The following is a 122,555-nucleotide window of genomic DNA, read 5'->3' as shown; positions in this document are numbered from 1 at the left end:
TTGTTGTCCGTAAGTGCAGCAGCCCAATCGGCATGCCACAGTGATAAAATGCGCCAACAAATGACCCTGCTACAAGCTGATGGTGGGACACAACAGGAAGCCGTCCGAGGCTGGAGGACCGCAGCCTTGGCCGCAGCATCTGCAGCTTCGTTCGCACGGATACCGACATGGCCAGGAACCCACATAAAGCTAACTGGAGACCCGTCGTCCACCAGCTGCTGAAGAGAGCGTTGGATCCGGTGCACGAAAGGGTGAACCGGATACGGATCACTGAGGCTCTGGATGGCACTCAGATAATCGGAGCAGATGACATAAGCAGAATGTCGGTGGCGGCAGACTTAAAGAACAGCCTGGTAGAGGGCAAACAGCTCAGCTGTGAAGGCCGAACAATGGCCATGTAGCCGGTATTTGAAACTTTGTGCCCCAACAATAAAAGAACACCCGACCCTGTCATTGGTCTTAGAGCCATCTGTATAAATGAAGGTCATATTAATGAACTTAGAACGAAGTTTGACAAAACGGGAGTGGTATACGGAACCGGGGGTAACCTACTTTGGGAGCGAGCTTCTAAATATCTCATGAATGTCCCTGCCAGTTCAGAAGAAAAGATTGACAGTCAAGTGATTTACCAACACTAAGTACAGTGCACACATTTTAACTTTGTGTTCGCGCGCGCGTGTGTGTGTGTGTGTGTGTGTGTGTGTGTGTGTGTGTGTGTGTGTGTGTGTGTGTGTGTGTGTGTGTGTGTCTACATCTATTGTTGATGAAAACCTATATGGCCAAAAGCTTTATTTGTGACAGTCTTTTTGTTATGCCAAACTGGTGACTCAGCATCTCCGCTATATGTTGAGTAGCAACTTTCCTTTTCATAATATTGTTATTTTTTAAATTTGTTAATTTTAAAAGGAGGTGCAGGAAGCAGCTGAGGCAAGTGCCACTAGGGAGAGGAATAGTGCAGGGGAAACATGTTACGCAATAAGTGTCTACCCTCACTAGTTGATACACAGTAGTCAAGATCTAGAGACATGAAAGTATATTTTTTACTACAACAGCAAGAAACTGAATGGATTAGAACCAAAATTTATGATATAACTGATTGGGAACAACACAAATAAAGTTCTAGACATAAGTTGTACAAATTGACTCATTGGTTTGTGGTTTCATCAAACACCAGCGAAAACTAAAGATCTTTCATGATTATGAAAATAAAAGCATTCAAAAATTGTTCGAAGATAATTATTTTTATCCTAAAATTTAGTTAGGCACTGCACTATGGTGAGTGACAGTGGAGGGAACAGAAGTGAGTAAGGGGGTGGGGGTGGAGGGGAGGGGGTGCATGGGCTAAGAAAGGTTGGGAACCACACTGATCTAAAGGTATAAGTGACTGAAACAAGAAACATAAGGAAAGCGGACTACATTTACAAAATGTTAGTAAATACAAAATGTTTTGCTACTCATCTTGAGTCAGCATGAATTAATTACCAAGCCTAGGCACATATTAAATGAAGTATTAAAATGCTTAATGTTTTGTGGAGCTCATGGATTGGCACTAAGGGCTCCCAGTTAAAAAAGGGGTAATTTCTTAGATTTGGAGGGTAGCTTGAAAAAGGGTTTGTCTCGAAGCTAGTGAAGTTTTCCATCTGATTTGTGTGCCTGTCATTGACTCATTGCCTCTACTATTTGGTGAATCATTCTCTTGACTCCTAAATTATTTTCTTTCTGCCAAAAATTTCCAAATATAATATTAAACAATGGAAACTCTAGGTTAGAATACCAACAACATAAGGAAAAGGACAGATTGCTATTCACCGTAAAGACAACATGCCGAGTTGCAGACACGCACAACATAATGTCTGTTACACATTTAGCCTGGTTGGTTGGTTAATGGGGGGAAGGGATGAGCAGGGACAGAGCACACAGTGACAGCAAAGGAAGCAAGCAGCTGGGAGTACCAAACCGAAAGGGGATCCCAGCATCAACCAGAAGACTTTCGACAAGGATAGTGTGAAGTCATCGGTGTCTGAATGGACACCACAATGGTGAAGTGGGTCCAGAAGGAGCAGTGTGGAAGAGGCAGCTAATCCATAAACTTGACAACCATAGTCCACACAAGACAGAAATAATGCCTAATAAAGGAGGAGAAAGGTTTGAACAATCCATACCACAAGAGATGTGGGCAAGGACATGGAGTTTACAAAAACTGCCAACCTTCAGATGTGGGGGGACCACAATCAGGTTGTGTGTGTCAAGGTACAGCTCTGTTTCAGGATGGATCATAGTACAGCATCAGAAATGCACCACCCTTAACTTAATGGGATAGAATTGAAAACTGTGTGAGAGCGTCAAAGCAGAAACGTGCCGGATGGCACCCTGCAGCTGTCATTCCACAGAGGCCACTGAATGGGAGCTAGCTCAGTTAGAGAAATTGTCCACATACAGAACAGGGGTGATCAATGGTTAAGCGGATGCCACAAGTCCATTAACAGGAATGGGGGAAAAGGACACTTAATATGGATCCCTGTGGAATGCCATTAATCCTGGGTCTACAGGGAGCTGAGTATGGTGCCAACCCGAGCTCTGGCGAACAAAAATTGAAAGGGGGAGGGCAAGTAGGATGTGATGGCACCAAGCTGTGTTGTACGATGATTAAAGAAACCTGCAAAAAGACAATAGTGCTCAGAAAAGACCTGCCGAATTCCATTTCCAATTGAAGCAGATGATTGATTGGTGACCATCCCTCCTGAAAGCTGCACTAGTAACAAGATAAAATCTCCCAAGATTCAACGTCCCAAATGAGCTGATGAGCCACCAACTGTTAAGTAACTTTCAGGAGACATTGATCAGACTGATGGGCTGGGAACTATCAAGGGATGACATACTGTATCCTTGCAGGCTTAAGGATAGTAACCATGATACTCTCTCTCCACTGAGAGGAGAAAATGCCTACGATCCAAATACTGCTAAACACCCACAGGAGATACTGTCATAATGGAGAATTGAAATGTTGAAGCAATTGGTTATGGATGGAATCAGGGCCAGAGGCTGAATCTTCGGAAGAAGAGAGGGCCAGAAGTATTTCTCACTCAGGTTCATTGTAGGATGACAAGGGATAAAACATACATGGGAAGTTTCAGCCTGTTGTTTCTGGAAGAGGAAGGCACAGGACAGGAGGCTGATGCCATTCTAGTGCGTGTTGTGAGGTGTTCTGCGAGATCTGATCGATCGGTACAAAGGCCCCTGAAAGTGCAAGGCCCAGAATAGAAGACTACTGCTGACAACTCTGGAGGGTGCAGAGCATAGTCTGTGATGAAGCAACAGAAAAACTTAGTGAGGAGACAAAGCGTTCCTAACACACACTCTTGCTCATTTTCATTAAGTGATGGGCTTTGGCATGAAGACATTTAAAGGCAATAAAACTAGTGGGGGACAGGTGTTACTTAAGATGTTGCAAGGTATGACAACAATCACAGATGGATGTGGTCATGGTTGTGCACCACCATGGAACTGGCATGTGGCGAATGGGGCCCGTTAAGTGGGGACCGGCAATGCTGGTGGTGCAACTTATTGTGTGGGACAGATCATAAAAGACTTCATCAATACAACCTGGCAAAGAAGGTGTAAACATGACATGGCAGTAATCAGCCTGATGGAAAGACCAGTAGGGAAACCTGGCCATATGGAGGCAGGAAGGGAACAAGAGAATCAATGTGAAGTGGTCACTATTGCAGAGGTCACCATGTGGCAAACAGTGTAAGGATGAAAGAAGGGCAGGGAAAATGAGCAATAGTCCAATGGCAGAGAAAGTGCCATATGCAGCATTAAAATTAGTAGGAGAACCATCATTAAGAAGGCACAGGTTATGGTCCACAAGAAACTGATCAATGAGGAGTCCCTGACTAGATGAAGAAGCACTGCTCCAAAAAACAGGGTGATGGGCATCGAAATCTCCAAGGAGGAGGAAGAGAGAGAGAGAGAGAGAGAGAGAGAGAGAGAGAGAGAGAGAGAGAGAGAGAGAGAGAGAGAGAGAGGGAGGGAGGGAGGGGGGGGGCAGTTGCTGAAGGATGGCTGTTAGGGCAGCAGATATAGGTGACCTGTCAGGAGGGAGACAGAGATTGCAGACTATGACTGCAGAGTTCGAGGGATCCTAACGGCGACTGCTTCCAACGTAGTATGAAGGGGGATCCATGTACTAACAACATCCATATGGACTAACATGCAAACACCACTGAAAGCCCTAAAAGGGCTGACCCAGTTACAACATAAATCTCTAAACCCAAGATGGGTCAGTGAGTGAGCAGTAATGAAATTGAATTCCTGGACAATGACACAAGCTGCTGAGTCAAAGGAAATAAGGGATTGCAACTCTCAGAGGAGACAGTAGTATTAATTACAGTTCCTTTGCATAAACACAAAACAGAGATCCAAATGGGAGGTGAATGGGCTGGGGCCAATCACACTGCATGGTGACCAGCTGTCACCAATGAGGACAGGGTGACATCCATAAATAAGATTCTTTTTCTTCTTCTTCTCCTCTTTCATAGGTTGAGGAGGGCAGGGCACAGACGGAGAGCAGGTTTCTGCAAGATCCAGAGTTGAAAGTGAGTGGGCGCACAGACTATGGGTCCTGTGGCTGATTCGTGGCAGCAGGCCCCAGTCTGGGAGATGCTGGGGGAGGGGTCCTGGGAGGGAGCACCATCACTGGCTGCATCAAAGATAGGGGAGGGGGAGCAGCACCCATAGGGTGCAATGTGGGAACCGCAGTGGGAGGGGAAGAGGAAAGAGGGGACAGGACTGTGGTAAGGAGGAGGGAGAAGGGGGAAAGGATGCAACAGAGATGAAATTAGACATCATTGACATGGGGTGAAATCAGACATATTTCTCATAAGCCTCAGTGTAAGACATACAGTCAAGAGACTCGTCCTCATTTATCTTCTTTCCCCTTCTTATATACCGGGCAATGTGGCAAAATTAACACACATGGGCAGTGGAACATAGTGAGCTACCTCACGGGTTTGATGTCCCCATTCACCACATAGAGGGTCTACCATACAGCAGGAAGACATGTGCCCAAAATGCAAGCACTGAAAACACCGTACAGGTGGTGGGTTGTATGCCTTCATGTTGCACCAATTACACATAACCTTGACCTTCTCCAGAAGGGTATCCCTCTCAAATGCCAGAATAAAGGTGTTAGTGTGATTTTCCTTATAATCTTTCTGAACACACCTAACAAAGTTAATGACCCATCATCCCAGAGTTCCTCATCAGTCTGAAAGATGAGGTCCCTATGAAAAATGGCTCAATGAACTCTATTTAATGACTGGTGAGGAGTAATGTACACCACTTGATGTTGCCAAGATGCTCACAAACACAAAGGGTTGTAGAATAGGCAGCAGAAGTAGTTTTGATCACCAGCAGAGCCGGCTGCATCTTACTGAGAGAGACTATTCCACCACACTTGACCTCAATTTTTTCCACAAAAAATAAAGGCTTGGTGGCAGTAAGCGCGTCCTCGTCAGTTGTGTTACACATCAAGTAGTGGGGAAAGTGTTTCGCCCCAAGCCGGTAAGCCTGGCACTCCTCCCAGGGTGTAGCCAGAGAAGGAAAGGCCACAGGGTCATAAGCAGCAGCATTAAATGACCCATTACCAACTGAAGAGACAGCTGTGGACAACAGCCTGTCTTTTGGAGCTTAATACATTTCATATGTAAAGCATCCGTTCTGATACCTCCCACTGTGATCAATTACAGACCCATATCACTGACTTCAAATTGCAGTAGGATTTTGGAGCATATACTGTATTCGAACATTATGAATCACGTTGAAGAAAATTACTTATTGATACGTAACCAACATGGATTCAGAAAATATCATTCTTGTGCAACACAGATAGCTCTTTATTAGCATGAACTAATGAGGGAGCATGAACTAATGAGGGATCTCAGATCGATTCCATATTCCTAGATTTCCAGAATTCTTTTGATACCATTCCTCACAAGCGACTATTAATCAAATTGCATGCAGATGGAGTATCGTCTCAGTTGTGTGGCTGGATTTGTGATTTCCTCTCAGAGAAGTCACAGTTCGTATTGATAGATGATAAATCATCGAGTAGAACAGAAGTAATGTCCAGCGTTCCACAAGGTAGTGTAATAGGCCGTCTGCTGTTCCTTATTTACATAAATGATCTAGGTGATAATCTGGGCAGTTCCCTTAGATTGTTTGCAGATGACACTATAATTTACCATCTAGTAAAATCATCAGATGATCAATTCCAAGTACAAAATGATCTAGAGAGAATTTCTGTATAGTGCGAAAAGTGGCAATTGGCAATAAACAAAGAAAAGTGCGAAGTCATCCACATGGGTACAAAAAGAAATCTGATAAATGTACGGTATACAATAAATCACACAAATCTAAGGGCTGTCAATTCGACAAAATACCGAGGAATTATAGTTATGAGCAACTTAAATTGGAAAGACCACATAGATAATATTGTGGGGAAAGCGAAACAAAGACTGCGCTTTGTTGACAGAACACTCATAAGATGCGACAAACCCACTAAAGAGACAGCCTACATTACACTTGTCCCCTAACTTCTGAATGAAATATGTAATGGAAGGGTAGAAAGGCCATGATTGGTTGTGGTGTATTTATGGTATACCAGTTACAGAAAAAGCTTCAAAAATATTGTTTGTAAATTCTTTTTCCATGCAACAGTAATAGGAGGGATTTAAATCTGCAGTCTGTAGACTGCAAACTATATTTGTTAAGAATTTGAAGCAGGGAAAAATTCTGTAGTGACAATATATTAAACTTAAATGCCAAAAACTGTCTAGAGCAATTGATGTGACAAGCCATTTGCAAAGGAAAATTTTTTGAATCTGGTGTCAACAAACAGGCCTGGGCATTCTGATTTGGTGAACACCAGATGTAACTCAGCAACCATTAGGCTTTGGTCATTAGTGTTGAATGAAAAATTGAAAAAGGAAGAACAATATTTCTGATTAATAAGTTCAACAAGGAAATGATTGGTGTGTGACTGAACAGTCAACATTTCAAGGAGGAGACCGAGTAAGGTCTCTGGCACAAATTGAGGCATACTATACACCATGTGCTAGATAAGACAGTGAGAAATGGGGGAAAACATCACTTGATAATGATATCAGTATGTCTGCCTGTCACCAGATTTCACCTCTGGCCTCAATTTATGCAAACCAAAACTCTTCTTTTCATGATGGAAAAAAAAGAAATTTTCAGAGTAGTAAGTCAGCTAAGCCCATTAGAACACTTAACTTTATGGAGGATTTACTTTAAAACTTTTAAAAGAAAGAGCCAACAAACAGAAATAACACTGTTTAATGCAATGTTTTGAAGATATAATTCCTTGGTCTCTAAATAACACTCATACATGAGGAAGAAGTGCTTTGACAAAATAAGTTCACTTTCATTTGCAGTCAAAACAGATTAAGTTGTTTGTATCAATGTATTAGTATTGTCCAAATTTATTGTTCCTGAAGTAAAATGGCAGTACAGATAAAAATCATGCAAGATACTTTAACTGATAAGTTGGAAAACAACAAAAATTTAGCTCTTTCATAATGTATAAAAACATATATAGCATTAAACCACGATCAGGGGGAATGGGACACCACAAAGTAGTGGCACCAGCATGGCAGTTTTAAAGGAAGACAAATCAGAATGATGACAAAACAAAAGCTGGAACAATGAAGCATGAAGCATCTCACACGACTAAGCAGATGTAGGTCTTCCCATTTTATAGGAATCACACAATACACACAAAGAACTATAAATGTATTAACAGTCTAGTGTAGATTTATGGATTACATTTTGTGCTCATGTTTGATGGCTTTTCTGGAGATAGCGCAACAACTCCGTTACAGTTAACTCTGTCTCCACAGTCACTGCTTGTATAAACCTAGCATGCTCTTTTTGTCATGAGGTAAAGAAGGTAGTAACAACAGAGCTCTGATTGATGATGTGTGGCTTGACTTTCATATATAATTTGATACAGTTCTGCGGTGATGCGCTATAAACGAAACAGGTTCTTATAATACCTTGTATCTATCTATATCTGGATCCTGCTCCAGCTACTGCCGGGTCTGGATGCTGACAAGTCCTTTGCATTTGACTCAGTCCTCCCACCTCTTTTCTTCCTCCACTTGCTGCCAGGTCACACCTCTCCTTTCCAGATATTCTCACTCCCGTTTTCCACCGTGTTCTTAGGGTCAAATCCTCAGTGATTCGTTACAAGGCTCACCTGTGTTTTGAAAGCAATACATAGAGGCTTTCCTACTGGCTTGCTACGCCTAACCCAAGAAAGGATTTTCTGTTGAGGTTGTCTCCCTTAGCCTTTGGAGTTTCTCCTTCCACAAGGCAGTGGTTCACTTCTCATTTAATTCCCAGAAAGCAGGGTTGCCTCATCTGCCAGGTTCGCCATTCCAAAGTTTTTCTTCTCTGCCGTCACTGCCATTAAGGTCTTCAACCGTAATGCTGGGCATGGGTTCCATGTTATACCCCACAGGATTGGGTACCCTGCCTGAACTCAGCCATCCTATCACTCCAGCCTACTGAAGTAATCACCAGATGCAAAAGAAGCAACTGAAATACCTTAAGGTATAGAATAGGATTGTTACTGTTCAAAACATATTTACAAACAGCCTTGCTGTAGCTTTATGAAACTTTTCTCAGATGTTGCAGTTTATGTACAGGGAACTGAAACTTTTAGGGGATTGTTATTAAATATATGGAGACAATCAGCGACACACATGCAAAGATCGGCAGCAGATCTTCAACATAAAGGAATGTAATGCAGTACGTGTATCACACCAAGTGTATAGTATGCACCCAGCATAATTTTTGATTAAAAACTACAAAAATCTAGTTGTGAAGAAGGCAGACGTAAGATTCACATTTATTGCGAGTTTGCCAAGATGTTGGTTACACAACGCTTGTTTCTTTTAGTATCATTTAGCAGCTTGTGGCTCTTACCATAATATGTAAAATCATGGTATTAACCTTCCTTGTAGGATTGTACCAAAATACACTGTCAGTCACAGTTGCTGTGTGATATTTCTACCTCTTAATCATGGTTTCCTTCATCTTCCTCTTTCTCTAAGGTGTACTTGCTACTCTCAGTTCTAGACTGACCTGAAAAGATAGATTTTCAGAGACAAAAAAAGAGGTCCAGTATGAATGACATTTAAAATTAACCTGCTCAGTTCTCTTTGCAGGCTATGTGCAGGTACTACCCGAAAGCTCACTTGAATGACTGGTAGTATTTTTATTGGAGATGGTGGTCTTGACGTTAGTTCTACAGTAGGTTGTAGTAGTGGTAATTGTATCCTACGGAGACAACACTTTTGTATGAACTCAAACTGAAGCACAACTAGTTGGTTGGCTGATTGTTGGAGTTAAAGTGACCAAACTCAGAGAGCATCAGTCCTGTCATCCTGCATGTATCAAATCAGGAATAACACTCAGGAGGAGGATACAGAAAGCAAATCCTGGGAAGCTCAATTATAATCAGGACACAATACGACAGAGATAAAATCAAAGAGAAGTAGGAGGCAAGTGAAAGGGGTAAGGTAGGTGAGCTGCTCTGCCCAAATACAGTTGGAGGTCCCCAGAGGGAGGAGATGCACCCTCTGCATCCCACCAGCAACATCTCATTGTCCATTACCCCAAGGATATGAGCAACTCAGACAAGATAATAAAAGATTAGGAAAGATAAAACATTAAAAATGTCCAATATAAAAGACCAAGGAGAATAAAAAGGCTGCCGAGTAAAGACCCCTGGGCCAGAGTAGGTGAGAAGTGCCCATCCAGCCTCTTAGGCGGTCATTGGGGCCAAAGTGCCCCACCTTACAGAGACGAGTAGAACCCATCTTCGCAGGTGAAACGTAAAACCAGATCAGCCACTTTGGCATTGTCCACTAGCAACTGAGGTGGTGTGTCAAAAAGTTTAAGACATCACTGCTAAACAACCAAATCCGGGCAGTCTAGTAGGACGTGAGCTACCATCAGACAGGCACCACATTGGCAGTAAGGTGGGCCTTCACATCAGAGAATGTGGCAGTGGGTCAGCAAAGTATGGCCAATGTGCAGCCGACACAAGACAGTGGGCTCCTTGCAATAAGCATAAAGGAAAGACTGGCACGTGGTTGTTGTCTCTTTTATTGCACTCAGTTTGTTTGGGAGCACAGGGAAAACCATTCCGAGTTCCAGAGATCCAACAACTGATGTAGTAGAATTGACCGAAGGTCCAGCATTGGGACACCCATTTCCAAAATCGGCATTTTGGTAGCCAATTTTGCCAAGTGGTCAGCAGGTACATTCTCTGAGATCCCAACATGTCCAGTGGGCCAAACAAAGACAACTGGCCGTCCAGCTCGATGGATGTCAGACAGAAGATCCTGGATAGTTGTGGCTAATGGCTTATGAGAGTAGTACTGGTCTACAGCCCGAAGGCTGCTCAGGTAGTCATAGCAGATTAGAAGCAAATTGCCGATGCAAGAAAGAGCAAGGCTAAGGGCTTATTTGATAGCCACCAATTCAGCAGTGAAGACACTGCATCCATCAGGCAAGGAACATAGTTCACTTCATCTAGCACATGTCTAAGCAAAATTGGTTCATCCATCAACCACTGAGCCATCAGTGTGTACCACTTTTGAACATGGAAATGCAACACAGACAGCCAGTAATAGGGGCCAAAACAGTTATGGGGTGAACTGAATCTTTTGGTCTGAAGGATAAATCAAGACAGAACAGAGGTCAGGGTACGTGCCACAGGAGCATACACAATAGCTCCCTGACAAGAGACAACAGTGAGACAAGTTGGAGTTCACAACAGAGACACTGTAGTCGAATTGCACTTGTGATCCCTGTTCTGGATCTCTGCTTTGGGAGGTGGACCTCCCTACTAGGAAAAAGGACACGAGGATTTGGATGTTTAGGGAAGCTGTAAACATGTATAGCATAAATGAGTAGCTGTTTTTTGATCCACAGTGGAAGAGTCCAGCCACTGCGAGTAAGCTGTACACAGGGCTAGTTCGAAAGGCACCTGTCGCATGTCGGACCCCATAGTGATATATCAGTCCAGTTCCTGCAATGCTGAGGGCAATCCTGAACCATATGAAAAACTTCCATAATCAAGATGGCACAAGATCAGGGCTTTGTAAAGCTGCAGAAGGGTAGTAGTGCAGTCTGCACTCTAGCTGGTGCTATTTAGGCAGCATCTTTGGTTAAGTTGGCGAACATGGGAGAGCCATTTCACTAGGTATCTAAGACCACTTCCAAAAAGTGATGTCTCCACCACATTGAGTAACTGGTCAAGATAAAGTTATTGTTGTAGATGAACTGTATGATGGTGGCAGCAGAGTATGATGTGAGTCTTGGCGGCGGAAAACTGAAAGCTGTGGGTGAGGACCCGTGACCACACCTTTTGAATGGCAACCTGCAGCTGGTGTTCTGCAACACCAACACTAGAGGAGCAATAATGTAAGCAAAAATCATCAGCATATGGTCATGCTGAAGATCGCACGGCGTCTGCTAGACTGTTGATGACCACCAAAAAGAGAGGAACACTTCCTATAGAGCTCCAAGGTACCCCATTCTCTTGGATACTGGGTGTAATGGGGAAGCACCAATTCAAATGCGGAAAGTATGTTGTGATGAGAAGTTCAGAATAAAACTTGGAAGTGGACCCCAGAGGACCCCCCCCCCCCCCCCCCATGTAAGGTAGCTAGGATGTGGTGTCACTATATGCTATCATGAGCCTTTTGTAGATTAAAGAAGACAGCAATAAGGTGTTGACGTCAATCAAAAGCTGTCCAGATGGCAGACTCCAGGCAAACCAAATTGTCAGCAGTGGAAAGACTTTGGCGAAAACTGCCCTGGGGCACAGCTAGAAGGCTCCAAGTCTCAAGGAACCAACACGGCTGCCAGCTCACCATGTTTTCCAGCAACTCACAGAGAACAGTTGTGAGACTAATTGGGTGGTAGCTGTCCACTTCTAAGGGATGCTCACCTGGTTTCAGTACTGGTACAATGCTCTCTGTCATTGAGATGTGAGCTCACCCTTGCTCCAGATATGCTTAAAGATGGTAAGAAGATGACTCTGACAATCCACTGATAGGTGTTTCAATATTTGGTCCTGGACTGTATCAGGGCAAAGGGCTAGGGCAATGAAGAATTCCCACTCAATGAATGGAGCATTGTAGGTTTCAAGGTGGCATTTAATGGGAGGTTAGTACAATTAATCAAGCCACTGTCTAAGGACAAGAAAGGCAGGCTGACAGTTGTCAGGCACAGAGGCTGAAGCATAATGCATAGCAAAATATTCGGCTATAGTGTCTCGGTCAGTTCAATGAAACACCAAGTACACCTGCAGAGGACTGGTATCCATAGAGGTGTCCGAGTTTTACCCAAACCTGTGAAGGAGGCATACATGGGCCAATGGTTGAAACATACCATTCCCAGAATTCTTACTTCCACAGTTCCATTAAGTGGCGGATCGGGGCTTGGAGCCGTTTGATGGTAGTGAGGTCCTGGAAGCTTCCGACAGGGGGATCCCGAAGAATAGATCGCAAAGTCGGCTGCCGTTGCATTCTGGACAGCTTCATCAGTGCCTCCATGTAGCGGGGAACTCAGAATGACAGTGGAGATAAAAGCATCCCAGTTGGGACTACGGAGAGCCCATCTAGGAAGGTGCCCAGGGGAGTTACACTGAGGGAGGGATAGGAAGACTGGGAACCGGTTGCTACCACACAGGTCATTGTGGGCCCTCCAGTGGGTGCATGAGAGAAGACCAGTGATGCAAATAGAAAGATCAATGGTGGAGTAAGTTCTGTGTGCCACAATGAAGTGTGTCGAGGCACCAATATTCAAGAGACAGAGGTCAAGATGTGCCAGTAGTTTTCAACATCTTTACAGTGGCCAGTGGTCATGGTTCTGTCACACAGAGGGTTATTGGCATTGAAATGCCCAAGATTAGAAAAGTTGGAGGTAGCCAAGAAACCAATGTAGACAATGCATTCTGAGACATTCTGCCATTGGGAGGGAGATGAACATTACAGATGGTAAAATCCTGAAATGCCCTTACCCGAACAGGGTCTTCAATGATATATCACGAGGCACAAGTTTGCTGTATACCGAGTTCAGAACATACTCCCTTTGTCAGAAAAGTTCCAAAACAATTAAAAAAACATAAAAAATTGCTCTTATCAAGTAATTATCCTAGCTCCTATTGAAGCAGCATGTTGGCTACCTATACACAGTTCCCAACGTTTCTGGAGGTCTTGGAAACAAGCAGGAATTGTTAGTCACAGCCTGTTGGATGTCTGTGGTACCTTGATGAATCTTTTCTTTCAGTCACCTTTTTACTTGCAGAAACAAGAAAAAATCCCACAGCGGGAGGTCGGGCAAATATGTGACATGTGGGATGACAATAATAGAATGTCTGGCCAAATACTCGATAACAGATAAAGCAGTATGGGATCTTGCAGTGTCATGCAGTAACAACCAGTCCTGAGAATGTCACAAATCAGGGCGGTGATGTCGAATTGCTTTCTGCAAACATTTCAAGACTCCGATGTAAAGAGTTTGGTTCACTGTTTGACCTGGAGAAACATACTATCAACAAATTCGAGCAAGACTGTCTTTGTTCTCAAAGATTGTTGTTTAACATTTTTTAACATTTCTGCCATACAGTAATCAGAGAAGCACAATCTTTCAGTATGTCAGTAAACCTAGTATAACTTCTGGTTTTGCCATAAACTTCGAAGATCTACCAAAACATCTTAAATTTTTCATCCATGCTAAGGGTATCACTCCTCACCGTCCGGTCATTTCTCTGTTCATCATTTCCGCCTTGCTCTCAAAATAGCAGAACTTCCAGACAGAATCAGTTACATTAAATCTAGAATTTTTAAAATTGAAGGAGAAACTTTGGCGAACGTTCTTGTTCACCCAACCCATATCCAACTAGAGGTGACAAAGTATACTAGAAATTGCCCGAGTTTTGAAATACATCTTTACTTTCGTTCAAATGCACGGAACTCCGGAAACGAAAGAAATTTTCTTCGTTAGGTTATGGCTATGAAATTATCATAAAGATACATGAAGTGATTATCTTGCACACTTTTGTGAATAACATTTGCTCTGTGTGAGTGTGAGTGTGTGTGTGTGTGTGTGTGTGTGTGTGTGTGAGAGAGAGAGAGAGAGAGAGAGAGAGAGAGAGAGAGAGAGAGAGAGAGAGAGAGAGACTACTCAGTTATCACTGGAAATGCCAGAGCTCCGTTAGCAGAGATCAGGTGATCAGAATTCAACCAAAAATGATACTCTGGCCACCTGCTCTCCCCCAACTCTCACCACGAGGAGGTGGAGATGGTCTTTGAGAGTCACACAATTTTTTTATATTATGCATCAATAGCACCATTAAAACTTAAAAGAACATTAGCTAATTTTGCAAAAGGCTTCTTAATTGTGTAACACAGCCAAATTCACTTTAAAGGAAAAATAAAGCAAAAAGCATAAAAATTACCTAATTACTGTATATTAAAAAATACTATAAATTTTGACAATTTCAATTCTGGACATAAACCAATGTTTATATTTGTGACTTGAGTAAATGTTCATTGTATCTGCAGAAATCTGAAACCATGTATCATCTTTTCAGGCTATTGGGTCTTACATCTGCTGCTATGGAAGTACAGATCCTTGTTCTGCATCATCAGTGTCAAAAATGGCCCTACTTTGGAAATAAATGAGTAGTACATTGAAATGTGTGTAGTTCATTATCTGACGATTTATTCTGGAATAATATAACAATTTCATAGTCTGTACCTTAACGATTCCAACCAAAGCAAACACTTAACCATTTTTAAATTATTTTGTACGAGTATAACACATTAACTGCTACCTGGAATCTGTGTACACAACAGGTGCCTCTGCTGCACCATCACCAGCCTTGTGACAGTAAGCATGTTAAACTCTACAAGTGCTTCATATAGATATTTTAACCTGTGCTTTTAAATTTTACACATGCAGATATTAAACACTTCCTCATTACCGTACACAGGTACAATATTTGGACTACTTTCTTTTCAAGAGAAAAGAAATATTAACACAAACAATAAGGATGCAATGAAATTATTTTATTTCAGTTTTCTGGTGGTACGAATGAGTACCATTTCAATGACTTTTTGGGAGGAGAAAGAATTTTGAGGCCATTCTTTAATGTTTAAATTGAAATAGGGAAAATACCATTCTAATGTTATACGAGTTCATCTCAAATAGTCAAAAAGTGCAGCAAACAACTCACTTTAACTTAGACCAACTGAGTTATTTCCAATATTCTCCCACCCCTTTCTTTGTTCAATTTCTAATGCTTCACAAAGAACAAGTTGGTGCTGCCACATCAGAAACTGTTGCATTATAAAAATTATCTTTTTTGTGTGTGTTCATTTTGTTATGTTTAACAAATACAACATATTGTGGCTGAAAGTCATCAGGAAAAAACTATATCTTATACTTCACAAACCATAATACAGTGTGTAGCAGAGCATTTAAGGTTATTTTTAAAACACAAAACCAGCAGGCCTTTTAAGACACACAAAATGATGCTGAATTATCAGGTTTACTTTGCATTAATGGAGGCAGTACAAGCTATGTTTTTCCTGCTTGGTTACTGATTTATTGAAATGGCAAGTTGGGCACCACCACCAAGAACTTTCTTTCCTGGTAGACTACTTGCCATGGAAAAAAGAGAGTACCATCTAATCCATACACAGAATATGAAGCTATACTGTGTGGAAACTAAATTTATGTGCTTTATATAAAGCCACAAGTTAAAAATTGAAAATTAAGAATTATCCAATCAGCTGACAGGTCCCCTCAAACCTGCAACTTGCTCTTATAAACATCACAGTGACATCTCTTCAATCCCGTACTAAAGCCTGGATGTAAGAAAATTGTGCATCCATAATTAGATTAAGAACTGTAAACTTACAGTCACAACAAAGATGAATCACAAACCAATTAATGCTCTCCAAATGAAATGTGAACACTGACGTTACAGAACAGCCATCACAAAGTATAAGCCTTTTTATTTTGACAATAACTAAATAATGAAGACACCAATATTTTTGAAGAAATTTGGTTGATTTCCAGTTACTGAACATACAGACGTACGTGTGTGTGTGTGAGAGAGAGAGAGAGAGAGAGAGAGAGAGAGAGAGCGCGCAAATATGGCTGAAACTGGAATCGTTACTGGGACGTTCTTGTTTACTTTCCAGTTTTTAGGGGTTCTCACAGAAACAATTTAGGTTTCGTAAAAAGAATTATTCTGGGACCTTAATGAACCCAAATGTAATGTGCTACCATGTTGTAGAATATAAATAAATAAATATCTGGATATACACAAATTAATTATAAAGTATGAAGTGCCAGCATATTTTTATGCCACATAATGACTATCTTACAGAACATTAAAACTAAAGTTATGTTTATTACCTTATTGCTGAATATATCTGAACAATACTTTTTATATTTTCTGTAACAATGTACCAAAACATTAAACAAATATGGTACAAAAACATAACTTTCCTCTGACATATTTAACAATATCCGCTTTTTATCACAGTACAACTACAAATAACAATTAAAACACAAATATAACAGTTTATTTCTTAACATAAGCAAGGTTTTTCACACACTTTCTAATTACAAAACATTTTGGCGTGGATTACAAACACATTTCATTAACACATACACAAATTAAACCATTATAGCAAATGACAATGGAAACATATAAAAATACAGTCTTATCAGAGGAAGTATTATCTTTAAAGCTTGCTTTCATAGGTAACAGTACAAAATTCTTTGGTGCATAACATGCACAGGAAAATAATCATCATTCTAATACATCAAATAACTGAATTAGTGCTCTATTTTAGTTTTATGTTGTCCTTAGAGGCACATCTAGCAGTCAAAGTTACAAACCAATAACCACTGTACAAAATTTTGGTAATTATGAAGTATGCAGACAAGAAAACCATCAAAAGCTGTAAAATGATGGATAAACAATCTGCAACTTTTAAAAGGTTCAGTCTTTTGTAAATTCTACAATTACTGCACTCACAAAAATACTTTCTTCATAGCAATGACTTACAGGTTTTGTACTAATAATACAGATGGACTGGAAGGAATATCACAGTGGCAACAGAAAAAAAAGAAAGAAAAAAACAAAAAACAATTCATGTAGCCAGAAATAATATGTCAAAAGGATGCATTACTACAGCTTTTAACAAAATGAAATCAATTTTTCAAATGATTTGAAAACAACTTTCACAACTCACCTTTCTACACCACAGATGATATATATGTATCCGTTTCACCCACATCATTAAAAAACAGAATTTGCATTTAACATGTAAGCAAAAGACATGACCTTAAACCCTTCAAAAGTGTTAACATAATTTCTTCAGGTACATGAGTATATCATTTTTTCGAAGATTTGCTATGAGATTTTTTACGGTGGACTGAAGAACTTTTATGTTTCTTCATCTGCCTATCATTTTTGGAAAAGCAGTATGAGCAAAACCAATCAACATTTTCATCTGGTGCAGAGTCAATTCCTACACATGCCCAGTGGTACCATGCATAGCAGTCATCGCAGCGTATCATTGGGCTACCATCATCTTGTCCACCACATGAAGGGCACACCCAAACACGGTTGCCAGATTCATCAAAATAGAATCCAACAGGACCATCATCTGAAATAGTTACAGGAAGGCCATTCACTGGTACTTGAACTTTGGGAAGTGAGGGTTGTTGCGAGACAGAAGGAATAACAACAGGTGAAGGTGGTGCCACAGGTAATGATGCTGACAACCCATGGCGCTTTTTGGAGTGTTCTGTTGGTGCTGAATGTTTGTGTTTTCTCTTCACACCGGAAACAGTTTCTTTGTGTGACAGATCACCAGACCGTTTATCACCTGAGAATGATGTCAACTGCATCAGACCTTCTGCAGCCACTAGATCATTTTTTGAGTGAACCTTATCTCCATCAAGCTGTACCTTTTCTTTCTTTGGGCTATGTTTCTTTTCATGCTTCTTTTTCTTTTTCTTATGTTTGTGCTTCTCTCTGCTTATTTCAACAACAGGAGGTGTCGCTTTACCCGGTGTTGGTGGTCTTGCAGGTGGGGGAGTGCCTAAATCTAAGCCAAGCTGTACCTCTTGGGCATCACTTACAACTTTTTTACATCTAGAATGTACAGAGATTCCTGTAGGAACATCTGGAGTACGTGGTGTTTTCGGTGTTTCTGTGATTCTTACAGCTGATGGTGTTCCAAATAAAGATTTAGCTGGTTTCACCACATCAATTTCTGAGTCACTGCTACTGCTATAAATGAGAGCTGCCCTTACACGCCAAGTGGGCATATTAGTTGAACTAGATACTTCTTCTTTCACCCTTTTATGCGAGTGCTTTGACAATGACTCTTCTGTTGTAACAGAAGATGTTCTCTTATTGGAAACACACTCTTTTTCCTTTCCTTTAATGTCCGTATTAGCAGGTGTCATTACCTTACTTGTTTTGTTGGGTTTTGTTGTATCATTTCCCACAACTTTATTCACAACTGGGGGCTGGGAGATTCCTTTATCACTGTGCAGCTTCTGTACTTCATTTGTAACTGGAGGTACCTTCTGTGCACGTATGAGATCTGTTCCCTTGGCAGTGTTCGATTTATGATCTTTGTCCTTGACAATGTCACATTTTTTCTTCTTTTGGACAATGTCTGGAGCAAATAGATTATCTAAAGTAGTATCCCATTGGCTACCCGTTTTCTGGGGGAGTTTAGTAAATGATCCAGCATGTTTCACTTTTTTACTAGAAAGGTTCCCTTTATTGTTAGTGCATGCTTCTTTTGTGGATGGTTTTGCAGAGGAATTAATTAGCTTTTTTGAAGGTGTTGCAGTTTCAGTCTTTTTATCTTGCTTTTCTCTTAATTTATCAGCTGGCACAGGAAGATGGGAAGTTCTTTCCTTCAATACAGGTTTATTTCTCTCGTTGATATTCATATCCACAACTGTAGCTAAACTACTGCTTTTATATGTCGAAGATGGTGTAACAGCAGTATCTGTGACCTTAGTAATTTTTGGTTGCTTATTCTCAATAGGATCAACACTTGACTGAGTTTCAGCAGAATTACCACCTACACACTTTGGACTGTTCCTTTGGTGATTGATAGGCTCAGACTTATCTACAGTCTTTACTGACTGGGGATCTGTCAATAACAAAGGTTTAACACTTTCTTTTGGAGTGCATGTGAGACTTCCATCGTCTAACGAGCTCTTTCCTTCCTTATTATTAATTGTAATTTCAGTCTTAATTTGTGACTTTTGAGGCATTAAATTATTTGAATTAAGAGTAGATGAAGTTCGATCACTTGTTACAGGATTTACATCCATGGGTTCTTTTTTAATAGGAACATCGCTCCACTGCGAACTCTCAACTGGTTCAGACTTTGGTTTATCCCCTAATTTTTTACACTGAGGTAGCAGATTATTAACAGTTGTGTCTGGTCCAAAATCAGAACTATCTTTATAAGATGTAGCACCAGGCACAGTTTGCGTATTGTGCTTGAATGCCAATTTATTGTCCGTTGAAATATGCTTTGCACCAGGTAATTGTAATGGCTTAGGATTTCTCTCTTTTGCTGATGCAAGGGTTAAGGATTTTTTATCCGCATGATGAGACTGTTGGAGAATATCCTTTGAAGTCATAGAATTCAATGAATTCCCCTTAGAATTAATGTATTTTTGTGAATTGAATGGTTGTGTTTTGTCACAAAATCTTGAAGTAAAAGCTGAGTCAATGCTTTGTCCAGAGGAACATTCAGGTGGAGGTCTTACCTTACCCATCCCTAAAACAGTTTTGATTTTTGTTTTACTAACTCCTGTGTTCTCCTTCCCTTTAATTTTTTTCTTTTCCTTCTTTGTATGGAAGCCACTCAAAGCACGCTGTCTGTCAGGAGAGGGCGAATATCGAGGTGGTGTAGTTGGCCTGCGAGCAGATGGCTGTCTACCATCACGTGATGCTGAGAGGATACCACATTCTGTCATCGCCACAACTGAGGCTTGTGGTGCCTGAGGTATACTGTCTGTTGATCTGGATATATCCTCAGCCTTACAAGATCCTCCTGTGACATCAACTGAAACTTCAGATGGATATATACCAACATTTGAATCTGTATGCTGTGTGGGTGGTACCAGGTGGCTACAGCATTCATCTTCTGATTCAGCCCAACTGTCGAAGAACTGTAGATGCTGTTCCACTCCATTACGGCGGGAAGGCACTTGCACTGGAAAGACTGGGACTGCACCAGAAGAGGTAGTGCCACTGTTCTCAGGCCAAGGGACTTGGCCAACTTCATGAATATACTCCTCTAGAGGAGGGATAGTAACTCCTGCATCACTAAGAGCAAGAGCAAGATCTTCAAGAACTGGAACTGTTGAACCACGTTGTTCAGCATACTCATGAGCTCCCTTACCAAGGCTTTTGATATAATGTTCTAGAAGATCAATCAGTACTTCCATAGATGTTGGTTTTATTTTCCTCCAACCAATCGTCTGGCAGAGTGCAGCAACAACAATTCGTAGACATTTTCTTGCAAACACATTTGCCATTGCAGTCACTCCTCCAAATTCACTTGGAGTCACAGCAAACTGGCACTAACGAATGTGTGTGTCATGTTTCTTCATAAAATTTCGCAGTGCCTCTTTCTGAAAAATCATAGGAATTACATACATACACACACACATCATCAAGACAGAGTTTACAACAATATTTATTTTTGAGAAGTAAAGGAATGACAGGGAAATTTCTTTAACGTAGAAAGAGCTCAAAGTTGTTCTCACTGTGAACTAAAATAATGGGCTCAGCTAGGATTCCAAATGCATAATCAAATATTCAACGCACTAACAGTTATCAATTCCTATTTGAACATTTGTATGAGAGTTTAAAACTATAGTTACAGTTCTGAAAACTTACAACTGCAATTACTATACAGTGTTGCATTGAATTGGGGTGGGGGTGGGACATGAATGATCAAAATCAAGTTTAATTAAACAGACATGAATGATCAAAATCAAGTTTAATTAAACAATGACAAAATAAATTTACAATGTATGAGCTAAATCACTGTTTAATTAAAAATAATAAAATAAACTTTCATTATACTACTCTGATGCCATTGCATACAAATCTTTCCCACACTAATGACACACTATGCACTGAAGAGCGCAGTTGTATAAGACCACAGCCAATCACTTATTAGAATGCTAATTATCTTGTATAGACCTGCCTCATTGTTGGATTGTGGTGCTAGCTCAGAATCTAGGTAATTTTCTTGCACACATCATACATCTTTTCCCACCCAGCACTCAGTGTATTACTGCTGTTGGGGCGGCACAGCTAATCACTGGGTTAGCTGAAGCAACAACGAAGGAATAGGTATGGGCTCACATTTGTAAAGCGAAAATGGTACAGTAGAAGACAATATTATTTGAGGTTGGCGTACTTTATATGAAAGTGCATCTGCTGGAGGGTTAATATAATAGGGGGAATGATAAAGTAATGGCAAGAATCACGTAATGCAGTAACAACTATTATTACAAACAGCAGCCTGGTATAATGACAAAAATTAGTATTCATGTGCAGCATTCACACAAATTCAAAACCATCAAATTTCGAATGGATGTTTTTCCTGAAGCTGTGAATGTCAAAATTTTGATAACTCCATCAACAGAATGCTTAGGAAAGAAAAATTTAGGAGACTAAAGAACATATTTCGTTTTTCATCTCAGGATCTTCTCCTGACATTTATTTAATGATTTTTCTGATTTTTGTCAGCACAAACTGCACTCTCAAAGGTTCACCCTACATTGTTGGTTGTGGACAACTAAAGCCTCAACAGTTTTTCTGTTTGAAGTTTGGTTGGCACTCTAGTTCAATTAACCACAGATCAAATGGCAAATAGGCTGCAGCTCAGTGGGAGAATTATCTTGCCATTCACCTGAACAACAGGTGAACCACACTATGGGAACCTAAATACATTGACGAGGTAGTAATTTTAAGCCTGCTCCTCCTGCACACAAATCCAATGCCTTAATCCTTTGACTGTCAAGGTAACAATTTATCTTTATTCTTTACAGATGCCAGTACTGTCAGAGACGCAATTTGTCACTACTCTGTTTACTTTCACATAGCTCATAATTGTAGCTAGCAGGCTTGTATTGATGCTCAACATTTCAATTTACATGTACATTAATAGTTAACAACTTTTGAGCACCACTGCAGTCAAATATTGAAGATTGACAACACTGCTACTGCATTATTAGTTTGCTGACATCATGCTTTGTAACTTTTTTACATTTTGTTATTTCACCAGCCAGCATCGTTTTGGTGAAGTATTTTTATTTACTGTTTTTTTTTCTATGCTATTTCTCTTTAAGCTAATGTTTTCAGTTTGTTTCATTTGCTTTTGCAATTTATTTTTTTTAATTTGTCCAACAATGAAATTTGAAAGTTACTGGAAAATAATGGTGATATTGAGTATTTTCATGAAAGTAGCAGTGGTTCAGAAAGTAAGTCATGTTCCTGCTGATATACTGATTGAAACAGAAGACAGAATGAAAAATACACGATACACTGAAGTGATTGCACTTTAACCCATTATATCCCATTGTATGATTTATCATACACTTGCTCTTCTCAGGCATATTTGCTTTCAGAAACACTCAGTCAACAACTGAAATATTTCTTTTATGTTTTACTGTTAATCTGAAACTCTATCGTTGAAACTAACAGTAGCAGTGGAGATCAGGATTGTTTATTTCCTGGTGGAAAGCATTTGTTCTAGTGGTATTGACTCTGCTGCTTCTCATCATGGACAGTTAGTAAGTAATAAAAGTATGATGTGCAGGTTCATAATTTTACTCATATTATTACGGATTAGTAATTTGAATATTTAAATGCAATATATAAGAGCACACTGGAAGAGAGTACTTTATATGTTTTACCGTGGTACTTACTTATGTCTTTACGTATGAAATATCATACAGTGGGCAATAAGGGGTCATTTTCTTGCAGTTGGTCCGATTTATTTCAGATATCATTTAGAAAAGGAGTGGGACTCAGAAGTTCTAAATATCCTGTTCTCCACAGAAGATGATGAAACTTTGACAGACATATTTGATATATGTCAGGAGCTAGAATTTGTACTTGTTATGCCAAATGTTGGTGTGGACACTGATGATCAGGTAGTGATGCAATAGTTGCTGGTTTAGGGAAGAAGGTTCTGGGACAAACTGCAGGGATAAGATTAATAAATACTGAGAGCCTTGCTGAAAATGTTACACCTTCATCCACTTAAAGAGAAAAATCCCTGCTGTTTCAAATCACAAAAGTGGCCTCGAGTATATATATATATATATATATATATATATATATATATATATATATATATATATATATATATATATATATATATATATATATATATATATATGTGTGCTGTTCAAAATGGACACAACATACAAATAAGTCATAATGACATCCACAAATACATCACTAGTTTGCTGTTATTCGAATATTGTAAGGTCATACATAGACGTATGTACTGGGAGACCAGACTTGACACAAACAATGACCTTGTTTCGAATTCTATCTCCAGAAATACTTTTGACAAAATTCAAAGACTCTTATGTGTTAATGATAATGACAGCATTGAAAAAGAAAATGAAGTCTATAAGGTTCAGCCATTATTTCACATCTAAATAAAAAATTTCAAGATATCATATTGCCTCTAGAGTCAAACATCTCCTTGGATGAGGTCATGGAGCCTTATTATTGCCACCACTTCATGAAACCGTTTATAAGAGGCAAGCCAATTCATTATAGTTTCAAATGATGGTGTTTAGCTACATCTAATGGATATCTCAGCCAATGACCTTGCCGCAATGGTAACACCATTTCCTGTGAGATTACTGAAGCTAAGCACTGTTGGGCTGGCTAGCACTTGGATGAGTGACCATCTGGTCTGCTGAGCGCTGTTGGCAAGCGGGGTGCACTCAGCACTTGTGAGGCAAACTGAGCAGCTACTTGATTGAGAAGTAGTGGCTCTGGTCTTGTAAACTGACATATGGCCGGGAGAGCGGTGTGCTGACCACATGCCCTTCCATATCTGCACCCAGTGAAGCCTGTGGGCTGAGGATGGCATGGCATCCGGTCGGTACCATTGGGCCTTCCAAGGCCTGCTCGGAGTTTATTTTAGTTTGGTTTAATGGATCTCTCATCAAATTTAAGCCATATGTTGGAGTAAGTCGAAGAGATCCCCATAAACAACTGGGGCATACTGTATTTGAAAATCTCTCTGTGGGTTACATCCCTCGCAACAGCACAGTGTAGATTTATAATTACTTTAACTCTTTGCCCCTACTTGAATCTCTTACTTCAAATTGAATCAAATGCATAGAAACCCTGAGAAATGACTGCTTGGATAAGGCACCCATACCAGATATAAAGAAGGCACTATGAGGTACTACTATTGTGTTACATGATACAGAGAATTCTATCACACTTTTAAGATGAAACGACAATTGTCAAGTGACCCTGGGGACAAATGTACTGAATGAAAGCGTATTAGGTGAAAGTACAAGATGGCGGTAGAATGGACAATCAAGAAAGAAGGTTTCCATACCACAGCCTTCCCTTAGTTGCCACTTGGGAGGGGTAGTTCTTTTTGACGACCTACGAAGTCTATATCGCATTCCAATAAGATCAAAGAAATGTTGCTGGCCAATGATCAGGTTCTGCCTAAATGGTGCTGTTGTGAATATGTGGATTCTATACCAGAGGCTAAATAACAATGTAAGCTTAATGGAATTTACCAGACATACTGTACTATCCATTCTGACTTCACCAAACACTGAAAAGCTAAGAGTTGTGAGGCCAAGATTTCAGCCACAGGTGAAAGACATAATAAATAAGATTTGATAACGCTGGACACATGATTCATAAGCAGAGCCACAAAGAAGATGTGGGCAGTGTGGTAAATGCACAAAATTCTACTGTGTAAAATGCAATGTGAGACTCCATCCGAAGTGATGTTTCATTTTGTATCAACAGTGGTAAGAAGACTAAGTTGTCTATTGGACTATTATTTTTATCATTTGTCCTTTATTATTGCAACGTCTTACTTTATTCATGTAATGCAGTAGTTATTTTGTTGGTTCTACTATATAGATTTGCCATGTCTACTTAATGTATAAATAAATACTTTAACCTTAAAATATAAATAAAATTAACATTACAATACCTACGTATTATTATTGTACTCTCTCTTCATTTATTTGTGTAATGAATGATAATCATGAAAAATTCAACATATTACTTGTGATAAAATTGTGTAAGGAATTCTACCCCTTACTGCCCACCGTATGTTATATCATATGTAAAAATGATTTATGAATTGACAACTATCATCATAAACTAACATCAATATTGTGATTATTAATCCACGGGGATAGTGGATCTGAAATTTTATCAAAACATTAAAAAAGTAATTCTGGGATATAATGGGTTAAACACAACAGCCACTACCACATCCATTTCACAATGTGCCTGGACCAAAGCGCATGCCAACAGTGTGGTATATTCTGCACCTGAATATTTGAATTTATTTTTCAGTGGAATGTTACTTCAACTAGTTGTCACCACAAGAAATCATTCAGCTAAGTAATTTATATATATTTACTCTGTCCAGTAGATATAGTGGAAGAATGTCACATTGGCTGCAGTACGAGATTTTATAACATGCTTACAGAACATGGGATTCAGCAAACGAATTACACTGTTTTCATACAGGAGCACAAAACCATCTAAGGCATTTCCATGGTTTGGTAAAATGTATTCTGCTCCTAAACACAACTGCACACATTGAACATATTAGTTAACTGTCCAATTATTATCTTTGTAAACAATATTAAAAATTTCCTTTTTCTTGTGTCACTTTACTCAGAAATTTATATAGATATTAAAAACATTAGTAAGCTTCCTTTAAAGCAAGTACAGTGTTAATTATATTGAAATAAAATCAAATTAAATTAATATTTACTACTTTTTAGAAATGCTTTTTACTTCATCACTTATAAACCATTTAAAGTGAGACAATCTGGATACACCATAACAGACTACACGTTTTTGTGTGTAAGTGGCATTTTTTCATGTTTTTAAATTGAATGCAGCATGATATATGGGAATTTAAACAAAATACTACATGACCATGTATAAACTGTAAGACATTTTTAGCAGTCACCATTGTAAAAGGCTGATTGCAAAAAGGTTAACTAATGCATCATAAGCTTAGTTCCAATTAGTGAAAATGAAGTAGTAAAGATAATTAACCACTTCAATGCTATAGAGTTCCTCTTTGCATTCCATGCTGTGCTCCTTGCCAAATGCTGGCGCCTGTGCTGAGAGACAGCATTCCAGCTGATGTGAAATACGTATCAGCCAATTTTTCAAAAAGTATTAAGTGGAAAAAAAGAGAGTTTTGCACATCTTCGACTGATAAAGGACTTTTTTTTTCTTCGCTAAATGTCAGTTATTATAATGCCCCACATTAGGTAAAGCATTGCTTCGACTGATAAGGGATTGAATTTTTCTTCTACTTTTTTCGTTATATGCTGTACTAATTATTATACTGCTTCAAATTAAGTACAACATAAAACAATACTGTAAAGATTTTACAGAGACAAAAACGCATTTCCTAAATGTTGCATATGGTTGATTCAGCTCATACATTGCAGTGAATTATATGTAGATAAGACATTTTCACCGCCTTGCACATCATGAAGCACGTGATCGTAACAATCGCATTATCTCAAACAGTTCAAGATATCAAAACAAGGTTTTTTGCAAATTGCATGCACTGAGGCACATATGTTGCATGATAAATACTCTAAAGTTTTTTATTCAATGAGATACTGAAGTAACTCATCCACAGCAGTGAGGTCAGCAGCTCAGTACACAATCAGGTGTCCATACCACTGTACAAATCCAAGCAGTACGCATATAGAAGTCCACATCACCTGGCGAACGGCTTAGCAGCAAAAGTGTTGAAAACCTTAAACGCAACAGCCAGTAGATGCAGATGAAATACCAGTGTCACTTATTATGCAAAGTGCTTCAGGAACTGCAAAATCCTTGGTACACAAATGAGGGAGTAGGTCCTGAGACATTAAAAATTTCTCAGGTGATAACTTTATTTAAAAGCTGTAAATGGAATAAAGTTGAAAACTATCAACTTATTATTCCTCTCAGCATCTTCAGCAACCTCCTTGAGAGATCATATGAAACAACAAATCTATTACTTAAATGACCACAAGCTAATGAAAAGTAATAAACATGACTTTCAAACTGGCAGATGTAAAGAAACAGAAATAATGGATTAGACACACAAAAATTTAGTAAACAACAAGATAGTTGTAGGAACTAATTTTGAACTTTCCAAAGCTTTTATACTGTTGGTCATCAAAGAGAGAAGCAACTGGAATCAAAATAGTAAAAAGTAAGTGGTTCAAATCCTACATATCCAAAATACAACACAAGTAGTGGAACTTGCACCAGCTCATTCTAATCATGAAGTTTGATTAGTATCTGTCACCAAGAAAGTTAAACAGGCAAAGAGCAAGATGGTGTTCCTTATTAACATAAACGATATACAGACCTCAGACACTGGCACATCTAAATTACATTTGCAGATGATACTAATGTAATGAATGAATTTAATTCTTTGGGGAGGCTGAAAGGGACTAAACATGGTATTGCTGGCATGTAATCAGCAGAGGTGATACCCTTCACAAAGAGCAAAGAAAGATGATCATACATTCATGGAACCTTTTTACGGTACACAGCTTGTTAGTAGTGACGCCATTCTAGGTTTCAAGCCTCCAAAAGAAGAATACACAGTGTCAACTGCAAATTGGATCACAGTATCAACATCTCCAGGTTTTCTATCTCAGTGCTTCCTTTCCTAACTGGTCTATAAGATAATTTCCAGGAATCCCAACGTGACTTGGGGCCCAGAAGAATATAATTGAGCAACAAGTATTGTGGATACAAGAAAGATGATCATGTCAAGACCAATGGGTTTCAAGGATAGCATTTGGCTTATGGCTATTAAGCTGCTTGGAGTGTTATTACAGATTAGCAAATTTTCATGAGTGCAAATGTAGAGGAAAGTTTGGACAATGTAAACACATTACACCCAACCGCCGATACACCATACATTCCAGCAGCTTACAAAGAACGTTGGTGAGGCTGACGATCTGATAGCTATCCACAGCAAGTGGGTTTTTACCATATTAGAGCACCAGAATGATGGTGCTCTCTCGCCATTGCAATGGAAAGACACCATTGCACCAGATCTGGTTGAAGATGATGAGGATATGTTGCTTGTAGTCAGATGAGAGATGTTTAATCATCTGACAGTGGATCCGATCAGGCCCAGGAGCTTTGTCGGGGCAATGTGCAAGGGCACTGAGGATCTCCCACTCTGTAAATGAGGCGTTATAGGATTCACTGTGGCACGTAGTGATTGTGAGGACTTTCCCTTCCAGCTGCCATTTGAGTGTGCGAAAAGCTTGGGTAAGTATCTGGTGCAGAGGCTCGAGCCAAGTGCTCAGCAACCGCGTTTGCAACGGTAGATAACACGCCATTTATGTTTACCCTGGGAGCGCCTGTTGGGGTCTGGTACTGGAAAACATGTATGATATTTGCCCAGACTTGGGAAGGTGACGTATGGCACCCAATGGTCATGATGTGTCTCTCCCAACACTCCTGTTTCCACTGTTGATACATTGGTGAATGCGGGCACGTAGCCGTTTAAAGGCTATGAAGTGAAGGGAAGGGTAGGGTGCCGCTTATGCCACTATAGAGCTCGCTGACGCTCCTTAATTGCTTCAGTGACTTCCGGTGACAACCCAGGGAGTACCTTATGCCGGGGGCACCCTAAGGAGTGAGAGATCACATTTTCTGCCACAGACACAATTGTTGTTGTCACCTGCTCAAAAATCACATCGATGTAACCGTGATAGGGCGATTCAATGGTGACAGCAGAGGTGAAAGTTTCCCAGTCCGCCTCCTTTAAAGCCCATCTTACCAGGCATCCGTGGGCCTGACGCCGAGGCAGTGACAGGAAGACAGGGAAGCAGTCACTACCACACAGGTCGTCATGGGCTCTCCAGTTTATAGATGGGAGAAGTCCTGGGCTGCAAATTGATTAATCAATGGCCGAGTAACTACCATGAGGCACACTGAAATGTGCGGCGGCCCCAGTATTTAAGAGGCAGAGGTCAAGACAGTGAAGTTTCGACATCTCTGCCTCAGCCAGTAGGCATGGTGCCACCCCACAAATGGGGATGGGCATTAAAATCTCCCAAAACTAGGAAATGTTTAGGGAGTTGATCAGTGAGTGCAGCTAATACATCCTGGGGTACCGCACCATCTGGAGGAAGATATACATTGCAGACAGTTATTTCCTGTGTCGTCCTTATTCCGACAGCCACAGCTTCAAGAGGGGTTTGAAGGGGCATAGTGTCACTACAGGCTTAGTTCAGGACATAATCGCAATCTCCACCTGACACTCGATTATAGTTGCTACGGTTCCTGTAATATCCCTTTAGCCATGGAGGGCATGGGTCTGCATTGCATGAACGTGATTTCCTGGAGGAGTACGCAGACAGCAGGAGTAAAGCGTAACAGTTGCCGTAACTCCAGCCAGGCAGTGGAAAAAACGGCCCCAATTCCACTGGAGGATGAAGTCTTTGTGAGACTGGGAAGGCATGGAACATTCAATGAGGTAGTTTATGCTTCAGAGTCACCTGCTGCCACCAACTTATTGCCTGAGCAGTCTATACTCATTGTGTCTGAGGGCCTGGCGGGATTTTGATTTCTCTCACAGTTCCTTGGCTTTCCCTACCGGGAGGACTTCACTGACTTCACTGACTCAGTCTCAAGGACTGAGGATGAGCATGAAGCCTTACAACCAGCTGCTTTTGAGCTTTCAGCCATTGGTGGGTGCCATCTCTCCCACTAGCAGAAACCTGGGTTGGGAGTGACCCAATGGACCCCTTCCTAGCAAGAGAAGTCTAAGAAGGCTTATACTTCTCCGGCTTACAAGTGGGGACAGACGTCCCCAATGGCTGGGGCGGGAGGGTTGCTCCTAAAGTATATGGTGCGGGAGCAACAGGGAGGGAAATGCCTCCCACCATCAAGGGGGCAGGTGTAGTCTTCCAGCTGTGAGAGGTGACGAGTTGGTGGAGCTGATTGTGCCAGAACTGTTGTAGCGACAGCATAAGATAATGTCATATGTACAGGATACAGGCGTTCAAATTTTCTCTTAGCCGCAGTGTGGGTCAGTCGGTCCGAGGTCTTGTACTCCATGACTTTCCTTTCTTTTTGGAGAATCCTGCAGTCTGGCAAGCAAGGTGAATGGAGCTCTCCACACAGTTTACACGAATGGGAGGTGGAGCACAAAGATTATTGGGATGTGATGGGCGTCCGCAATCTCGACATGTGACGCTGGAAGTACAGCGGGAAGACATGGCCGAACTTCTAGCACTTAAAGCACCATATTGAGGGAGGGATATAGGGCTTTACACCACAGCGGTAGACCATCACATTGACCTTCTCAGGCAATGTATCTCCCTCTAAGGCCAAGATGAAGACACTGGTGAGACACGGCTGACGACATGTACATCTTGCCGATCTAAATTGGCATACAGCTCATCGTCAGACTGCGAAAGAAGGTCCCTGTGTAATATGATACCCTGGACAATATTTAAGGTCTTATGGGGCATGATGGTTACTGAAACATCCTCCAGCTTCTCGCAAGCGAGTTATGTCCGTGACGGGGTTGTTTTGATCAAGACTGACCCAGATCTTATTTTGGACAATCCCTCCACCTCCCCAAACTTGTCCTCTAAATGCTTGACAAAAAACTGAGGCTTCATTGTCATGAAAGATTCCCCATCAGCTCTTGAACACACAAGGTACTGGGGCGAATAAGATCCACAGCCATCCTTAGCACGACGTTCCGGCCATGGTGTGGCCAGGGAAAGGTAGGATTTGGGGAAGTACTTCTGTACATTGAATTGAGCTTGTGAACGCTTGGAGACTGCTGGTGTTTCACCAGCTGCAAGGGACGATGGACTAAGCTTCATCACGTGTCCTCCGACCTGATGTCACCCACTCCGACCAGGGGCCCTCCCCAAATGCGCCACCCAGCTGCAGCAAAGGCCACCTGGCAGGATGGCCATTGCCGGGAGTCCCAATGCCCCAGGGGGATGGGCATCTACCCCTTTACATATGTGGGTAGTTAACTGTGCAGGCTTCAGCAGAGCAATCCCTATGTAGTCAAGGGGCTACAACCAACAGGCTACATGGTGGGCCCACCACAATGAACTGGCTACAGTGCTGGATATCTGGTGCAAAGAAGTCCATGGTCATCGTCAACGCAGAAAGCAACGCTGCGTAGTGCATGGTGGAAAACGCATCCAGGAAGGTGTCCTTGCCCAAAAGATGGAGAATGGGCGTGACTGAAATGACGAGAATGTGGGATGAAGATCTCAAGGCACCCTTCTCCAATTGGCTAACTCTTCGGGAAATCTTGAAAAATGGAGGACAAACCCTACAGGGGACCATCGCAAAGGCCGAAACATGTGAGACTCCTTTTAGTCACCTCTTATGACAGGCAGGAATACCTCGTGCCTATTCTAACCCCCGGATCTACAGGGGAGAGAGGAAAACATGAGCAATGTTGAGGGGGGTCTGTATACTTATGAATCCCTGAAGTCCATGCATTTTTGGTTCAGTGCCAATAGGCTGATCTTCTATGAAGGAAAGCTGGTTGGTTGATTGGGGTTGAAGGGACTAAACAGCAAGGTCATCAGTCCCCTGTTTCATAGAGGGTCCATTTGGACGGATTTACATCTTGGGGGAGGGGGGACGTAAAAGTGATGTGTTGTGAAAAAAGGAGGGAAGTCAGCACGTGGGCAACCCCAAGACTATGCTAGAGGCAGGAAATATCCCACCTCTGATGCAGTACAGACAAGTCCACCTGCTATTAAAAAGCGTTCAACTGCTAGAATGTATAAGTGTGTATTGTAAAAGGAGACTAACCAAATCTAAAAAGCGATAGATACAGAGTTAAAGGGAGAGAAAAGAGGATCTTGGCCAAGGAGGGGTGTCAGGAATCTCAAACGCAGCTAACAGTGGGAGACAGCCCAACCCTCACTGCCCTGCCCCTACTCCAGAGGGAGATTAAAAACCTTAGAACTGTAAATAAAAACCACTTTCACAGAGGAAACTGAGAACCAGTTCAACCATCTGGGAATCATCTGCCAATATTAAAGGTAAAGTGTGGAGTAGTCTGTACTTAGTACGCAGAGCCAAAAGAAGGGGACATTCCACCAAAATGTGGGCCCCACCACAACAAAGTGGAGGAGGCTCATTACGCAAAAGGAAACACAGCTCAACCTAGTATGGCCGATGCAGAGACGACACAGGGTGGTCAAGCCCTTTCGGGAGAGGCAGAAGGAAGAACGCCACGGGACAGGTGTCACCTTAATCATACGAAGTTTATTAGGCAGGGCGGTAGCCTCCCAACAGTAAATCCACCACAGGAGGGGTTACAAAGGGAGGGGGGGGGGGGGGGAGAGTAGCTGACTGCTACCCCAGCCAAACGATCAAAACCACATGGCCAGGGACCCAAAGGAAGTCAACGGAACAAGCAGCATGGTATAGATCAGCAAGATCTAAGACGGCAGAGACCAAGAGATGGCAGGAAAAACACCTATCAATAGCCTGAAGGCCACTCATTGAGTCCGTACACAACAAAATGCAGTTGAGTTGAGACTGTTTAATAAAGGTAAGGGCTTGGGAAATTGATGTTAATTCTGCACTAAACACCCCATATGCAGTTGGCAGGAGATGATTTTCCCTGCCAACAGAGGACGTGAAGGCATATCCCACACGATCAGCAGATTTAGAGCCATCGGTGAAACAACAGCATCCCGAAACTCCCATAAAAGTCAGCGGAAAAAACAACGGAACACCATTGTGGGAACGGAATCTTTCAGACCTAGGCAGAGCTCCATCTGAATCCAGGGCTGAGGAACTAATTATTATTTTATCTGTTACTACATTATTTTTTGTGCGATACTGAACTGTATCAGAAGCAAATTCATCAACTATCATTCGGGTGAAATGTTTGATGTCACTCTCTTGGCCAGATCGTAGTTACACGAGGTCAGTCAAGAGAAATGGTTTGCGTGTTACATGCCTACACTGTCAACAATTGTGTCTGATAATGCTCCCAACCACTCTCTTCATGATACGAGAGCTACAGCTACCACAGTGGTGGTGGATCTTAGAATCCAATCTCTCTCCATAATACACAGTTCTCAAGTAAGAAACTGACAATTGCAAATACATAATGGCATACAGTCTTTAGGCAATTTCAATCCAATAGAATTGATATTTATTTTATTTATTTAACATGATCTGGACCAAATTTAAAGGTTACATTGACTACCTCCTCCTCCCAACCCAAAAAAGGTCATGTCTCCAGACTGGAAAAATGTCGTCTGTCATTTGCATAACACCACGGAAAAATACTTCTAGCAACTGTGTAATTCAAATGGCTAGGACATCACACACATTCACGCCCGAGGCAGGATTCGAACCTGCGACCGAAGCGGTCATGTAGTTCCGGACTGAAGTGCCTAGAGCCGCTCGGCCACAACTGTGTATTGACTAGAATAATGTCAGTAAAGTTAATAATAATAATAATAATAATAATAATAATAATAATAATAATAATAATAATAATAAGAAGAAGAAGAAGAAGAAGAAGAAGAAGAAGAAAGGAGGAGGAGGTGGTTGCAAACAGGGAATTTCAGCTAAATATTTGATGTGCCAAATTTAAGTACCTGCACATCGAAATTATATTTTTCTAAGACCCTGACCAACAAAAATGATCATGTTCGATAATGTTCCTGCCTGCATTACATGTTCACACCTCTCACCATAAGAGTGTTCGTGCCACCACCTTTCACCATATGAGGATACATGATGCACCCAGGAACATTGTCTAACACAATCATTTGTTGTATATTAAAAACAAAGATTCCAAGACCCACCAAGCGGGAAAGCGCCGACAGACAGGCACATGAACAAAACACCCAAACACACACACAGAATTACCAGCCCCCACAACCGACGGTTGCTTCTTCAGGAAGGAGAGGGAAAGACGAAAGGATGTGGGTTCTAAGGGAGAGGGCAAGGAGTCATTCCAATCCCGAGAGCGGAAAGACTCCCCTTAGGGGAAAAAAAGGACACACACACACACACACACACACACACACACACACACACACACACACACACACACTAAGGGGAGTCTTTCCGCTCCCGGGATTGGAATGACTCCTTGCCCTCTCCCTTAGAACCCACATCCTTTCGTCTTTCCCTCTCCTTCCTGAAGAAGCAACAGTCGGTTGCGAGGGCTGGTAATTCTGTGTGTGTGTTTGGGTGTTTTGTTCATGTGCCTGTCTGCCGGCGCTTTCCTGCTTGGTGGGTCTTGGAATCTTTGTTTTTAATATATTTTTCCCATGTGGAAGTTTCTTTCTATTTTATTTACAATCATTTGTTGGGGAGACTTCAAGGTAATTACTGTCTTTGAATAAAAATGTCATTTCCTTTTGTCTCATTTTGTTTTTCTTTCAGTTACCTTATACACTATAGTGAAGCAGTTCTTAATATGTTACTTGCACTGACATGTGAGTTATTTTCATCCTTAAGTTTTGCACACCAGTGTATTAGGTACAGAAAGCAGGCTAAAACATAAAATTCACAGCAATGAGATGTTTTATTTAAATTTAAGTGTAAATCGAAAGAATAGGCTAGTGGTAAACTGAGGCGGTGTATTTATTATAGTATGTTCTAACAATAGTTTGCCAAGTACAATTTTGTGGGGTCTCATGCATAACCTTTGGAATGGCAACTGAATGTACCAACAGAGTAATTTTTCTTATTTTGCTCTGTTCTCTACCCACTGTAGATGTTCTCTACAGCTGTGAGAATCCTGTATAAAAGTTAAACTGAATGGCAGTTAAATGGGGCCACTTTCCCATACACTTTTGGAGACTGGAAGCAGTGAAGAGGTTTTTAATTACAGTTGGTTTGCTTATCCTTTTTTTTTAATATGGTTATTTCTATATCATATTTAAATATTTAAGGAAATGTGCCACAAGTCACTGATTGAGACTAGCCCCATCACTTCAAAACAATATTTAAACCCGACAATGATGTGACAGTGTCAATTTGACCCTGCTCATTTTGTTTTGTTGGCAGTTCTTTGTTGCGCAGTTGCACATTGTCGAAGTTCACAGTAGCTGTAATTACTGAACTACCCTCGCTAATATGCGCACACACTCAATCGGCTGCCATCTGTGAAAGGAGATAAAAGAGTTCAAAAGGTAGGAGGGTAATTTTCATCCTTCCACAACCGCAAGTACTATTTCTGTGCCATTTTTCCATGTAACTTTTTTCATGAATGTTTCATGTTTTTTGGTGTTTTTAGCCAAAATTGACAACAAAGAAAGAGGCTGAGTGTATATGTCATTGGCTGGTGGAATTATCAGACAGTGAAAATCGCTTTACAACAGATGGCAGTGAAAATACCAGTCTCCACCACAAATACCGAAATTGATGAATCGACAGGAGATAAAAAGAAACCAAAAATAAACATGTTTTATAATTCTGCGAAAGGTGGAGTTGACGTTGCAGATGACTTATGATGTAAGCCGCAACTCAAAAAAATGGCCTCAGACTGAGTTCTGCACAATACTGAATATGGCCAGCATAAATGCTGTTATTGTTCAGTGATCAAATAAAAATAAAAACCAATAGTGTCGAATTTCATAAGAACACTAGGCTGTATGCTCATCCGTGAACACTTGAGTGCCCGACAAGAAATACCTAACTACCAAGCACTTTGCTTAAGACAATCAGAGAATTTAGTGGAGAATCAGTCCAAGAATCGACCGCCAGAGTCCGAGGCATACAAAAAAGATGTCTAGCGTGTCCCCTATGCTAAACATCGTAAGACACCTCAAGTTTGTGAAGGTAGTCCTAAGTACATTTGTCAAGTACACATTGTTCCATTCTGCCAACAGTGTGCTATGGCAATCGATGATTAACAGCTTAAGTCAAAAGTTTATTGTTCATTTTGCGTTCAAAAAGGATTAATCTCTTAAATGTTTAGCAAAAAACCTGAATTACTGATGAGAATGTATGGTTTTGTAGGATTTTAAAAAATATGAAATGTTAAGAGCTGTTAAAAAATGGTTACTTTTTAGACTTAATTTTTACATAAAGTAATAAAGCATTTGTACGCTTAATGGTGTTTATATGAAAATTCTTTAATAAATAAATAATTCATAAATTTAATCCCCATCTCTTCTTAAAAAGTGCCAATAAATAATTAAAAACTATAAATGAAAAACAGCACCAATATGACCCTTCAGGTCCTTGGTGTACCCTTTTTTGCACCACATCCTCGCTGGGTTAATATTCTATTAGAAATATCATCAGCATAATTAACACTTTTTAGTGATCTGTTGAAAGTTAGTAATCTCTATTTTGCAAGTTGAAATTCTAAAACTAATGTCTGTTAGCAGTTTATGCAATGCATGCACAAGTAAATGTAACACTTCTCCCTACCACACTAAGTTGTAGCCCCCCCCCCTCTAAGTTCCCTGAGCGCACACAGTTTGTGGATTGTTGAAAACTCATGAACCACTGAATTTAACTTCGCAATTTCAACTATCAGAATACAAGTATGCAAATAATCACATGTGCTGCAAACATTGCTGACAGTTTCTTTCTTTTAAATCACTAGAAAGCCTCAATGACAAAATAGTCAGATGTTAACTTTTGCCCAGTATCAATAGACTCTAGTGAAAGTTAATCTTATCCTCGAAACGAAGTCTAGGGATACTGCTGGGGTTAAGACTTTCACTGTACAGCCTATTATATTTTACTTAAACAATAACACGTTAAAGATTTGTTGGATGATTCGTGACAAGATGTGTCTGTATTGCCTAAAAGGTACAGAAAACTGACAGACTTCATCAAAGAAATGCGTTAGGAACATTTCCAAGGTTGTTTCTACAAACTGTCCTCACCCAAAACTACTATGGGTGTCCCACCACAAATTGGTTTTCAGAGCTTGGATACATTTTTATGACAAAATTGCTATTTGTATGCACAAGTGATGTCACAGTTGCCATACAGGATTTGTTATTGTTACAAGAACTGATAACCATTGTTTGTGTAGCCATCATAAAGCAAAATAATATAATGAGTACTTTGGATTACACTGAATCACAACAAAATCCATCATGATATTTGGACAAAGAAGAGTGGAAGCAATTTTTAGCTGACATACTGTGGACCAGAATTTAACTCCTAATTACACTTGGTACGCTGCAACATTTTTTATCTGTGCCTGTAAATATAAAAAAGGAACTTAATTTTTGATTATTTTTCATAATTTTCATGTTGTGGACTGTGCATGATGATGTATACACCGATCAATCACTGCATTATGACCACCTACCTAACAACCAGTATGTCCACCTTTGGCACACACAACAGCAGATACACATCGTGGCCTTGTTAAGTTACTGAAGGGAGCTGGCACCACATCTGCTGTCACCTAATTCCCGTAAATTCTAGGAAAGGTGTGATGAGCTCAGACGCCATGTTCACTCACACCCAGAGGTGTTCAATCAGGTTCAGATCCGGCGAGTTGGGAGGGTCAGTACATCAACTGGTACTCACCAGTGTTCCTCGAACCACCCTATCACACTCCTGGCGTTGCGACATGGTGCATTAGAGTTGAAAAATGCCACTGCTGTCGGGAAACATTGTCATGAACGCATGTATGTGGTCTGCAAATGGTGTACAGCTCCTCAGCCATCATGGCACCTTGCATGTGTTCCACTGGACACATGAATGGCCATGTGAATGTTCCATAGAGCATAAAGCAGCCCCTGCCAGCTTGTCTCCATCCTGCTGTACAGATGTCAAAGAGCTCTTTCCCTGGAAGATGATGGATTTGCATCCTTCCATCAGCATAATAAAGAAGGTATTGGGATTCATTAGACCATGCAACACACTGCCACACCACCAACGTTCAGCGCCATAGGTCATGTGCTCATTTCAGTCGTAGGTGCCTCTGTCTTGGTGTTAACATTGGGACACGCATAGGTCATTGGTGGTGGAGGCTCATCGTTAGGAGTGTTCTGTGCACCTTGTGTTTAGGCACACTTCTACTCTGCCTAGAATTAAAGTCTGATGTTAGTTCTGACACAGTTTGCTGCCTGTCCTGTTTTATCAGTGTGCCCAGCCTACATCGTCTGACAAACGTAATGAGGGGTGTCTGCCCAACCCCGTGATGTCTGGATGTGGTTTCACCTTGGTTTTGCCACACATTAAAGACACTCATCACACCACTCCTCAAACATCTGACAAGTCATGCAGTTTCCGAAATGCTCTTGCCAAGCCTCTGAGCCATCACAATCTTCCCTCAGTCAAACTCTGATAGAATGTGTGTCTTCCTAATTCTACACACAGACAGCACACTCTCTGATGCCACATGCAGAGCGCGCGCGTGTGTGTGTGTGTGTGTGTGTGTGTGTGTGTGTGTGTGTGTGTGTGTGTATTTCTATTGATAGTAGGTGGTAGTTATAATCTTCTGGCTTATCAGAGTATATGCTTCTTGCCTAATAATAGCTACTAAATGTATTTTTGGTAGTCTTGTCAATGATGTTGCAATAGACATTGCTCAGTTATGGTGATACCTCTTAAATGTTGCTCATATGATTACAGTGCACATAAAATTACCTTGCCTGCACATAAAATTACCTTGCCTCGTACTTACAGAAATTGGTTGGTTGGTTTAAAAGGGGGTGGCAGGAGGGAGCATGTACGGGACCAGGGCATGTACGGGACCAGGGCATGTACGGGACCCAACTATGAGGCGATTGGTCCTTTGTTCCCGGTAAAATAATTACACAGGGGAAAGAAGAAAAGAGACTTACAGCACAATACAAGGAGAAAGGGAGAACCAGAAGAATGACAGGACAACAAACAATACTACTATGGATAAAACAAGAAATGAAAACCACAAAGAGAAGCAAGAAACAGGTACAAGGGGTAAAAACAAGAGAGCAGATGACCACAGCTGGTCGACCATGAGAATAAAAAGGAAAAGCCAGCCACTCTGTGACACATTAAAACATCAAGCCTAAAAGCATTAGAGTGGAGAATAGAGAGAGACAAAGGACATGCGCTGAAACTTTTACAGAATGTTAAAACCCACCGTCATGTATAAAACATAAAACTAAATTAGCCAATGAGGCGCTGTAAGTTAAATTAATGGCAACAAGTCCAGTAACTGAAGAGTCCATTGCAGGGCAACCAAAGACGGATAGCTCAACAAGATATGAGCCACTGTCAGCCGGGCGCCGGGCCGACACTAATGTGGGTCATCACGGCGCAGGAGGTAGCCATGTGTAACACAAGCGTGGCCACTGCAGAGCTGGAAGAGTACCACAGAGTCCCTGCGAGAGGCTCGCATGGAGGACTGCCACACATTTGTAATCTCCTCAATAGCACACAGTTTGATGTGCGTGCTGAGGTTATGCTGTACTGTCTCCCAAAGCCGCAAAACCTTGCAGCATACTACTGAACGCACGTCAGTTGCTAAGAAGCTCATCTCCATTAACCAGTTTCCATATAGCCTGTTTGGCCAGGCTGTCGGCAAGTTTGTTGCCTGGGATTCCGATGTGACCTGGGGTCCAGACAAACACCACTGAACGCCTGAACCGTTCCAGGGCATATAGATGGACTCCTGAATGGTCACTACCAAAGGATGACGAGGGTAGCAGTGGTCAATAGCTTGTAGGCTGTTCAAGGAGTCAGTACACAGAATAAACAACTCCCCAGGGCATCAATGGATGTGCTCAAGAGCATGAGATATATCCACCAGCTTGGCAGTGAAAACACTGCAGCCATCGGGCAAGCAATGCTGTTCAATATGTCCTCCATGGAGATACACAAAGCTGACGTGAGCATTAGCCATCAAGGCGTCGGTGTAAATCACTTCGTGGCCTCGGTACATGTCAAGAATCGAGCGGAAGTGGAATGGGAGAGCCACGGAGCTAATTGAGTCCTTAAGGCCATGTGAAAGGTTCAGGCAAAGCTGCAGCCTAGGTGTACACCATGAAGGTGTACGTGAATGGACCTCAAGTGTAGGTGCTGAAGGCAAGGACTCTAGTTCAGAAAGGAGGGATCGGACAAGAACCGCAATTGGAAGCCCTGACCTGGGCCACCAATGCAGGAGATGAACCGCCATGGGTGGGAAAAGGAGATGGTAATTCAGATGTGCAGGAGAACTATAAACTTGTGCAATGTAACTGGCCAGCAGCTGTGCATGCCTAACCTGCAATGGAGGTACTCCAGCCTCCTCAAGGATGCTGGTCACCAGACTTGTCCTAAAGGTTGCTGTTGCTAGGCGAAAGCCACAGTGGTGCACTTGGTTGAGTAAACGCAACACTGAGGGTGCCGCTTAACAACAAATCAGACTCCCATAGCTAAGGTGTGACTGCACAAGGGCTCTGTAGAGCTGCAGCAGCTTAGAGCGATCTGCACCCCAGTTGGTGTTGCTCAGGCAGTGGAGGGCACTGAGGTACTGCCAGCATATCTGCTTACAAAGGTGAGGTATCCAAGTCAATTGGGCAACTAAAACCAGTCTCAAGAATTGATGTCACCAGCACAGTGAGTGGATCATCATTAAGGTAAAGTTCTGATTCCGGATGAACAACATGACACCGACAGAAGTGCATGATGCATGATTCGGCGACTGAAAACTGGGAGCCGTGGACTAAAGACCATGACTGTGCCTTGTGAATTGATGGTTCCCTGTAGGCCCCACTCAGCAACACCAGTACTGGAGGAGCAGTATGAAATGCATAGGTCATCTGCATACAGAGAAGGTGAGATCAACAGCCCAACAGCTGCTCCTAGACCGTTAATGTTGTTGTTGTTGTTGTTGTCTTCAGTCCTGAAACTGGTTTGATGCAGCTCTCCACGCTACTCTATCCTGTGCAAGCTTCTTCATCTCCCAGTACCTACCACAACATACATCCTTCTGAATCTGCTTGGTGTATTCATCTCTTGGTCTCCCTCTACGATTTTTACCCTCCACGCTGCCCTCCAATACTAAATTCGTGATCCCTTGATGCCTCAGAATATGTCCTACCAACCGATCCCTTCTTCTAGTCAAGTTGTGCCACAAACTTCTCTTCTCCCCAATCCTATTCAATACCTCCTCATTAGTTATGTGATCTACCCATCTAATCTTCAGCATTCTTCTGTAGCACCACATTTCGAAAGCTTCTATTCTCTTCTTGTCCAAACTATTTACCGTCCATGTTTCACTTCCATACATGGCTACACTCAATACAAATACTTTTAGAAAAGACTTCCTGACACTTAAATCTATTCTCGATGTTAACAAATTTCTCTTCTTCAGAAACGCTTTCCTTGCCATTGCCAGTCTACATTTTATATCCTCTCTACTTCGACCATCATCAGTTATTTTGCTCCCCAAATAGCAATACTCATTTACTACTTTAAGTGTCTCATTTCCTAATCTAATTCCCTCAGCATCACCCGACTTAATTCGACTACATTCCATTATCCTCGTTTTGCTTTTGTTGATGTTCATCTTATATACTCCTCACAAGACACTGTCGATTCCATTCAACTGCTCTTCCAAGTGCCTTGCTGTCTCTGACAGAATGACTATGTCATCGGCAAACCTCAAAGTTTTTATTTCTTCTCCGTGGGTTTTAATACCTATTCCGAATTTTTCTTTTGTTCCCTTTACTGCTTGCTCAATATACAGATTGAATAACATCGGGGAGAGACTACAACCCTGTCTTACTCCCTTCCCAACCACTGCTTCCCTTTCATGTCCCTCAACTCATAACTGCCATCTGCTTTCTGTACAAATTGTAAATAGCCTTTTGCTCCCTGTATTTTACCCCTGCCACCTTTAGAATTTGAAAGAGAGTATTCCAGTCAACATTGTCAAAAGCTTTCTCTAAGTCTACAAATGCTAGAAACGTAGGTTTGCCTTTCCCTAATCTTTCTTCTAAGATAAGGTCAGTATTGCCTCACGTGTTCCAGTATTTCTACGGAATCCAAACTGATTTCCCCGAGGTCGGCTTCTACTAATTTTTCCATTCGTCTGTAAAGAATTCGTGTTAGTATTTTGCAGCTATGGCTTATTAAACTGATTGTTCTGTAATTTTCACACCTGTCAACACCTGCTTTCTTTGGGATTGGAATTATTATATTCTTCTTGAAGTCTGAGGGTATTTCGCCTGTCTCATACATCTTGCTCACCCGAGGCTGTTAGTAGTTCCAATGGAATGTTGTCTACTCCGGGGGCCTTGCTTCGACTCAGGTCTTTCAGTGCACTGTCAAACTCTTCACGCAGTATCGTATCTCCCACGTCATCTTCATCTACATCCTCTTCCATTTCCATAATATTGTCCTCAAGTACAGCGCCCTTGTATAGACCCTCTATATACTCCTTCCACCTTAATGTCCACTAAAAAACAAGAAACACAGTATACAGAGCCCTGTGGGACCCCATTCTCCTGAATATGGGGGAACTACGGGAGGCACCAACTTGGACATGGAAAGTACGAAGCAACACGAAACTTTGGATAAAAATCTGAAGCAGGCCCTGGAGCCCCCACTCATACAATGTGGCAAGGATACGATGCCACCAGGTCTTGTCATATGCTTTGCACAAGTCAAAAAAGATGGCAACCAGGTGGCATCTGGAAAGGGCTGTTCAGAGGGGAGACTCGAGGGACACAAGATTATCAGTAGTAGAGCGACCCTGGCAGAAGCCGCCCTGACATGGAGCCAGTAGGCCACGAGATTCCCGGACTCAACCCAACCTGCCGACACACCATACGTTCCAGGAGCTTACAAAGAACATTGGTGAGGCTGATAGGTCAATAGATATCCACATCAAGTGGGTTTTTAAAGGGTTTTAGCACCAGAATCATGGCGCTCTGCCGCCATTGTGACGGAAAGATGCCATCGCACCAGATCCAGTTGAAGATAATAAGATGTCGCTTCTAGTAACGTGAGAGATGTTTAATCACGTGACTGTGGATCCAATCTGGCCCAGAAGCTGTGTTGGGGGAATACGCAAGGCCACTCTGTAAATGGAGTGTTATAGGATTCACTGTGGCGTGTAGTGAACGAGAGGACTTTCCCTTCCAGCCACCGTTTGAGAGTGCGAAAGGCTGGGGAAAGGGGGGGGGGGGGGGGGGGGGACAATTCTCTGATGCAGGGGCTTGAGCATAGTCCTCAGGAAAGTGCTCGGCAATCACATTTGTGTCGGTAGATAACACTGGCAACACCTGTTGGAGTCTGGTACCAGAAAACAAGTTTGATCATTGCCTAGACTTGGGAAGGTGACATATGGCACCCAATGGTTGAGATGTATCTCTCCCAACACTCCTGCTTCCCTCATTTGATAAGTTGGTGAACGCGGGCACGGAGACATTTAAAGACTATGAGGGGGCTCCAGAGAAGGGTGCCACTGTAGAACCCGCCAACATTTATTGCTACAGCAACTTCCAGTGACCATCAAGGGACTGGTTTTCATCGAGGGCACACTGAAGAGCAAAGGATCGTGTTTTCTACTACAGGAACGATTGTTGTTGGCACCTGCTCAACCATCACACTGATGTTACTGTGAGGGGGAGATTCAATGGTGACAGGAGAGGTGAAAGTTTCGCAGTTCGCCTTCTTTAAAGCCCATCTGGGCAGTAGTCCGTGGGCCTGCTGCCGAGGTAATGACAGGAAGATGGGAAGTGGTCACCACCACACAGGTCATAATGTGCTCTCCAGTGGACAGATGTGAGAAGTCCTGGGGTGCAAATTGATAAATCAAAGGCCAAGTAACTACCAAGAGACACAATGAAATGTGTGCCGACCCTAGAATTTAAGAGGCAGATGTCGAACTGAGACAGTAAAGTTTTGACATCTCTGCTTCGGCCAGTAAGCATGGTGCCACCCTACAAGGGGGTTATGGACGTTAAAATCTCCCAAAAGTAGGAAAGGTTTAGGGAGTCGGTCAATCAATGCAGTTAATACATTCAGGAATACTAAATCATCTGGAGGAAGATCTACACTGCAGACAGTTACTTCCTGCATCGTCCTTGTTCCGGCAGCCACAGCTTCAAGAGGGGTTTGAAGGGGCACAGGTTCACTACAGACTAACTTCAGAACATAATCGCAATCTCCACCTGACACTCAATTGTAGTCGCTACGGCTCCTGTAGTATCCCTTACAGCTGCAGAGGGAAGGAGTCCACATTGCCGGGAACGAGGTATCCTGGAGGGCAATGCAGAAAGCAGGTGTAAAGCTTAACAGTTGCCGTAGCTCAGCCTCCATTGTCTGAGTGTCTAGCGAGATCTAGGTCCTCAGCAGACGCCAGAATCTCCACCTCATCTGCAGACACAGAGTTTGTAGGTAGCAGTGGTGTGGGTGCCACCGGGATTCCCTTGGTCTTGGGGGACCTTCTTTTTGGATTTCTCTTACTGTTGCTTGGGTTTCCCTGGCTGGGGATGAGCGTGTAGCCCTACGACCAGCTGCTTTTGGGGTTTCAGCCATTGGTGGTGTCATCTTTCCCATTAGCAGAAACCTGGAAAGGGAGTGACCCAAGCGACCCCTTCCTCGTGAGAGGGGCCGAAGAATACTTATGCTTCTCTGGCTCAGAAGTGGGGACTGGTACCCCTATATTGGGGGGGGGGGGGGGTGTTTCCGAAGTAGGTGGTGCGGGAGCAACAGTGAGAGAAGTGCCACCCACCATCAAGGGACTGAGCGAGGTGGTGCAGTGGTTAGCACACTGGACTCGCATTCTGGAGGACGACGGTTCAATCCCGTCTCCGGCCATCCTGATTTAGGTTTTCCGTGATTTCCCTAAATCGCTTCAGGCAAATGCCGGGATAGTTCCTTTGAAAGGGCACGGCCGATTTCCTTCCCAATCCTTCCCTTACCCGAGCTTGCGCTCCGTCTCTAATGACCTCGTTGTCGACGGGACGTTAAACACTAACCACCACCACCACCACCACCACCACCAAGGGGGCAGGTGTAGTCTTCTGGTTCTGAGTGGAGACAGGAATGGGAGGAACTGATGGGGCGTCAACTCTAGTAGCAGTGGCGTAAGAGGTGGTCATAGCCACAGGATGTAGGCCCTCAAATTTCCTCTTAGCCTCAGTGTAGGTCAGACAGTCCAGGGTCTTATATTCCACGATTTTCCTCTCTTTCTGTAAAATCCTGCAGCGTGGCGAGCAAGGTGAATGATGCTCTCCGCAGTTGACACAGATGGGAGGCAGGGCACATGGAGTATTTGGATGTGATGGACGTCCACAATCTCGACATGTGATGTTCGAAGTACAGCGGGAAGACATATGGCTGAACTTTCAACACTTTAAGCACTGCATTGGTGGAGCGATATATGGCTTTACGTCACAGCGGTAGACCATCAGCTTGACCTTCTCGGGCACGATGAAGACACCAGTAGCAACCTGATTATCCCTTGAACACTGATGGATGTGCCAGATGAAATGAACACCTCACCGCTCTAAATTGGTGCGGAGCTCGTGGGCAGACTGCAAAAGAAGATCCCTGTGGAATATGATACCCTGAACCATATTTAAGCTCTTATGGAGTGTGATGGTAACAGAAACGTCCCCAACTTGTCACAAGGAGTAATGCCCGTGACTAGACAGAGGATGCTGTTTCTATCATGATTGACCCAGAGCACCTTTTTGGACAAGCCCTCCACCTCCCCAAACTTGTCCTCCAAATGATCCAAAAAAACCTGAGGCTTTATGGACATGAAAAATCAACTCTCGTACATACGAGGTACCGGAGCAAATAAGCTTCATTGCCATCCTTAACGTGGCGTTCCTCCCATGGTGTGGCCAGGAAGGGGAATGATTTGGGGTCATATTTCTTAGCACTGAAGCTAGACTTTGCCCGCTTAGAGACTGCTCGCAGTGGACCACCAGCAAGAGATGACGTACTACACTTCAAGGCGTGTCATCAGCCCTGACGCCACACACTCCGACACTGTCTCCTTTTGCCTTTCTCACCGCCACTGCTATATTTAAATATTTCACTTAATTAGTAATCTGCAGTGTTACACCACTTTTTACACTCAAAGTGTATTTTTAGGATTTTGTAGGGTCATAGGAGGGAAATGGTGGGTCTGATTGAGGAATATATTTCTGATTCAATTTTGACTATAATGGGTTTGGAGAAGAGAGGTAAGCATTTAGTAGTCAACCACAGAACTGAGTTTAAGGATTATGACACTAGAGCTTGTACTACCAGTATAGACACATTTTGGGTGGCAATTAAATCAGTGATGGGGTCTTCCAACATGTAATCTAATTTAGATGAGTATTGCTGGCAGAGAGCATCCCTGATAATTACTGTATTTTTCACACATTTTTTTGAGGGCTGTGGGGAAATGTACATATAGGCTGAGTGTGGTTAGTTGAGGGGGTTGTGTGTGTGTGTGTGTGTGTGTGTGTGTGTGTGTGTGTGTGTGTGTGTGTGTGGTGGATGGGGTGTTTGTGTGGTGTTTGTGGGGTTAATGGGGCGTGGGGCGGGTTATGGGGTGCGGTGGCGTTCAAAGATCATACGGAAGAGGACCAGAGCCTGGCTGCTATTAGTTTTTTTTTTTTTTTTTTTTTTTTTTTTTTGCAAGATGTGACTGATTTTGGTTTACTTTCGTGTTTCTTTGCTGGCGGTGTTTTTTCCAGGTGCAATATCAGTGGGTTGGGTTGGTTTATGGGTGGCAGATTATGGATGTTTTAGGGGATTATTTTTTGTTTCTGGTGTGTGTATGAATGCATGCACACTGTGGCCAACATATGTGGTGATGCCGGAGGTGTCTGTTGATAAGTAATTTTTGTTTTTATTTCATTCTTTAGTAATTGTGGTGTTCTGTCTGTTGTATATTTATGGACAGTCAGTTATATTTTAATTGAAGTAGTAAATATGGGATATTTGGGTTTTTGAGCTGAGGTTTTGGTTCCACTTTTCTGAGTTGTAGATGTTGGTTTTTTGGTACAGATATCTGTGATTGAGCTATATAGGTCAAGAGAAATAGATTCCTGTGGTTTTGTTGGTGTACTGGAATGCCGTAATTTAATTTTTTGTTTTTGGATGTCATTTGTTTTGGGATGGTCGGTGATTTTCTATTATTGTATGTTACACTTGTCCCTGCCCAAAACCCACAATTTTTCACAATTGTCCCATTAATTTCATTTTATTTTTTAGGTGACATGTTACTGTGTCATTTTTATTTTTGTTTGCATTTGCTGGCGCAGGTATGTAGTGACGTCACTGTCACCATTTTGTATACAAGGAAACTAGCTGCTTCTGCCATACTAATGATGTCATGGGTAAATGCAGACAGGTGGAATCTGACACGTCTGTAATGCCCTTGGTAAGTATCAATTATAAAAAAGCATACATGAGAGTACGGCTTGTTTAAAAAATCAGAAATAAATATATTCTGCTGGAAACAGAAACAAAGTAGCGTGGTATGTCATAAAACATGACACTGGGAATGACAGACAAATATAACAACATACAAATCACAGATAAGGGCAATATAAAAGCAAATCTTCAGGAATTAGCAGATTTTCTAAATGAATAATTCTCTAGTTCTCCACAGAACTTGCAGCCAAATCTTCCCAATACACGTGTAGCACTCACAATGACACATATACCTAGCTCGGCAATTATGTTTTACACAGAGTGTAAAGTCAGGAAGACAATTTAGAAATTAAGTTAGCAGGCATGGACGAGGTTCCAGTCTTTGTGCTGAAGATGTGCATCAACAGCTTGCGAGCCTCATTAACAAACATGCACTTTCACTGTGGTCTTCATTCTGAAAAGTGGGTTGCATGAATAAATATAACCTTTTTAACAAATAAAAGTTTGGTTTCTGAAGTGGGAGAACAATATCGACAGTTACAGAATTAACAAAAGTGGTCAAAATCCTTGACAAGGATTACTGTGTTAAAGATATGTACTTAGACTTGTCTTATATCTTAGACTCGTCTTAGGTTTATGACACTGTTGACCACAAAATACTGCTAAAAATCAAGAAGCAATAGGGGTAAAAGGTATGGGGAACTGTTGTTCCAGTCTTACCTGAAAAACTCTGTGGAAATTAGCAGAGAGGGTGCACATCGTAGCTGCTGATAATATTTTAGTTAAACAATTATCAGACCAGAAAGACACAAACATAGGTGTACCTCATGATAGTTTACTTAGACCTCACAGTAGTTTACTGAGTCTAATTCTGTTCCTAATATATAACAATAACAATTTTTATGGTGAAACAATTACTAACAAAGAGATAGAGGGGCTGGCCAGTACTTACCTCAGCTCAGTACAGCCGATAGAAACACAAAAAACAACCGAAAATTTAAGTTCCTAGCTTTCGGAATAAATGTTCCTTCATCAGGGAGGAGAGAGGGGAGAGAAAGGGAAGAAGGGAAAGTGGATTTAGTTACTCACAACCCAGGTTATGAAGCAATAGGGATCAGACATGGAGATAGAGTTATTTTTCTGATGATCTCAATTTCATAGTGACTGATAAAATAGCAGACACATTATAAGAGAAAACAAATGAACCTCTGAAGGAGTTTACAATTGAGCAGTATGTAATAAATTAACATTTAACACAAAGAATACAAATAGTAGGCACTTCTGCACAATGAAGAAAAATAACTCTTGTTTTGCATTAGGCATATATGAGAAACCTACAGATTGTGTACCGCAATGAACAGAGTTTTTAGGAACAAATATCAATAACAACATGGAATGAACATAAAAAAATTGTAAAAGAGAATTTCATCAGCATGTTATGTTGTTACAGTTCTATCATTAGTTTTTAAAACCCAATGTTGCGGTTGCACAATATTCTAACGTACATTCATATCTTAGCTATGGAAATTTAAGGCACAAAATACAGACAATTTTTAAACTGCTTGAAAGGATCATAAGAATATAACTGGATGCAGTAGTCTGGCTTACTGCACAGATTTTTTTCTTTTTTTTTGGGGGGGGGGGGTGGGGAGGGGGGAGAGAAGGTATCCTTACTGCACCAAGTGAGATCTACCAATCTGTTGAGTATATAAAGGAAGACACAACTCAACATTCCATTAATAATACTCCCGGTGAACAAGAAAGAAAATTCGGTTTGGACTTACATTTATACAGGAAAAACAAACTCAAAACAGCATTTTCTATCAGGGAATAAAATTGTACAACAAAATACCATATGAGATAAAGAAGAAGAAAAAAGTGCTAAACACATAATTTAAAAAGTAACCTTGAACATTCACAACTAATGAATGCTATACAATTAAATACTACCCACATTAGATGTTAACACTGAAAGGGGATAACAACATCCTGTCACACTACAATACATGATCACAATGTAATGCTATTACAAGGGAATCTTTTGCAAAAACATATAGTGTACACAACTAATGTATCATTATGAGTTTAACATCTTAGTCAGCATAACGTGATGCCGACTAAGGTATTCAGATGGATTCAGAACAGGACATGAAGACGTCCATGTGGCATAATTGCACGTTCATAGGCCCCATATCAGTTATCCAAACAGACTGTAATTAGCTCAAAGAGCATAGCAACAAAGGGGCAAAGAGAAATTTTTCTGGTTTCGGTTTTAGGGCACAAAACTGCTATGGTCGTAAGCGCCCATTCTGTGACTCAGCAAAGTGTAAAAAAACCGAAGTAAAAGGTGTCTCATTGTCCACAGTTGAGAGCAGTGAGTACAAAGCGGGGAAGGATCGCCACTTAAAAGATGTCAATGGCTAAAGAGACAGTGCCCTATCTGGAGTCCAGTTAAAATTACCTCCTCTCAATGACAAGTCCGGGAGGAAGAGGTCCAATCACAGGGAAGAGGTTTTACATCCTGTAATTTATTATCGGGAAGTGTAGACCGATGTGTGTACCATAAAAGAGCAACACCACGACATAAGACGCTCTGCAGATCGGCAAAGGGAACCATGCAAACAGTGGGTCGAGGGAGAGAGACTGCAGCCGCTATATGGGCTGCCTCGTTTCTGCAGATGTCAACGAGCCCTGGGATCCAGAGGAATGCCACAGAGATGACCCCCCCCCCCCCTCCCCTAGTGGAGGCAGTCTTGAATCCGGTGAACCAGAGGGTGGACAGAATAGAACTTGGAGGTTAAGAAGAGAGCTAAGCAAATCCATGAGTATAATATACTGTAGCCACTTATGGCAAACAGATGAAATGGACAGCTTGCGGAACAGTATAAAGCTCCACAGTAAAAACTGAATACTGGTCGGGAATCCGAAATCTAATAGGTGTGCCGCCAAAACATATATAGGAACTCCCAACACCAAATGTGGTCTTTGAGCCGTCAGTGTAAATAAATGTGGCATCCTCCATTTGTGTGCACAGAGCAGCAAATGCCCGATGATAAACTAGGGGGGGGGGGGGGGGGAGGTAGGTACTATCCTTGGGATGCTGAGAAAGGTCACAGAGAAGGCAGGTCCGGGGACAAAGCCAAGGCGGCATCATGCCCACATTTGTCAAGAACGTTTTAGGAAAGTGGAAGGAAAGAGAACGTAACAGACTCCCAGTGATAGAAGGGAGGACGAGCAGCCCCTGCATACCCAAAATCCAAGGAGGCGTCGAAAAAAAGTGCATGGGTCAGATGAGCAGGCATGGAAGACAGATGTCTAGCATAATGACACAGTAGTACAGCTCGCCAGTTGGACAGTGGAGGTTCAGCAGTTTCAGTGTAAATGCTCTCCACGGGGTTGGTGTAAAAAGCTCCAAACACTAAAAGCAATCCACGGTGGATGGCACAGTCGAAATGCCGAAGAATTGACGGCCATGCAGAGGAGTAAACTATGCTTCCATAGTCCAATTTTGAGAGCACTAAGGTGCGATAGAGGTGGAGGACGACCATTCAGTCCACTCCCCAGGAGGTACCACTCAGAAAACAGAGGGTGTTGAGGGATCACAGACAGCGAGCTGAAAGATATGAATCGTGGGAAGACCAGCACAGTTTTCTGTCCAATGTAAATCCTAAGAATTTGGCGACGTGTGCGAACTGAAGGTCAACAAGGACTAGATGTAGGGAAGGCAGAGGAAACTCCGTATGACACCAAAAATTTACACAGACGGTCTTACTGGGAAAAAAATCTTAAGCCGGATTCGATGCTCCACGAGTGGATGTGAAGATGTCATTCAAGAAGGCTGGTCTATTGAGAGCTGTAGTAGATTGTAAAATTGCTGACAAAGGGGGATCCTGTGACATTGGGAAGGAGACAATCCACAATTGGATTTATGGTGATAGCAAACAGTACAACACTTACCATGGAACCCTGGGACACCCCGTTTGCTTCAGAGAAAGAACGGGAGTAGTAGTATTCACCAGTACCTTAAACCCGTGTTCTGTCATAAATTCACGAATGAAAAGGGGTAGCTGGCCTCAAAAGCCCCAGAAACAGCATTGAACAGGTGTTAAAAGGTTTCGGGACTCCAGCCACCAGCCTAAACAGCAATTCACCATATGCTCTAAAACCTTGCATACACTATTCGTGAGAGATATGGGGCGGCAAGTAGAGGGGAGATGTTTGTCCTTTCCAGGTTTTGGAACAGGAATTTTGTTTCACCTTGTGACATAACTGTTGTCTTGTGTAAAGTCACAGGGGCACAGCACATTCAAAATGGACTCTGTTTGCAGGTGTATTGGACTACGTGGCAGCATTCTCTAGTGTGGGTTACATATGTTTCTAAATTGTTTGCGAGCGCTGTTAGCGATTTATTCACCTTCTTGATTGCTATTTGTGAGAATAATATTTGAATAATTTGTGGCAGTCTGTTAGTGATATATTTTGATGTTGGCAGTTGCGGGCATTAAGAGTTGTTTTCAGATATGGAATTATTAGTGCAGTGTGAGTATGGATGCAGATCTAATTTTATGTCGTATATTTCGGTAGGCCTAGTTATGGATTGGGTCCAGCACATGTGGTGTTGTCACAGGACCATTCAAGAATTTGTGCTGTTAACATTTTTTCTGATTATAGATTTGTGTGTTGACTGTTTTCGTGGTTATATATTTTTTTTAGAATGTATGGTATGTTTATGTGCATAATTATGTGCTTCCTCTTTACAAAAACGGGTATTAATGCACTTTTTTTATGTATTTTTGGATCTTGCTAGTTTCTGGTGATTATGTTCAATTGAGACTGGAAAGTATTGTGAGTTTGTTTTACGTAGATTTGTGAGTTTTGGTTTTTAATATTAGTTACATGGGCGAGTTTGGTTTTGTGGTACCACAGACAGTAGTCAATTGAAATTTCTGGCACTGGGTTTTAGATCTGTGCATGTGTTCATGGTATTGTAGACTTTGTTTAAAGTATGTACGTAAAGTGAGATTTCTGATACTTTTTCTAAAATTGTGGTTTTGTTGACTATTGAGGATTCCGAATGCTCCATTATTGCTTAGCATTTATTTAGTATCTCATCAGTATCAGGACAATATATATTTAGTTTGTCAACTCCTAACATCTTTAAATTCTTGCAGTTGTCCGACTAGTTACAGATTAAATATTTTTCATAATATTTTTGTGTCTGTGTTGGTAATGAGTGATGCCATGATCACCATAGCTTAAAACAGGTATGTCCACCATCTCAATGACATCACAGGTGAAAGCCGATGGGTGGATACACAATCTTTGATTTTGCCCAACATGTTCATGGTGTAGGAATCACCAGCAGTCACTGTGTGTGTGTGTGTGGGGGGGGGGGGGGGGGGGGGTTATGAACCACAAAATTTTGTTTTGCACTATAAGGTATTTCGAATAAATTGAATGTAAATCAAGGAAACTGCACAATAGGAACAACCAAATGAGGAAGGGTAGTTGTTAAAATAATGAACCTTTATTTGGGAGGCTGGAGTTTGTTCTGAACAGATCCCGATTTGTGTTTTTCTAAATCATTTCAACAAGACTGTGGCTGACCGATTGTCCTATTTCATAAAATTAGAATTATATATCCTACTTGTATGTATATTTTGAGCGATTTATTTTAACTGTATTACCATGACAGATCCAATACTATTTGAAGATGATCCCTGAACGATTAAATCAAAGGTGTAAGAGATTTTTAATGCTCAGTTGTTTTGTAAGGGAAATAAATTATGAAGTGATTGATGATGTTCTGAGAGCAACTTTCACCGTTTTTGAAGAGAAAAATGTTAAGGAAGGACTCTTCTTTAATGCAAGATATGTAACATTCACTTGTTAGATTTACTAACAGTATATATCACTCCCACAAAGAAGCAAAGACTGGTGAGCAGGAAAACAACTCTCTCATGGCCTTCAAACACTGGCAGTGAAATTTTCTTCCACCATAAGGATTCTAACTGACGTAAGTCGAATGCAACGGAACAAATGTGCGTTAGCAGCTCAACTACAGAGACGAGTATATTCGAAGTTAAGACCCATGAATTTATAGAGAAATGTGATTTCCCTTCATTTGACACGGCCAATCAAAACATGGAAACAGTTTCAGCGACAAGACCAAGGGAATGTGAAATGCCTAGCAAGATTCAGAGGACTGGAACACCTGACTGTCAATAACTGGTGCAGCTTGTTCGAGGTTCAAGGCCAAGAGAAGTTACAAGCTACAAAAATGAACAGACGATAAAAGCTATCCAGGGAGGCACCAAATGTCTACTGAAGCCAAAGATAATGGTATGCCAAGGGTGACGAAGTGTTAATTTTTGCTATTTCACAACACCAGCTCAGGATAAAGGAAATATTTTAGTCCAGAAACTTTTGTTGACTGCTAAAGCACTACAAAAAATTGTGCTGGACAGTGTATTGTAACTAATATGTAAAAAGAAAGGACATAACTCATTTACTAGTGGAAGACCAGGCAGAAAATGGTGTAAACCATTTACTAAAATATGTCAATTTTGAAACAAGAGAATGACACAGAACTTATCATCTTGTGAAATTGTTCACTGAGCAAAAATTTTTTACAGCTAGTTCCCAGGGATAGACCAGCATTTGAAGGGGGAGGGGGGGGGGAAATTGCAAATAGCAAATACTGCACACAGTGTTCAGGCCATAAGAAAGTGCATTTTTTTCCAACTGAAGGGAGAAAAAGTGACACACATATGGGGTATGAAGTTGATTACAGTGTCCGAATGATGTTTGAGAAAACCTGACCATATGACAGTAAATGGTGCCTGTAAACTAGCTCTGCCGTTGTTTTTTCTTAAGAGATAATTCCTACAATATCAGCTAACAGCGCACCAATAACAAGGTGGAGTGTTAGTAATAACCCACATTCTATGAACACACAGAAAATGTGTTCCTGCCTTCAAGAAATCCAATAGCCTATAACATTTTCACTGGTGGTTGTATATATCATATTACTTTACCATTGTCAAAGTTCTTTTCAGGGAACAGCATAGTGGTTTTGCACTGTTCAAAGCTCAACACATTTTCGTATCCTAAGTACTACAGAATTCTTAGCAGCACTTTAAATAGTTACTTGAATATTCAGTAAAACTGAGAGATCTATATCATAAAACACACTGAAGCTATGGATCAACAACCCTGTAGGAAACACACCAATCCCCAATATACTGTCAAAGACTGCTACATCTACCTTGGTGGGCTGGCTCTGAGCACTATGGGACTACCTTGATGGGATTTCTGAACGAGAGGAGTAATTAATGCTCAAAGTCAAATGGTTGCTAGCAGACCAGAAGTCACTAACGATTGTTGTCATACTGACAACAAGAAACTGTTCAAAATGAAGTGTAAGACGACGACACAACAGGAAGGTGAAGTAGAACACCACCGTGCTTTATTAGGCATGGTACTTTTGGTCATTCCCTTGTCTTTCTACAGCAACATAAACTATGATAGAACAGTATCAACATTAAAAACAATAATAATAGTGTTAGTCATGAAGTATAGTTAAACAGAGAAACTTACGATACCGGAAAGGTGAAGAAAGATGTCTACAACATTCCTTGCAACGATCAAGTTAACAACAATTTCATTAGGTCCAAGTCACAGTAACTGTTAACTTGTTGCAAAACGCAGTAGAAATCGAAAAACATAGATTAATAATACGAGCAACTAACCATGGCTCAGAATGGTGTATACAACAAAAAAATAGAAACACACTGGTACTGCCGGTGTTAAGTGAAACTAGTGCAATGAAGGTATTGTAAAATCTACCAACAATCTGATTCGAAAGTAAAAAGATTTAAAACAGGGACACTTTATAATCTCTGCGAATTAGCGAACTCCTCTCTCAATAACGCAATATAACACTCGACCTAAGATACACCAAAATTTAGAGCATCACATGTCTAAATTATTTGTTGCAAAATTCAACAACGTACACCAACAAAAGTCCAGCATCTCTCCATACAAAATATGTACGGTATATATTCCTTTTCGAATGGTTAAGGTGCGATCTGTTGACAAAACTGCCGTCCAACATTCACATTGTCTCCAGCTTAATTATTTCTCAATTAAGACTTCACTTTACCACCATTAATACATATTGCGAAATGTCTCGAAAAATAAATTAGCTGGAGGGATGAACTCGGCCGCATTGTTAGAGGTTACATTCTCATATTCCACAAAATTTTTACCAACACTGAAACAGCATTTTTGAGTTCCATCATAACCAAGCAACGAAGAGAATAACAAAATTGTTACTAAAAAAAGATTGAGAACCTGATTAACATCTTACCTTACTCTCCGCAGCGATAATCACTTATATAAGATATTGGCATATCTTTGCCATGCAAACCAATTACAGTTCCAAGAATATTATCAAATATCATATTACTCATATCACATTATTAACACCATGTGTTCCAGTTTTGAAACGAATATGCAACTTCATAGATAACACTATCCTACACGGCTACCAACAGCAAGGCCATCACGTATGTGTGCTTTGTAATTTCTGAAATTATCACGGCAAGGATACACACCTTTAAAAATCTAAAGATTTACAGATTCCTGCATAATATTTGCCTGAAAACTGTTCAAAACTTTCGCAACCGAATACCAAACTCTACACTAAACCCTCGACAGGGATGGAAAGTATATAGAGTACACACCAAGCTCGTCTTGTTATAAGAGTTAAAATTTACAGTAGTATTTGTTATGGTCTATCTCCCCATTGCAAATATTTTTCATAGCCCAAAATTGATTCACCTTGTTCGTGCAACATCTTTCTAACCAGAAACACAACACGCTTGACGCTTCTAAACAATAAATATTCAACTGTCTTTCTCTAAATAGATATGACGCATGTAACAAGTAATTTCTCTGATCAACATGGTCAAACAGCGTCAAAACTAAAAAGGAATTCCCAGATTCACATTTAATTAAAAAGGGAAATATAGTTTCACTGATGGAGTCATGAACGCAGACTCCGGACTACATTCGAGATAGTTTACTGGTCAAACGATGGGAAGAAGTTTACCAATCACAGACAGTGGATGATAAATCATATTATTTCCTAAAAACATGCACACAATGCTATCATTACATTTGGCCAAAGTTCGCTCTTTGCGTGGCGTTGATGTGACGGAGACGAGGTACACTGAAACTATAGGAAAATGAGAGAAAGTGCAGGTAGCATTTGGGATAAAAGTGACTCAAGCCGGTTCGCACAAGCAATTAAATTGTCGCAACAGCTACTGGTATTCTGCAGTGGTAATGTAATTTCATACGTGAATTCCCAATTTTTAGTGGCGCAACTTAAGAGCCGCAACTTTTGTCATGCCACAGAAGCTCAACTTTGCAGAGCCAGTTTCCTTCCATCACCGCTCCCGGTGGCTGTATTTCGAAACACAAGCATTGTGTCGGAGTTAAGACGGATACTGAGGAGTCATTGTACTGTACTCCACTCAGTTTCAGTATGTTTTCCTTTTATTGCTGAAAAAAGTGAAAACAGTGCTCGGCAGGCACAGTTTTGCAGCTTATTGATTGACTATTCCGTCGGCTCTTAGTAGAATATTTTATTCATTGTAAATGAAGGAGTGATTTCATTCATAACTTATATTTGATTTTCTGTAGCAGTATGTGTGTGTGTGTGTGTGTGTGTGTGTGTGTGTGTGTGTGTGTGTGTAGGTAATATTTGCACACCAATGATGTATCCTACAACCTTAAAAATTTTTGGATGAATAAGTAAATAAACTTATTATCTAACCAAAAAGTGAGTCGTATAAACTCTGTGATTGTCAAGACAAACCACTGTATACATTGTGGATTATAAGCTGGAAATAGCCCCTAAGTGTGATGAGGCAAATGTTAAACTAAAAATTAGTTATTCCAAATGCCTTTGTCGACGAATACAATAAGATTCTAAAATCTCGGAAGAGTGGCATGTTTGCAGATGATGTTTACATGCCAGCTGTTGGGTAGTTTGGCATAGGATACAGCAGCTTTTTTTAGATATGTGTTTGCGGCCCCTGATTTGTGCCTGTGTGAAACCTATTTTCCAGTGGCACATTTGGGTTTCATCTTCCTGGTATTTAACTCCTGTCACAGCTCTAATGCCACAAGATGCACTGATACCTGCACATATGATTCCAATTAATGCCATACTGAAAGATGTGCAACTACACAGAATTTGTGGCGTCCTTTGGGAACTTTAGTTCACGTTTCCACTACAGAAAGCCACAAGATGTGTTTGCGTGTGTGAACCCGGGTTTACACGAGGAAGAGACGATCAACGACTAGCTTTTCACAATAAGGAATTAAAAGTTCACTACAACTAGTAGCCTATTGGAAAATCCTCCACCTTGTCTTAAAAAAAAAAACACAGTGCGAAAGTACAAAATATCAAGAAAAAAGCAAAGACAATTTGTAAATATTAGCCCTACACATGAAAATAATAAACTCAATGAGTTAAGTGTTGGAACTCAACGATGACGGTATCTGTGAAGCAGATGAGTTATATTCTAATTACAAACGCCTACAAATTTATATTTTGCATTTTTTTGCAACACTGGTAATCATTTTGGATGCTCCTAATGATTATTGATGTGCTGAGTTCGCAACAGCCAGGCGTTTCCCTCTATATGTAAAGTTGTTTGACAGTAATGATGAATATTCAGAAAATTCACAAAAAGCACATACATTCAAGAAAACTTTTATTTAACATTATGAACCAAGGCAATAAGATCAAGAACGACCTTTAAAAGATAGCTTAGATTAGATTAGATTAATTATTCATTCCAAGACCCACAAAAGATGGGATCCTTCCGGTTGAGAAGCATGTTAGATAAACACATTACAAAAATGCAATCAGAAAAACTTGAGTTTCATAATTTTAATGATCCTCAGTCAATAAACAGTAAAGTCATGTACATGAATTAAAACTAAACTTCTAATATTTACAGGTTTAATACTTACATCTGCTTTCATTAAGTCCATCATTCACACAGTAGCTAGATATTTGGCTATTGCAACCAAGTATTGTCAAAAAATAAAGCAAATTATTCATTTCAATGATCCTCAGTGAAGAACAATCAAATTATGTACAAGATTTAAAATTAAACTTCCACTATTTACAGACTTAAGACTTACATCTGTTTCCATACATCCATCATTAACGCAGTAGGTAGTTACTTGGCTGGTACAGCCAAGTATTGTCAAAAATTATAGTGTAACAAATTTTCATTAAAATGGTCTACTGCACTTGTTGAGTAACACATGGATGGAAAAGAAGGGGTTGGCCACCAAAAATTCTTTTAAATTATGTTTAAATTGTGCCTTGTCTGAAACTAAACTCTTAATGGTTGCTGGGAACTTATTGAAAATATGGTCTCCTTTCTGGGCAAGAGTAAGTGATTTTAAATCTTTAGGTATATTGTCTTATTCCTGGTATTGATACTGTGTACTAAACAGTTAGTTGGAAAAAGAGATGTATTATTTACAGCAAACTTAATTAAGGAATGAATATACTGAGAAGCTGTAGTTAGTATACCAAATTCTTTGAATAGGTTTCGACATGATGTTCTTCGATTTACACTACACATTACTCTTATTATACGCATCTGTACTCTAAAATTTTTTTCTAGGAATGAATCACACAAATAATGAGATTGTTTATGTTTTCAGGCATTATTATTGTCCCAATTGAACAGCTCTGTGAGTCAGATCATTATGAGGTTAGATTGACCACTACTGTCAGATGCTGGGTCGAATATGATTTTTTTTTTCTGTTGATGCTATTGACAGATTGTGTTTTATACGACATCTGAATGGGAATGGGTAGTGGAAATTAGTAGAACTGGTAAGTGGGGACACTGATACTTGCGGACATATCTCTTCATCACTTCATTCTCATTTCATCTATTAGCAGACTATTGAGAAGGGCTTTGAGATCGTTGCCATGAAACTATCAAAGTTTAAATTAATAACTGTCGCTTTTATTACTCTCCATCTGGCAATTTTAGCTCATTTGTTGGTAAGCTAGATTAATTTCTGAATAAAGCAAGAACAATGACTTGGGATGGAACTTTAAAAGGAGATTGCAACTTTTTGTTTATGTCAAGTGTTACAATGTTATCCCCCCTCTCCATTACACAAACACACCAAACACATCTGTCACAATTGGTACCTAAAAAGGAACTGTGACTTTTCAAATTAAATGCCTCAATGCTTCACGCTTAAATAATCGCAAAACAAATTTGTCTGAAAAACAACATGCTACACAGACAGCTGACATTTCATGTTAGGACTAAATGACCTGATGTAGCAAAACTAGCTGATCAATCTTATAGCAACAGAAACTCTATGTTCACTAAGACATTACACAATTACTACCAGCTACAGGAAGAATGCAGTTAATACCATTTTTATGCCTACATTTGGTGTAAGGTACAGCGGACCCTCAACTTAAATGTTTCCACATGTAAACTGTTCTGTGGTGCATTTCAGGTGTTACAGCGGCATCTCCATATCAAAGTTACAGAAAAGGTGTAGACAGTTCAATCAGATGCCATGTTTCTCTATATTGCAAAAATACACTGTCAGAAAAAAATAGCAGCACCTAGAAGGGGCTATACAACATAAACAAAAGGTGGTAGGCATACCACTGCATCTGAAAATTAATGTCTATTCAAATATCACACCAGTCGCATAAGGGTGTCGATAGTAGCATCACTATGAGGATCCAAATCATATTTGCTTTAAATATATGCTGTAACGGTCATGAGCATTAGTTATCTTTGAAACTGGACACGGTGAGTTGATGCTTGTCAAGAATGCCTCTAAGGCGACAAAAACGCCGTTATTGTCACCTCTCTGAGTTTGAATGAGGTCATGTAATAGGGCTACAAGAAGCTGGACTTTCCTTCTGCAGTACTGCAGAAAGACTTGGCAGGAATGTAACCACTACACACGATTTCTGGCAGTAGTGGTCATGAGAATGTGAGGTCACAAGAAGGCTAGGCTCCAGATTGAGACATGACACTACCAAGAAGGAAGATCACTATGTTTGACTTATGGCTCTGGCACATCATACTGTATCTACAGCAGCAATCCGAGCAGCAGTTAAAACAACAATGACACAACGAACTATTGCAAATCGATTACTTCGAGGTCAGCTTAGAGTCAGATGCCCTGTAGTACACAGTCCACTGTCCCCAAACCACCGCCATTTGCGACTTCAGTGGTGTCAAGTGAGAGCTCATTGGAGGTCTGATGTGTTTTCTGATGAAAGTTGGTTCTGCCTTGGTGGTCGAATGCCAGGTATTTGTTAGAAGAAGGCCAGCTAAGGGTGTGCAACCAACCTGTCTGCATGCTAGACACACTGGAGCTACATCTGGAGTTATGGTCTGGGGTGCTATTTCGAATGACAGCTGGAACACACTTGTGCTATTCCATGTACCCTGGCAGAATATCTGTGTATCAGTTTGTTAATTTGACTTGTTGTACTGCCATTCATTAACAGCATTCCATGGAGTGCTTCCCATCAGGATTATGCTCGCCCCCATACAGCTGTCGTAAAGCAATATGCCTTACAGAGTGTCGACATCTTGTCTTGGCCTTCTCGATCACCAGATTTGCTTCCAGTGGAGCACTATGGGACTTCATGGGACAACAGTTCCAGAATCATCCACAAACCATATGAATTGTCCTTGTATTGACTGACCAAGTGCATTGAATGCCATCTAACAAAACGACATCTGGCACCTATGCAACACAGTGCATGCACATTTCTAAGTTTATATTCGATGTCCTGATGGTTGCACCAGTTATTAATGTACCACCATTTCACATTTGCATTGACTTACCTCATGGTTAACTTAACCTGTGATCTTGCAATGTTAATCACTTAAATATGTTACATAGACAACTGTATTCCCGAATTTTCATTACTTCACAGTAATTATTTCTTGGTATGGCGATTTTTTCCATTGAGGAGTAGTGCCTCTAATTTGTCCCTATTGAGATGGGGGATCTGTGAACAGGTGTGCAGTATAAGTTAAGTGCAAGACAGGTGTTGTCTCATGGCACGAGTGTATGTAGTTTCTATGCCATATAATAGAGGCCACTGGCTGATGAACACTGTTAGAGATCTAGTCCAACTACTGTTTATTTTATTTCCGATTTTGTTTGTTTAATTTTCTAATTTTCTTTTAATTACTACTATAATTCTACTTTGTAATTAGAATAAAAGAAAGTGTGAATGCAATTGAGTAAAGCTTTTATACTATATATTGAAGTAATAGGTGTCTGAGTAATGTTTGAGAATGATGTGTGTTATTCATTCGTATCAGGGAATTTTTTATAAACTATTTCGTCACTTTATGGTACTGGGTAAATGAGATTATGATTTTGACAAAGTAATTTTGTTAAGAGGGAAGTAGTTTCATATTTGTGGGTTTTCCAAATTTATTTATGTTAATTTATCGTTGTAATTCATTGACGAAGTTTGATTGGTTCTGTATATTTGCAGGGGATTGAGCGAGTTTGATGCTGATTTCCAATTGGCTGTGATGTTTCTCTGCCAATGAGAAATTACCATATTCGCCCGTTTTTTGGGACTGGAAGAGATAGAGTGGAGCCAGGGCTTGGATCTCACAGTGATCAGACGTACTGATATATGCTATTTCGGAACAAAAATGTTTGAGAAGTGCTGTAATGTATGGAAGAGAATTCTAGTTAAAGCACAGTTGAAATTCGAACATTTGATGACATTTAAAACATTAATCACCATATGGCATGTTGCTTACTCGCGAACTTGAACATTTTGTTCTGTGAGACTAATATTAGCAACGTTTGAGCGAACAATTCTAAAGGAAACAGTCTGTTTGGAAACTTTTGGAAGAGTTACCATAAACTGGCTATTGTTATGAATGAGGAGTGGGCATGAACGTCTCAAACAATGTACAGTTTAGAGTAAGTCTTGGCAGTAACTGTGTAAGCTTATTCTAATAGAGTGAAACATTATATACACAAATAACTGCATTTAACTATTTCCTTCCACTAAGAAAACAATTGTAATGTGACTTTGAGATTTTGGCACATACAGCTGTTTTTTTCCTATAGTTTCTCCCAGTTGAGAAATGCTTGCGAGTATCTTCAAGGAAGTGTGTTGTGTGTGTGTGTGTGTGTGTGTGTGTGTGTGTGTGTGTGTGTGTGTGTGTGTGTGTGTGTGTGTGTAAGAATAAATTCACCACCAGGTGAATGGAATGTAGCGAAAACCACAAATGAGTTGCCACTTCGTCAATGTATAATTGGTGATAAAAAGGTCAATTATTGCCTTTATTACAAATGGTTAAGTCCTACTTGAGACTGCAATATTTACCAATAGGAAGTATGGTGCCAAGGCTCTCTAAAACAATTGCAGAATATCTCCCATAATCAGCTACTAAATAATAACAAAATCTAATTGAAATACGATTTCTCTCACAAAGGGGTTTACACTGTTTGAACTGTAAAACTGAGGAGTTATTAATAATAACGTTATCTAATTTTGATTATTTAATGCTTTCATGAATAGTGTGTGTAGCCATTGATTTTTAAAATTTTGTTTAGTTTCAGTTACCAGTAACTAAACATGAGTAAGAAGATGACTGAAAACCTGTTCTTGAAGTAAAGAAAATGAATTTTAAATTTTTATTGGAAATATGAAACCATGAAAGAAATGCACACACACTGGTGGTCTGGGTTTAATACTGCGCCATCATCACATGTGACAATAACGAAATTTTGGATCAGATTTGAGAGGGAAGGAAGTGCATATGAACTGAAGAAGGGACAGTGTGGCAGGAAGAAATCAGTAGCAGAAGAAAGAGGGGTGGACACAATGATACAAGCTTTCACAAGATCCTCAAAGAAGTCAATACAACAAGTTGTGCATGAATCAGATGTAAGGAAATCAACTTTTCACCACATTTTAAAGTAACTGATGTGTGAACTGTGTATCGCAGGGTTACTTCATGAGATGACTGATGACAGTTTGGGTAGGCGCTTCGAATTTTGTGAATGATTTTTCGATAGAGAGCAGTTGACTCTTATAATTGTTTGATTTGGTGAGGCAACACTTGAACTGATTGAAACCACCAGTCGCTGTAACTATGTTTGCTGGGCAAGAGATAATCTCCATTCTGGAGTTATCAAGTTGTGTGGTAAGCACGTCAGAGGACTTGCAGGACCATTCTTTTTTAAGGCACAATGACAGGTGAAGTAGGACCACTCTTTTTTGAAGGCACAGTGACAGATGAAAGGTACCTTACCATGTACCAGTTGTGCACCAACTAAATGGAGATGAATATTGATTTTTTCAACAAGACAGTGCACTGTCACATTACCATTGAGATATGTGGCATTTCTTGGATTGAAGGGCACTCTCTACGACACAGAGCCAAGTATGCTGGAAGACAAGAGAGAGGCGAATCTGACTGCTTGTGAATCCATTCCAATGGCAACCACAATGCACTTGTGCCATCTGTTCTGCAGCATTGCATCTGCTGATAGAGGACACATTGATATTCTTCAACAGTAAAACAACATCAGTAATGTTTTGCCCACCTATGTAACTTAAGAATTCATGGTGTTTGTTATTTCTGTTCGAGTTATTAACGCACAAACAGTGTAAAACGCTTTGTGGGACACCCTGTACATGATGTAAGAAAAACCAACAATGCAGCCAAAAGACGAGTGAAATGACCAAACAACGTTTTAGGAAGGAAGGAAGAAGTTGTTTGGACGAAAAATTTATTGTAATAAACAACTTAAACAGTGTATTTTAGTAATACACTATAAATATGTGAAGACTGATGTACCCTAAACATCAAGGCACTCCACAATGCATTGCAGTTGGTGGTGTACTCACAGACTGTCACTGGCATAGAGCATCTGTCACCTCACCATCAAGGTTTCTCGTGAAGAAAGTTACGACGTTGGTGGGGAATTGTGTCATCGCCTGCTAACACAGGAAGTTGCCCTACTCGTATTTTCACTGCACCCACTCTTGTTATAGGAATGGATTTCGTTCTTCTGTGTCTAATTAATCTTTATTTTATTATTTTGCTTTGCTTACATGACAAATAGTAAATGTTTCATGATAACTTGGAAATTTGTTTAATTTAGTATTCTTCCATAAGCGAGGCCAGGCATCTGAAACATAAAAGTGATCAAGGCTTTGCAATAACAGAACAGTGCTGATACCTATACTGTGTCTACATAAATCACAAATTAATCAAGCACGTTTTCTTCGACTGTTGGTGAACTTTAACATTATTAGTTCTCCAGTTCCAGTACTATTCTCTAACTTTTTGTATCATGAATGGTATTTCGTAACCTCACTTTCACATAACGGTGCCAGAACTCTACTAAGTGAATTGATTTCATGTTGATGTTCCATCTATTGTGGACCCTCCACCATTAGACACTGATGTGATGTGATGGTCCGTCCCATTCTGTTGATATCTAGTGTGAATCAACTGTAATATGAAATGCTTATGTAAGACATAACCTCACCAAAGACAGTAAGAAGAAGCTAGGCTTACCTAGATCACACTTCTCCAAACTGATACTAGGATGTGTACATGCCCAGTTTCGACTGTTGGGTTTCTCTATCGACATTCGAAGTCATATTGAGTCTGAGTATGGCGAAACTCCTGTAGTGTGAAACTTACACCTGCAACATTCCTGCCAAGTCCTTTTGCGATATCGCAGATGGAAAATATAGCTACTTGTAGCCCTATTACACGACTGTACTTGGTGAGTCAATACAGGGACAGTTAATTCCATTTAAGAATGAAGTTGTTATCGGATGATGTTCCATATGTGCTCGCTTGGAGACAGATTTGGTGATCGAGCAGGCCAAGGCATTTGTTGACGCTCTGTAGGGCTTGTTTGGCTACAACAGTGGTATGTGGCTAGCGTGACCACCGCTGCCACCTGTCATGCATGGTGTCAACATTCCTACCAAGTCCTTCTGCAATATCGCAGATGGAAGATCCACCTTCTTGTAGCCTTATTACACGACATTATTCAAACTCAGTGAGGTATTGATTATGGTATCTTTGTCACGTTAAAGGCATTCTTGACTAACATCAATTCACCACGTTCAATGACAAAGGTAATTAAAGCTCATGACCAATACAGCGTGTATTTAATGCAAACTCGATTTGCATCCTCATAGTGGAGCTACTGGCGCCACTCTCATGCAACTTGCGCGAAATCTGAACAGACATCATTTTCAGATGTAGAAACAAGCCTTCCAACTTATGTTTATGTCGCACAACTCTTTCTTGATGCGCTGATTTGTTTTTTCTGACTTAGCATTCTTAAGCTGTGTCGTTAATGCAACCAGCTGAATAGTAATTGTAATTTCTAACTGTATTCATACTCAATTCTTCTTTTAAATGATGTTTTTAATTGTCATTGAGTACATAATTTGCCAAGTACTTGTAATTAAATCCAATTACTTTTTTTGATTACTTTTGCCATCACTGTAGGCAACATGACCAAAGATGGTGAGGAGATACTAGACGCACCTATGTGACACTTCTCCGAGACTACACTAGGACGTGTGCGTGACCAGTTTCGACTGTTGGGGTTGTCTATCGACTTTCGTGATCGAACTGAGTCTGAGCCTCCTGTGGCGCGAAAACCTACATTTGGTATACTTGCTTCTGTAATTTAATGCTTCTTAGAAATAGTGTGACTCGTTGCTGTTTTCAGTACCTAATTACTTCCAAACATTAAAGTGTGGCTATCCAGGACATGTTCATTTCAGAAATACTGTTTGCAAATTCACAATCATTGTGTGTGTCTCTTCAGTATTAATCAATTGAAACATATTTATAGGTTGTGTCCAGTGGAGCAGATAAGTCACATCTTGCCTCATCTTATTCGATCTGTTTATTGAGTTAGTTTTAATTGATCTGGTTATTTGTTTGACAACCATGTACATAACGTTATATTGTTACATATACAAAATTAAATATATTTCGCACATCAGAATAATTAATTTAGTATTACAGTAATACTCCCCTGAAACCGTAAAAAGATTGTAAAGATGAAGAATCATTGTGACTGTGGTAGTCATTCTTGCATGCACATTAAAGCAGTAACTCGTTATCTTCGATTGTTACATTCATTGCAGTTTTGGTAACTACTGCTACCTTCTATTTCTCTGAAAGTGAGAACGTTCCGAGTTCATACTAGTTAGTTTCATATCTATTACGAAAAGTACTTAGCAATAAGTTCCTCCAATGGTAAAAATGTGCTGGTTTTGTGAAGTGTATTCTAATGTGTGCAAAATATTGTGATTCACTGCTTCCTCCCTTCTCTCGCCATCTGAGACAGCCGCAGATACGTTTCAAACCACTATGGGCAGCAACGGAAACCGCATTTTGTAGCTGCGAAAGGTGACATTCTGGAAACTGTTTTTCAGTCATATCTTCCAGATGCAAAATTCGTTCCTAACATTTAGCAGTTTGCGCCGTCGTTCGCGTCTTGATTGAGTTTTCGATCTTTTGCCCTATGTTTAATGGTGGTATTTGGAACAGTGGGGGCTGGCAGCGTTAACATATGTAGAGAATACACATCCTGCTTCGGCGACAGCGGAATCGTCATTCGGTTTGCTGGCACCAGTATTTTTTATTTCAGGTACCTTAGGTTTATTCCTGTGAAGCTCTTCTACAGGGTGGCGCAAGAAATGTGTTACCAATTGTTTCTTTCAAAATTTACGACGCACATTAGATATCCCGCTGGGATCTCTACAGCAGTACCAGCATAGCTTGGAAAAACAAATTAGTTACGAAATGACGTGTAATTCACGATGGTGCCGCTAGGAGACTAGTAAGCAGCAATGGCGGACAATGGAAGACTGACGACACAGCAACGATCGGCAATTGTGCTACTTTTTCATGAAACGAAAAGCCTTTTTGTGACTCAGAGGCGTTTCCGACAACTGTTTAACACACGATGGGTCCCTTGCAAGAAGACCATCCACAGGTTGTACGATAAATTTCTACAGAAAGGTACAGTATTGGAAGCGAAGCGACCTTGGCCTAAGACTGTTTGTTCGCCGGAGAATATTGAAGCGGTACGAGTTGCTGTACAGAGAAGTCCCGGGAAATCGTGTAGAAAGGCTGCAGTGCGACTGGGAATATCCAGACGCTCCGTTCAACGCATTCTTAAAAGTGACCTCCATATGTACCCTTACAAGATGACTTGTGCACAGAAGCTCACTGAAGAACACAAGCAGCAGAGACCACTGTTTGCTCAGTGGGCGGAAGGTAGGGAAGAAACTCTCAACAACCTTTGGTTTTCAGACAAGGCGCATTTTCATTTGACGGTGTGGTTAACAAACAAAACGTACCCTTTTGGGCCACTGAAAACCCACAAGTGCTTCATGAACGGCAGCATTATGCTCTGAGGATTACAGCGTGGGCAGCGATTTCCAGTCACGGACTTATTGGACCCTTTTTCTTTGAAGAAATTGTGAACAGCGAGCGTTATTTGAGCATGTTTCGCAATAGCTTCATTCCACAGCTTCCTGCTACTGCCTCGCCCTTCAACACAGTGGTTCATGCAAGATGGAGCAAAGCCACATACTGCAAACACCGTGTTGGAGTTTTTACACGAGCATTTCGACATGCGGATCATTTCACTCAGGTTTCCAGGTCGCTTCAATGATGGACAAAATTGGCCCCCCAATAGTCCAGACCTCAATCCATGTGACTTTTTTCTTTGGTGATTTACCGAAACGTCCACGTCATTTAATGGAGCTCAGAAGACTTATTCTTCAAGCTTGCAGTGAAATTACGGAAGACATGTGCCGTAGGGTAATCACTAACTTCAGTGTTCGTTTGAAGGAAGTTAGGAAACGAAATGGTGGACATATTGAGCTTGTGCTGAGTTAGAAGAAATCTCCATGGACGGCTCTTCATTGTAGTATATGTTCCTTTCAGATTGTATTGACAATAAAGTTTACATTCAAAAACAAAGTGGTATCGCATTTCGTGCGCCACCTTGTACATCGATCGAAGCGCTAATAGTAATTTTTATCACGTTAGAATAACAGGGGCGGAATAGGCATATGGCAAGACAGCGAGAAACACAGTTTGAACATAAATGCAGACCCTGGCCAAGCCTGTACTATTTTACCACAAACAACACTTGCGCAATGTCCTCAATATATTGCAAGTGTTAGTCGTTTTGAGGCATCAAGGGATCACAAATTTAGCATTGGAGGGCAGCGTGGAGGGTAAAAATCGTAGAGGGAGACCGAGAGATGAGTACACTAAGCAGATTCAGAAGGATGTAGGTTGCAGTAGGTACTGGGAGATGAAGCAGCTTGCACAGGATAGAGTAGCATGGAGAGCTGCATCAAACCAGTCTCAGGACTGAAGACAACAACAACAACAAGTCGTGGTCAGAACAGTGGCCTGTGTAGTTGGTGAGGTGGCAGTGGTTGCGGGATAGCGATATGCACATCTACAGATGACGGTAGTATCGCGTACACAAGGTGTAAAAGGACAACGCATTGGCGAAGTTGTCATTTGTACTCAGACGATTCATGTGAAAAGGTGTGAGACGTGATTATGGCCTCACGACGGGGATTAACAATTTTGAACACGGAGTAGTACTTCTAGCTAGACGGATGAGATATTCCAATTCATAAATCGTTAGGAAATTCAATATTCCGCGTCCAAAGTGTCAACAGTGTAACGAGAACGTAAAATTATAGGAATTACGTCACCAAAGACAACGCCTTCATTTAACGACCGAGAGCAGCGGCGTTTGCTTAGAGTTGTCAGTTCCAACAGACAAGCTACACTGCGTGCAATAACCGCAGAAACTAAGGTGGAACACACGACGTACGTATATTTTAGGCCAGTGCAACGAAATTTAGCATTAATGGGCTTTGACAGCATATGGTCGACGCGAGTGCCTTTGCTAACAGCACGACAACGCCTGCAGCGCCTTTCTTGGGCTCATGATCATATCAACTGGACTCTAGACTGCTGTAGCTAGGTCATAAGAGTTTCAGTTTCAGTTGGTAAGAGCTGATGGTAGTAGTCTCGAGCGTGCCACTGACTCTACGAAGCCGTGGACCCAAGCTGTCAATAAGGTACTGTGCAAGTCGGTGGTGGCTCCATAGAGGTGTGAACTGTGTTTACATGGAATGGATTGGGTCCTCTGGTCCAACTGCACCGATCATTGACTGGAAATGGTTATGTTCGGCTACTTTGAGAACATTCGCAGCCATTCATGGATTTCCCAAACAACGATGGAATTTTTAAGGATGACAATCCTCCATTTCATGTGGCCAAACTTGTTCAAGATTGGTTTGAAGAACAATCTGGAGAATTTTAGAGAATTATTTGGTCATCCATATTGCCCGACATGAATCCCATCTAACATATACTGGACATAATCGAGAGGTCAGTTTGTGCACAAAATCCTGCACCAGCAACAATTTCGCAGTTATTGAGGGGTGTAGAGGCGGCATGGCCCAGTATTTCTGCAGGTGACTTCCAAAGACTGGTTGAGTCTCCGTCACGTCGAGTTGGTGCACTACGCCGGCCACTGAGAGGCGACAGGGAATTAAGAGGTATCCCATGACTTGTCACCACAGTGTATGTATAAGCTAAGTAAATTCGTGCGTGGGTAAGTTGTTGGTGTTCGTACATGGGTACTTCTGTAACCAAGGTAGCTGAAGTGTTTGGTGTTTCAACACGCAGCATATCTAAAATAGATACTGCATACAGTGAAAGGGGAAAACATCATCCGCTAAGTCACAACGCAGACGAAGGCATGTGTCATGTGACCATGAAGGGCAGTCACTGAAGAGGGCTGTGGGGAAAAATAAGAGGATGACAGCTGCAAAAGTCACCACAGGACTGAAGTCTCACTCACAACCCCCTATCAGCATCCAAACAACACTAAGGGAGCTACATAATTTACGGCGATCTGGAATTCAAGCACCACACATCGGTAATGCTAATGCCCACAAATGGAAAATGTTTAGTCTAAACCGTAAAACCTAGATTATGGAGCGATGTAAGAAAGTCATTTGATAGGATGAGTCTTGTCTCACACTGTTTCCAACTTCTGGAGGATGCTTGATGACCAGAGTAAAATATGGCGGTGGTTCGGTGATGATTTGGGTAGCCATATCGTCGTGTTCCATGGGCCCCAAGGTGACATTGCTATCAAGGGTTACGGACAATTTGGGCTCCTCAGGTATATGTCTGTTCCCCAATGGTGATGCTGTGTTCGAAGACGACAGGGCCCCTTTTCAGACAGCTTGCATCGTCCACGACTGGTTTTGTGAGCACAAGAATGAACTGCCGCATCTCCCCTGGCCCCTGCTGTCACCAGAACTCAGTATTACTAAGCCTTTGTGGTCTAATTTGGAAAGAAGGGTGGGTGATCGCTGTCCACCATCCACCTCCATCGTCACCACTTGATCTAGCCACTGTTTTGCAGACTAATGGTATAAGATTCTCTTGAAAACCATCCAGGATCTGTACTTATCCATTCCAAGATGATTGTTTTGAATGACAATAGTTTTCGTACACCGTATCAGACATGGTATTGCGGTTTTTCGTGTTTCCGTATTTTTGTCCACCCCTGTAGATAATAGGCTAAATGGTTCTTTTTGAGTGTGTGCAGAAAGCATGTGTGTATGACACCGACTTACAGAGGGAAGCATTTGTAATGTATAGAAGGCTGGGGGTGGACAAAAATATACAAACAACAAAAAACAACACGTTACCACGCCTATACGGTGCAGGGAAACCGTTGGCATTCAAAACAGCATCCAGTCGTCTTGGAATGAATAAATGCAGGTTCTGTGCGATTTCTAGGGTGATATTACAGAAAAAAAGTGGCAAGTTTAGTTAACGATGATGTAAGTCGACAGCGATCCGCACCCTTCTCTCTAAAACAGGCCACACAGGCTCAATAATATTGAGATATGGTGACTATGCTGGTCAAGGGAGAGTCGACGATTCATCCTTATGCTAAAATAAAAACCAGTCCTGGACGGTGCGAGCTGTATGAACATGGGCCCTGTCGCCTTGGAACATGGCATCACAGTTGGTGAACAAACACCAACACAGTAACACAGAATGGACATTATCAGCCAAAATGGTCGCACAATCCGTCGCAATAAAGACCGTGCAGAGTATCCATAGGACCCATGGAGTACCACAATACGGCTGCCAAAATCATCCCTGAACCATCACCACGTTTCACTCTTGGGACGTCAACTCGTCCAGAATTTGGAAACATTATGCAACAAGACTCATCGGACCAAATAACTTTCTTACAATGCTTCATACCGCAGGTTTCACCGCTTCGACATGACGTTTTCCTGCTAAAGGCATTTGCATCACTGATGAGTGGTTTCGGAATTCCAGTTCACCCTCTATGCCTTGCTTACGGAAGCACTCACTGTACAAGCACCAACAACTTACCCACTCTGGAATTCACTTAGCTCCAACAGAACACACAACTACACACGCCACTGTTCTGACGACGATGTATTGAGGGCATTGGTGCAACCTGCTGTCTCGAGTAGCATCTTTGTTTACTTTTAGAATGGATTTGATTTACTTTCTTTCCAATTGATCTGTAGTGAGGAGGTCCTCCAGGATGTAGAACATGTCATAAAAACATTAATACATGACAAATATTTACAGCTGAAACAAATAAGCTTATGTAACTTCCACAGATCTCAAGTTTTTTTAATTAACGCAATATGAAAGAATCATTTTACAAGCAATAATGCACTGAATTTAAAATAAAAAGTTTTTATTTATTTACAATGAACACATTACTGCACTTGTGGAGAAATTATATATATAAGTTGGTTCTACTGAGAAATTCATCAATGGAGTAGAAGGAGTTGGCCACCAATAAATCCTTTAGGCTTCTCTTAAACTGAATGTCATTGGTTGTTAAGCTTTTTAGGGCTGCTGGCAAGTTAACGAAAATGTGTATTCCTGAATAATGCACACCTTTTTGTACAAGACTAAGTGACTTTAAATCCTTGTGAAGATTATTCTTATTTCTAGTATTGATTCCATGGATTGAGCTGTTGGCTTGAAAAAGTGATATATTTTTAATGACAAATTTCACTAAGGAATGAATATATTGGGAAGCAGTAGTTAGTATTCCTAGTTCCCTAAACATGCTTTTGCAGGATTTTCTTGAGTTCACACCACATATAACTCTTACTGCACGTTTTTGTGCCGGAAAACTTGAGATTGGCTTTATGAATTACCCCAAAAAATAATCCCATATGACACTATGGAATGAAAGTAAGCATAGTATGCCAGCTTTTTTATTTTATATCCCCTATGTCTGACACAATTCGCACTGCAAATGGGGATTTGTTAAGACGCTTCAGCAGTTCTGTGGTGTGCTCCTCCCTGTTGAATTTATTATCAAGCTGTAATCCCAATAATTTAACACTGTCCACTTCTTCTATCTGCTTGTCATCGTATGTTAGGCGTATACTCGTGGGACAGCCCTTACACGTTCTGAACTGCATGTAGTGTGTTTTTTCAACGTTTAGTGACAAAGAATTTGCTAGGAATCAGTTCGAGCATGCATTCTCTCGGTGTTTCCGTAGTACATACTGGAGAGTACATAAAAGTGAAAACGTGTATAGCTGTACTTGAAGACCAATGAATAATTCCTGGTGTTAACAAATTGAGCTTCATATTATTGGCTTTATCTTTTCCACGCTGACCAAGCATTTATTGACCTGTGTTAGGAGCGATACAAGATGACTTTGTCGCTATTCAGTAATTCCGGAAAATAATAGCTTAAACACTCATGAAACTGCGAGTTGTAACAAGGGGAGGCCACGACGTTGGGATTACAGATTTACTTCGAACTTTGTTCACCTTTAGTAGACCATTAAACCAATATAACGTGCAAGCAGTAATGTGCACTACTCTAGTAGTTCTAAGAAAACCGCAAGACAAGTTTTACGCATCTATTACATGGTACGTAGGTGCTTGGGTTTACAGTTCATGCCGGTCAAGTGGATCAACAATGAACTGCAACGGAGTCATATGACGTCCGTAACGATCAAATACAACGAACAATAATGAACAAAATGCAAAAAAAAAGAAAAGAAAAAAATGTGGTCAGCGTTCGAGCTTCGTAAAGCAAACGTGACTGAGGAGATGGCTCGACTCCCGTTTAAACATAATAACTGATCTATATTTTTCTTTCACTGGTCATATTATTTGATTTATATGACATTTGAGAGATAATTTAACCAAAAAACCACGTTCATTTGCATGAGGTTTTAGCGGATTTCATTTCATTTGATTACTTAATATTTTTAATTAAATTTATTTATTAGAACAAACATATTTGCAACTATCGACAAGTAAACGAAGAAACGCATAGAATTTTCCTAAAAATGGATGCCTGTCGTGATTTGTGAAATCATTTATACACACACGCAATCTCGTAATGTACCCGGAGTTGCTTTGCACCTCGACGCTTCGAGCAGCAGACACAGAGGCAGGCCCCATGTGGCAGTTAACCTGCCTAATGGCGAGTCTTTGCTAACGTAGTAAAAACAATAAACGTAGGCGCAAATTTTTTGATCATCACCGAGTTTATAAAAAAAATGGTTCATATGGCTCTAAGCACTATGAGACTTAACATCTGAGGTCATCAGTCCCCTAGACTTAGAACTACTTAAACGTAACTAACCTAAGGACATCACATACATCCATGCCCGAGGCAGGATTCGTACCTGCGACCGTAGCGGTCGCTCGGTTCCAAACTGTAGCGCCTGGAACCGCTTGGCCACACCGGGCGGCGAAATCTCTATTACAGCTAGTTTAGATTCTGCTGATAGGACACTCTATATCACCTGAAAATTTTTTCAGTGTAGCAGCATACTATTCAGGGCGCCATTATTGCTTCTTTAGTAAAGCTTTGGTTCCACGAATGCTATTGACGAATCGGTTTAGTAGTCACGTCGTGCTTTATAAGACAAATTTTTAGTAACCTACAGCTACTTCATATCTCCAAATGGACAAATCTGTGAATTAGGTAACGTATTTTTTGTTTGCTACCGATCGTATGCTGAATACTCAGTAACATGTATAGCCTGAAAGGCTAAGAAGGGAGACGAGAATCTATAAGTCAATATTCTTAAAGAGCATTAACAGGCCAGAGTTCTCGCTGAGTCACGGTTTTTACTTCGGACACTGAAAAATGGAGAAAATTGAGGGGTACTGCAGAGTACTGTACTGTTTAAGGTTATTTCCTTATGTCTAGCTATTGTAAATGAGGAAAATGACCATTCATTGGCCATCAAGACATTTGTACTACTGTGCAGGTGTGTAGGTGTAGACCACACCTGCTAACTTTCCCGAAAACGTGTGCGTTGTGTCTCGACTTGGACTAATCGCCAAGCTCTTTTGTACCATAACGTGCATTCGTATCGCAGCGAGACTGCGAAAGTATGTCAAGGTGGCAGTGTGTGGGCTTTGAATGATGCCCTTCCATGTGATAGCTACTCATCGAAAATGCTAACTACCTACGTAGCATCCAGAGCACGTGTCCGTTAGCAGCCTACTGCACTGAAACGTGTTGCATTTTCGTAATATATTCCTGATTCTAGGCAGGGGTTTTGTTTTTATAACTATCGAATAGCTGCTGGAAAGCTAGAACTGAGGGTCGACTGTAAGTAGTCGTCGAAGGAGACTTTTACTGTTTTTTTTTTTTTATCAGAGTCAGCAGATACTATGAAAAAATGTCTTGTGCTGTATTAATCGAAGAGGGGTGCACTCTTCACCTATTATGGACGATCGCTTTTCTGGAAACTCAGAAAATGTTCTCGCAGATATGGTTTACAAGAATCATTCAGAAATTCACCACTGAACTGATCTCAACATACCTGCTTAGTATTGTGGTATGGGCCATGGTACATTTGTTAAGGATAAAGAAGCACTAAATAATACCAACTCAAAAGAGCGGCTATATAAGATGCACTTAAAGGTGAAATTGAGGACGACAGATTCACAGGAGTCAAGCAATGGTCAGACGTCGAAGATTCAAATTTGAGGAACATACAGGTTGATTATAATTAAAGTTTAACTTTCAAAATGCTGTAGAAATAACATGACTGGTCAGAATGAATATTATCGGAGAAGGGGGAAAATTAATCAATAGATGGTCTTGAATGTGTCAGAATACGTAAATGAAAACACCTGTCATAGGCACGACTCATTGAAGTAGGTATAAGCACGCCGGGTATACGGTTTTTCCTCCTTTCGCGTCTGCGACGTTCGCTATGACTGTCTCAAATGCAGGATAGCGCTCTGCCTGCAAAGCTGTAACAAGAATGATGACTGTGCTCACGTCGCTGTGCAGAAGTTCTGGACACTTAAGGGTTTGAAAAAAGGCATTGGTCCGATGACTGCTGAGGGACTGGAGAAAATGATTCGGAAATTCGAAAAGATGGGTTCTTTTGGTGTACAATCTGGTTGAGGGAGGCAACAAATTGATTCGACGTCAGTGGAAGCAGAGGCCATAGCAATGCAGGAGGAGATGAGTGGTGGTGTGCACAGAGAGTTACCCGAACATTGGACATATCCATCAGCATGGTGCGTAAAATCCTACGAAACATCCCTCTTTGCTATTCATTCATAATTACACTTGTGCACGATTGCTTCCTGTTGACCTGCCAGCAAGAGAGACCTTTGCTTTAGTATTTCTTGCTCACATTGTAGTGTTGGGCAGTTGGCTGTTAACAGCGAGTAGCTTTGCGCAATTGGAGGTGAGCCGCCGGCAGTGGTGGATGTGGGGTGGCTGGTGGGCATTGTTGAAATAGTCGCTATTGTAGTATTGGGCAGTTGGCTGTTAACAGCGAGTAGCTTTGCGCAATTGGAGGTGAGCCGCCAGCAGTGGTGGATGTGGGGAGAGAGATGGCGGAGTTTTGAGAGTGGATGATCTGGACGTGTGTCCATCAGAGACAGTAAATCTGTAAGACTAGATGTAATGAACTGATATATATATATATATATAATAACTTTTGAACACTATTAAGGTAAATACATTGTTTGTTCTTTATCAAAATCTTTCATCTGCTAACTATGCCTATCAGTAGCTAGTGACTTCAGTAGTTAGAATCTTTTATTTACCTGGCAGTATTGGCGCTCGCTCTATTGCAGTAGTTCGAGTAATGAAGATTTTTGTGAGGTAAGTCATTAATGAAAGGTATAGGTTATTGTTAGTCAGGGCCATTCTTTTGTAGGGATTATTAAAAGTCAGATTGCGATGCGCTAAAAATATTGTGTGTCAGTTTAGTGATGATCAGAATAAGCAAAGAGAGAAATGTCTGAATACGTTCTGTTTTGCTCAGCTGTTTGAAAATCAAATAATGTAAGAGGTTTATAAGCACAGTTATTCATAAATTTTTCTTAGGGGACGTTTCATAAAAGATCTATTAGCAACAAAGAAGAAAATAGCACTGAAAAAACCCTTTCAGGTCATGCGTACTCAAGGACTCCTAGAAGTAATATGTTGTCAAGTCGAGCTTTGGCGTGCTTGATTTTCGACACACTCTACTTTAGTGATGAAGAACGTAACTCTATAGAACGACTACTTTGAAGGGGAGATGAGAATGTGATGCTCAGTTCTCATGACAATAAGGTTTTTGAGGCAGTTCAATCTAAACTGATTGATGTACAATTTTTTTTTGAGAAACCGGTTCTACTTCCCAGCTGTGGGTACAGTAAGTCCAGGTAACTACAATCATTGAGTGTATATTGAAGCAGAGTGTGCTGGAAACTGGGAGATCCGTCTTGAACAGTCCGCAAAATGATACCAGCTGTTCACTTCAGCTAAGCCAAATGTGCACATCTGTGTCTTCAAAATATTTTGGCACTGAAAGAGAAGATGGATCCAATAAAGCATGATATAGTTACAAAAGACTGCTACTTTACAATTCGACGGTCTCAAATTTTGGTCAGTGATATGGTCTGAGGCGACCACTGAGCAAACTCTGTTGCGTTCGATAAAATCGTCAGGAGATTAGACTCAAGGACTTGGAATTACAGACCGTTGGGTTCTTCGTTAGACAACTGGATTTGTTAATCAGTAGACAGACTCAAATGATGCCACTGTTTTGGAAATCATTCAGCTATTAAGCTATTCGCAGACCGTTAAACCGTGCAGCACTACAAGAATGCACACTATCCATGAAAATGGAGGAGGTGAACAGTATACTTCAACTGTCAAATTAATTAAATATTGATTCCAATGGCGGAAATTCACTTTTTATTGCTATGAAATTATTGTTAAAATTCAATGAATAATGAAATCAGTTTTCGCAGGTAATTTACATACGTCATGGCTTAAAGATTCTTTACGAATGCTGCATATAAACGTGTTACATTTTTCGCGCTTTAAACCTTTCTATTTCTGTCGTTCTCCCTGGGACAAACACAACAGCCCCCTACTGTAGTAGTACTCCATTACTAGGGTGAAACATTACGTTCATTTCCCAAATTATCATCTCATCAGCTATACAAGATTTTCAACATGATCATCATCAATGCATTCATTCTCGTCTATTTTATTCAGACAACATTAAGCTCTTCGTTTAGTGTCAGTTTTGCATTCACAGAGAGATATCTTGAGAATCTACTAGTCCAATACGTTTTTCAAGCCATTTTCAGCAACTCTGATGGATAAAATATGGAGGTTCTATTTATCTCCTCTTGGACCTGTACAATTTTTAATTACTATTACTACTACTGGTACTGCTACTACTACTACGTTACATTCTATGGTAACTCATCTTTAAGAGAGAAAGTTTTCGTTAGGCAAAAACATGCTGTAAAAGTAATATGCGGTGTCACTCACGATCATCTTGCAGATCTGTTTCAGGAGTGGGGCATTCTGACCACTGCTGCACAGTATATTTGTTCCCTAATGAGTCTATTGTAGATAATCCACTACAGTTCAAAAGGAACAACGATGTACATAATTACAATACCAGAAGAAAAAATGACATTCATTACTCCATATTAAGACTGTCTTCAGCACGAAAAGGGGTGCACAATGCTACAACAAAAATTTTTGATCGTTTACGCAAGGACATAAAATGCCTGAGTTTCAGCAACGTAAAATTTTAAAAAGAAACTGCGGAACTTTCTCCTTGGCAACTTCTTCTACTCCGCAGAAGAATTTTTATTACTGTAATGTGTACAAGTTGGTGGGCAGGAATTACTAACTCACATTTTTAAACCTCTTTTCTTTTTGTAACTAAAAAAAATAAAAGGTAAAAAATCTTAGAAATGTTCGGAATGCAATTTGTTGTTGTTGTTGTGGTCTTCAGTCTGGGGCTGGTTAGATGCACCTCTACATGCTACTCTATCCTGTGCAAGCTGCATCATCTCCCAGTACCTACTACAACCTACATCCTTCTGAATCTGCTTAATGTATTCATCTCTTGGTCTCCCTCTATGATTTTTACCCTCCATGCTAAATTTGTGATCCCTTGATGCCTCAGAACATATCCTACCAACCGGTCCCTTCTTCTTGTCAAGTTGTGCCACAAACTCCTCTTCTCACCAATTCTATTCAATACCTCCTCATTAGTTATGTGATCTACCCATCTAATCTTCAGCGTTCTTCTGTAGCACCACAATTCGAAAGCTTTTATTCTCTTCTTATCCAGACTATTTATTGTCCATGTTTCACTTCCATACATGGCTACACTCCATACTAATTCTTTCAGAAACGACTTCCTGATGCTTAAATCTATACTCGATGTTAACAAATTTCTCCTCTTCAGAAACGCTTTCCTTGCCACTGCCAGTCTACATTTTATATCCTCTCTACTTCGACCATCATCCGTTATTTTGCTCCCCAAATAGCAAATCTCCTTTACTTCTTTAAGTGTCTCATTTCCTAATCTAATTCCCTCAGCCAGAATGCAATAGTATGTACAAATTAATTTATGATGTGAATGTGAAATGAATTGTCCCACAATATTACGATCTATCGAGTAAAATGATCCATGGAACATGCAACAATAACAAAAAATAACTAATTACTATTATTATCATTGTTAAAATACTAGCACAGTTTCTTACCTCTGTATGCACTTTTATAAAAAGGGAAAAGTGGAAATAAAAATTACACTAACACTATGCTGGGGGTAGGGGTGTCCCAACAATTCTGCTAGTGAATAACACAACCACTTCAAAAACTTTGTACCTGCTACAGTGACGCATCGTACAGTCATGAGGGGTGCAGGACAAGTACCCATTGTGAGCACCATCTTCTCCTGTATGCCTCTTGGATGTCCACACTATTGCCAACTCCACGAAACACCGCTCACACATTGTTTTCTCACCACCCTTGCACAATTAGACAAAAAAGTTGTAGATATTCCCAGCTGTTTCGGAATACGGTCATGCTTTCTAAAATGTTCAAATGTGTGAGAATTCTTAAGGGACCTCATTGCTGAAATCATTGGTCCTTAGACTTACACACAACTTAAACTAACTTACGCTAAGGGCTATACACACATCCACGCCCGACTCGAACCTCCTGCGGAGGGGGGGGGATTCGTGACATGGCGTCTCTAACCGCGCGGAGTGCTATTTTCTGCTTGACTTCTTAACCTTTACAGCACCTTTTTTGTATACACCTCACAGCTTACCCAATTCATAATGTCATAGACTTGGCAAAAAAAGAAAAAGAAATATTGCTCACATCTTGTCCCTTTCGTTCTATATATTCTATCAACAATTGCTCGAGATTGATTTTTGACCTGAATAAATAAGATAAATGATTTTCATTTCTTAACCACTGAATGATTTCTAAGGCAGTGGTGGCAGATGAGTCTGTCGATAGATCGGATTTCACTAGATATAACCTGCACTACATTAGGCACGGAAAGGGGAGATTGACAAACCTTTTAGGTGACACTTTAGCAGGGAGGGGCGGAGTCAATAACTCATTGGAAGATTCCTATAGTAGTTGGTTTTAAAGCTGCATCTATTTTGGGTATCCCTGCTGCATGGAAGTCACTCTAATAAAAGATTCACCTTCAAGAAAGGTCAGGCACCTTGGTAATGAAGAAATTGGTATATTTCATCAAAATATAAGCGGTACTAGAGATAAAGTTAGTGAAGTATTTATAGATGTTGAGTCTGATATTACTGACACATCAGTGCACTAATTAAATAATGTGATAGTTCAGAGGCTTTCTTTACCACGACACACTGGTCGTTTTTCAAGGAGCGCTTTGTGAAGTGGAGATGTGACCAAGTACGAGTAAAACGGTTTTCCATAGAGTCTACTGATGTATCAAAGCACTGCACTGAACAGGTCTATCAGTGTCATGCAAGAGACCGAGCGACGTGGCACAGTGTCTCGCATTCGGGAGGACGACGGTTCAAACCCGCATCCCCCATACTGATTTAGGTTTCCTGTGATTTTCCTAAATCGCTTCAGGCAAATGCCGAGCGGGCTTCTTTGAAAGGGCACGGCAGCTTTCCTTTCCCATCCTTCCATAATCCGACTGGACTGATGATTTTGCTGTTTCGTCCCTTCCCCAAATCAACCAACCAACCAATCATGCCGGAGCAGTTGAATTTAGTGAAACCAACCTTTTAATTATAGTTGTTTATAGGATCCCTAACTCTAATTTCTGGACATTTCTGTTCAATTTAGAGAGTGTTCTTTGTTCACTTTATAGATCATATCAAAAATAAATTGTCTGTGGTGACCTCAGTACTAATTTTATACATATTGTTTTGAACTGCAGCTAAAAGTCTAAATTTTATAAGAAATTACATAAGAAAAAGAATGTTGGATGATGTCCTACATTCATACCGTCTGATGTTATTTCCAACAAGAGTACAAGGGAATACCAGCACAATCACAGGCAGCATTTTTGTTCATACTTCATTATTAGAGAGGCATTCCTTTAGTAAAAATCAACACTAACAGAAATTTGTGAACACACACACACACTCACGAACACACGTTAAATATAACTGCAAACTGTTTGTGTAAGTTAATCCTGTGACTACAGAGACTTTTTTAAACTTCACTAAAGAACCAAAGCATCAGGATGTTTATAATGCTGATCACGTAGATGATAATATGTAACCTTTCCTCAACACATTTCTCAGATAACGATATCATGTAGAACAAAGTGGGAATTACAAAGCGTTATCCGTAGTCGCAATCTAGCTCAAGTAGTCCTTTACAGACAGTACTGTAAGGTGATTAAAATGTTATTAGTAAAACAAAAACATATGGTATGAAAACAGAATATCTAATTCTCAGGATAAAATTAAAAACTATATGGTCAGTAGTGAAGGAAGTGTCCGATCAGCACTACAAGATAGAGGATATAAAGTCAGAGCATAGCCAAAATTATTCTGTTAGTGATATTGGTACAGCATTTAACAAGCACTTTCTGAATATAGCAGCAGAATTAAAAAAAAAAAACTTTATTTCTACAAGGTATCACATAACTAATGGAAAATTGTTTTCCAGAGTGCTATTTGAAATACACCTCCGTGAGACTGACTGGGGGAAATCCGAGACAGTAATTAAATCACTGAACAATACGGCGTCTCATTATGAAAAAGGAGCAACAGATATTGTAGACAGTTTTAGACTTATTGTTTTGCCTTCGGTATTTGTTAAAGTTATTGAAAAAGGCTGTGTATATATATATATATATATATATATATATATATATATATATATATATATATATATATAAGAGTAATTGATCATTTGGCAGTTCACATAGTTTGCTGTCATACTTACAGTCTAGTTTTAGAGGTGGTTTAACAACTGAAAAAGCTACATTTTCTTTTCTCTGCGAGATATTTGACAGATTATATGTTGTGAACACTAGCCGTCTTCTTTGATACAACTAAAGAGTTTGATTGTATTGATCACAAAATACAACTGCAGAAGTTAGACCACTGTGGAATACGAGAAACAGCTCACAATGGGTTCCTCTCATACTTCAAGAAGAGATAGCAATTGGTCATTCTTCATAGTAATGAGAATTGCTATGACGTCGAGTCAGATTACGGTACGGTTAAATCGGAGAGGGGAGCGGGGGTGAGGATGGGGAGGGAGGAGGACGAATTTATGTTAAATCACAATAACATTCAGTTTCCATAATTTCTAGCACACAGTTATACAGTAGCTTGTCACCTGTATACTATTCGTGTAAATTTTATGTTGTCAGCTATTAACGTCTTCGATGTTAATTTCATGTACTGACTTGCTCAGTGACCACGGAGATTTGCTCCTCAGTTTAGTCCTATGGAATTGGAAGTGTAAAATAAAACAAAAACAAATAAATAACTCTGGTTGCTTTAACAGCGAAAGATTTGTCTCGGCTGGTCGATTTTACTGTTTTTATGTATTTTTCCTTCCTATTTATTGTTTCCCTATTTCTTTCCCCTTGGGTGTCAAGGGTATCTTATTCTCGCCGGCATTGCCTCGGACGCCACAGTCCATTTACGTCCGTCATTATCGCTGGATGGTTTCTTTAAGTTTACGGTGATTCCTGTCCGCATACCGTCTTAGAGTAAAGAACACAAATCGCAACGAGACGAAGTTTTCAACAATACAGGGCTCTCTTCATCGCCCTGTGACGTTACTTAGAAACAGTCTGAAATGAGTCGAATGGCGAGCGACACCAATGTTCTTGTCCTCATTCAGCAACATCGTAAAAAACCACGAGATTCGGTAAGAGCACGGAGCAAGGACGGCAGTCTTTGGTAAGCCACCAACCAGCGTCTGATTTTTACCAAACATAGGCCGCCAAAACACAGACGTCAAATCGATTGCAAGGTAATTTCCAAGATGACTTTCAGAAGATGTATATCGAGCGAGCGACAGTTCTGGCGGCAGGTATCGACTTTGTTCACACCGTTGACAACAAAAACGCCAAAAGGTAACAGTAATTTAACTTACCTTACTCGACATCATCATCGACGATTCCGTTTGTTGTGTACGCAGCCGGGAGCAATCCTTTTTTGGCGTAACTACATCTCTCAGGGGAACAGTCTTGCAAGGAACCTTTTTGCCATCCAGTCGCAAATTGAGAAAATATTGGTACTGAAATATTTGCAGCTCGTCACAATCACATAACACACCTCACAGCAGAAACCTTAGAAACTTCAAACAGTATTTGTAGATAATCCAGTTTCTGAAGCAATGACTTCTAACGTATATTCTTAAACTCAGTAGGAGACTGTGCTGTAAGGGCAGTTTACATTTACCGAACCATATGTTCTTCCTGAATGTAGTTCGTTTTTGACATTTCGTACGATATCACTGAAACGGGAAGTCAACGTCGGTCGTTTTATTTACCAAGCTTTATAAAGTGTTCTGTTATCATCACCGTAAACAAAAGCAATAACTAATCGATAACTCCTGTCACGATAGTCGCACGCTCGATGTATATCGCTTGCAATTGATCTTGCAAGTTATTTTTTGCACCTTCCTACGAACGCATACATTAATTCTCATTCATGTATGTTTAATGAATTTGGAAATCTTCTACACAACTTCTATATTCAGGATAATTAAATTTTGTAAACCAGTCGCCCACACTTTGATTCACGACGTTTCTTCGGCAGTTTGCGTAGGAGAAACATTAATCTTGTACATCCTGTAATTAAATGAAGATAGAAATACTGTAAATTATAAATGCTCCTACGAAGCTGCCATGCCAAGTGCCTGCTGTATTTGCTCGGCAAGTTTAGTACAACATCATGGTGTCTTGAAACACAGCTATTCCATGGGTTTATCGTAAGAAATAACATATTTTATAAGAATTTCTAACGGTTTATAAATGTATTTCAGGCATTAACTTCTGTTTCTGGCAGGACATTAATTTGGGTTTTAAATCATAGGCCTTATTCATTGAATGAATTGTGTTTTGAAACGGTTTTTTTTTTTGCTTATTTAGGTATCATTAAATAAGTGGGGTCTGCTTTTCGTCTTTGTGTCAGCTCAGTTCATTTCCTCACTACCAGGACAGTGCTCTGATATTTTCTTGGCTTCTTGTCTCCATAGTACCAAACTGTGGGGAGGTTGTTCGAATTCGAACTGCTAATGTGTTGATTTATTTCGCTGCCAACATAGGTAATCAAGTCATGCATAGCCCTGCCGCTACAGTCGTCGTAGGTCAACGCTGTGTTTCATGTCGGTGATAAAGCAATTTATAGTAGTGAGCGTCAATTATACGTAATCCCTTACGCTGTTGTGTACCCTACGTTCTGGCACAAGCAGTTCTGTCGGCGACGAACTCATAAATCACTCAACACACAAGCGATAAATCGCTGGTATTGCCACGAGAAATTGTAGCCTGCGATCTGTCACACAAAACACTAGCGATTTAGCCAGCAGTTTCAAGCAGTTCGAACAACACTATGTCAAGAATTTATATTAATGATAAATACCTGTTACTGTTAGCAAAACTTCGTATGTTGAGTAATGCTCGTAAAAACGCAAATATTTAAATGTATTGAACCTGTTTTGGAATATGTTCGGTTGGAGTATAAACTAAGATGGTGTTCGAATTTAAATTATCTGATCTTTTTCCTGGCCTTTATACCATACCTTCATGAATCGGCAAGGGGTGGGGGGACGGTGGGTGGCACAGGTTCGGCAGTTCCGGCAAGGGCGTAGGATTAGCTCGATACGGCTTTATCTAGAAGGGTTAATAAAATGTACAACACGTACGTCTTATATGAAATTTTATACTATGCTACATTGTTGTTAGTTAATATTACTTAAAATTGCACTGGGAACGAGTCATTCATGACAAATCAAACCTATCTGTGCAAAATATTTGTTTATGCCAACTCATATTCATTTTTAAGGCCTTACCCAGGAGAGTATAAGAGAGAGAAGAAAAACTGTAAATACAAATTTGTAAGAAATTTTATGCTCCACAAAATGTATTCACGCTACTCCAGCGAAATCTGCATTAGAAAGGAGATACATGAGAGGAAAACTATTTTGCCGTCATTTCAGGCTTTTTTTTCAATATGACAACGCGCGAATATGCGCTCCACTGTCGAGAACTTCTTTTTGTAACAGGTGGCTAGTTCATGTAACAAATTAAAGAACTGGAACTAGCGGAATAATTCCGATCGTAGATCACTAACTGCACTGGTCTACACATTTGTGTACGTCAGGTATAACTGGAGCAAAGATCGAAAACAGATAACAACCTGACAGACACAATTCACACTACAGAATATAGTTCACCGTACTATTGCACCACTCGGGTGTCACCAGTTGGCACGACTTAAAGGCAATTTCGAACATCATAGCGTTTTTATAATCAGATCATTAGCGTGTACATAAATTGACATAAAATTGTCATCAGTGTCAAAGCAGGCGTCATCAAGTTCGTACCATATATTTCATGCCTCTCACATCGCAAGAACGTAAGCGACAACAAAAGGCATTTGAAATCACTGGAAAAGCATGCTGTTATGGCGTTGACGAGAGAACACATCTAACTTTTTACCTGTTACGAAGCACAGTCAGTAAACAGAAACACAATTTCAGTTACTTTATCCATTCTACCTATAGGTGATTGAGATGGATAACGACCGTCGTGAATGAGAGAGAACTATCTGTATTTAGAGCGCATATGTGATTCATATTAACTGATAGAGTATAAATCACAGAAAGTACGTGTGAGCATTTCTTCACGTTTCCGGTCTCATCTGGAAGTTAGTGACTCACATGACAAAGATTTGCAACTGCTACTGGTCACAGTCACCAGTGTACATGCTCTTTTATTGGCTGGTCAATACTATTCTTACATTTATGCTAAGGAAACTTAATCGTCCACACTGACATTGAAATCTCGTGCTACTAGTTTCTCCGAAGGAAATCTAGGAAGTTCAGATTCAACTTTTCTGCAGCTGTCGATAACAGAGCAACCAAGCCAATTGCCTAAAAGGAGTACTTAATAGTTCTTGTGTGTTATTCCACAGTGCACTCATCACAAATTCAGCCACTACATTGCTGCTCGTTTTTGTTATACACTGACACTGCGACAGCAGCGCTCCAAGCGGACAATAAGCTACATATTCGAATAAGACATCCAAGGACCGTCAATAGCACCATTTATATTAATTTGCAACATAGTGATTACTAAAGAGAGCATATGCAATGCAGTAAAAATCGGTGTTGACTAAAAAATTGCACCACATTTGCCTTCCTTTAGTTTTCTAAGTATCCTGGGAGGTATGACGCAGCACATTGCAAGACAGTCTATTTACTACTCTCTTGTAACGAACAGATATTTGCTGAAGAATGTCGTTTTCATTTAAGCATAAAAACGGCTAGTAAACAGCAGAAGAGCAGAACTTTTGCAGAAAGACCTCGTATAACTAACCAACAACATGAGGCTTGTTCGCTACCCTTCCAGCCAAATCAGTGAATGTGGAACACAGAAGACTTTTACGAGATGCAATACCTACATTATTCAACGTACCAAATAAGCCACCGCAACCGTAGCCGAAGAGAAAGACCACACAGACGTGATAAGAAAACGCAAAAGCAATAAAACTGTTTCCCAACTCAGAAGAAATCAATTACGCAATTGTCGCTTCCTCTGAACTAGTAACAGCAAGAACCTTCAACACAGCCATCTTTTGAAGAAAAATTAATTACATTTACAAAATATTTGTTTATTGGAAAGCCGAGAGAAATGTAAGAGAATGTGAATTATAAGAGTCCGTATAAAACTGTTACGTGTCAAGGAAAGTGGCTGTAATAACAACAGACAGCAGCAAAAATACACTCCTGGAAATTGAAACAAGAACACCGTGAATTCATTGTCCCAGGAAGGGGAAACTTTACTGACACATTCCTGGGGTAAGATACATCACATGATCACACTGACAGAACCACAGGCACATAGACACAGGCAACAGAGCATGCACAATGTCGGCACTAGTACAGTGTATATCCACCTTTTGCAGCAATGCAGGCTGCTATTCTCCCATGGAGACGATCGTAGAGATGCTGGATGTAGTCCTGTGGAATGGCTTGCAATGGCATTTCCACCTGGCGCCTCAGTTGGACCAGCGTTCGTGCTGGACGTGCAGACCGCGTGAGACGACGCTTCATCCAGTCCCAAACGTGCTCAATGGCGGACAGATCCGGAGATCTTGCTGGCCAGGGTAGTTGACTTCTTCTAGAGCACGTTGGGTGGCACGGGATACATGCGGACGTGCATTGTCCTGTTGGAACAGCAAGTTCCTTTGCCGGTCTAGGAATGGTAGAACGATGGGTTCGATGACGGTTTGGATGTACCGTGCACTATTCAGTGTCCCCTCGACGATCACCAGAGGTGTACGGCCAGTGTAGGAGATCGCTCCCCACACCATGATGCCGGGTGTTGGCCCTGAGTGCCTCGGTCGTATGCAGTCCTGATTGTGGCGCTCACCTGCACGGCGCCAAACACGCATACGACCATCATTGGCACCAAGGCAGAAGCGACTCTCATTGCTGAAGACGACACGTCTCCATTCGTCCCTCCATTCACGCCTGTCGCGACACCACTGGAGGCGGGCTGCACGATGTTGGGGCGTGAGCGGAAGACGACCTAACGGTGTGCGGGACCGTAGCCCAGCTTCATGGAGACGGTTGCGAATGGTCCTCGCCGATACCCCAGGAGCAACAGTGTCCCTAATTTGCTGGGAAGTGGCGGTGCGGTCCCCTACCGCACTGCGTAGGATCCTACGGTCTTGGCGTGCATCCGTGCGACGCTGCGGTCCGGTCCCAGGTCGACGGGCACATGCACCTTCCGCCGACCACTGGCGACAACATCGATGTACTGTGGAGACCTCACACCCCACGTGTTGAGCGGTACGTCCACCCGGCCTCCCGCATGCCCACTATACGCCCTCGCTCAAAGTCCGTCAACTGCACATACGGTTCACGTCCACGCTGTCGCGGCATGCTACCAGTGTTAAAGACTGCGATGGAGCTCCGTATGCCACGGCAAACTGGCTGACACTGACGGCGGCGGTGCACAAATGCTGCGCAGCTAGCGCCATTCGACGGCCAACACCGCGGTTCCTGGTGTGTCCGCTGTGCCGTGCGTGTGATCATTGCTTGTACAGCCCTCTCGCAGTGTCCGGAGCAAGTATGGTGGGTCTGACACACCGGTGTCAATGTGTTCTTTTTTCCATTTCCAGGAGTGTATACTGTGAGGGCAATGTCAGAATTCTCAGACTATTGAATAGGGGTCGACAAGAGGTTCACGAACTTACACCACATATAGCTCGAACAGCCCGTTTTTGGGCCAAAAATACCCTTTTTGAATCAGAAAAATTACCCCAAAAAATAATACCATATGACATAAGCGTAAGAAAATATGCGAAGTAGACTACTTTTCGTGTTGAAGTGTCACTTATTTCAGATACTGTTCTAATGGTAAATAAAGCAGCACTTAGTTTCTGAACAAGATCCTGGACATGGGCTTTCCACAACAGGTTACTATCTATCCGAACGCCTATGAACTTGAACTGTTCCGTCTCGCTTATAATATGCCCATTCTGTCTGATCAAAATATCAGTTATTGTTGAATTGTGAGTTATAAACTGTAAGAACTGAGTCTTACTGTGATTTAGCATGACATTATTTTCCACAAGCCACGAACTTATTTCATGAACTACATTATTTGATAATGTTTCAGTATTACACACAAGTTCCTTCACTACCAAGCTTGTGTCATCAGCAAACAGAAATATTTTTGAATCACCTGTAATACTAGAAGGCATATCATTTATATAAATAAGAAACAGCAGCGGCCCCAGCACCGACCCTTGGGGAACGCCCCACTTAACAGTGCCCCTTTCGGACTGAACATCACTACCACTCTCAATATTGCGGAGAATTACCTTCTACGTTCTGTTCTTAAAGTAAGAGGCGAACCAATTGTAAGCTACTACCCTTACTCCATAATGGTCCAACTTCTGCAGTAATATTTTGTGGTCAACACACTCAAAAGCCTTCGTTAAATCAAAGAAAACACCTGGCGTTCGCAACCTTTTATTTAATCCGTCCAAAATCTCGCAGAGAAAAGAGAATATAGCATTTTCAGTTGTTAAACCATTTCTAAAACCAAACTGTACATTTGACAGCAAATTATGTGAATTTAAATGCTCTAGTGACCTTGTATATGCAACCTTCTCGATAACTTTAGCAAACACCGATGACATAGAAATAGGTCTATAATTGTCAACAATATCCCTGTCTCCCTTTTTATAAAGTGGCTTCACTACCAAGTACTTTAATCGGTCAGGAAACTTACCACTCCTAACGGAAAAGTTACAGATATGGCTAAGTACTGGGTAACATACATAGAACAAAACTTCAGTATTCTGCTAGATACCCCGTCATATCCATGAGAGTTCTTGGTCTTTAGTGATTTAATTATTAACTCAATCTCCCTCTTGTCAGTATCATGGAGGAGCATTTCAGGTAACAGTGTCGGAACACTTTTTTCTACAAGCGCTATATGATTCCCTGTTGGGACTAGCTTTCTATTTAGTTCATCTGCTATATTCAGAAAGTGATTATTAAATACTGTACATATATGCGACTTATCAGTAACACGGGCATTCCCACTACGCACTGGTTCTACATCCACGACCTGTCTCTGTAGACCAGCCACTTCCTTTACGACTGACCATATGGTTTTAATTTTATCCTGAGGCTTAACTATTCTATCTGCATACCACATACTTTTTGGCTTCCTAATTACTTTTTTAAGCACCTTACAATACTGTTTGTACTGGGCTGCTGCAATTTAGATTTTGACTGTTTCTAACGTTTTGATACAATTGCCACTTTGTTCTACAGGATATTCTTATCTCTCTAGTCAGCCACCAAGACTGCCTGTTTGTGCTAGTACCCTGTTTATAACGTTCTAACGGAAAGCAGCTTTCAAAGAGCATGAGGAAAGTCTTGAGTTAAGCATTATATTTATCGTCTACTGTAACAGCACTATAAACATCTTGCCACTCTTGCCTCGATAAGATTTACAAAGATCTCTACAGCAACTGGATCAGCTTTCCCAAAAAGTTGAATAACTATATTTAACATGTGTTGCAGCACAAAAATCTTTTAGAGTTATAACTTGTGCATCATGATCTGAAAGGCCATTCAATTTTTTTGCTAACAGAATGCCCTTCTAGTAAATAGGAATGAACAAAAATGTTGTCCACGCTTGTTCTTCTGTTCCCTTGCACTCTCGTTGGAAAGAATACGGTTTGCATAAGATTATATGTATTAAAGAGGTCTACCAGCATCCTTTTCCTTGCACAATCACTTATACAATTAATATTGAAGTCACTGCACTTAACTAACTTTTTTATTTCCTATAAAGTGAACCAAGTACCTCCTCTAGCTTTAGCAAAAATGTTGTGAAACCGGAGTCTGGGGATCTATAAATAACAACAGTTAGAAGTTTAACTCCACTAAATTTAACCACACATGCACAACATTCAAACACCTTTTCACAGAAGTACTTTGAAACATCAATTGACTCAAATGGGATACCGTTTTTCACATACATGGCTTCTCCCCCACACCGCAAAGAGCTCCTAGAAAAGTTGCCAACCAACCTGTATCCTGGTAAAGAAAGCCTCTGAATTATCTCCTTATTTAAGAAGTGTTCAGATATACCAATAATATCAGAGTAAACATCTACACTCCTGGAAATTGAAATAAGAACACCGTGAATTCATTGTCCCAGGAAGGGGAAACTTTATTGACACATTCCTGGGGTAAGATACATCACATGATCACACTGACAGAACCACAGGCACATAGACACAGGCAACAGAGCATGCACAATGTCGGCACTAGTACAGTGTATATCCACCTTTTGCAGCAATGCAGGCTGCTATTCTCCCATGGAGACGATCGTAGAGATGCTGGATGTAGTCCTGTGGAATGGCTTGCAATGGCATTTCCACCTGGCGCCTCAGTTGGACCAGCGTTCGTGCTGGACGTGCAGACCGCGTGAGACGACGCTTCATCCAGTCCCAAACGTGCTCAATGGCGGACAGATCCGGAGATCTTGCTGGCCAGGGTAGTTGACTTCTTCTAGAGCACGTTGGGTGGCACGGGATACATGCGGACGTGCATTGTCCTGTTGGAACAGCAAGTTCCTTTGCCGGTCTAGGAATGGTAGAACGATGGGTTCGATGACGGTTTGGATGTACCGTGCACTATTCAGTGTCCCCTCGACGATCACCAGAGGTGTACGGCCAGTGTAGGAGATCGCTCCCCACACCATGATGCCGGGTGTTGGCCCTGAGTGCCTCGGTCGTATGCAGTCCTGATTGTGGCGCTCACCTGCACGGCGCCAAACACGCATACGACCATCATTGGCACCAAGGCAGAAGCGACTCTCATTGCTGAAGACGACACGTCTCCATTCGTCCCTCCATTCACGCCTGTCGCGACACCACTGGAGGCGGGCTGCACGATGTTGGGGCGTGAGCGGAAGACGACCTAACGGTGTGCGGGACCGTAGCCCAGCTTCATGGAGACGGTTGCGAATGGTCCTCGCCGATACCCCAGGAGCAACAGTGTCCCTAATTTGCTGGGAAGTGGCGGTGCGGTCCCCTACCGCACTGCGTAGGATCCTACGGTCTTGGCGTGCATCCGTGCGTCGCTGCGGTCCGGTCCCAGGTCGACGGGCACATGCACCTTCCGCCGACCACTGGCGACAACATCGATGTACTGTGGAGACCTCACACCCCACGTGTTGAGCGGTACGTCCACCCGGCCTCCCGCATGCCCACTATACGCCCTCGCTCAAAGTCCGTCAACTGCACATACGGTTCACGTCCACGCTGTCGCGGCATGCTACCAGTGTTAAAGACTGCGATGGAGCTCCGTATGCCACGGCAAACGGGCTGACACTGACGGCGGCGGTGCACAAATGCTGCGCAGCTAGCGCCATTCGACGGCCAACACCGCGGTTCCTGGTGTGTCCGCTGTGCCGTGCGTGTGAGCATTGCTTGTACAGCCCTCTCGCAGTGTCCGGAGCAAGTATGGTGGGTCTGACACACCGGTGTCAATGTGTTCTTTTTTCCATTTCCAGGAGTGTATACTGTGAGGGCAATGTCAGAATTCTCAGACTATTGAATAGGGGTCGACAAGAGGTTCACGAACTTACACCACATATAGCTCGAACAGCCCGTTTTTGGGCCAAAAATACCCTTTTTGAATCAGAAAAATTACCCCAAAAAATAATACCATATGACATAAGCGTAAGAAAATATGCGAAGTAGACTACTTTTCGTGTTGAAGTGTCACTTATTTCAGATACTGTTCTAATGGTAAATAAAGCAGCACTTAGTTTCTGAACAAGATCCTGGACATGGGCTTTCCACAACAGGTTACTATCTATCCGAACGCCTATGAACTTGAACTGTTCCGTCTCGCTTATAATATGCCCATTCTGTCTGATCAAAATATCAGTTATTGTTGAATTGTGAGTTATAAACTGTAAGAACTGAGTCTTACTGTGATTTAGCATGACATTATTTTCCACAAGCCACGAACTTATTTCATGAACTACATTATTTGATAATGTTTCAGTATTACACACAAGTTCCTTCACTACCAAGCTTGTGTCATCAGCAAACAGAAATATTTTTGAATCACCTGTAATACTAGAAGGCATATCATTTATATAAATAAGAAACAGCAGCGGCCCCAGCACCGACCCTTGGGGAACGCCCCACTTAACAGTGCCCCTTTCGGACTGAACATCACTACCACTCTCAATATTGCGGAGAATTACCTTCTACGTTCTGTTCTTAAAGTAAGAGGCGAACCAATTGTAAGCTACTACCCTTACTCCATAATGGTCCAACTTCTGCAGTAATATTTTGTGGTCAACACACTCAAAAGCCTTCGTTAAATCAAAGAAAACACCTGGCGTTCGCAACCTTTTATTTAATCCGTCCAAAATCTCGCAGAGAAAAGAGAATATAGCATTTTCAGTTGTTAAACCATTTCTAAAACCAAACTGTACATTTGACAGCAAATTATGTGAATTTAAATGCTCTAGTGACCTTGTATATGCAACCTTCTCGATAACTTTAGCAAACACCGATGACATAGAAATAGGTCTATAATTGTCAACAATATCCCTGTCTCCCTTTTTATAAAGTGGCTTCACTACCAAGTACTTTAATCGGTCAGGAAACTTACCACTCCTAACGGAAAAGTTACAGATATGGCTAAGTACTGGGTAACATACATAGAACAAAACTTCAGTATTCTGCTAGATACCCCGTCATATCCATGAGAGTTCTTGGTCTTTAGTGATTTAATTATTAACTCAATCTCCCTCTTGTCAGTATCATGGAGGAGCATTTCAGGTAACAGTGTCGGAACACTTTTTTCTACAAGCGCTATATGATTCCCTGTTGGGACTAGCTTTCTATTTAGTTCATCTGCTATATTCAGAAAGTGATTATTAAATACTGTACATATATGCGACTTATCAGTAACACGGGCATTCCCACTACGCACTGGTTCTACATCCACGACCTGTCTCTGTAGACCAGCCACTTCCTTTACGACTGACCATATGGTTTTAATTTTATCCTGAGGCTTAACTATTCTATCTGCATACCACATACTTTTTGGCTTCCTAATTACTTTTTTAAGCACCTTACAATACTGTTTGTACTGGGCTGCTGCAATTTAGATTTTGACTGTTTCTAACGTTTTGATACAATTGCCACTTTGTTCTACAGGATATTCTTATCTCTCTAGTCAGCCACCAAGACTGCCTGTTTGTGCTAGTACCCTGTTTATAACGTTCTAACGGAAAGCAGCTTTCAAAGAGCATGAGGAAAGTCTTGAGTTAAGCATTATATTTATCGTCTACTGTAACAGCACTATAAACATCTTGCCACTCTTGCCTCGATAAGATTTACAAAGATCTCTACAGCAACTGGATCAGCTTTCCCAAAAAGTTGAATAACTGTATTTAACATGTGTTGCAGCACAAAAATCTTTTAGAGTTATAACTTGTGCATCATGATCTGAAAGGCCATTCAATTTTTTTGCTAACAGAATGCCCTTCTAGTAAATAGGAATGAACAAAAATGTTGTCCACGCTTGTTCTTCTGTTCCCTTGCACTCTCGTTGGAAAGAATACGGTTTGCATAAGATTATATGTATTAAAGAGGTCTACCAGCATCCTTTTCCTTGCACAATCACTTATACAATTAATATTGAAGTCACTGCACTTAACTAACTTTTTTATTTCCTATAAAGTGAACCAAGTACCTCCTCTAGCTTTAGCAAAAATGTTGTGAAACCGGAGTCTGGGGATCTATAAATAACAACAGTTAGAAGTTTAACTCCACTAAATTTAACCACACATGCACAACATTCAAACACCTTTTCACAGAAGTACTTTGAAACATCAATTGACTCAAATGGGATACCGTTTTTCACATACATGGCTTCTCCCCCACACCGCAAAGAGCTCCTAGAAAAGTTGCCAACCAACCTGTATCCTGGTAAAGAAAGCCTCTGAATTATCTCCTTATTTAAGAAGTGTTCAGATATACCAATAATATCAGAGTAAACATCTACACTCCTGGAAATTGAAATAAGAACACCGTGAATTCATTGTCCCAGGAAGGGGAAACTTTATTGACACATTCCTGGGGTAAGATACATCACATGATCACACTGACAGAACCACAGGCACATAGACACAGGCAACAGAGCATGCACAATGTCGGCACTAGTACAGTGTATATCCACCTTTTGCAGCAATGCAGGCTGCTATTCTCCCATGGAGACGATCGTAGAGATGCTGGATGTAGTCCTGTGGAATGGCTTGCAATGGCATTTCCACCTGGCGCCTCAGTTGGACCAGCGTTCGTGCTGGACGTGCAGACCGCGTGAGACGACGCTTCATCCAGTCCCAAACGTGCTCAATGGCGGACAGATCCGGAGATCTTGCTGGCCAGGGTAGTTGACTTCTTCTAGAGCACGTTGGGTGGCACGGGATACATGCGGACGTGCATTGTCCTGTTGGAACAGCAAGTTCCTTTGCCGGTCTAGGAATGGTAGAACGATGGGTTCGATGACGGTTTGGATGTACCGTGCACTATTCAGTGTCCCCTCGACGATCACCAGAGGTGTACGGCCAGTGTAGGAGATCGCTCCCCACACCATGATGCCGGGTGTTGGCCCTGAGTGCCTCGGTCGTATGCAGTCCTGATTGTGGCGCTCACCTGCACGGCGCCAAACACGCATACGACCATCATTGGCACCAAGGCAGAAGCGACTCTCATTGCTGAAGACGACACGTCTCCATTCGTCCCTCCATTCACGCCTGTCGCGACACCACTGGAGGCGGGCTGCACGATGTTGGGGCGTGAGCGGAAGACGACCTAACGGTGTGCGGGACCGTAGCCCAGCTTCATGGAGACGGTTGCGAATGGTCCTCGCCGATACCCCAGGAGCAACAGTGTCCCTAATTTGCTGGGAAGTGGCGGTGCGGTCCCCTACGGCACTGCGTAGGACCCTACGGTCTTGGCGTGCATCCGTGCGTCGCTGCGGTCCGGTCCCAGGTCGATGGGCACGTGCACCTTCCGCCGATCACTGGCGACAACATCGATGTACTGTGGAGACCTCAGGCACCACGTGTTGAGCAATTCGGCGGTACGTCCACCCGGCCTCCCGCATGCCCACTATACGCCCTCGCTCAAAGTCCGTCAACTGCACATACGGTTCACGTCCACGCTGTCGCGGCATGCTACCAGTGTTAAAGACTGCGATGGAGCTCCGTATGCCACGGCAAACGGGCTGACACTGACGGCGGCGGTGCACAAATGCTGCGCAGCTAGCGCCATTCGACGGCCAACACCGCGGTTCCTGGTGTGTCCGCTGTGCCGTGCGTGTGATCATTGCTTGTACAGCCCTCTTGCAGTGTCCAGAGCAAGTATGGTGGGTCTGACACACCGGTGTCAATGTGTTCTTTTTTCCATTTCCAGGAGTGTACAAGCAGTTCACTAACTTTGTCTCCAATACCTTTTATATTTTGATGAAATATACTAATTCCCTCATTACTCGGATACCTAAGCTTTGTCGAAAGTGGTTTCTTTGCTAGAGAGATTTCTCTTAAGCAGGAATACCTATCAGCTGACTTCAATCTAAAAAAGGTGCAGCTCTAACACCCACTAGTATGTCAGTATGAGCGCGCAGTATACAGTTCTGCATGGTATCATTTAAACTTACTGAGGTCCCATTGGGTAAACAAATAAGAAAAATGCAGTTATTAATAATATGAACCATAACAAAGAAAAACTAAAATACACAATTCTTTTGCATGCATGTTTAGCCTTCCGTATGACAAACTGTCAACCGGAAATTTCAAACTCTAGCACTGTCAAGTTCCTTATTCTATATACTTCTCTGGTATCCCGTTGACGGTAAAAGGCTTATAGTGCATACATGCTCGAAGCCAGTCACCATATGAATTTGATAAGCTGACCACAACAGCAACTGAATAGAAGCAAGGTAGAGATTCATTGTGCTGCTGTATCATGTCTGATATATTCAGATGGTATTGATATCCACACTGCGTCAACGAAGGTAAATGATGAATGAAATTTTCACACCTTGCCTTTCAAAGGAAAAGGTCCCGAGTTCGAGTCTCGGTCCAGCGCACAGTTTTAATCTGCCAGGAAGTTTCAAGGTAAATGGTGTCTTTCATCGAATGAAAAAGCGACTCTCTAGACAAAACAGTCATTGTCAGTAAATACTACATGCATGTTCCGTACAGGTGAATTAACATCTTTCGAAATGTTTTCCAGTTGTGGGTCAAATGAAGCTTTGCTTATACTAGGATATGAAATACGTAATTTGGCCAGCATACCTCACACAATGTCTAAGTCACAAGTTCGAATACGCAATAATTCATCTTCATAAATACTGTCTTATCAATGGCTGGAGAAATTTAGTAGATTATTACTGTAAACAAACACATTTAGGGTACGTGCAAAGCAATACATTACTTCAGTTTATATATTTTATTTTGAGTTAGACAACTACGTCGCGATCGCTACGAGATTGTTTTTACCCCGACACGTATTATTTACTCTCTGATTGTATTTGAAAATTGTGGTAAGGTCTTATGGGACCAAAGTGCTGAGGTCATCGGTCTCTAAGCTTACACACTACTTAACCTAACTGAAACTAACCTACGCTATTGACAACACACAAACCCATGCCCGAGGGAGGACTCGAACCTCCGTCGGGGGGAGCCGCACGGACCGTGACAAGACGACCAAGACGGCGTCGCTACCCCGAGCGTCTCTGATTATTTTCCCACGGAAAATAATTGCTCTTTGACCGACGTATATAAAGAACAGCTGTCGGTTTGTGACACTTGTCTTGTTGGTGGTCTCTTCGACAGTTGCATACAAGGCCAGTTCAGAACTTCCAGCTTTCAACAAGAGAGTTCAGTAACAGAAGGTTTTATTTTTTAATTCCCAGCAGTAAGTTATTCTCGCCGTAGAGGTAAGAGAAATTCAACTTTCGCAGCACGACACAGTACTCAGAAGTAGTCGCGAAAATTTGAACTTAACTCATCCCGAACAGGTCATAAAGGCTCAACGGTACCGACCGGCCGCCGTGTCCCCCTCAGCCCATAGGCGTCACTGGATGCAGACATGGAGGGGCATGTGGTTAGCACACCGCTCTCCCGGCCGTATGTCAGTTTCCGAGACTGGAGCTGCTACTTCTCAATCAAGTAGCCCCTCATCTTGCCTCAAAAGGGCTGAGTGCACCCCGCTTGCCATCAGCACTCGGTCGGCCGGATGGTCACCCGTCCAAGTATTAGCCCAGCCCGACAGCGCTTAATTTCGGTGATCTGACGAGAACCGGTGTTACCACTTCGGCAATACCGTTGGCCTGCGAAAATTTGAGATGTGTGTATTTTGGGGACGTGAAGAAATGATTATTTAAGTTTGTTGCTTTTGTATTAAATATGTCACCATATATGAAATACGTATGAGCTCAAAGTGCATGCAGTTATTTGTGTTCTGCCGCTTCCATGACAGTCATTTCCATTACGGTCACCGATGGGCGGAATCAGTAAGGTAACCGAGAGAGTATTTGTGTTGCACGTCAGTGGCTAGAAACAGATAACAAACTAGCTGTGTGCCATTAATACAGTAAAGCCACAGTAAGATTCTAGTCAGTCTTACATTTATACTTTATTGTGTCACGGGCTAATAATCGTAATCTGTAAACATTTTGTTGATGGAACTGACTGCCTTCAACTGGAGCAACAGTTCCGTAACCGTTTTATATGGAATGGTTTAACCAATCTGATTATTATTCACGCTATATTTTGGATATACCGTTCACCGTTGTTAATAATAATAGTGTAATTTCCTAGAAACTGAAAAAAATGCCCGGTATTCAAGACTTCCATTGTGTTGGCACTACCCCCGGAAAACCAAAAATATTTGTTTGTAGATTGCATACAGTCTCATGCATGCATTTTTGGCGTGCCTTTGTGTGTGTGTGTATGTGTGTGTGTGTGTGTATGTGTATGTGTGCTTGTGTGTTTCTGAAGATCGGAATATTAAGTTTGCGAACCCGCATTTCTAAGTGTAGGAATGTCTTCGATTCCAACCGCATGTAAATATTGGGACTTCTCTGTCGCTTGGGACTTCTCTGTCGCAAGTTTCCCGTCACAAATATCACGCATGTTTGCATCAGTTATGTAAATTTGTGTCACAATGCCACAAAAAGTAGACGGCTTATGTTTAGTGAGCATTTCGGTGACAATATGTTCATGTGTGGCCGCAGTTGAGTTTTCTACGCTGCATTGTAGATAGCACAGACAGAAGCATTGGCCTGCAGATCCTCCTTAATCTCCCTCAAAACTGCCTACCCTATCTGCTCTGTTTTAGTCATTCTGATTCAATGATAATTCTTTCTTCGCAGTTGTCCACTGATCCACACAACCATTTCCTATCTGTGTTGAATTCTGATCTTGGTTGAACGCCAGATCGAATCTTTTAATACAGATAAAGCAAGGTCTATGTCTCGACTTCAAAAAAAGAAAAAAATAGTAAAATAGTAGTTCTTAACATGTGCAGAGCCCTGCTGTTCGCTAACTGTTACAACATAACGCAAGACGTCCCTTCGTAGTGTTTGCCAATCACAACAGTAGCAAAATGCTTTATGTGACGTGACGTACGTGGAAGAACTTCTTTATAATAACTCTATTCTTCAGGTTATCAGGAAACGTGGAAGCTCCCGTCTTTACAGCAGACGCAGTGAAAAGCAGCCAAGTAAACGAAGATGGCAGAAAACAAGGGAGCGGCCTAAGAAGCGGCAATCTTTCGGGTACGAATCCGTCCCCTCGGTTGTACAATCAAAGGACACCTTCCTCTACGTAATCTTATGAAATTGTAAAAGGAATAATTGTTTGAAACAGGGCTGCAGCAGCCGCCTCAAAGACCGGGTCTCATCTTCCCCATCCCATTTCCTTCCCATTTCTTTCATCTCAATTATATTGTTTCGCCTTGCACATCGAGTGAGCAGCGTATTCTTACTTCTATTCGTACCAGAGCTTCGCGTTTGTCGAACTTTTGTACTCAGTCGTGTACGTGTATCGGTCGGTGTCGCGTCGTTCTTGGCTAACGGATTTTGTTATGATTTCTTGTCTGGCGGGGGCGCTATGACGTGTGTCGAGTCTTCCAAGAATATTGCTCATCGGGGTACCGTTAGTTTCAGTTTTGACAAGAGTACGCGTCATGTTCAAACACGCTCTTTAGAAATTCACAATTGGTTGGTCGATACGATTCGAGTTACATCTGATCAGGTACATACTGCTTATTTTGATTCTGATTTGTATGCATTTCTTGTGAAGTTCCAAGATCCCTTGCAAGTACACAGGGTTCTCCCTCGTGTTGCTTCTCAGGTGATGTTTACACATCAGGATGGTTCCGTTAATCCAGTCCTTCTTGCAGATGCGGTGATCGAGTGTATATATTTTAGAGTTTAAAATCTTCCACCAGAAGTGTACTATCATTGCATAAGGTGGCGTTTCTTCCTTTTGGATTCCTTTGGCGTATCCACCGTGAACGCTGGTCTGCACAACATGGCTTGCAATGTTACAGTTATATCTGAACCGTAGAAATGTGGGTTCAGAAATATATTCCTTCCCTCCTGAATGTTTGTGGTTATCGGATTCATGTTACGTATGCATGGCAAGAAAGAACCTGCTTCCTTTGTAACGAAAGTGGCCATTTGAGATCCATTTGTCCGCGTGGTGTGATGGTTTAAAGTCTTCCTACGAAAACCGTAGTCCGTTGACATTAGTTGAGTTAGTGTCTTCGCATCTTCGCAATCTGCTATCAGTACTTATCCAGCTTTGACACGCTGAGGTGCGGCCCTTGCTGTCGTTAAGACGCCGGCAGCGGGAGTGCAATTCAAACGCCGGCAGACTCCAGATGGTGAAGATTTTTAAGTCACCCTTCCTCAGTCTCGCCTCTCTCAGAAGGTGATGGTGGAGGGTACTTCTCCCAGTGGTGATGATTTGAATACTGACGTTAATTGCTGTTCCTGTTTCGCCATTGATGACGAGGCTGGTTCTGTTGATGTTGAAATGAATGTTGCATCTGTATCCTCTCCTCCACCCGTAGAAACGTCTGTTCCACTGGGTTCCCATGATTAAACGGAGACGTAGTCTGCCATTCTGTCTTGTGGTCTAGTGCAATACCCTCCCTACCAAATTCTGATACCGTGGAGCAAACGTCCGCAGCTCGTGGTCGTGCGGTAGCGTTCTCGCTTCCCCACGCCCGGGTTCCCAGTCCCGGGTTCGATTCCCGGCGGGGTCAGGGATTTTCTCTGCCTCGTGATGGCTGGGTGTTGTGTGCTGTCCTTAGGTTAGTTAGGTTTAAGTAGTTCTAAGTTCTAGGGGACTGATCACCATAGATGTTAAGTCCCATAGTGCTCAGAGCCATTTGAACCATTTTTTCGTGGAGCAAAAGGTTACTACAGATTTTTTCCTGGTAAATCAAATGATGCAGGCAGTTTCAGAGACTCACGCCTTGTGTTTCTCGCATTCGGTTGAATGGAGTGGGAAGCCCCAACCCCTACCCATCACCTATGCGGACCTTGATGCCCCCCTATACTTTCGCGTTAAGAAGCGGTGTTGTCACGACGTAGAGAGAAACAAAGTTTTCAAACCTGAGCGAAAAGAGAGAGAAAAAAAAGAAAAGTATAGAATCTGCACCTACTTCTCAGCAATCCACCGGTGTTTTGGAGAGTAGGTGGTGATGCGAAAATTGTTTTCTATTTCTCCTTTCATGCCTTAGTTGTGTTAATGCAGGCAAATACGTTTCTTACCCTATGGATCGTCACAATAAGCCAGTCACTACTCTTGATGAACTTTGGTATCGTGTCGAAGTTGCATGAGCGGCTGTACCAGTACATGCGATCGAAGCCGTTATTACGGCCAGAGGTAGTTGTTCTGGGTACTGATTTCTCAGGATGTATGCACCCAAACTGCGTGAAAATGTAATCACATGTCAGTTCTAGTATATTTGTCGAATGAATACCCGTTTATCATCTGCATTTCATCTTGGTGTAGCAATTGTAATGGACAGTAGTGTATGAACGATCCTATTTTTATAGAAAAGATGACATTTATTTACTTCGTCAAAATCCACGGAAAATTTTAATGGAGGGATGTTTTATCTGCGTCTTAGACTGTGCATCATATTCTCAGTTATGTCCGCCCCCGGTATCTGTATGGTCAGCGTGACGGATTGTCAATCCTCTGAGCCCGGGTTCGATTCCCGGCTGGGATTGGGTGTTGTGCTGTCCTCATCATCATCCTATCATCCTCATTGACATATATATATATATATATATATATATATATATATATATATATATATATATATATATAACTATTGTCGTGAACTTAATGATATGGTGGCGTCTTTGAGTCTACAGGATACTTGAATCTCCAGGTGTCCTACATTAGTGCGGTTTACATATCTTACGGGTACTTCTAGCAGTCGTCTGGACTGTTTTTATTTATCTGTTTCTCTGTGTAGCCAGCTTTTGTTAATTGATGTTATTCCTGCCAGCTTCACTGACCACTGTGCTGTATCAATGAGTCTTAATCACGTCCCGCATCGGGTACATCTTTCTCGCACTATTTGGAAGCTAAATATTTTACATCTGGCAGACCCCTCTATGGATGATATCATCGCTGCCGTATGGGGGAGTGCAAGCTGTTCCCAATTGCGTTATCCCTCAATTATGGAATGATGGATCAGCACACTTAGCTTTGAAAAGTGCGGAACTGAATTTATACCTCAATTTTTGGTAAGTAATTAAATGTGGATAGAATGTTTATAATTATGGTTTGCTTCTTCACATGACTACTACAGATACCATATAATCAACATAATAACAGTTTTGTTCCACTTTTCCATCATAAGCAAGGTATAGGTGGGATGAATGAACGTAACGATTTGTCCTGATGTCGAATGTCTCTTGCCCATCAAGGAAAATGTACTCCCAGCAAAGTCAACTTTGAGATGCTGGAAACTGAACTTATAAGTCTTTCTCTTGGTAAGTAAGTACTTGTGTTTTACGTACTTAAATTTGAAGTATACTTATTGAGACGACTATTATACAAATCAACATAGTAACAGTTTTGTTCCCTGTTATTCCATTAGCAGGTTCATATGGTATGAGTGAAAGAGGTGATTTGCTCTGACATCGAATACCCTCTGCCCTGCATGAAGGCATACTCTCCAGCAAAGTAAACTTGAGATTTAGCGAGCTGAATTGATGTCATTTCTTTGGTAAGTAGTTATTTGAGGTTTTAATACTTCAAATATCAGACAATTTATTCAGATGATTATTACAGATCCCATACCGTGAAAATAGAATCAGCTTTTTTTCTGTTTGCTTTCATTAGCAGGTCCATGTGGGGTGAGTGAAAGTGGTGATCTGTTCTGAAATCGAGAGTCCTGTGCTCCCCATAGAAGACATACTGCCCAACAAAGTTAAATGTGTAGATGCGGGGAACTGAGAGTACATATTTTGCCATTGGTAACTAGCTGTTGTGTTTTCGAATGGTGAAATTTCGATTTGCTTAGGCAGAAGAACATTATAGAATACGTGTAATCGACATACTAATAGTCTTGTTTTTCTTTTCTTTTGCTATCGGTTTCTTGTGGAGTGAGTGAAAGTGATGAATTGTTCCACCATCGAATATTCTTTCATCTGCATAGAAGATATTGTCCCCAACGTACTTGCCGTTTAGATGCGCAGAAGTGAATTTACACTTTTTTTTGGTAGGTAATTAGTTGAGGTTTGAATATTTAAAATTACCGTTACTTCACATGGCAGTTATAGATAACATACTAGAAAACAGTAACACTTTCTTCCCCTTTTCTTTCTTAAGCAGGTTCAAGTTGGATTAGTGAAAGCGATGATTCATTTTGACATCGAATGCCCTTTGCCCAGCATACAAGACATACTTCCAACAAAAATTAACTCGGACATGTCGCAAAATAAATATATACAACCTTCTTTTGGTATGTAGTTGTTTTCTTATGAAAATTTCATTTATAATTTGCTTACTTAGAAGAGTATTACAGAATTCGTACAAACAACGTAGTAATAGTTTTATTTCTCGTTACTCTCATTAGCAGGTTGATGCCGGATGAGTAAAAGTGATCATTTAAGCTGCCTTTCAATGCCTTTCGCTCCGCATAAAAGACACACTCCACAGCAAAGTTAACTTTGAACTATGTTTAACTAAATGTATACGTCGTTCTTTTGGTAAAGAGTTAATTCTGTTTTCAATATTTAAATTTACCACTTCTTATTTAAAAGATTATTACAAAATTTGTGTAATCGATGCGCTAATAATTTTTTGAAACTAACAGCTTTATGCAGGATGAGTGAAAGTGACGATTTGATCTGTCATCGAATGCCCTTATCTCTGTGTAGAAGGCTTACTCCCCAGCAAGGTACTTTGGTATGTGGGTAACTAAGTTTTTGTAAGTAAGGCTTAATGTTAAATTTTACGGTTTGCATATTTCAGATGATAAGTACAGATATAATATAACCAACATAGTAACAGTTTCGTTTCTCTCTTCTTTCGTTAGTAGGTCCTCGCAGGATTAGTGAAAGTCACGATTTTTTCTGCCATTTGTTCTATGCTGAGCATAGAAGATATATTCGCCAGCGAAATTAATCTTGAGATGTGGGAGCTGAGTTTATGGGTCTTCATTTAGAAGAAATTACTTGTGTTTGAATATTTAAAACTACAGTTTCGTTATTCACATCATACTTACAGATCTCCTAGAATGAACATAGTGACAGATTTGTTTCTCCTTTCTTTCGTTACCAGGTTCATGTGGGATGAGTGAAAGTGACCATTTGGTGTTCCTCTGAAAGCCCATTGCTCTCCATAGAAGACATTCTCAACAGTAAAGTTCACTTGAGATGAAAGGAAATGAATGTGTATGTCGTAATTATATTTGTTATGCAAATTGAAATTAAAATTTGAGTATTTACAATAAAATTACAGGATTCACATAACCAAAATAGCAACAGATTTGTTTCTCTTTTCCTTCATTAGCAGGTTCAAGTGGGATCAGTAAAAGTGATGATTTGTTCTGATATCGAATACCCTTTTCCCAGCATAGAAGACTTACTCCTGGCAAAAGTTAACTCTCAGATATGGGGAACTGTATGAATCTGTCGTTCTTTTGGTATGTAATTAATTTTGTCAGGACAGTTTAAATTACAATTTCCTTATTGAGATGAGTATTACAGAATCCATATAAGCAACACATCAACGGTTTTGTTGATCCGTATTTTCTTTCATTAGCAGATTCATGTGGTATGAGTTGAAGTGAATATTTGTTCTCCTATCGAATGCCCTTTGCACTGGATAGAAAACTTATTTGCTAGAAGAGATAACTTTGAGGAGTGGGGAACTGAATGTATATGTCGTTCTTTGCTAAGGATGTAACTTTGTTTTTAATCTTTAAATTTGGGTTTACCTACTTGTAAGATTATGCAGAATTTATGTAATCAACATAGTAAGAGCTTTGTTTCTTTTTTCTTTCGTTAGTAGGTTGATGTGAGATGAGGGGAGGTAACGATTTGTTCTACCATCGAATACCTTTTGCTCTGTAGAAGAGATGCGCCATAGGGAAGGTTAATTTGCGATGTGGGGAACTGAACATACACTGAAGAGCCAAAGAAACTGGTACATCTGCGTAATATCGTGATGATTTGGACTCGACTAATGTCTGCAACAGTGCTGGAGGGAAATAACACCATGAATCCTGCCGGTCTGTCCATAAATCCGTAAGAGTAAGAATGGGTGGAGATCTCTTCTAAACAGCACATTGGTAGGCATCCCAGATATGCTCAATAATGTTCATGTCTGGGGAGTCTGATGGCCAGTGGACATGTTTAAACTCAGAAGAGTGTTCCTGGAGCCACTATGTAGCAATTCTGAACGTGAGGGGTATCGCATTGTCCTGCTGGAATTGCCCAAGTCAGTCGGAATGTGCAATGGACATGAATGGATGCAAGTGATCAGACAGGATGCCTACATATGTGTCACCTGTCAGAGTCATACATACATGTATCAGGTGTCGCATATCACTCCAACTACACGTGCCCCACACCATTACAGAGCCTCCACCAGCTTCAACAGTCTCCTGCTGACATGCAGGGTCCATGGATTCTTGAGGTTGTCTCCATACCCATACACGTCCTCCTCCTACTTGATACAATCTGAAACGAGACTCGTTCGACCAGGCTACATGATTCCAGTCATCAACAGTCCAATGTTGTAGTTGACGGGCTGACGCGAGGCATGAAGCTTTGTGTCATGCAATCATCAAGGGTACAGGAGTGGGCCTTCGGCTCCGAAAGCCGATATCGATGATGTTTCGTTGAATGGTTCACATGCTGACACTTTTTGATGGCCCAGCACTGAAAACTGCAGCAATTTGCGGAAGGGTCGCACTTCTGTGATGTTGAACGATTCTCTTCAGTCGTTGTTGGTCCCATTCTTACAGGATCTTTTAACGGTCGCAGCGATGTCGGAGATTTGCTACTTCACCGCATTCCTGATGTTTACGGTACACTCATGAAGTGGTCGTGTGGGGAAATCCCCATTTCCTCGCTGCTTCAGAGGAGCTGTGTACCATCGCTCGTGTGTCGACTATAACACCACGTTCAAACTCACTTCAATTCCTATAACCTGCCATTGTAGCAGCTGTAACAATCTAAGAAGTGCGCCAGACACTTGTCTTATATAGTATTACCGACTGCCGTGCCTTATTCTGTCTGTTTACATATCTCTGTATTTGAATATGTATAGTTTCTTTGCCGCTTCAGTGTATGTCTTTTTTTGGAAAGTATTTATTTGTGGATTGAATAGTTGAAATATTATGGTTTGCTTATTTAGTTGATTATTAGAGATATCTCTTAACCAATGTAGTAACTGTTATGTTTCTTTTTTTCTTACATTAACAGGTACATGTGAGGTGAGTGAAAATGATGATTCGTCCTGCTGTCGAACGCTCTTTTCTCTGCAAAGAAGACATACTTCCCAGCAAAGTTAACGTTGGGATGTAGGGTATAGAAAATTCACAGTCTCGGACTTCGCAGTGCGTTTCGTTACATACTAGCCATCGCAGTGTGTTTCCTGACATACTAGCAATCACAGGCGCCCAAGCCCCCTCAAAAATTCGTTTGGGTGGGGGGGGGGGGGGCGGAGCCTCCCAATAATGTAAGAAAATTATTAGTTATTTTATGCTTTGTAAAATCACAAAATTATGTTGGAATTTTTTGTTTTCCTTGTTTGGCGATAGTTACCTTTTAAAATACACTCAGTAATGAGTTTCAAAAATAATTATTATGGTAGTAAGCAGGTTAACTGGGAACGAGTGGTGTGAATCCATGATAGTGTTACGGTGCTGCGGGCACACTTAAAATTTGTCCTGGTGCATGAACCTTCGGGTAAAGTCTGGCGCCAGCAGGCCAATGCTGTGGCCGCGGTGACATCAAAAGGACTGGGGCAGAAGCGCCTGGAACCCTCCGCCTCCCATCGCCTTGAAGCTTCAAGACATTACGACGCCGCGTCTATATAATGCCCACCCTACTGTCGCAGTCATTCACTGTGGATAGTTTCGTTCAGTGAATGCTGCAGACGTGTTTAGTGTTCCGAATTTAGTTTCTAGTGGACTATTTTATATGACTATATTTTATTCGTTTACTTTAGTCTCTTAGTGTATTGTGAATTAAGTTTGCAAGGGATCAAATTGTTACCAAAAAGGCGTGCTTGGAAGTTGATGATACTGCAAGTCAACTTCCAACAATTACTGTATCGCCAATTGCTTCGTCGTCTTCAGGCGAGAACTGTTCACAGCTGAAATCTGGACAGTACAGTAAGGGAAGATCATTTCAGAAGTCTTGGTTGATAAAATATACATGGCTAGAATATGAAGCACCTACCGAGAAAGTTCTTTATAAAACCTGCAAAGAGGCATATGCTAAAAATCTATTACAATTTTCTTCAAAAAAAGAAGATGCATTTACTTCCATAGGGTTTTCTAACAGAAAAAATGCTTTGAAAAAGTTCCGTTTTCATGAAAATACATTTACTTGCAAAGAAGGTGATCTGAAACTAAATTCTATTACTAAGCGAAGTGTGGCCTCCCAATTGAATGAACAGTTATTTAGTGATATGAAGAAAGGCCGTTTAGCTCTTCCGACAATTTTTGCTACCGTGCAATTTCTATTTTGACAAGGTCTAGCAATTAGAGGGCACAAAGATGTAAACTCAATTTTTTTTCAGTACTTCGAACTTCGAAAGAATGACATACCTGAGTTTAAAGATTGGTTAGGGCGTTCAGGGTATAAGTGGAAGTCCAACGATATTCAAAACGAGATCATTGATCTAATAGGAAAGTCTGTGTTGAGAAAGGTACTGGCTTCAATCAAAAAGACTGAATATTTTTCTATTATGATTGATGAAACAAGTGATTCTTCGATTCATGAACAAGTGTCATTTTGTATTCGTACTGTCGATGATTTCCTTAATCATCAACGAAGACTTTATTGGTTTATACGAGACCCTGAACACTGAATCACAAACTGTTTAGTATTTTAAAATGCGTTTTCGCTCGTCTTAATTTGTCGATGGATAACTTAAGAGGACAATGCTATGATGATGCCTCGAATGTGAGAGGTGAGTTCAAAGGACTAAAAATGTTAGTTTCGGATATACAACCAAAAGCACGTTACGTGCACTGTGGTGCTCACAGTTTAGACTTGGCCTTGATACCTTAAGGAAATCCAACAAATGGATGGGACGTTTCAGAAGCATACGCTGTGAGAGCGCCAACAACCAAGCTGGTCTAGGACCTCTTTGCCTGACTCGATGGACAATGCGAGCATCTAGTATCTTGAGAATATCGAAAAACTTTCAAGAACGTCTAGAGTTTTTTGAAACATATTCTGCAGAGGACAAAACAGAGGCAGGATACAAATGTGCAGGCTACCTTGAGTCAGTGTTACAATTCAAGACTTATTGCTTTTTACGTCTTTATTGCCATGCAATGAATCCAGTAGAAGATGTCAACGAAAAAATTCAATGCCCTCATCTAAGTCTTGCTGATCTGGGAAAAATATATGAGGGCTTGATTTGTATATTGAATGGGAGGCGTGATAGTTTTAAACACTTTTGGGAATTGTGTTTGAAAGGAAAACTTCACTAGTTGATGATCCTTCACTTCCTGTGAATTGAAGTATACCAAAGAAGTATAAAAACAATGAAGCCAGCTCACAGCACATTTTCAAAACCCCAAAGGAATACTACAAAGATATTTACATTGAAGTTTGTGAAACGGTGCAATCTTGTATTAATGAGCGTTTGCTTCAGTTGGACTCACACAGGTCACTGGAGTTGGACAAGAGTGCTTGCTTTTAGTAAACAGAGGTGAAACAAATTTGGAAAAATCAACCGAGTTTTTCAAAAATGAACTAGACGTTGAGCGACTGTGCGTACACTTGAATATGTTAGCCGATATCCCTAACAAAAAGCAACTTGTCTTAAAAACGCGTGATGTAAGAAAGTACATTACACAAGAGCCTGCAGTTGGAGAAATGTTATGTGATGTAATGAAATGCATTAAGCTTCTCCCAGTAGTTCCAATCACGACAGCAACAGCACAACGGTCATTTACCGCCCTTAGACGTCTGAAGTCATATTTCCGATCAACAATGGGACAGAAGCGACTAAACAACTTGGCTGTTTTTCATGCCCACCGAGATGTTTTAGATGATTTGGATACCCAACCAGTCATCAACGACTTCATAGTCAGTAATCCTGTCAGGTGGTCGACATTTGCACCTTTCTAAAAACATTCTAGCCCTAATGATGGCATATAGAGCAATATTAAAAATCTTTATGTAATAGAGAATTAAATACATACATAATGTTAAATTTTTAGTTTCGAAATATTAGTACTAGTTTATTACAGTATTACTATAGTACTGTATTAGTTATTTTCAAATACTTAAATATTTTTAGGGTGTAAGACCCAATTAAAACCGCTATTTGTATACTTCTTGATTGAAAGTATTAGGCACACTGTACGAACTTTATTAACTGTATTAAAGCGTTAACTTCGAGATATTGTTTTTATTTAATGTACCCTGAGTCTTATTCAAAGTAAGTTTAAATTAGCTATTTCACTTATTAATCAAAGTGCTATTACTGTGAGACAGCAATATTTTATGTTTTATTCTTTTAATGATAATTTAAGATTTATTTAAATATAATTTCAGTCTTTTCAGAGCTATATATTCACTGCTGTGTAATAGTCCACATTCATGATTATATCTGTAAATTAAATTAGCTTTTTACGAAAATATCGTACGTGTTTATGTTTTGTTTCTTTTTTCAAAGTAAGAAAATGTGTCAGGCTTGTCGAGGTTCCCCAAGTGTTGAGTTATCGAGAGTCCAGTTTTCGGGGTTCTAATGTTGATCAGATGACTCTAAAATGCTTTAAAAACTTTAAATCTCAATATTTTATATCTAAAATTTAGAAATTTTACTGGGGCAGGACCCTCTGTATACCCCCTCCTCCCCCCAATATTTTTCATAAGTCGGCGCCCCTGCCAGCAATACAAAAATGGTTCTCACAAAATTTCGTCCTATGCATATATCTGGCAACACTGTAATTAGATGTATGGTAACTACCTCGGTCAGCATATATGTGTAGTGCTGTGCAGTTCATACAGTGGATAGAGTTTAATGGTCGCATGCAGAAGGTCGATCATTTGAATCTGGCTTGAGGCATATTTGTTATTATTTGCCAATTTCATTGTGTCACATACTCGTAATACTTTAGTATACACCTTTTCTTAAGCCACTCATATTCCATATCTACATAGTACAGTATTTTGCACCACTGAACATAACAAAAGCGTGGTCAGACAAGTCAGAAATAGACAGTTGAGCCAAATGGCCTGTCATAAGACAGAATAACTGTAAAAGCCATAGCAATTTTGAGATGTCAAAGATGATTACACAGTCAAATAATTCAACATATATTAGTCATTCAGTATGGCTACGAAGTCTTTGATGACGTATTTCTTGAATAAAAGTCTCTCGGCGTACATGCCATGTCAATTCAGGATAAAAACCCAAGATTTCGACCGCTACCTCCATGGTCGTCGTCAGGGCTGAAACTGACTGTCGTAAACTTTTTTTTTTCTTTATTGTATTTCAATTCCCCATCGGGGCGGTCTGGCAGCAGCATATGCACACAGAAAATAACCACAACTGGGACAATAAAAAGAACACAAATCACAGTATGACCGGAGCATAAAGGTTTCGACGGATGGCGTAGCACATGGCAAACACTGACAGCGAACCTCGAGGCAGCACACAATTAAAATCACACCTCTTGATGCACAGGAGAAACAGCACTAAACAAAACACTGATGTGGCACACTGACGATGAGCAAAACGGTGGATCTGCCAGGAGCAAGGAGATGAGGGACACTGGAGAAAGGGAGGGAGGGAGGGAGGGGAAGAGAGGGGGGAGATGGGCGGGGGGAGCGCTGAAGAGGGCCAGGTATGGAGGGATGTGGGAAAGAAGGAGGCAAGGATGGGGTGCGAGGTCTCGGGGAGGGGGGGGGGGAAGGAGGAAAATTTACTCTGGGAGAAGGATAGTAAACTGGCAAGGCTCCCACTTTTATATGCAAAGGATGGCTTCTGATTGGCTGGAATACGTCATAGCAACAGCGATATGGCGCATAGTGAAGTGGTACCCTCTACTTCCATAGATGTAGTTTCTATCCCACGTTGCTTGCAGCGCCATCATGAGGTAAAGTGCGGGAAGTATTCCTCCGTGATTTTTCTTTATCCAGTGCACTCTTCCAGGAGTTGCTAAGTGCATAACCTTTGTCTCTGTTAAACTTACTATCACTAAGTCTAATTTAGACTGCTTCCCGGATCACAGAGTCCCAGTAATTCGATGCTTGGGCTATTTCTCTCGTTTCTACAAATAAAATCTTATACTTGTTAAGCAGGATATGCTCACCCACCGCTGACATCTCCAGCAGTACCTCGCAAGAGTACCGCCCATCGAAGCGGCATTGCCTCTAATCGAAGTGCTAGGGTTTTCCAGGGCTGGCCGGCCAGCCAACCAGCAGCAGCAGCAGTCCATCCATCCATCCATCCAGTCACACAGCGAGCCAGCGTCTCGTCTGTCTTCGTGAGACCCTTCTTTTTTAGTTTTTGTCCTATCCTGCTCCTTTCCTCCTTGTAATCATGACAACCCCCACCACCACTACCACTGCCACCACTACCGCCTGAGCTTCAAGCGCTAATAGAAAGCACAGAAGCTGATATCGTTATAGGTACAGAAAGCTGGCTAAAGCCTGAAATAAGTTCTGCAGAAATTTTTACGAAGTCTCAGACGGTGTTCAGGAAAGATAGATTAGGCAGAATTGGTGGTGGAGTGTTTGTGTCTGTCAGTAGTGGTTTATCTTGTAGTGAAGTCGAAGTAGATACTCCGTGAGAATTGGTATGGGTGGAGGTTATACTTAACAGCCGAATTAAGTTAATAATTGGCTCCTTCTACCGACCCCCAGACTCCGACGATACAGTTGCGGAACAGTTCAGAGAAAGTTTGAGCCTCGTAACAAATAAATACCACACTCATACGGTTATAGTTGGTGGGGACTTCAACCTACCCTCGGTATGTTGGCAAAAATACATGTTCAAAACCGGTGGTAGGCAGAAAACGTCTTCCGAGATTGTCCTAAATGCTTTCTCCGAAAATTATTTCGAGCAGTTAGTCCACGAACCCATGCGAATTGTAAATGGTTGCGAAAACACACTTGACCTCTTAGCCACAAACAATCCAGAGCTGATAGAGAGCATCATGACTGATACAGGTATTAGTGATCACAAGGTCATTGTAGCTAGGCTCAATACCATTTCTTCCAAATCCATCAGAAACAAACGCAAAATAATTTTATTTAAAAAAGCGGATAAAGTGTCACTAGAAGCCTTCCTAAAAGACAATTTCCATTCCTTCCGAACTGACTATGCGAATGTTGACGAAATGTGGCTCAAATTCAAAGATATAGTAGCAACAGCAATTGAGATATTCATACCTCATAAATTGGTAAGAGATGGAACGGGTCCCCCATGGTACACAAAAAACGTCCGAACGCTGTTGCAGAGGCAACGGAAAAAGCATGCGAAGTTCAGAAGAACGCGAAATCCCGAAGATGGGCTAAAATTTACAGACACGCGAAATTTGGCACGTACTTCGATGCGAGATGCCTTTAATAGGTTCCACAACGAAACATTGTCTCGAAATTTGGTAGAAAATCCGAAGAAATTCTGGTCGTATGTAAAGTACACAAGCGGCAAGACGCAGTCAATACCTTCGCTGCGCAGTGCCGATGGTACTGTTATCGACGACTGTGACGCTAAAGCGGAGTTATTGAACGCAGTTTTCCGAAATTCCTTCACCAGGGAAGACGAATGGAATATTCCAGAATTTGAAACACGAACATCTGCTAGCATGAGTTTCTTAGAAGTAGATACCTTAGGGGTTGCGAAGCAACTCAAATCGCTTGATACGGGCAAGTCTTCAGGTCCAGATTGTATACCGATTAGGTTCCTTTCAGATTACGCTGATACTATAGCTCCCTACTTAGCACTCATATACAACCGCTCGCTCACCGATAGATCTGTACCTACAGATTGGAAAATTGCGCAGGTCGCACCAGTGTTCAAGAAGGGTAGTAGGAGTAATCCATTTAACTACAGACCTATATCATTGACGTCGGTTTGCAGTAGGGTTTTGGAGCATATACTGTATTCAAACATTATGAATCACCTCGAAGGGAACGATCTATTGACACGTAATCAGCATGGCTTCAGAAAACATCGCTCTTGTGCAACGCAGCTAGCTCTTTATTCGCACGAAGTAATGGCCACTATCGACAGGGGATCTCAAGTTGATTCCGTATTTCTAGATTTCCGGAAAGCTTTTGACACCGTTCCTCATAAGCGACTTCTAATCAAGCTGCGGAGCTATGGCGTATCGTCTCAGTTGTGCGACTGGATTCGTGATTTCCTGTCAGGAAGGTCGCAGTTCGTAGTAATAGACGGCAACTCATCGAGTAAAACTGAAGTGATATCAGGTGTTCCCCAGGGAAGCGTCCTGGGACCTCTACTGTTCCTGATCTATATAAATGACCTGGGTGACAATCTGAGCAGTTCTCTTAGACTGTTCGCAGATGATGCTGTAATTTACCGTCTAGTAAGGTCATCCGAAGACCAGTATCAGTTGCAAAGCGATTTAGAAAAGATTGCTGTATGGTGTGTCAGTTGGCAGTTGACGCTAAATAACGAAAAGTGTGAGATGATCCACATGAGTTCCAAAAGAAATCCATTGGAATTCGATTACTCGATAAATAGTACAATTCTCAAGGCTGTCAATTCAACTAAGTACCTGGGTGTTAAAATTACGAACAACTTCAGTTGGAAGGACCAGATAGATAATATTGTCGGGAAGGCGAGCCAAAGGTTGCGTTTCATTGGCAGGACACTTAGAAGATGCAACAAGTCCACTAAAGAGACAGCTTACACTACACTCGTTCGTCCTCTGTTAGAATATTGCTGCGCGGTGTGGGATCCTTACCAGGTGGGATTGATGGAGGACATCGAAAGGGTGCAGAAAAGGGCAGCTCGTTTTGTATTATCACGTTATAGGGGAAAGAGTGTGGCAGATATGATACACGAGTTGGGATGGAAGTCATTACAGCATAGACGTTTTTCGTCGCGGCGAGACCTTTTTACGAAATTTCAGTCACCAACTTTCTCTTCCGAATGCGAAAATATTTTGTTGAGCCCAACCTACATAGGTAGGAATGATCATAAAAATAAAATAAGAGAAATCAGAGCTCGAACAGAAAGGTTTAGGTGTTCGTTTTTCCCGCTCGCTGTTTGGGAGTGGAATAGTAGAGAGATAGTATGATTGTGGTTCGATGAACCCTCTGCCAAGCACTTAAATGTGAATTGCAGAGTAGTCATGTAGATGTAGATGTATACACCTCACTCTGCTGCCACCACCTCAATTATGTGGTGTGCCCAATCGCCCCCCCTCATTCCATCCCCCCACTTCTCACCCTACCTTCTCCTTCACTCTTTGTTGCCCCGGCCTCAGCTACTTCCTGCCGCACCTCCTCCTCTGATCCTTTCCCCCCACTCCCTCACTCTTTTCCCTCCGTCTCTGCAGCCACCTCAGGGTGATGGCCCAGAGTACCTTGGCCCATGCCCCGCTCTCGCCATCTCCTCTGCCATCGTCAACGTCTTCACCATCACCATCGCCTTCACCATCACCATCCCCATCTTTGGCGCCAGCATCCATACCAGGACCTTCCACATCCCGTCATCTCCCAGTTGCTCCTGTCCCACATGCCTCCTCTCATCCTTCTGTAGCCGTCAAGTGTCCCAGTCGAACCCCCACCTCTTCCACTCCCAAAAAGTCCCAGCCTCTTCCTCCTCCTGCCCCTGTAGATGCCATGGATGTCTCCCCACCTGTCCCTTCTACCACCACCTCTTCCCCCTCCTCCTCCTACAAATATCTCTTGTCCCATCTGGATTCCACGCTCTTCAAAGCCCGGAACCTCGCCCTGCTGTTCCGCCAGCATCTTCCCGGAGTCTCCATCTTCCTCCTCACTCCCTGCTGAGACTGTTCTCATCAGCTCCCCCAGCCCCACCCTTCACACAGATGTCCTCTCCTGGATCCCTGTTACCCAATTTGGCCCAAATGCCTCCCTCACACCTGCTTCTTCCCCATACCCCTCCCGCCAACCCCACCCACCTTATGTGGGTGTTCTCAAAACATGCCCCAAGCATCAACCATCTTCTGAAGGAGGGTGCCCTCCTCTTCCATCAATGGTACAAGGTCGACCCCTACTGTTCCCCTCCCCAATCCCTCCGCTGCCAGAGTTGTCTGCGTTACAATGCACATCCTACATCTGAGTGCCGCAAGGCTCCTGTTTGCCTGCACTGTAAACCTTCGTCCTCCCCCCTCCCCCACCGCTGAGGACATCATTGGGTTCATAACCATCATCCTCCAGAATGTCCACCCATTCCAGCGCCCAAACACCCTCCAGCAGAAATCCCTCGCCGCCTGATCCATCTTCAACCTCAACATGTATGCCACCTACTCCCATAATCAGGCCCATTTCATCTTCTCCCGTCTCAACACCTTCGTCTAAAACTCTGTCATGGCGCGACAGCACCGTATCTTGTTTAGTAACATCCGTTCCCTTCCTGGCAACAAGAACCTCCTCCTGCACACCCTCCTCCAGTAACAATCCAACGTTCTTGTGGTAATCTGTAGCATTGAGGATTACTGTGGCGTTCCCCTTGTCAGCAGGTAAAACAACTATATCTTCATCCTTCTGCAACAGTTTCAGTCCTTGTCTCTCCTCTCTGCAGATGTTTGATTTAGGTGGCTTGGATGTCACTAAAATCTGGCAAGTAGTAAGCCTTACGTCATCCGCTGCTTCTTGAGGAAGATGACGAACTGCTTGTTCCACTCCACTAATAATCTCAATCACAGGTAACTTACGAGGAGCTGGGGCAAAGTTCAGAAGCAGCAGATGACGTAAGGCCTACTATTAGCAGGATTTTATCACAAGAAAGTTGGATTGTTACTGGAGGACAGCACATATCGGATTCTGAGACGGGATCCCACATCGGCGTTCAGCAGGAAGACAAGGGAGCTACTAAAAAACTCTGGCCTCTCCAATGAACTGATAAAGAACTTACGGCCGAGAGTACCTAAGCCACCAAGATTGTACGGTTTGCCAAAGCTTCATAAAGAGAACGTCCCATTGAGACCGATTGTTAGCGCTATTGGCTTTCCTATGTACAGGCTTGCAAAACACTTAACTAAATTGTTGGCACCTATTGTTGGACACTGCCGACATCATATTAAGAATTCAAAAATGTTTGTTGATGTCATAAAACAGATGAAGATAGGCCCAAATGATATCACGGTCAGCCTCAACATGGTTTCCCTGTTCACCAAAGTACCTGTGGATGACACTTTACAGCTGTTGGCTGCTCATTTTTCCTCAGAAATTTTGAAGGTGTTCCGGCACACCTTGATGACTACTTACTTATTATACAGTGGAAATTATTATGAAATGACGGATGGAACAGCCATGGGTTCGCCACTATCACCATCAATAGCGAATTTTTTCATGGAGGATTTTGAAGAACGAGCGTTGAGCAGTGCTCACCTCCGCCCATCATGCTTCTACAGATACGTCGACGACACCTTTTTAATCTGGCCACATTGCAGTGACACGCTGCAGCAGTTCGTCAAACATTTGAATGTTGTACATCCAAACACAAAATTTACAATGGAGGTAGAGAAGGAAGGAAAGTTACCTTTTTTAGATGTGTTGGTGGAGCGAAAACCGGATGGACGACTGGGCCATTCTGTGTACAGGTAGCCAACGCATACAAACTTATATCTGCATAGCCACAGCTTTCATCATCATCTCAGAAGAGAGCTATGGTGAATACTTTAGTACACAGAGCCAGGACTATTTCCGACAACGACCACCTCAGTCCCGAGATTAACCATTTGACGACTTTTTTCAAGAGGAATGGTTATTCTGCCGGTGAAATTAAATCAGTATTGTCCAAGAAAGTTAGACACAATGCCATCCATAAACAAGAAGAGGACCAACAAATAGCACAGCTTCCATTTTGCGGTGCTACAACAAGTAGGATAGGCAAAGTCCTAAAGAGGCAAGGAATAAAACTAGTCCTACGACCACCTAGGAAAATTAAGGAAATGTTGAGACCAGTCAAAGATAGTCTCGGCTTAAGTGTGGCGGGAATTTATGGTATTCCTTGCGAATACGACAAGAGTTACGTGGGCCAGTCGGTAAGAACCGTGGCCGACCGCTGCATCGAGCACCAGCGCCACCTGAAGTACAGGTATTTGGAAAAATCAGCGGTGGCTGAGCATAGCCTGCTTAACACGCATAAGATTTTATTTGAAGAAACGAGTGTAATAGCACACGCATCCAATTACTGCTACTCTGTGATCCTGGAAGCAGTCAAAATTGGACTTAGCGATAGTAACTTTAACAGAGACAAGGGTTATGCACTTAGCAACACCTGGAAGAGTGCACTGGATAAAGAAAAATCACAGAGGAATACTTCCCGCACTTTACCTCCTGATTTAAGGGATGGCGCTGCAAGCAATGTAGGATAGAAACTACGTCTATGGAAGTAGAGGGCATCACTTCACTAGGCGCCATATCACTGTTGCTATGACGTATTCCAGTCAATCAGAAGCCATCCTTTGCATATAAACGTTGGAGCCAGTTTACGACTCCTTTCCCCTGTCCTTTCCCTGGGCTCCCCCTTTCCCCCCCCCCCCTTTCATCCTGTGTTTTCACCCTGCCTAACCTCTCCCTACCTCCCTTCTCCCCCCCCCCCCCGAGTCCTTTTGTATTCCCCTCCTCTGCCTTCCGCACTCCCTGTCGCACCTGCCCAGCACCCCCCACCCCTCTTATGGGTCCTCATCCTCCATTGGCTCCTTTCTTCCCTCCCCTCTTCGCTTTTCCTTTCCTTCCCCCCTCCCCTCATTTGTCATTTTCCCAGTTTCCCCCCACCTGCTCTCGGCTGTGCTATGTCATATTTGTGCCACCTTTTAGTGCAGTGTTTGAGAGTGTTCAGTGTTGTGAGTCTTTCGAAAGTGTTGCGATCAGAAATCATGCTTTCGCTGGGTGTGAATTTTATATCTCTTGCAAACAGAAACGAGATTGTTGCCGTGTTTTTTGATTGTCTGTCTATTATTTTTCTGCTTCCTGTGTATTTTATAAGCATCATCAACTATTTGTTTTATGTTTTAAGTTCCACAATTTTTCGCCGTTTTACCTTTAAGTGACCGATTTTATCGCCAACTTTTGTTATTTATTATCTTCACCTTTTTAAACCCAATTCTGTAGGCTGAAGAGCGACGTACCAAGCTGCTGACAGCCCGCCCCCTTCAGGGGGAATCGAAACTCAATAAAGAAAAGAAAAAAAAAACACCTTACGACAGTCAGTTTCAGCCCTGACGACGACTATGGAGGTAATGGTCGAAAGCTTGGAGTTTTATCCTGCATTTACGTGGCATGTACACCGAGAGACTTTTATTCAGTCAGTATCTCTGCTGAGACGTAACACATCAGCAAATAGTGACAATGATAATTTCTTTATTAATTACTGGATGCCATTTACAAAAGAAAACACTATCCTCGGAGCAGACACTCGAAGCGACATGCCTGAACCTCCAAACACTGTGCTACTCTCTATATCATACAGCTCTGGACTCGCTACATGGCGGCATCCACAGATACAAGTGCAGCAGGAACATGTGCTATCAATTCTTCCACACGTGTTGGCGGAGTAGAATATACGTACTCTACCAAGTGTCCCCACAGGAAGAAATTCTGGGGATTTATGTCAGGTGACCGCAGAGGACTTATAACTAGACCACCCCATTTGAGCCATTTCCTTGGAAATGTTCTGCCTAAATGCTGTCGCACATTAATTCCAAAGTGGTTAGGTGCATCATTCATCATGCTGGAACCATAACATCTGCTGAACATGAACTGGAACATTTTCCAGTATGTCAGGCAAATAATTTGAGAGGAACCCATGATACCTTTGTGCAGTCAAGCGGTGAGGCAAGAAGCAGGGACACAAACTGCTGTCTCCCAATATTCCGGCCTAGACATTGGTGCCAAAGTGGACCTGACATCCATGGTCGCAGCTAAATGTCACATCAATGGCGGGCATTGTGCATGTTGAAGACACCCCATGAGTGACTGCTGCTTCATCCTACCATTTTGCAGTGTTTATGAAGTAGTCATAGGCTTTCTGTTGTTGTTGAAACCATTCGCAGAATTGCATCCACAAACTGCAATCTGCAGAATGCAGGTGTTGCTTCTAAAGCAATAATAGGAATGCACCCATGCTCGTGCAGCATGACAACGACTGTGCACCTGGTGAACAGTGCATACAGTGTAAACGCGTTATTAGTTGCAGCGGGCTGTCCACCTAACATGGAACACCTCTGTTACAGCTTTTGTCCTTCATGATTCATTGCGACACTGCTAACAGTGAAATGTTCGTTTTCGAATTACCATGCTTCCCTAACAGTAACGGATTTGATGTGTCCACATTTCCATCGACAATAATAATAATAATAATAATAATAATAATAATAATAATAATAGTAGTAGTAGTAGTAATAATAAGTATAATAATAATAATAATAAACCCCGCGGAGGCCCGGGAAAAGAATAGGCCTCCGGTATGTTCTGCCAGTCGTAAAAGGCGACGAAAAGAACACGCCACTAATAGGGCTACCCCCATTTTAGTGTGATTAGTTGGTTCAGGATAGAACTGATGAAGCCACAGACAAGCGCTGTCATGGTCGGGGCGAAACTTGAACCCTATGCCTGTCCACAACGGTAACAACACTGCTAGCCAAGAGGAAAATGATTTAAATCCAAATAGATGTGTTTTGCAGGATATGCTTCCTACAACCACTCTAGAAGGAAAGCAAAGACAGAGGATGAAATAGTCAGATGAAGTTAACCGACAGCCACCAGAACAAGCACAAATAGAACACGAAGTGACCTTCATGTTAGATATAGAAGAAAAATTTCAGCTGGCATATATAAAATACAAAGACACAAATACAGACATTACACAATTCTTGTACAGACCGCCAAATGACCCACAAGTCGAAACAACAATAACAACTATCAACACTATCATACACAACAAAATAAACAAAAATACAACCATGGAAGAGTTACAACTACTGGTTTATATAGGAGCACTCACTACACTAAATATACACACTAGGCAGAGATCATAACCAACCAACACGCAGAAGAAATCCACAAAACCAGCATGGCAACACAGGTTACAGATCACAATAGAAAAACTGAGAAAAGACATCAGACAGCTAACACAATTTATAAGAAATGATATATCAGACAAAAAACGAAAAAGGTTAGGTAAAATCTCACAACAAAAAGCGATAGAGCAATTAGATAAAAAGAAGCATAAATTACAAGCATTGGCTAAACGACTTAGAAGATACAAAAAAAGTGAAAATAGAAGGAAACAAAACTAAACATTCAACACAAACCAAAGGAAATTTCACCAGACAATAGATAACACACACATTAAAATGGACAATCCGCCAAACATAACAGACATGGAACACTTCTGGAGCAACATTGGGTCAAACCCAGTACAACATAACAGACATGCACGGTGGATACAAGCAGAAACAGACACATACAAGATGTCTGAAGTGATTTTTTTGCAACATAAAGTCACCTGAGCAATTAATTCTACGCACAAGTGGAAAGCCCCTGGAAAAGATATAATAGCAAATTTCTGGCTAAAGAAGTTCACCTCAACACATTCACATCTAACTAAATTATTTCTCAGTTACATTGCAGACCCATATACAGTCCCTGATACACTAACACAAGGAATAACGTATCTGAAACCTAAAGATCAAGCAGACACAGCAAACCCAGCAACATATCGCCCCATAAGATGCCTACCAACAATATACAAAATATTAACTTCAGTCATTACACAAAAATTAATGACACATACAGCACAGAACAAAATTATAAATGAAGAACAAAAAGGCTGCTGCAAAGGAGCATGAGGATGTAAAGAGCAACTGATAATAGATGCAGAGGTGACATATCAAGCTAAAACTAAACAAAGGTCATTACCCTACGTGTACTTTGATTACCAAAAATTTTTGATAGTGTACCCCACTCATGGTTACAACAAATATTGGAAATATAAAAAGTATATCCTAAATTGATACAGTTCCTAAACATAGTAATGAAAAATTGG

At 41.3% G+C, this 122,555-nt stretch overlaps 1 protein-coding gene and 1 non-coding gene across 4 annotated transcripts; one reads left to right on the top strand and one right to left on the bottom strand.

Moving 5' to 3' along the window:
• Window positions 1–15,784: 15,784 nt before the first annotated feature.
• On the bottom strand, window positions 15,785–56,684 carry LOC126336675 (transcription initiation factor TFIID subunit 3-like). Of its 3 annotated transcripts, none has more exons than XM_050000623.1 (2): window positions 56,386–56,684; window positions 15,785–20,805 (listed from the first exon to the last, which is right to left on the bottom strand). In XM_050000623.1, the coding sequence occupies exon 2, from the start codon at window positions 20,707–20,709 to the stop codon at window positions 17,521–17,523; it is 3,189 nt and encodes a 1,062-aa protein (XP_049856580.1). In that variant the 5' UTR covers window positions 20,710–20,805; window positions 56,386–56,684; the 3' UTR covers window positions 15,785–17,520. The 3 variants fall into 3 exon arrangements, with proteins under 3 accessions (XP_049856580.1, XP_049856581.1, XP_049856579.1); XM_050000624.1 differs by having other exon boundaries at window positions 56,612–56,684; XM_050000622.1 differs by having other exon boundaries at window positions 56,139–56,682.
• Window positions 45,133–45,205, top strand: Trnaa-cgc (transfer RNA alanine (anticodon CGC)). Its single transcript has one exon. It is a non-coding gene; the product is annotated as a tRNA-Ala (tRNA).
• Window positions 56,685–122,555: the final 65,871 nt, after the last annotated feature.

The sequence above is a fragment of the Schistocerca gregaria genome, chromosome 2 (assembly GCF_023897955.1).
Source record: "Schistocerca gregaria isolate iqSchGreg1 chromosome 2, iqSchGreg1.2, whole genome shotgun sequence".
Taxonomy (NCBI): domain Eukaryota; kingdom Metazoa; phylum Arthropoda; class Insecta; order Orthoptera; family Acrididae; genus Schistocerca; species Schistocerca gregaria.
Note: the sequence above shows the minus strand (reverse complement) of the source record. Positions and strands in the feature narration are given on the sequence as shown.

What these genes read in the sequence shown, in the direction of transcription:
- LOC126336675 (XM_050000623.1), bottom strand. Translation starts at nt 20,709, where the DNA reads ATGGCAAATGTGTTTGCAAGAAAATGTCTACGAATTGTTGTTGCTGCA.